This window comes from Chlorocebus sabaeus, chromosome 13, assembly GCF_047675955.1.
Source record: "Chlorocebus sabaeus isolate Y175 chromosome 13, mChlSab1.0.hap1, whole genome shotgun sequence".
NCBI lineage: Eukaryota > Metazoa > Chordata > Mammalia > Primates > Cercopithecidae > Chlorocebus > Chlorocebus sabaeus.
The window spans coordinates 47,118,410-47,262,588 of NC_132916.1; the positions used below are offsets into that span (position 1 = coordinate 47,118,410).

The following is a 144,179-nucleotide window of genomic DNA, read 5'->3' on the forward strand; positions in this document are numbered from 1 at the left end:
AAGATCATCAATGCAGAAAATTAACAAAGATATTCAGGACCTGAACTGAACACATGACTAGATGGGCCTGACATATATCTACATAACTCTCCACTGCAAAACAACAAAATCCTACATTCTTCTCATTTGCACATGGAACATACTCTAAAATGAACCACAAAATTGGCCATAAAACAAACCTCAGCAAATTAAAAAAATGAAAAGATACAAGACACAATCTCAGGCCATAATATAGTAAAAATAAAAATTAATACTAAGAAAATTGCTAAGAGAGGAAAAAAAATGGTGGCTAAGAGGAAGGACTAACTTGCAACTCCCTGTTGGAAGGACAGAGTAGTGTGTGGAGGCCCACATCATGAACTTTGGCTCCAGGAACTACTGCAGGAATATACCAGGAAAGTGGAGAGAATCCACAGACCCTTTGAAGTAGGTGAAATGCTGCTGCAGGCACCATGGGATAGTCAAAGAACTGTTAATTGGCTTGCTTTCTCAACTGGAAGGTTGTAACCTGGGGCAAGTTCTTAGCTCTGCTCATTGACTGCCTAGAAATAAACTTGGTGCTGTTGGGGGCATACAATGGGAGTGAGATGGGACTTTTGGGCTGTGGGCTGCCTGGGACATGGGTGAAGCCTGTGCCTGCCAGCTTTCCCCCACTTTGCTGGTGATCTGTGTGACACAGCAGAGGCAGCCATAATTTCACTGCGAACATAATTCCTTTGCCCTGGGAGCCATATGTCCATCCCCCACAGCAGCTGCAGCAAGTCCTGCCCAAGGAGAATCTGAGCTCAGACACACCTACCCTGCCCCCACCTGATGGTCTTTCTCTACCCACCCCGGTGGCCAAAGACAAAGGACATAATTTCTTGGGAGCTCTATGGTGCCACTCACCACCTGATCCTCCCTACACTACCACAGCTGATGCACCCTTGGAAGTGCCACCTCCTGGCTGGAGTCCAGCCAACACAAAACCACTGTATTTAACAAAAATACAACAAAGGACCCTCATAGAATCCACTTTACTCCCCTGCTACCACCACCGAATCAGGGGTTGGTATCCACAGCTGAGAGACCTGAAGATGAATCACATGACACATCATAGAACTGTTTGCAGACAACCCTCTGTACCAGCCCAGAGCCTGGTAGCTCTGCTGGGTACCTAGATCCAGAAGAGAAATAACAATAAGTGCAGTTCAGCTCTCAGGAAGCCCCATTCCTAGAGGAAAAAGGAAAGCACCATATTAAGGGAGCACCCCGTGGGACAAATGAATCTGAATAGCAGCCCTCGAGAGTTCCAGATCTTTGCTCTGACATGGTCTATCCAAATGAGAAGGAACCAGGAAAACAATTCTGGTAATATGACAAAACAAGGTTCTTTAACATCCCCCCAAAATCACACTAGCTCAACAACAATGGATCCAAACCAAGACAAAGTCTCTGAATTGCCAGAAAAACAATTGAGAAGGTTGATTATTAAGCCAAACAAGGAGACACCAGAGAAAGGTGAAGTCCAGCTTAAAGGGGGGGGGGGGGGGGGGGGGAAGATACAGGATATGAATGGAAAAATCTTCAGTAAAATAGATAGAATAAGCAAAAAACAATCACACCTTCTGGAAGTCAACGACACACTTAGAGAAATGTAAAATGCATTGGAATGTCTCAGCAATAGAATTGAACAAACAGAAAAAAGAAATTCAGAGCTTGAAGACAAAGCTTTTTAATTAACCCAATCTTAAAAAGACAAAGACAAAAGAATGAAAGAAAAATAAACAAAGGGTCCAAGAAGTTTGGGATTATGTTAAATGACCAAATGTAAGAATAATTGATATTCCCAACGAAGAAGAGAAATCTAAAAGTTTGGAAAGTTTATTTGAGGGAATAATTGAGGAAAATTTTCCCAGCCTTGTTAGAAATCTAGACATCCAAATACAAGAATGTCAAAGAATACCTGTAAAATTCAACACAAAAAGATAATTGCCTAGGCACATAGTCATCAGGTTATCTAAAATCAAGACAAAAATCATCGTAAGAGATGTGAGGCAAAAGCGTCAGGTAACTTATAAAGGAAAACCTACCAGATTAACAACAGATTTCTTAGCAGAAACTCTACAAGCTACAAGGAATTAGGGTCCCATCTTTTGCCTCCTTAAACAAAACAATTATCAGCCAATAATTTTGTATCCAGTGAAACTAAACTTCAAAAATAAAGTAAAGGCCGGGCGCGGTGGCTCAAACCTGTAATCCCAGCACTTTGGGAGGCCGAGACGGGCGGATCACGAGGTCGGGAGATCGAGACCATCCTGGCTAACCCGGTGAAACCCCGTCTCTACTAAAAAAAAAAAAAAAATACAAAAAAATAGCCGGGCGAGTTGGCGGGTGCCTGTAGTCCCAGCTACTCGGGAGGCTGAGGCAGGAGAATGGCGTGAACCCGGGAGGCGGAGCTTGCAGTGAGCTGAGATCCGGTCACTGCACTCCAGCCTGGGCGACAGAGCGAGACTCTGTCTCAAAAAAAAAAAAAAAAAAAAAAAAAATAAAGTAAAGATAGAGTCATTTTTCAGACAAACAAACGCTCAGAAAATTTGTCACTACCAAGTCAGCACAATAACTGCTAAAAGGAATTCTAAATTTTGAAACAAATCCTCAAAATACAAAACCTTCAGAGCAGAATCTCCTTAAAGCATAAATCCCACAGGACCTACAAAACAACACCACAATGAAAAAAAAAAAGGCATTCAGACAACAAAAAGCACGATGAATAGAATAGTACCTCACATCTCAATACTAACATTGAATGTAAATGGACCAAAGGCTCCACTTAAAAGATACAGAATGGCAACATGGATAAGAATTTACCAGCCAAGTATCTGCTGTCTTTAAGAGACTCACGTGACACATAAGAACTCATATAAAATTAAGGTAACGGGATAGGAAAAGATATTCCATGCAATTGAACAACAACAACAAAAAGTCAGCAGGAGTAGCTATTCTTATAACAGATGAAACAACCTTTAAAGCACAGCAGTTAAAAAAGACAAAGAGGGACATTATATAATGATAAAAGCACTAGCCCAACAGGAAAATATCACAATCCTAAATATATATGCATCTAACACTGGAGCTCCCAAATTTACAATTAGACTAAGGAAATGAGAGATAGACAGCAACACAATAATAGTGGGGGACTTTAGTACTCCACTGACAGTACTAGACAGGTCATCAAAGCAGAAAGTCAACAAAGAAACAATGGACTTAAACTACACCCAAGAACAAATGGACTTAACAGATATTTACAGAGCATTCTATCCAACAACTGCAGAATATGCATTCTATTTATCAGCACATGAAATATTCTCTAAAATAAACCATATGATAGGCCACAAAACAAGTCTTAACAAATTTAAGAAAATCAAAATTGTAGAAAGTACTCTCTCAGACCACAGTGGAATAAAAATGAAAACCAACTCCAAAAGGAACTTTCAAAACCATGCAAATACATGGAAATTGAATAACCTGCTTCTGAATGATCATTGGTTCAATAATGAAATGAAGATGGAAATTTAAAAATTCTTTGAACTGAATAATAGTAACAAAAATTATCAAAACCTCTGGGATACAGCAAAAGCAGTGCTAAGAGGAAAGTTCACAGCATTAAATGCCTGTATCAAAAAGTCTAAAACAGCACAAATAGACAGTCTAAGGTCACATCTCACAGAACTGGAGAAGCAAGAACAATCCAAACCCAAGCTCAGCAGAAGAAAAGAAATAACAAAGATCAGAGTACAATTAAATGAAATTGAAACAAAAAATACAAAAGATAAATAGAATAAAAAACTGTTTTTTGAAAATATAAATAAAATTGATAGACCATTAGTGACATTAACCAAGAAAAGAAGAGAGAAGATCCAAATAAGGTCAATTAGAAATGAAATAGAAGTTACAACTGATACCATGGAACTACAAAAAATCATTCAATGCTACTATGAACATCTTTAGGCAAATAAACTAGAAAACCTAGAGGAGATGGATAAATTCCTGGAAATATACAACCCTCTAGATTAAACAAGGAAGAAATAGAAACTCTTAACAGACCAATAACAAGAAGGAAGATTGAAATGGTAATTAAAACATTACCAACAACAAAAAGATCGAGGACCAGATGAATTCACACCTGAATTCTATCAGACATTTAAAGAAGAATAGTACCAATTCTATTAATACTATTCTAAAAGATAGAGCTGGAGGGAATCCTCCCTAAATCATTCTATGAAACCCATATCACCCTAATACCCAAACCAGGAAATAACATAACAAAAAAAGAAAACAACACACCAATATCCCTGATGAACATAGACGCAAAAATCCTCAACAAAATACTAGTTAACTACATCCAACAGCATATCAAAAGGATAATTCACTACGATCAAATGGGTTTCATACCAGGAATGCAGGAATAGTTTAACATATGCCAGTCAATAATTGTGATACATCACATAAAGAGAGTTAAAAACAAAAATCACATGATCATCTCTATAGATGCAGAAAAAGCATTTAACAAAACCCAGTATCCCTTTATGATTAAAATCCTCAGCAAAATTGGCATAGAAGGGACATACCTTAAGCTAATAAAAGCCTTCTATGATAAACCCACAGCAAACATTATACTGAAAAGGACAAACTGGAGCAAGACATTGATGCCCACTCACCACTACTGTTCCACATAATACTGGAAGTCCTAGGCAGAGGAATCAGATGAGAAAGAATCAAGGACATCCAAATTGGTTAAGAAGAAGTCACACTGTTGTTGTTTGCTGATGGCATTCTTGTATACCTAGAAAACACTAAGGTCTCACCCCAAAAGCCCTTATAACTGGTAAATGAATAACAAAGTTTCAGGATACAAAATTAATGTACACAAATAAGAGGCTGTACTATAGGCAAACAGCAAGCAAGCTGAGAAACAAATAAATAACTCAACCTCATTTACAATAGCTGCAAAACAAAAACAAAAACAAAAAAAAACAAAAAGAAAAACAAAATCAAAAAACAAAACACCAAAACTTAGGAATATATCTAACCAAGGAGGTGAAAGACTTCGACAAGGAAAGCTACAAAACAATGCTGAAAGAAATCATAGATGACACACACACACAAGATGGAAACACACCTCATGCTCATGAATGATTGTGAAAATGCACTGCCAAAAGCAACATACAAATTCAATGCAATTCCCATAAAAATACCACCATCATTCTTCATAGAACTAGAAAAAATAATTCTAAAACTCATATAGAACCAAAAAAAAAAAAAAAAAAAGCCTACATAAGCGAAGCAAGACTGTACAAAAAGACTAAATCTGGAGGAATCAAATTACCTGGTGGTATGATTTGGCCCTATGTCCCCACCAAAATCTCATCTTGTAGCTCACATAATTGCCGTGTGTTATTGGAGCGACCTCGAGGAGATGATTACATCATGGGGTGGTCATTCCTATGCTGTTCTCCTGATAGTACGTGGGTCTCATGAGATCTGATGGTTTAAAAAATGGGAGTTTCTCTGCACAAGCTCTCTCTTTGCCTCCTGCCATCCGTGTAAGATGTGACTTTCTCCTCCTTTCCTTCTGCCATGATTGTGAGATCTTCCCAGCCAAGTGGAACTGTGAGTCCAAGTAAACCTCTTTCTTTTGTAAATTGCCCAGTCTTTAGCATGTCTTTATCAGCAGAGTGAAAGTAGACTAACACACCTGACTGCAGATTATAAGTGTATAGTCACCAAAACATCATGGTACTTGTATAAAAATAGGCATATAGACCAATGGAACAGAATAGAGAATCAAGAAATAAAGTCAAACACTTGTAGCCAACTGATTTTCAATAAAGCTAACAAAAACATAAAGTGGGGGAAAGGACACCCTGTTCTACAAATGGTGCTGGGATAATTCACAAGCCACATGTAAAAGAATGAAACTGAATTCTCGTCTCCAACTTTATATAAATATGAGGGCAAGATGAATCAAAGACTTAAATCTAAGATCTGAAACCATAAAACTTCTAAAGGATAACATTGGAAAAACTCTTCTAGACATGGTCCTAGGCAGGCCCCATGACCAAGAGCCCAAAAGCAAATGCAATAAAAATACAGATAAATAAATGGGTCTTGATTAAACTAAAAAGCTTCTGCACAACAAAAGAATCACCAGAGTAAACAGACAACCTAAAGAATGGGAGAAAATCTTTGCAGTTAATATTCCCAACAAAGGCCTAACATCTGGAATCTACAAAGAACTCAAACAAATCAGCAAGAAATAAAAGCAAATAATCCCATACTAAAGTGGACTAAGGACATGAATGGGCAATTCTCCAAAGAAGTTATACAAATGGCCAACAAACGTATGAAAAAAATGTTTAACATCACCAATGCTCAGGGAAATGCAAATCAAAACCACAATGTGATACCACCTTGCTTCGGCAAGAATGGCCATAATTTTAAAAAAATCAAATAATGATAGATGTTGGCATGGATGTGGTGAAAAGGAATAATTTTACACTGTTGGTGGGAATGTAAACTAATACAACCACTGTATTAGTCAATTTTCATACTGCTATAAAGAACTGCCCAAGAATGCGTAATTTATAAAGAAAGAGGTTTACTTGACTCACAGTTCAGCATGACTGGGGACACCTCAGGAGACTTACAGTCACGGTAGAAGCTGAAGGGAAGCAAGGCACCTTTTTCACAAGGTGACAGGAAGAGGTGCAGAGTGAAGGGGGGAAAGCCCCTTATAAAACAATTAGATCTCATGAGAACTCACTCACTATCACAAGAACAGCATGGGGGACACCACCCCTATAATCTAATCACGTCCCACAAAATTTCTCCCTCAACACAGGGAGATTACCACTCAAGATGAGATTTGGGTGGGGACACAGTCGTATCATATCATTCATCCTCTGGCCTCTCTCAAATCTCATTTTTCTCACATGTCAAAACACAATTATGCCTTCCCAACAATTCCCCGAAGTCGTAACTCATTTCAGCATTAACCCAAAAGTGCAAGTCCATAGTCTCATCCGAGACAAGGCAAGACCCTTCCATCTGCGAGCCTGTAAGATTGAAAGCAAGTTAGTTACTTCCAAGATATAACGGGGGTACAGGCATTGGATAAATGCATCCATTCCAAATGGGAGAAGTGGCCAAAATGAAGTGGCTACAGGCTTCATGCAATTCTAAAATTCAGTGAGGCAGTCTTTACATCATAAAGTTCCAACATCATCTCCTTTAACTCCATGTCTCACATTCAGGTTACACTGATGCAAGACATGGGACTCCCACAACCTTGTAGCTTTATCCCTTTGGTTTTGAAGGGTACAGCCCCCATCCCAGCTGCTTTCATGGGCTGTCATTAAGTGTCTGTGGCTTTTCCAGGTTCATGGTGCCAGCTGTTGGTGGATCTACCATTTTGGGGACTGGAGGATGGTGGCCTTCTTCTCACAGCTCCACTAGGCAGGGCCCCAGTGGGGACTCTGTGTAGGGGCTCCAACCCCACATTTCCCTTCTACACTGCCCTAGCAGAGGTTCTCCATAAGGGCTCCACCCTTGTAGCAGATTTCTGTCTGGACATCTGGGTATTTCCATGTTTCCATACATTCTCTGAAATGCAGAGGTTCCCAAACATTAATTTTTGTCTTCTGTGTACCCACAGGACCAACAAGATGTAGAAACTGTCAATTTTTGGGGCTTACACCCTCTGAAGCAACCACCTGAGCTGTACATTAGCTCCTTTTAGTTACAGCTAGAGTTGAAGCAGCTGGAATACAGAGAACCACATCCTGAGGCTGCACAGAGCACAGGGGGCCTGGGCCCAGTCCGTGAAATCATTTTTTCCTTCTAGGTCTCCAGGCCAGTGATGGGAGGGGCTGCTGTGAAGACATCTGACATGTCCATGCCAATTTCCCCCATTGTCTTGGTGATTAACATTCAGCTCCCCATTACTTGTGCAAAATTTCTGCAGCTGGCTTGAATTTCCCCATCAAAAGTGGATTTTTCTTTTCTCTCACATCATCAGGCTGCAAATTGTCCCAAATGTTATCCTTTGCTTCCTTTTGAATGCTTTGTCACTTAGAAATTTCTTCTGCCAGATACCTTAAATTTTCTCTCTCAAGTTCAAGCTTCCACAGATCTCTAGAGAGGGGCAAAATGCCACCAGTCTCTGTTAAAGCATAGCAAAAGTGACCTTTACTCCAATCCCCAGAAAGCTCCTCATCTCCATCTGAGACCACCTCAGCCTGGACTTTATTGTCTATATCACCATCAGCATTTTTGTCAAAGCCATTCCACAAGTCACTAGGAAGTTCTAAACTTTCCCACATTTTCCTGTCTTCTTCTGAGCCTTCCAAACTGTTCCAACCTCTGCCTGTTACCCAGTTCCAAAGTTGCTTTCACATTTTTGGGTATCTTTACAGCAGCACCCCATCATCTGCAGTGCTAAACTACTGTATTAGTTTGTTTTCACATTGCTATGAAGACATACCTGATACTGGGGTAATTTATAAAGGAAAGAGGTTTAATTGACTCACAGTTCAGCATCACTAGGGAGGCCTTAGGAAAGTTAAAATTATGGTAGAAGGTGAAGAGTAAGCAAGGCACGTTCTTCACAAGGCAGCAGGAAGAAGTGCTGAGCAAAGAAGGGGAGGAAATCACCTTATAAAGCCATCAGATCTCATGAGAACTCACTCACTATTATAATAATGGCATGGGGTGGGGAATGGCACCCATGATCTAATCACCACCCATGAGGTCTCTCCTCCAACACATGGGGATTACAATTTAGATTATAATTCACGATGAGGTTTGGGTGGGTACACAGAACCAGACCATATAAACTGCTATTGAAAACAGTGTGGATAATTTTTTAAAGAACTGAAATTAGATCTACCATTTGATCCAGCAGTCCCACTACTGGGTATCTACCCAGAGAAAAGGAAGTCATTATACAAAAATGATACTTGCACATGCATGTTTATAGCAGCACAATTTGCAATTGCAAAAGTGTGGAACCAGCTCAAATGCCCATCAATCAATGAATGGATAAAGAAGATATGGTACACACATACCGTGAAATACTACTTAGCCATAAAAAGGAATGAAATAATGGCATTTGCAGCAACCCAGTTGGAATTTGAGATCATTATTCTAAGTGAACTAACTCAGGAATGAAAAAAACAAACATTGTATGTTCTCATTCATAAGCAGGAGCTAAGCTATGAGAATGCAAAGGCATAAGAATGGTACAATGCACTTGACTTGGTGGAAAGGGTGGAAGGGGGATGAGGGACAAAATAGTACATATTGAGTACAGTGTACACTGCTCAGGTGAGGGGTGCACCAAAATCTCAGAAATTCCCACTGAAGTACTTATTCATGTTACCAAACATCACCTGTTCCCCCCAAACCTATTAAATTTTAAAAAATGAAATAAAAAAATTACTCAAAACTATACAGTTGCATGGAAATTAAACCTGCTCCTGAATAACTGTTTGGTAAACATGAAATTAAGGTAGAAATCAAGAAATTCTTTGAAAATAATAAAAACAAAGATACAACATACCAGAATCTCTGGACACTACTGAAGCAGTGTTGAGGAAAGTTTATAGCACTAAACACCCACATCAAAAAGTTAGAAATATCTCAATTTAACAACCTAATAGCACACCTAGAGGAACTAGAAAAACAAAAGCAAACCAACCCCAAAGCTAGAGGAAGATAAGAACCCAAATCAGAGCTGAACCAAAAATATTGAAATTTTAAAAAGTTACAAAAGATCAACAAATCCAGGAACTGGTTATTTCAAAAATAAAGAAAATGATAGACCGCTAACTAGACTAATAAAGAAAAAGAGAGAAGATCCAAATAATCACAATCAGAAATGCCAGAAGGGACATTACCACTGACCCCACAGAAATACTAAAAACCCTCAGAGACTACTGTAAACACCTCTATGAAACTCAGCACTCAGACTAGAAAACTTAGAACTCCATAATTTCCTGGAAACATACCACCTTCCAAGGTTGAGCTAGAAAGTAATTGAACCCCTGAACAGATCAATAATGTGGGCCATAATTGAATCAGTAATAAAGAGCCTACCAACCAGAAAAAGCCACCAGACCAATTCATAGCCAAATTCTACTAGCTGTGTAAAGAAGAGCTGCTACCATCCCTACTGATATTGTTCCAAATAAATTGAGAAGGAACTCCTCTCTAACTCATCCTATGAGGCCACCATCATCCTGATACCAAAAACCCAGCAGAGACACACACACACACAAAGAAAACTTGAGGGTAATGTCTTTAATGAACATATACACAAAAATTCTCAACAAAATACTAGCAAATCCAGCAGTACATCCAAAAGCGAATTCACCACAAGCAAGTAGGATTTATCCCTGGGACGCAAGATTGGTTCAACATATGCAAATCTGTAAGTGTGATTCACCACATAAGCAGAACTAAAAACAAAAAACACATGATCATCTGAATAGATGCAGAAAAGGCTTTGGATACAATTCGATTTCCCTTTATGTTAAAAATCCTCAACAAACTAGGCATTAAAGGATCGTACCTCCAAATAATAAGAGCCATGAATGATAAACCTACAGCCAACATTATGCTGAATGGACAAAAGTTGGAACTAGTCTTCTTGATAACTGGAACAAGATAAAGATGTGCACTCTCACCACTCCTATTCATTGTAATACCCGAAGTTCTAACTGGAGCAATCAGGCAAGAGAAAGAAATAAAACACATTCAAATAAAAAGAGAGGAAGCCAAATGCTCTCTTTCGCAGATGATATGATTCTATATCTAGAAAATTCCATAATCTCTCTCCAAAAGCTTCTAGATCTGAAAAGCAACTTCAGCAAAGTTTTAGAATACAAAATCAACACACAAAAATCATTAGCATTCCTATACATTGACCATGTCTAAGCTGAGAGCCAAATCAAGAGTGCAGTTTCATTCATGATAGACATACAAAGAATAAAATATCTAGGAATACAGCCAGTCAGGGAAATAAAAGATCTTTACAATGAGAATTACAAAGCACTGCTCAAAGAAATCAGAGATGATCCAACCAAATGGAAAAACATTCCATGCTCGTGGATAGGAAGGATCAATATTGTTGAAATGGCCATACTACCCAAAGCAATTTGTAGATTTATTGCTATTCTTATAAAAATCCCAATGACGTTCTTCACAGAATTAGAAAAAAAACTATTCTAAAATTCATATAGTACCAAAGGAGCCTGAACAGCCCAAGTCAATCCTAAGCAAAATGAACAGAGCTAGAGGAATCACACGACCTGACTTTAAACTATATTACAAGGCTTCTGTAACCAAAACAGCATGGCACTGGCACAAAATGACCATAGACCAATGGAATAGAATTGAGAGCCCCAAAATAATGTTGCTCACCTAAAATAATCTGATCTTTGACAAAGTTGACAAAGCAAACAATGGGGAAAGAAATTCCTATTCAATAAATGGTGCTGAGATAACTGGTTAGCCATAAGCAGAAGATTAAAACTGGACTCCTTTCTTACACAATATACAAAAATCAATTCAAGATGGATGAAACACTTAAATGTAAAACCTAAAACTATATGAAGCACTTAAATGTAAAACCTAAAACTATAGAAATTCTGGAAGATGATCTAGGAAATGCAATTTCCTGACAAAGATTTTATGACAAAGACACTAAAGCAATTGCAACCAAAAAAAAAAAAAAAAAAAAAAAAAAAAATTGACAAGTGGGACCTAATAAAACTAAAGAGCTTCTGCATAGCAAAAGAAAATATCAACAGAGTAGACAGACAACCTACAGAATGGGAGAAAATATTTGCCTTCTATGCATCTAATAGAGGTCTAGTATCCTACATCTATAAGGAACTGAAACAAATTACTAAGCAAAACAGAAACAACCCCATTAAAAAGTGGAAAAAGGACATGAACACTGTGCAAAACAAAAGGCATACACATGGCCAGTAAGCATATGAAAAAATATTCAACATCACTAATCATTAGAGAAATGCAAATCAATACCACAATGAGATACCATCTCATAGCAGTCTGATTAGCTATTACTAAAATTTGAAAAATGACAGATGCTGAACAGGCTGCAGAGAAAAGGGAATGCTTATACATTACTGGTGGGTGTGTAAATTAGTTCCACTATTGTGGAAAGCAGTTTGGTGATTTCTGAAAGCATTTAGAACAGAATTACCATTCAACCCAGAAATCCCATTACAGAGTATGTAGCCAAAGAAATATAAATTATTCTACCATAAAGACACATGTGTGCGTATGTTCACTGCAGCACTATCCACAATAGCAGAGACATGGAATCAGCCTAAATGCCCATCAATGGTAGATTCGATAAAGAAAATATGGTACATATGCACCATGGAATACTATGTAGCCATAAAAAAGATAAGATATTGTCCTTTGCAGAAAGATGGGTGGAGCTAGAGGCTATTATCCTAAGTGAACTAATGCAGGAACAGAAAATCAAATATAATACTAGATGTTCTCACTTATAAGTGGAAGCTAAACATTGAGAACACATGTACACAAAGAAGGGAACAATGGACATTGGGGCCTACTTGAGGGTGAAGGATGGGAGGAGGCAGGCAGTAGAAAAACTACCCATCAGGTACTATGTTTATTACTTAAGTGATGAAATAATCTGTACACCAAACCCCTGTGACACACAATTTACCTGTATGTAAAACATGACATATACCCCTGAACCTAAAATAAAAGTTAAAAAAAAAAAAAAAGAAAACATAAAAGAACCATAGGCTAGAAGAATGGTGGCCAGGAATTAGGGAGTGGGGACAATGGGATAATGTTTGTTAAAGGGAACAATCTTTCCGTTATGTTATGAATAAGTTCTACAGACCTCATGTACAGCATGGTGACTATGGTTAATAATAATGTATCTTTGAAATTTGCTAAGAGAGTAGATCTTAAGTATTCTCACCTCTCTCTCACACACACCCAAGGAAGGTGAAGTTATAGATATGTTAATTAGCTTGATTGTGGACACTATTTCACTATATGCATATCAAACATCATGTTGTATATGTTGAATGTATACAATTTTTATTTGTCAATTATACCTCAATAAAGCTGAAAAAATAGTAATCTAGAAAAACCAAAATGAAAAGAAAGTTGAATAATAAAGAAAATTGTATAATTCTGGAATGGAAGGAAGAGTTGAATGGAGAGTTGCTGTTCAATGGGTATAGAGTTTCAGTCATGCAAAATGAAAAAGTTTTGGAAGTTTGCTCTATAATAATATGCATACAGTTAATAATACTGTACTACACACTTTTTGTTTTTCAAGACCGAGTCTCTCTCGGTTGCCTAGGCTGGAGTGCAATGGCATGATCTCAGCTCACTGCAACCTCTACCTCCCAGGCTCAAGTGATTCCCCTGCCTCAGCTTCCCAAGTAGCTGGGACATTTTTGTATTTTTAGTAGAGACAAGGTTTCAACATGTTGGCCAGGCTGGTCTGGAACTCCTGGCCTCAAATGATCCACCTGCCTTGGCCTCCCTAAGTGCAGGGATTATATGCAGGAACCACCTCTCTGGCTCTACACTTAAAATTTTAAGTGGGTAGACTGTATGTTATATTCTTTTCTACAAAAAAAATTGTTAACGAGTGTTTCTTAGGAAGGAAGAAGGGAGTTTGCATAGATTCTTGGTAAGTGAAAACATTGTTAACGATACTCTATTAAAACAGAATCTTTGATTCATCAGGAATCAGGACTGTACTTCAGTATCCAAGACTGAGATTTGTTGGCCTATGGTCTATCCATTTTAATTAAAAATAGAAAGAAACATAGAAAGAAAAATTAGAAAGACTTATATGTTGTAATGGGCATAATATTATCTACCAGTTGTAGAGTTCCTACTACGTGTCAAAATACTAAGCTAAGCCCTTTACATGTGGTACCTAATTTAACTCTTGCAATAATTCTATTACAGTAGGTACATTGATATCCATTTCATAGATATAAAAATTAAGCCTCAGAGTTTCAGCAGCTTGCTCCAGATAAGTAACTTATGGAAGAGAGATTCAAACCCAAGCAGTAAAATGGCAAAGCCCACTCCCTTAGAACATTCCAGAGAAAAGTTAGAGGGCTCAATTATAAGAAAACTTGCCTTCGAGTTAATCTGCCTTAAGTGATTGACAAAATCACTATAGAATCATAAAAGCAGAAAAATATTAACATTGATTCACAACATTTTGTGTAATCACTTGAAGGTAAAAGAAAGAGCAGGAATAATATAATGATCGTATCTTGTCTCTCCTAATATGGCTCCAATTTGTATTTTCCCCTTCACTGTTCTAGTATGGGATGACCTTGACTTTCTAACACAAAAATATGAATTTTGTTGTCCTAAGTTAATGCAGAAACAGAGACTCCTAATGTTTTCACTCTTCTCTTTTAACTTCTACCTAATTATAGAAACCCCAAATATAATCAAATGCTCAGAGAGGTTGCCATAGTACTTTGAGGTAGTTAGCTACTCTCTGCAGAAAGTTCAGTTCTGTGTTTCTTTAGAAAAGTTGGACAAATTGCTCTCATGGACCAGTAAGCAGATTGTCTTACTGGACACTTGCTTTCTTATTCTGAGTGTTAATTTTTGTCACTATGGGTAGGGGAAAACCTGATATTTCACGTCTTCATTTTTACTGGGTTAGGAAAAATATGTATTTCCCTCCACAGGTGACATACTAAGGGCCATCACACCTACTATGTGGTGCATTTATAATAAATCTGAGGTCATGTTCCTGCATCACTTTTCCCCTGTAAGGCCATAAAAGGGGTCCAGGGTAAAGCAGTCACACTTTTCATTTTTCTTTTTCATGCTATACTAAATTTGTTCCCATCCTTGGTTTTATTCTTGCATTATTTTAGAGAGTATTCTATAAGTTCCATAAAAATTTTGAAATTTAAAATGTGTCAAGCTATATGCATATTATAAAGAATTTGAGAATAATGTATTCAACTGGTGTTTTCTTATCATTTCCTTTTCCCAATAGCTCTTCTCATCCATTATTCTGAAAGGAATTTTAATTTTTGCTTTTATGCATAATTTTTCCATTAACTTTGTTTTCTTTGGCTAGCTCATGGAAGAATTTGAATACTCGGTAAATGTTTTTTGCAGAGTAAACATTTTGTTTATTGAAAGGAGATGAGTTGAAGTAGAGTCTACAGGTCTAAAGCTCTAAGAGTTATAATCTTGGACTTCCTCCAGAATCATTCTGTTGTCAAGATCAGAAGGAACCATTTACTTGAATAATTTACCATCCATGCTCCCAAGTGAGTGTTTAAAATTGTGTCTATTTTCTTTAACTTTTTATTATGGGCCTTATCATACACACACAAAATTAGAGCGAATAGCATGGCAAGTCCTCTATATCTATAACTGTGCTTCAACACTTAGCAACATTTTCTCAATTATTTTGAAACTTTCCACTACCCTCACTTTTTCACCCTAGAGTGTTTTAAAGAAAATCCCAGACATAACATCATTTCATCTGTATGTAATTTTATTTGCGTGGAGCCCTTGTTAAAGGTTAAGGATTGTATTAAAAAAAGAATCAAATGAATGTGACAATCCCAAGTATCTCCCCTGGATATGCTCACGTGGTACAGTATTGAGGAGCCCTGGGAAGTTTCTAGTTTCCTTGAGTTAGAAGTCCTGACTCAGATATATGCTACCAGTGGGATTTTGGTCATGTACCTTGTGTTCTATGTCCTCAGTTCTCATCTCTAAAGTAGGAATTAAAAACTGTCCTTTAGCTCAGAGGCAAATACTGGCTTGTTGTAAAGATGAAATCTATAAAGAATACAGGTCCACTTTGGAAACTTCAAATATAAAGTATGAAGACACATTTTATAGACACTTGAGCATTGTAAACACCAAATAAATGTGTTAAATGGAAGAATGTGCATGTAAAAAATGAATTAAAGTTATCATCTGTACAAAGTTGTGTGGAAAGCATAAAGTTGGATCACTTAAACAAATATTTTGCTCAATTGACATAGAATAGGCAGCTATTTGGAAATGGCAATTGTGTATATAGCCTATAAAATGTATGCCTTTAAACCATTTATTATTTTAATCTTTTGTCATTAAAACGACCACATAATTGACAGATGTTTTTACTTTGGTGCTTTATTATATTATTCAGTAAGAGCAAGAAAAATGTTATGTTTTGCACACTACTGCTTATGTTAAATGTCAGATCTTTGCATCTAGTTTCTATCCTGTGTCTTTAGGGAACACTGCTGCCTAATGTGATCACAAAATGGATCTTCTTGCATGGACTCTTGTGGATCATAGATTGTCCATAGTGATCACAGAGGTTGACTGTTGTCAATATGTATTTTTTCTCTCTAAATCTCTTACAAGCAAGATTTTTTGACCTGGTTAGTTAAACTTAGTTCAATCAGACACAAGGTCTCTGGAAGCTCCGTTTTTTTTGTGTGGCTGTCAGGTATGCAAACATGAAAAAGCCATGTGCGCCACTCTCTTAAGAGCTTGCACATTCTTCCACACAGAAAAACACGCAGCAGAGATCCACTGCTGGACAGAATAAAACAAGTACTTTTATAGAGGTCCAAATAAATGAAGACAGAGAAAGGAGCAATTAAATCCAGAGGAAAAGAGGAGTGGGAAAGAAACAAAATGCTTAACTAGAGGGTTGCAATTTATCTCCAGAGCCTGAGAAAAATCAAACATAAGGTAATATAATTTCTTTCCCTGAGAGACCACTTAAAACAAAACAAAACAATTGCATGAAACAAGTTTGAATTCTAAAGAAAACAGCATAGGTTTTTCTTTCTTTTTTTTTTTTTTAATCCACAATCTCAAAGGAAGGTTGATAATATGTGTGATATTTGTAGTCAATAACAAAAAAAAAATTAATAAGATAAAAGAGGGTATAATGAGGAGTTTTTCTAAATGCATCATATAACATTATAGGTTTAAATAGTTTCCGTAAAAAAAATAGCATCAAATTATAGTACGCTTTTTAGTCAAAGCAGCTGCTCTCATGATTTGTATATGGTTTACTGAATTCACACAACCCAAAGAGCTTTTTCAGGCACCCTGTGGTTGTTCTTATTTCATTGTGCTGCAATGCTCAATTGTCTGTACAAGCCATAAAAGGTTCACAACATCTAATAAATGGAGCTGATGAGATTTTTAAGGCCTTTACTCTCACCATCCTAGTGCTATGTAGCAAAGTGTGTAAAACGTAAGAATTTGTTTTTTCTCTTTTAATAAATGTTGTTGGGGAACCTTTGAGTGTATGACAGCAGCACCGGGAGGATGCAGTATGAAACTCAGTTGCTAGGAAGTAGAAGGTAAGGGATACATTGACACCCACCAATTTAAAGCCAGGTACCTTATCCTTCCAATTCTTGTTTTAGGTTCGGGTGTACATGTGCAGGTTTGTTGCATGGGTAAATTATGTGTCCCGGGGTTTTGCATACAAATTATTTCTTCACCCAGGTAATGAGCAGTATACCCAATAGGTAGTTTTTCAGTCCTCACCCTTCTCCCACCCTCCCACCTCAAGTAGACCCTGGTGTCTATTATTCCCTTCTTTGTGTTCATGTGTACTCAATGTTTAGCTCCCACTTATAAGTGAAGACATGTGATATTTGGCTTTCTGTTCCTGTGTTAATTCACTTAGGATAATGGATAAACATAGAGTTACCATATGACAGCATTTCTCCCCAAGAAAATGAATATCTCCCCAAGAAAAATAAAAACACATGTCAACACAAAACAAGTACATGAATGTTTAAAGCAGCTACTCATAATAGCCAAAATGTAGAAACAAGCAAAATGGCCATCAACGGATGGATAGATGCACAGAATATCCTAACAGTGGGATACTATTCAATCATATCTAGGAACGTATTGATACATGCTACAACGTGGATAGACTTTGAAAACATGCTAAGTGAAAGAAGGCAGTCACAAAAGACTACGTATAACTTCGTTGATATAAAATGTCTAGATTAGGCAAATAAAATAGAGACAGAAAGGAGATTAGTGGTTGACTGGGGTGAGGTGTGGGAGGAGGAGAAATAAAGAATGACAGCTAATGGCGTGAGTGATGAAAAAGGCCTGGAAGCAGATAGTGGTGATGGTTGCACAACCTTGTGAATATACTAAAACCCACTGAAGTGTACACTGTAAAATAGTGAACTACATGATATGTGAATTATATCTCAATAAATCTGATACAAAAAAAAAAAGAATAAATGGGAGATGAGAAGGAAAGAAAGACAAGTAAAGGCAGATGCTTTTCACTTTTGCTCTGAGGAATGCACACTGGCTGGCTCTAGTGGGAGAAGGGGCCTCTTCTGTCCCTCATCCAGACACGCACCTTAGTTCAATCTTCTTTGTCTTTGGAGAAGCCTTGGGTCTGGCTGAGGCCAGCAGTTGACAAGATTCCCTCTACAGTTCCCTCTACAGGCTGGCTGGCCACTAAGTAAATGGAGGGGTATGTGTGTACAGGCCTGTGTCTGGTGTTTCCTTGGCCACACATCCTTTGGGACTCACCCTCATCTTTCCTGAACTCCAATACAGCACTCATTTGACATATTGTGCCCATCTCTTTTCCCAGCTGTCTGCATGGCTCCTTCTCCAAGAGCGAAGAGGGGAACATGCTTATTATACAGATAGAGTCGATTGATTTCCATTCAGTGTGAGTCATGTTCGCTTTAATTGGTACATAATCAATGTCCATTCTACTAAGACAGTCCGTATGCTCTTTTGATTAATTGCTTTTAATTTTGCTCTGGCAGTTTGTGGATAGATTCTCAAAGGTGATATTACCTTGTTCATCTGAAACTGGAAATTCTAGATTTATAGCCACATGGCAATGTTCTGACATTAAATTAAACTCATTTGAAGAAGTATAATACTAACGTTTGAAATTCTCTATGCCAGTTTCTGTATTTCTCTAATTAAAGAAGGCAATATGTAGAAAGATACTAATAAAACACAGAGTCAGAGGAAATGATCATTCAATTGATAAGTGAGTTTTTATCTAAGGTTGAATTATAGTGGTTAGAATCGAATTACTAAGAGAAGATTTAAGAGTGGGTTTCCAGGCGCCATTTATAGTTGAGATAAATTGCTTTCCACTACAATTTTATTTAAGAATTAAACTTTTCTTTCAGTAGCATAATCACAAAAACAAACCAATTTATCAGGATAGTGTGAAAAATATTAGTCAAACATTGATGGCTTAACAAAGATTTTTTTTCTCCCACTTTTTTTTAAAACAACTGAATAGAAGTAAGTAAACTACATTGTTAATTTTGTTGTCTGGGAAACATTTGTAACTTACATAGATTCTATCTACAATCAATTTTATTATCTGATTAGAGGATTTTAAATTTGAAAGAAATACTTAAATTAACTCAAAAGCACAGCAAGTAAGAAAGATGTAACTAACATTGAATCTCTTGAATCCTCCAATTTCTAGCATGTAATTTATAAAACTATTTATTATATGTTTTAGATTAATGCTATTATAATATTTTACTTGATACATTAATTGATATATAATTTGCATTTCTTCAGAAACCTGCTATATTCTCTAAACAAGAAAGCCAAATAATGTTATACATTAATTCAACATACATTTATCACATCACTACAAGACAAACCCCTAGCTTTACGGAATTTATGCATACTAGGGAGCAAGACCGAAAAGAAAAGAAAATAAAACAATGCATTATATGTCTGTATCAAAGTATCTTATGAAAAAGAAAAGAAAAGAGAAAAGCAGGCACTTACAGTGGAGCATGATAGATGATAAAATATAAAGATCATCATATAGTATTTTGATTGCAAAGAAAGGGAACAGATCAAACTTTGGATGTGGTTGGTGGATGCCATATAACGGGGTTAATTTTAAGTTAAGTTCTAAATGATTAGTTGTTACCATAGTGAAGAAAAATGAAAATATGTTCCAGAATTAGTGAAGGAAGTGTGGAACAGAGTATGCAAAGGCTCAGAAGCAAACTGTGCAGTTCTTTTGTTTCCACGGGGTGCTAGAAGACTGATTTTGCTGAAGCTGAGTTTGTTAAAGCTGGGTGAATAATAAGATATATGAATACAGAAGTAAGCAGGGATCAGATAATACTTGGACTTAAAACTGAGGGAAATAGAGATCTGTCGGAGGGTATTAAGTAGAATGTACAGAATTCACTCTGATTTGGAGGGAAGGGACAGACACCCCTGTGGCCAGGGTGATCATTTTACTATGTGATGTTCTTGCTTCAAATCATACAATGGCTCTCATTCTCCCTAGGACAGAATGTAATATCCTTATAAATTTTTCAGGAATCTGCCTTGGTTTCTTCCATTCTGATGACAGATAACAGCTACACTGGAACAGACTGTTTCATACTAAGAAGACTGGCCTCTAGAACATCGAAAATGCAGTTTCTGACCTGGGATACTACTTTTCCTCTTTGTCTGACCAACACCTCCACATACGTTAGATTTCAGCACAGATGTTGCTTCCTCCAGGAAGCCGTCCTTGAAATAACCTACTCTAAGCTGGTTTTCATCTACTCTGTGTCTTTGAGATTCTCTGTACCATCACTATTATACCATTGTCATCCTATAGTATGATTGCATTAAAATGTTTGTGTTCTTAAAAAAATTGAACATAAGATATGTGTATGTGTGTATAATATAGGAAATAAGAACCACATCAGCACTGATGAAAGCAGAAGTTACAATTGCAAATTTATTTGTTTCTCTCCCCAGTGGTTATAAACTATGCTCAGTAAAAGTTTGTTGAATAAATGAATTGGGATGATGTAAAACTGAGGCAGTGAGTTCAATAGGAAGCAGTTACAGATATGTTGTAGGAACTGACCAAGGGAATGGCAGTGGAGTTGAATAGAAGTGGATGGGCTCTCGAGCTATGAAGGAGATAAAGGGGAAGAATCAACTGCACACAGGTATCAGTTGTAAGGGATGATGGCAGAATATTGGTTGACCTTCAGGTTTCTGGCTTGCACAATGGATTGATGATGGTATTAGGCACTGAAATGGGGACCTCAGAGGCCAAGTACTTATGGAGGGTCAAGATGAAGACTTTGGCTCTATGCGCGTTGCATTTTGGGGCTTGTAGGATATACAAGTAGAACTGTGCTCAAGACTATGGCAGGTGGATCTGGAGCTTCACAGGGTAATTTGGCTAGAAATGTGTGAGTTATTGGCACAGGAATGTCAGGGGAAGTATATAGAGTGATAGAAAAGAGCTGAGGTGGCAATGCTACTGAACAAAGCATTAGGATTGGGAGAAGAAGAAGAATGAAACTACAAAGGTGCAATGAGGTAATACAAATAGTTAACATGTATTGTGGGTTTGTGATGTCCGACAGACAGTTAAACCCACAATAAATCCAGGCAAGTCCTGTGTCATTTAATCAACCTGACAATACAATGAAGTCTATTACATCCCTATTTCTCACTTTCTCTTTCATATTTTATAGCTTTCAAAGTAATATATGCTCATACAAAATTCAAAATGATATAAATATAGAATTTAGAAGGTAAATATCCTATGTAATCCACTCTATAAAACAACTTTTGGTAAAGCATAGTGCATATTTCTTTAATTTTTCCTTCTCTGAACATTTATATTGCTATCAACAATTCTTTTTTTTTTAAAAATGTGTTATTTTGTGCCACTTACTTTTTCCAAATGGTCATAACTGATTTACCTTATACTTTAAAATAGTTGCCTGGAATTCCCCTGTATGGACACAATAAGCAATCTAGGTCACACTGCAATGAACAATATTCACAGTGAAGAAAGTTAGACTTATGGGTAAAATTAGGTTTAGAGTAAAATTGTAAAGAGAAAGTGGCTAAGTGGTGAAAACTGGACTCAGAAGAGAAAAGCCAAGTAAATATATTATGGAAACCTAAAGATGACAAGATAATGTGACAAGAAAGATGGGAAGATTAACAGTGCAAAGGCTACAGAGATTAAGTAAGATTTAGCGAGAATTTGTTAGTGACAACTACTAATGCATGACTTCAATGTTAATGGAGTGAGTCACAGGACACAACCGAGGATGAATGAAGGGCAGCTAAGAGGAGATGGTTACTTTAAACCGCTTTTTCGAAATGTCGAAGAGGAGACGAAGAAAGAGGGTGGTAGTTTGAGAGGTTTATGGAGTTGAAGAAGCCTACAATCATATGATTTTTTACAGATGATAGATATTGAAAATCGAAAGCCATCTCAATAGCTCATCAAAATATCTTCCTTTGATTTGTAATTAAATAACTATAAAAGCATCAGAGAAGAGGGACGATCACATTCCTAAAGATAAAAAATTTATACTAAATAAATGTGTAGCACGTAATTTGACCTGCATATAAGGTCACTGTAATATATGTATGAATGAAATAGCTATGATTTTTCATCTTTCTTAAAAGCTTACTATGAAACATTTAAGATAGAAACAGATACAAAGAGTATCATAAGAAAATCTTTATGCTCACCATACACAATAAAATATAAAATAGTGCTGATCATTTAAACCCTCATGGGATACCTCTTTTATCTTATCCCTCTGCCTTTACCTGAATAGTTACAAATATTATGAATTTAGCGAATCCTCTGTGAGAGGTCAGTTTTTTTCTAAGAATATATTCTCATTTTGTCATTTTCATGGAGGTAAGATGACAGTTAATAAGAATTAGTATAATGTTGTTCTACTATTTGACAGTATAAAAATCTCAATTTTGAAATAGTTCAAAAATACTTTTTTATACAAGTAGTAAAATGGACTTTAGAGGGTGACTTAAACCATACCAGCTAATGAATTTTCACATCAACCAGACAGTCTGGACATTAATGTGAAAGATAAAGCTTATGATATAAGCTAAAACATTTGCTTTGTCTGATGCTCCTGATTTCATATCATTTCCTTATTCTCATGATATCTAATATAACATTTATGCTCAAAGTGACATTTTTCAGGGTAAGTCTCTTAGGCTGAAGCACTTCCTTCTGAACTACGCTATTCATCTATTGGAAAGGACATGATGAGTCTCACAGCAGTCTAAGTTAGGGCAGTGGACCAGGGATGTGAGATGGAGGGAGGCTAAGACAGGACAGTATTCCAGACACATCAGTGGCTATTAAGCTCATGGCTCTTCCACAAGGTACTCCTCATCCACCCAGTGATTTAAATCCCAATCACACTGAGATCACTTTGCCACCAGAGTATAGCTAACCATTTCCTGTAAGGGTAGAGTGTTCGATTGTGCGTAGAAATATCAGTAGTTTATAGTGTTCAAAGATAAATAGTACAGTTTCCTATAAAATAGAGGAACCTTTTTTTTTTTTTTTTACCAGATTACTTATATTTCCCTTTGCTTTTTAAAAAATTCTCAATTATATCTTGATTTATTGATCATTTTAAAAACAAATACAGCTCTTAATGCTGTAAGAGACCAATTTATTTTCTTTGGAGAAGCACTATTTTTAGTTTCACAACTATAACAAATCAAATCGATAGACACTTAGAGTCATGTCTTTTGAAACAAGTTTGTATCCGTTACTGGGGAGTCAATGATGAACAAGGTTGTATCCTTTTCTTGAAGAAGCTGAAGGATCCTGTGGATGCAAGACAGACATAGTTGTGCCTGCTGTTTTCACTTCATTTAAGTCACAGGGTACTTCAAAGGTTGGAATTATACGCAAAGACACATTTAATTCAAACGTCCACAAAATATTTTTGAACTTCCAACTCTTTACCTCCTTGGTTCCCTTTCATGAGACTTTTGGAAGTAGAGTCTCTCTGCCCTACTTCCAAAAGTAGTTAGGACAATCACATAAGATAGGTCAGATAAGTCAAATGACTGCTTCCCAGCCTGCAGGCATCCTTATTGAGCTCCTATGCAAAGTCCCTCTGGAGTCCACTCCTTATATTCCACTCACTGCCACTATCCCATAGTCTAGCAGGCTACTCTCCTGCAGACATTTGATCATCTGACCTGGCAGGTGCAGTGCCGTCACCATGAGGTTGATGTTGCTAACCAGCTCCTTCCTGCTTCCGTTTCTAGTATTGATAAAAGAGGCCCTGTCTTTTACTGTTAAATATTACTCTTCTTTCTTCCCCTCTGTAGCCAACTGACTTTTCAACCAGGGTTACTGGAGAAAAGATAGGATGTCTAATTAGATTTAAGTTTAACTTAAAAATTTTAAATTACGTCTCTAATATTGCCTAGTACATACTTATTCTGAAAATTTTTATTTGTTGTTTATCTAAAATTCAAATTTATCTGAACATCTTTTTTTTTCCTCCATAAATCATCCAACATGGCATTCAATAGCCCAGAGCCCAAGTGACCACTAAGCTTTTGATCACTGGATGTTAGTCAAGCTCTATCAGATTTACAGCTCCCTCTGCTGGGAAGCCACACCAAATCAACTATAGCTCTGTGAGCATGGAGGAATGGATGGCACTGGGAGAATGGATATGTTGATTACAGGGGATAGTGAGTGGATCACTTTGCATGAAGTAGGGAGTATTTTGAAGATTTGGGTTGAAATTTTCTTTCATAAATTGTTTTATAGTTAAGAAATTGTTACAGTCATATTAAGTCAATTATTCTTTGACTAATTTTGAAATCATGATGCCAGTATTTTATTTCTTCTATTTGACAATAAATATATAATAAACTCTTTTGCTATTCCTTTGTACTGCCTTTCAGCAAACTTGGAGCTATCTTTAGTGTCCTGTTTTGTAGCTTTTAGAGGATTACAAGATCAGAAGGAAGAAGTAAGATGATTTTCAGGGATTATTGTTTTAGCAACAGACGATTTGAAAGCACTAGATGGAGAAAATTGCTACTAACAGTTTAATGATATAATATTCTTATTATGTTTTGTCTCATTGTGAGAGTTGCTCACATCTTTTTCAGAGTGACTTGATAGGCGTATGCTACAAAGTTGCAGAGTTGTAGGAAAGTATTTATAGTGAAGATGCCTCTTAACTTTTGCAACCAAGCGGCATGAAAATGAACCGTTTGGCCAAGCTGCTGGCTGCACAAGGCAGAGTATCCTGGTCAGTATATTATGAGTGGTTTTCCCTCTAGTGGTCAACAACAAATTATCCATAGTTTCTTGAAATGTGGAGAGAAACATGCATAATTCAGTGAGTGGAAAACTAAAGTCCTATTCTGTCCTATTCATTGTATATTCTTGAATTATAATTTTGGTGAACTGAGGAACAATGTTTGTTGGATAAAGAAAGAAGGATGGAGCCCTAAAATTTCTCTGAGATGCTGCTAGGCTTTAGATGCTTATATGGTGGGGATTTCATTCTTAGGTCACAGAATTAGAAGAAAGACATGCTCTTAACCATGATTCTAGTAGCAGTAGATTCTGGGACCTCTCTGCATGTTCAGGTAGACAGGGTGCAACCTCCAGTCCCCATCAGGGTGGAAGAACATTCTGACGTCGGTGAGTCTGTGGTCAGCTTCTGGAAAAATTGTCTATTAATAATGAGGACCTAATTTCAGATACAAGGCAATGTTCCAGCTGTTACAGGTAGATAGGCATGAGTAGAAGAGCAGAGGTCTCTCCCCACACCCACTAGAAATGTCCGGTGATGATTCAGCAATTATTGCATTGCTTCTCTCAAAGTGATAAATTGTAAGCCTGCACCAGTCAGAGGCGATTTCCTGATTGCCCACACCTGTTAACATTAAAGTGTTAATTAAAGACAGACCCCAGGGGCAAGCAACTTCCTGGGCATACACATTAAGAGACAAAAATGGTGAAGTATGATCTTCCAGGTAGGTTCCACCAGATAAAGGAAGAAAGCCTCAGATGGTCATGTGTACAACTCCCTAAACAGGCTGTGCTTGCCCACTTCCCAAGAGTGAGGAAGACTCTGCTCATGCGGGCAGCCCACCCTAAGGGAAGAATCATGGGAAACACGCAAGCCTGTAAAGTTCCTAGGATCGTGGTTAAATGGGGACTTGACCTCTCTCTTTAACCTTCACATGCCCTCTTGGATCTCTTCCAAGTGAACTTTCCTTTCTTTCCTGTTCTAATGCCTTTTAAATTAACTTCCACTTCTGTTCTGAAACTTGCCTCGGTCTGGTCTTGTTTTGTGCTTTATGCCTCTCAGTTCAATTTTTTCTTCTGAGGTGGCAAAGGCCGAAGTTGCTGCAGAGCGTATGGATTTGCTGCCAGTAACTTGGAGTAACTTAGATCTCTTCCACCACTAACACAGCCACAGGGAGAGCAACCAGAAGGAGCAAAACAGAGTAACAGGTGGCTAGTCAGTGTGTAAGGGTCTGGGGCATACTTCACAGCTCAGTCCTGTGGATTGAGTCCACCTGTGGGTCAGATAGAAGGAAGTTTTCAGGTGCTGTTGGGGGAGGTCAGTGTGGGTGCACAACTTGAGCATCCAGAAACTGGAATGGTCCCCAAAATCTCAGGTTTGAAGAATGAGAGAGGAGTAGCTTGGGCAGAAGGTTTTCTATAATGTCAACAGTTGCAAACTGGTAGCCCAGCAGATGTTTTGGTTGCCTGTGCAGTATGAAAAGAAATCAGGACATGTGGAGGCTGACCATGTTCTCTAGTTTGCCACAATGACCATCAGTTCTTGTGGCCTCACACAGGCAGCTTCATATCTTCAGATGCCCTGCTGGGCCCTTAATGATATTGGGGACCTTGGTTTACACTTTTGTTTTGGGTGATCTGGAAAGCAAAGAAGGACCAGAATCTTCTAATGCAGCCAACATTGATTTCAGCTATGCAAACCTGGGTCAATCAGAGGCAGAGAAAGTAAAGTTGCTGCTGACACTGTTAAAGGGAAAACTGTCATCAAAAGTACTGTTATCAAAGGCATCTAATTATTCAGACACAGAAACTAGCTAAGCTTCATTTCAGTTGATGAAGCCAAGGCCAGTAGCTCTTAATTACAAGGAGCTGACACACATACTTTGTGAATGATCAATTGTGGTGTATTGCATATAATATGCTTCCACTAGGACTTGAAGGAGTGAAGTTTGAAAATTACTGACCTTTACACAGAAAACTGACAGTGAAACTCCTGGTTATATTCTTATAACTCATTCTCTTTTTTTCTGGTATACTTTTCTGAGTGGAAAAATACTGGACAAGGAAAGCTTTCCAGGGATTAAACAAAACCTAAAGGCCTATTTTCTCTGTGGGTTCATGGATGATGTCCTCACATGTGTTGGTATCCTAAATATGTTGAGAAAACATGGCTTGAGTGGTTAAGAAAAATGGAGCTTCTCCTGAAGGGATGCTAAAGGATACCATTTTGGTATAACATTGATTTGAAAAGCTACAGTATCACTGGTAGTGACTGGTTGGTATCCTGACTGGTTTGTTTGAATTTCTAGATAGGTCCCCATCTTAAACTAGAAAACATGACTATAGCAATAAAATCCTAAAAATAAGCTTTTGAGAAATAAGCCTCTATTAGTTTAGATAATTTACCTGCAGTATATCCTACAGTAGTGAGCTGACAATGAAGCAGAGGGGAGAGTTGCCTAGTACAAAGCCTGCATCATAACTGGTTCTCAACAAATATTTTGTGAAAGAATAAATGCATTAATAAGGGACTGAAACTCCATTTGTATGTTAAAACAACATCTTTTTCAAATTTCATGTCAAGATTAAATCCATGACTTATTTGAGTGTTTTTTTAAAGTAGCCTTTAACATATGGCAGCCAAAAAACATATGAAGAAATGTTCAACATCACTAACCATCAGAGAAATGCAAATCAAAACCACAATGAGATACCATCCTACACAAGTCAGGATGACTTATATTAAAAAACCAAAAAACTACAGGGACTGGCCAGCCTATGGAGAAAAGGGAACATTTATACACTGTTGACGGGAATGTAAATTAGTAGAGCCACCATAAAAAGCAGCTTACAGATTTTTCAAAGAAATTAGAACTATGATTTGATCCAGCAATCCCTTTACTGGGTATAAGCCCAAAAGAAAACAAACTGTTCTATCAAAAAGACACATGCACGTTCATCACAGCACTATTCACAATAGCAAAGGCATAGAATCAACCTAGGTGCCCATCAACAGTGAACTGGATAGCAAAAATGTGGTACATAAACACCATGGAAGACTACACAGTCATGAAAAAAAGACAAAATCATGTCCTTTGCAGCAGCCTGGATACAGCTGAAAACCATTATGCTAAGCAAATTAATGCAGGAACAGGAAAACAAATACTGCCGGGTTCTCACTTGTAAGTAGGAGCTAAATATTGAATACTCATGGACATAAAGATGGAAACAATAGACACTGGGAACTACTAGATGGGAAGGAAAGAAACGAGGAAAGGGTTGAAAAACAAACTATTGGGTACTATGTTCACAACCTGGGTGACTGGATCATTCATATCCCAGACCTAAGCATCACACAATACACTCATGTAACAAACCTCCACATGTACTCCTTGAATCTAAAATAAAAGTTGAAATTACAAAATAAGATAAAAATAAATCTCCCCTCCTTCTACAAAACGTGGTTTTTAAAAAATATGATGAGGATGTTTTCTTAACAATCCATCAGTGAATATCCAACTGGCCAAGCTCAAGGTCTTCTTGTACTGTATAAGCAACACGCGTTGCCTAGTAAGCCAGAAGATAAACACTTTGGAAAGGCACATGAGTATCCGTAACTATTGCCAGAGAAAAGGTGAATGAATGGAAATCTAAGAGAAACAGTTTCAAAGGACTATTCAACTGAAGGGCAAAAGAAATCACAGCAATTGATCACACATTGAGTCAAATGTCAAAAAGAATTACTTTACATAATTAGAAATATTTTATTTGCATATTATATGAAGTATTTCCACAAGGAAAACATGGCCCATATCTGGAACATATCAGGCCTTTTTTTTTTTCTTTTTTTTTTTTTAAACCTTCATGAGTTTTACTTTTCTTCTACTTTTTTCCCTACTGGTGGCCTTTTTGAGTGCTTCATGCATGCTAGAGGCGAGGGCTATGAGGCAGGACAGACAGACATATGATTTTCAGTTTTCTGGAACCCTGGAAACAAACTGGCTTGTGCTTGTGTTAAAAAACTTACTTCCAATGCCTATAAAGTTTAGCTAATCATGTTCCACTAAAACAAACCCAGGTCCTATTGGATGATTTTTAACAGATAGGATGCAATTACAAGATTGTCAATATTTTTGAGAACAAAATTACTCCTGAGAAAAAGAAAGGGGTTCAAATTTGAACAGTTGGTAGAAAAATATGTTACAACCGAAATTACATGTCTCAAAACAAGAGCAACGAGGCAGAACTGACTTAGTCACAGCCATGTTTGCTGCCATTGACAGTCCTAGGTATAACTGCATTCATTTAAGAAATGATCACTCTGAGAGAGTCAGCAAAATAGCAGTTTTCAATATGTTTATCTATTGAGGTATCTTCACCCTAAAGAGATGCTTTATGGGGGTTTGCATTGCTCATATCAAGCTGCTGCCCAAGGATTCAGCACATGGTTGCTGATTATGTTAAAAACAGTTGAGGCTCTTATATATCCATCCAGACCTTCATTAGTCTTTGCCTGCACACGTGCACACACACAGTCATGCACACATACCCCTCTCAAATCTGTTAGGGAGTGTTTTCCTTTGAGGTGGCCCTTGATGATTATTTCAATCTAGTTCTACCTGTATAATTATGTTGGAACTATCGACCCATGGAATTAAGTGACTTGAGCAAATTATATCCTTTTATGAAGGCCCTTATTAAAAGTAGAGTGTAACGTTGCAAAATAAAATAAAATAACCAAAAACTTGATTTAATATGATCCATGAAATGAAAGCTGTTAAAAATATTTGTATATATTATGTGTTATAATTTTAGATAAAACTCTTCAGACTAATAAGATTTAATATAATCACCTCCTTATTACCGCTCAGAAAGAAAGGAGAGCACTACAATATCCACTGCATCTAACGGGATATCTGGAAAGCATGTCTATCACAAAGGGACTAGCCGGATCAATTTGCTGTTACTGGCCTCTGTGAAGGTGTGATATTATTGATAACACAACACTAAGATGAAATGAGAATTTGCCAACTATATTTGCAACATCAATTCTATGCAGTGCTTTTAAAGGCAATACCCTCATTTTAATTAACTTATATGTAGTTCTACCTAGATCTGGAAAAAAAGAAAGAAGAAACTGACGTAAACATCTGGAGGTAAGCACTTTGCCTATTAAATACAACAATGACAACGGTGATTGTGAATTATTCTCATGACAATGGTGATTGCCAAATTATTATTTCATTGTTCTTAATGTTCCCCTGTGTTTAGGAGACTACTAGTTATGAACCCTCTAATACAGCAGGCCTCCCCAGAAGCAGAAGACGCTATGCTCCATGTACAGCCTGAAGAACCATAGCCAAGTAAACCTCTTTGCTTTATAAATTACCCAGTTTCAGGTATTTCTTAATATAGTACTCAATCAGGATACTGATATTGATACAGAAAAGAGTCTGTTCTGAGAATTTGCCAACTACATCTGCAACATCTATTCTATGTGATGCTTTTAAGGGTAATACCCTCATTTTTAATTTAACTTATCTGTAGTACTACCTACAGATAATTTTGGTATCAGCTGTCACTTGTCTGTGGGTATAAGCACTGAAAAAATAAATACTAAAGGGAAAATTTAGAAATATGTTTTAATGCTTAAGTAAAATGCTTTGTTGTCGTTATGAACATGTGAGCTTTGAGTAGTGATTTAAAAATGCAGACATAGTTTCTTTTGGTGAGTTAGTTTCTAAATTATACATTAAATTTAGATAGAGATAGAGCAGAAAGAAGATTCTAAAGTGTTTGGTCCCTTTAGATATATCAGGGGACCTGGTCTTTTGGGGTCTGAGGGCTAAATAGAGCTTATAGGAAGTAAGTTGGCTTTACAAGGACAACATGATGGATCCCTGTGTTGACCATTTTAGTCAGAATCTTTTTTGTATCAATATCCTGATTGTAACACTGTAGCATAGTTTTATGTATTAGTCCATTCTTACATTGCTGTTAAGAAACACTTGGAACTGGGTAATTTATAAAGAAAAGAGGTTTAATTGGCTCATGGTTCTGCAGGCTGCCTAGAAAATATAGTGGGTTCTGCTTCTAGAGAGTCCTTAGGAAACTTACAATCATGGTAGAAGACAAAGAGGGAGTAGGTGTCTTACATGGCAGGAACAGGAGCAAGAGTTGAGGGAAGGTGCTACACACATTTAAACGACCAGACCTCATGAGAACTTACTACCATGAGGACATTACCAAGAGGGATGGTGCTAAACTATTCATGAGAAACGTGGTCCCATGATCCAATCACCTCCCATCAGGCCCCACCTCCAACAGTGGGAATTATAATTCAACATGAGATGTGGTGGGGACACAGATCTGAACCATATCATTTTGTAAGATGTTACCACTGGGAGAAACTGGGCTAAGGGTCCATGGGCTCACTCTGTATTATTTCCTAAAACTGCAGTGAATGTATAATTTTCTCAAAATAAAAAGTTAAATAATAATTCCTAATTTTAAAGTTTAATTTAATTAAATTTTAAATCTATAAATCTCTTCCCATACTTTTGGTATCAGCTATCACTTGTCTGTGGGTGATACTTGCAGATGATGAAATAAATAAGCACTGAAAAAATAAATACTAAAGGGAAAATTTAGAAATATGTTTTAGTGCTTAAGTAAAATTCTTTGTTGTTGTTATGAACATGTGAGCTCCCAGTAGCAATATAATAATGCAGGCATAGTTTCTTCTGGTGGAATAGTTTCTAAATATCTTCTAATTATACACATAAATATGGATAAAGATATAAAATTATAATCTCTGACATTAAAAAAATCATCTACTAGTAATAAGAAAATTTGGAAACTGGCTTAAGTTATTCTTCAGTCTCATAAGGAAAAAGAATCAGTTTAGGTATTTTGGGAGATCAACTCTCTGGCTGAGGATGTCTAGAAGTGACAATAAATATAAGCAAGTTCTGCTTAGAGATATCAGACAGTTACTATGGTAGAATCAGAGGAAGTTTAGACGAGATAAATCAAGTACTTGGGGCTACTTTATTCACTGGAGACACTTTATGATTGATATCTTTATCCATATTTATGTGTATAGAGTTTGAGAGGCTGACCACTACTTTTGACATCTTTGAAGTTCTAGGGGATTGGTTAGAGTCCATAGCTCATAAAGGGGAAGTGTATTAGAAGCATCTTAGTCTGTTTTGCCTGTTATAACAAAAAATACCATAAACTGAATGGCTTATAAACAGCAGAAATTTATTTCTCACAGCTCTGGAAGCTGAGAGGTCCAAGATCAAGCCACCAGGATATATGTCTGGTGAAGGCTGCTTCCTGTTTCACTGATAGCCATCTTCTTGATATAATCTCACACGGTTGAATTGGTGAACAAACTCTTTGGGGTTTGAAATAATAGCACTAATCCCCCCATTCATGAGAATTCTGCCCTCATGATTTAATCACCTCACAAAGGCCTCACCTCCAAACACCATTACATTATGAATTAGGATTCTCCTTATGAATTTTAGAGGGAACATAAACATTCAGTTCACTGCAAGAAGTACACTTATCCTCATAGAGTGTGCAGCTCATTTCCAAACAATTTTATTCCCTGAAATGGGACTGAGTTGATCTGCAGTTCTAGTGCCCAATGGTCCATGAGTGCCAGTGTTTTTAGGTGACTGATAGAAGCCAATGTAAAAACTCTTTGGAGACAGATAACATTATCCTAGGCCTCTATTTATTTTACAAGTGTAAGGACAAGTATATAATAAAAAGATAGAGTCATACATTGAAAAAGATAATGCAATACAACTAAAAATAAACATAATCAATAGATAAAATAATAAATAATAGAACATATCTACCAGGTACCCAAATATTAGAGTTATTAAAGACTTTAAAAATCACTGATTATTGTGTACAAGGATATAGAAAAATATTTTGTGTGTGTATATGTCTGTGCATGTATCAAGTAGAAATCCTAAAATCAGAAAATACAATAATTAAAAATAAGAATCAATGAGGCCGGGTGTGGTGGCTCATGCCTGTAATCCCAGAACTTTGGGAGGCCAAGGTGGGTGGATCACGAGGTCAGGAGTTCAAGATAGTGAAACCCTGACCAAGATAGTGAAACCCTGTCTCTACTAAAAAATACAAAAAATTAGCAGGACATGGTGGCAGGTGGCTGTAATCGCAAGTACTCAGGAGGCTGAGGCAGGAGAACCACTTGAATCCAGGAGGTGGAGGTTGCAGTGAGCCTAGATTGCATCACTGCACTCCAGCCTGGGTGACAGAGAAAGACTCCATCTCAAAAAAAAGAAAAAAAAAAAAAAAGAATTCAATGAAGAGACAGTGAAGACAGAGAGCAGCAAATTAGAAAGAGCTGAAGAGTGACTTCATAAACGGAAAACACATTAGACAGAAAATATCCAAAATAAAAGATGGAGAGAAAAAATGATGAATAATGCACATGATACAGTAAGAGATATAGAGAAAAGAGTGAGGAGATACAATATGTGTATAACTGGAATTCCAGAAACGGAGGAGAAATAAAATGAAGCAGAAGTGATATTTGAAGATGTCAAGACTTAGATCACTCCAAAATAGATAAGAGTCATCAAGATAGAATCAAGAAACCTTATAAATGCCATGAAGAATTTTTAAAACGTATAAAAGTAATACAAGAAAAAAAGAGTGATAAAAGAGTAAAGCAATAGGCGGCTGGAAACATGGCCAAATAGGAAGATCTGTGGTCTGCAGCTCCTAGCAAGATTAACCTACAAGGTGGGTGATTTCTGCATTTTCAACTGAAGTACCTGGTTTATCTCACTGGGACTGGTTAGACAGTGGGTGCAGCCCACAGAGGGCGAGCCAAAGCAGAGTGGAGTGTTGCCTCACCCGGGAAACACAAGGGGTTGGGCAACTCCCTCCCCTAGCCAAGGGAAGCCGTGAGGGACTGTGCCATGAGGAACAGTGCATGCTGGCTCAGATACTACACTTTTTCCATGGTCTTCACAACCTGCAGACCAGAAGATTCCCTCGGATTCCTATACCACCAGGGCCTTGAGTTGCAAGCATAAAACTGAGAGGCCCTTTGGGCAGTAACTGAGCTAGCTGTAGGAGATTTTTGTTTGTTTGTTTTGTTTTGTTTGTTAATATCCCAGTGGCGCCTGGAATGCCAATGAGACAGAACTGTTTACGCCACTGGAAAGGGGGCTGAAGCCAGGGAGCCAAGTGGTCTAGCTCAGTGAATCCCACCCCCACAAAGCCCAGCAAGCAAAGATCCACTGGGTTGAAATTCTTGCTGCCAGGACAGCAGTCTGAAGTTGACCTGGGACACCTGAGCTTGGTATGAGGAGGGGCATCCACCGTTACTGGGGCTTAATAGGTTGTTTTCCCCTCAGAGTGTAAACGAAGCCCCCAGGGAAGTCTGAACTGGATGGAGCCCGCCGTAGCTCAGCAAAGCTGCTGTACCCAGATTGCCTCTTTAGATTCCTCCTCTCTGGGCAGGGCATCTCCAAAAGAAAGGCAGCAACTCCAGTCAGGGGTATATAGATAAAACTCACATCTCCCTTGGACAGAGTACCTGGGGGAAGGGGCAGCTCTGTGTGCAACTTCAGCAGACTTAAGCGTTCCTGCCTCCTAGCTCTGAAGACAGCAGCAGATCTCCCAGTATAGCACTCAAGCTCTGCTAAGGGACAGACTGCCTCCTCAAGTGGGTCGCTAATCCCTGTGTCTTCTGATTGAGAGACACCTTCCAGCAGAGGTTGACAGACACCTCATACAGGAGAGCTCCAGCTGGCATCTGGCAGATGGCCCTCTGGGACGAAGCTTCCAGAGGAAGGAGCAGGCACCGATCTTTGCTGTTCTGTGGCCTCCACTGGTGATACTGAGGCAAACAGGTTCTGGAGTGGACCTCCAGCAAACTCCAGCAGACCTGCAGCAGAGGGGCCTGACTGCTAGAAGGAAAACTAACAGACAGAAAGAAATAGCATCAACATCAACAAAAAGGATGTCCACACAAAAACTCCTTCCAAAGGTTACCAGCATCAAAGATGAAAGGTAGATAAATTGACAGAGATAAGGAAAAACCAGCACAAAAGGGCTGAAAATTCCAAATACCAGAATGCTTCTTCTCCTCCAAAGGATCACTACTCCTTGCCAGTAAGAACACAACTAGACAGAGAATGAGTTTGACGAATGGACAAAAGTAGGCTTCAGAAAGTGGGTAATAACAAACTCCTGCAAGCTACAGGAGCATATTCTAACCCAATACAAGTAAGCCAAGAACCTCAAAAAAAAAAGTTAGAGAAATTGCTAACTAGAATAATCAGTTTAGAGAAGAACATAAATGACCTGATGGAACTGAAAAACATAGCATGAGAACTTTGTGAAGCATACCCAAGTATTAACAGCCAAATCGATCAAGCAGAAGAAAGGTTATCAGACATTGAAGACCAAGTTAATTAAATAAAGCATGAAGACAAGATTACAGAAAAAAGAACGAAGAGTAATGAACAAAGCCTCCAAGAAATATGGGACTACGTGAAGAGACCAAACCTTAATTTGATTAGTGTACTTGAAAGTGACAGGGAGAATGGAACCAAGTTGGAAAACACTCTTCAGGATATTATCCAGGAGAACTTTTCCAACCTAGCAAGACAGGCCAACATTCAAATTCAGGAAATACAGAGAACACCACAAAGATACTCCTTGAGAAGAGCAACCCCAAGACACATAATCATCAGATTCACCAAAGTTGAAATACAGAAAAACATATTAAGGGCAGCCAGAGAGAAAGGTCGGGTTACCCACAAAGGGAAGCCCATCAGACTAACAGTAGATTTCTGTGCAGAAACCCTACAAGTCAGAAGAGAGTGGGGGCTAATATTCAACATTCTTAAAGAAAAGAATTTTCAACCCAGAATTTCATATCCAGCCAAACTAAACTTCATAAGCAAAGGAGAAATAAAATCTCTCACAGACAAGCAAATGCTGAGAGGTTTTGTCACCACCAGGCCTGCCTTACAACAGCTTCTGAAGGAAGCACTAAATATGGATGGGAAAAACCGGTACCAGTCACTGCAAAAACACACCAAATTGTAAACATCATCGACACTATGAAGAAACTAGATCAACTAATGAGCAAAATAACCAGCTAGCTTCATAATGACAGGATCAAATTCACACATAACAATATTAACTTTAAATATAAATGGGCTACATGCCCCAATTAAAAGACATGGACTGGAATATTGGATAAAGAGTCAAGTCCGATTGGTGTGCTGTATTCATGAGACCCATCTCACATGCAAAGACACACATAGGCTCAAAATAAAGGGATGGAGGAATATTTACCAAGCAGATGGAAAGAAAAGAGGGGGTTACAATCGTAATCTCTGTTAAAACAGGCTTTAAACCAACAAAGATCAAAAAAGACAAATAAGGGCATTACAAAATGGGAATGGGATCAATGCGACAAGAAGAGCTAACTATCCTAAATATATATGCACTCAATACAGGAACACCCAGATTCATAAAGCAAGTTCTTAGAGACCTACAAAGACACTTAGACTCCCACACAATTATACTGGGAGACATTAACACCCCACTGTCAATATGAGACAGATCAATGAGACAGAAAATTAACAAGGATATTCAGGACTTGAACTCAGCTCTGGACCAAGCAAACCTAATAGACATCTATGGAACTCACCACCCCAAATCAACAGAACATACATTCTTCTAAGCACCACATCACACTTACTCTAAAATTGACTACATAATTGGAAGTGAAACACTCCTCAGCAAATGCAAAAGAACAGAATTCATAACAAACAGTCTCTCAGACCACAGTGCAATCAAATTAGTACTCAGGATTAAGAAACTCACTCAAAACCACATAACTACATGGAAACTGAAAAACCTGCTCCTGAATGACTACTGGGTAAATAACGAAATTAAGGCAGAAATAAATAAGTTCTTTGAAACCAATGAGAACAAAGAACCAATGTACTAGAATCTCTGAGACACAGTTAAAGCAGAGTATACAAGAAAATTTATAGCACTAAATGCCCACAGGAGAAATAGGAAAGATCTAAAATCAACATCCTAACATCACAACAAAAGGAACTATAGAAGCAAGAGCAAACAAACTGAAAAGCTAGCAGAAGACAAGAAATAACTAAGATCGGAGCAGAACTGAAGGAGATAGAGACATAAAAACCCTTCAAAATATCAATGAATCCAGGAGCTGGTTTTTTGAAAAGACTAACAAAATATATAGACTGCTAGCCACGCTAATAAAGAAGAAAAGAGAGAAGAACCAAATAGACATAATAAACAATAATAAAGGCGAGATCACCACTAATCCCACAGAAATACAAACTACCATCAGAGAGCACTATAAACACCTCTACTCAAACTAGAAAATCTAGAAGAAATGGATAAATTCCTGGACACATACACCCTCCCAAGACTAAACCAGGAAGAAGTTGAATCCCTGAATAGAACAATAACAGGTTCTGAAATGAAGGGAGTAATTAATATCCTACCAAACAAGAAAAGCACAAGACCAGACGAGTTCATGGCTGAATTCTACCAGAGGTACAAAGAGGAGCTGCTACCATTCCTTCTGAAACTATTCCAAACAATAGAAAAAGAGGGGCTCCTCCCTATCTCATTTTATGAGGCCAACATCATCCTGATACCACAGCCTGGCAGAGACACAACAAAAAAAAAGAAAACTTCAGGAAAATATCCCTGATGAACGTCAATGAAAAAATCCTCATTAAAATACTGACAAACCGAATCCAGCAGCATGTCAAAAAGCTTATTCACCACGATCAAGTCGGCTTCATCCCTGGTATGCAAGGCTGGTTCAACATATGCAAATCAATAAACGTAACCCATCACATAAACAGAACCAAGCACAAAAACCACATGATTATCTCAGTAGATGCTGAAAAGGCCTTCAATAAAGTTCAACACCCCTTCATGCTAAAAACTCTCAACAAACTAGGCATTGATGGAACATATCTGAAAATAATAAGAGCTATTTTTGACAAACTCACAGCCAATATCATACTGAATGGGCAAAAGCTGGAAGCATTCCCTTTGAAAACTGGCACAAGACAAGGATGCTGTCTCTTACCACTCCTATTCAGCATACTATTGGAAGTTCTGGTCAGGGCAATCAGGCAAGGGAAAGAAGTAAAGGACACTCAAATAGGAAGAGAGAAAGTCAAATTGTCTCTGTTTGCAGATGACATAATTATATATTTAGAAAACCCCAGTGTCTCAGTCTAAAATCTCCTTAAGCTGATAAGCAACTTCAGCAAAGTCTCAGGATACAAAATCAATGTGCAAAAATCACAAGCATTCCTATACACCAAAATAGAGAGTCAAATCATGAGTGAATTCCCATTCACAATTGCTACAAAGAGAATAAAATAACTAGAAATACAACTTACAAGGGATGTGAACGACCTCTTCAAGGAGAACTACAAACTACATTTCAAGGAAACAAGAGAGGGCACAAACAAATGAACAACATTTTATGCTCATGGATAGGAATAATCAATATTGTGAAAATGGCCACACTTCTGAAAGTAATTTATAGATTCAATGCTATCCCCATTAAGCTATCATTGACTTTCTTCACAGAATTAAAAAAACTACTTTAAATTTCATGTGGAACCAAAAAAGAACCCGTATAGCCAAGACAATCCTAAGCAAAAAGAACAAAGCTGGAGACATCATGCTACCTGACTTCAAACTATACTTCAAGGTTACAGTAACCAAAACAGCGTGATACTGGTACCAAAACAGATATATAGATTAATGGAACAGAACAGAAGCCTCAGAAATAACACCACACACCTACAACCATGTGATCTTTGACAAACCTGACAAAACAAGCAATGGGGAAAGAATTCCCTGTTCAATAAATGGTGTTGGGAAAACTGGGTAGCCATATGCAGTAAACGGGAACTGGACCCCTTTCTTACACCTTATATAAAAATTAACTCAAGATAGATAAAAGACTTAAATGTAAGACCTAAAACCATACAAAACCTAGAAGAAAACCTAGGTAATACCATTGAGGACACAGGCATGGGCAAAGACTTCATGACTAAAACACCAAAGGCAATGGCACCAAAAGTCAAAATTGACAAGTGAGATCTAACTAAACTGAAGAGTTTCTGCATAGCAAAAGAAACTATCATCAGAGTGAATAGGCAACCTACAGAATGGGAGAAAATTTTTGCAATCTGTCCATCTGACAAAGGGCTAATATCCAGAATCTATGAGGAACGTAAACAAATTTATAAGAAAAAAACAACCCCATCAAAAAGTGGGCACAGGGTATGAACAGACACTTCTCAAAAGAAGACATTTGTGTGCTCAACAAACATGAAGAAAAGCTCATCAGAAATATGCTGAAAATTAAAGATGAGAAGAGAAAATAAAATCAGGTAGAGACAAATAGATATTACTTTCAAAGGAATAATGAAAAAATTGACAGTTAACTTTACTACAGAGATAATACAAGCCAGAAAAAAAGAAGCGAAATATTTAAAGTATCCAAAGGAAATAGCTGCTAATTTAGAATCCTATAGCTTACAAATATGTTTTTAGAGTAAAAGTAAAATAAAATAACTTTCAGACAAATAAAACAATTTATAACCCTCAGATCTGTACTAAAGGAAACATTATAATGTGTTCAAATGAAAAAAACCAAATCACTACTATATGGAAACTCAGATTCAGGAAGGAATAAAGAAGAGTAAAAAGGATACATATGGGGTTAAATCTAAAGCATTAATTCTCAAATTTCAGTGTAAATTAGAATCACTCAAAGGACTGAGCAGAAAACTTTGTGAGTCCCTGAATTTTAGGGAGGATTTCTGATTCAGTATGTCAGGCATGGGAGTTTACATTTCTAACAAATTCTCAGGTAATTCTAGTGCTGCTGGTCTGGGACCCACACTTTGGGAACCACTGAGGAATATTGGTTATATAAAAAAAGGTGGAGTTTAAAATTTACTTTAAATCACAGTCTACTCACATGTGAAAAATTATTTTTGTGTGACACCAGTTGCCCTGTCTAGTAGGGAAAAAACGGTGATCTTTTCAACAAAGAGTCTTCATAAATGGTACTGAGTAAACAGGTTACTGACATGGAAAAAAAATTACTTGACTTCTTTTTCACCTTATGTGCAAAACACAATCCGGTGAATTGCATGTCTAAATGTGAAGGGCAACAACAATAAAACTTCTAGATGGCATACTGGAGAATAAATATCTGAGTAATTATGGGATATTCTAAGCAGGACCCAAAAAGCACTCTTCATAGGAGAAAAACTGAATTACTTAAAAATTTAAAATTATGTTGATTAGGAGACAGGGCTAAGAGAGTGGGAAAAAAAAAAAAAAACAAGCCATGGACATGGAGAAGATAGATATTCATGACATGTGCAAGTGACAAAGGGTTTATATTCAGAATCTATAAAGAAGCTCTACAATTCAATATTAAAGCAATCAACACCCCACTATAAACATCAGCAAAATCTCTGAAGTGACACTTCACACAAATAATGTACAAATGGCCCAAAACAATATGGAAGTTTATCCTCATTAGTAATGATGGGAAAGCATACCAAAACCATAATGCAGTACCCTTGTTCAGAATGGATAAAGTTAAAATTATAGACAATAATAAGATTTCTGAGAACATGTCACAGTAAGAACACTCATATATTGCTGGGGGGGTGGTGAAACAGCCATTTGGAAAAGAGTTTGGCATTATTTACTAAATTTGGAGATGCACATCACATATGACCCAAACATTTTCATTCCTAGGTCTCGCCATGTGCACCAAAAGACATGTACCAGAATGTTAATACATCATGGTTCATAAGATCTGAAACCAACCCAAACTAAAAGCAACCGAAATTTCCCTCCACAGTAGAATGGACACACATATTGTAGTAGGTGTATAAAAATGCAGTTCTAGGGCTGGGTGTGGTGGTTCATGCCTGTAATTCCAGGGCTGTGGGAGGCCAAGGTGTGCGGATCACAAAGTCAGGAGTTCATAAGCAGCCTGACCAACATGGTTAAACCCTGTCTCTACTAAAAATACAAAAATTAGCCAGGAGTGGTGGTGCATGTCTGTAATCCTGTAATCTCAGGTACTCAGGAGGCTGAGGCAGGAGAATCGCTTGAATCTGGGAGGCAGAGGTTGCAGTGAGCCAAGATCACGCCATTGCGCTCCAGCCCGGGCGATAGGGGAGACTCTGTCTCAGAAAAAAAATAAATAAATAAAGCAATTATATGCACCATTACTGAATATGAGGGAGCTACTACATACAACAACATTGCCAAATCACACGAATTTAATATTGAATGAAAGAGGTCAATCATAACATTACATATGAATGATTACATTTAAGTTCAGAAACAGAAAAACAAAATTGTAGCTATTTAGTTGGTAAAATTAAAAACAAACAAACAAGGATTACTTTTAAAATAAAGACAGTGTGGCTTCCTTTGTTGAAAAGAGGTCAGTAGTTACGAGGGGAATGGGAGGGGGCTTTCCGGCTACTGACAATGCTTGGTTTCTTAACCTGGTTGGACACCTACATGTGTGTTTCCCTTGTAAGATAGAATTGAGCTGTACATCTTTATTTTGTGCTCCTTTTTGTGCATATATTTTATTTAACAATAAAGAGAATAAAATGTTTTAAAACGTAAACTACTCTATTCATTTTAAATTTAGCAGTAAACCAAACTCTTCTTTCTAGTTACTTGAAAATACCTGCAGTCCTTGATTTAATTATTTTTCCAATAATGCTTTAATTAATCCTTTTATTAAGATAATTTATTCTCATATTCCAGTTCCTAGATTACTTTGCATTAATTTGGTAAGGTAAATTAATATTGAATGAAAATCAAATGCTCTGATGTCATCTGAATAAACACCTTGTTTAATTTTAGATGCCTTTGTGTATTCATTTTGGTTTCAGAACTGAGTCAAATGTATAAGTAGAGAGAGAATAACAGTATAATCACTAATGATTTGTAAATATGATTTTAAAATCTCATATATACCTAACTGACCCTATCCGACAATCCTAATGGGTGATAGAGACTATTTCTGTCATATGTTGATATGTTAAAATAAATCTATTTTAATAATAAATAACAAATATGTCATCTTTCAATATTGGTCATATCATATGCTGGTCCAAAAAAATAAATTTTATTTTATAAATTTCATTAAAAATATAGTCTAATATGTCCATCTCAGAGAACAAAATTAAATGATTGGTTTTTCATCAAGGTGAAAGATCTGCATTTTAACTCTACTTACAGGCTAACAAGTTAACTGGCTATAGTTTCATGGATGCAGATGGAAGATGCAAAACTCCTGGCTTAGAGATAAAGGATTTTGTCACTCAGGCATAGCAGGCAGTATGAGTATCTGCATATCTTGCACTATTCCCTTGAGCTCTAATTCCCACAGAGCTAAGAAAGAGCATCAAGTGATACTGGCATAAAGAGTGGGTGGCATTACAGTAGAGTAGCTCTGAGTTTAGGGAATTCAAATAAGCCTGCCTACCTTTTGGTCAGGAGAGGGATATCACAGATTTCAAGGCTTTGTTTCAGATGGAGGCACTATCTCTATCTTCCAAGATCTTCCAAGACCATTTACTGTACAAACACCCTTGAAAAGATAGTCTAGGAAAAAGGGTAGTTAGTGCCTTGTTCATAAGACAGGTAGAAACACAATGGATCCAGGGAGAATTGTCTCACCATGTTGGTGATGACTCTAACCTCTTCATACAGTTGATACGAAACATAAATTTTCTTCAACCTCTAAAATATTAGACAACAATGATTTATTTCCAATTTCTAAAAATAAGAACCAAAAATTTAACAGTTCACATTGGATTCAGAATGCTTGAGAAAGTCATAATCACTTAAAATCCTATAAGGACCTTATGTAGAGAGTATATATACAACACACACATGTATTAACATACATACACTCACCTAAGTGGTTTATTTTCTGCCTTCTCCATTTAAAACATAAATTCCTTAACAATAATGACTGGGTATGTGTGTGTTTGTGTGTATGTGTAATTTATTGTCTTATTCGGGTTCCTACATTAATTTGCATTAATTTAATTAATAAATGCTCTAGCTCTACCATACAACCCTTTTCCTTCTTTCTTTTTGTCAGCACCATCGCCGTGAGAACAGCAAAAAAAGTGTGCCTGTATTTTGAGGGTTCTCGTAGTCATTAAAATTGAAAATGACAAGGTAAGAAATGTCAAGATAAGAAAATGACAAAATTTGCTTGGGTTGAAGACCACTTCCTATACACAGAATCCAGAAAAATGACCCACACCTCGTGGAACTCAGTAAATATTAGTTGCATTGAGTTAACTTCAATTCAAGACCCCATTCTACAGTTTGTAAGTCAAAAGTTGCTCTTAGTAACACGCTCAGTAATACGTGCTGTGTTTTGAAAATAGAAAATATCCCTTTTCCTCAAATCCGTAGTCATTTTAAGTGCAATGACTCCTGTTTATTTATAATGATTCTCATTTGCAGATGTATACAACTGAAGGAAGGATGGTATGTGTTTCCAGAAATATTTGCTTTATCATGAGATATGACTGAAGCACCTATTTTTTTCTTCCTTTGAGAATTATGTTTTTATTATCATTTACCCTAGTGCTCATTTTCATCCTCTTCAACAGAAATTTAGCGGGGAGACTGTATGGTTGAAAAACTACTCACGTAAGTTCCTCCGGAGGCTTAATCATCAACACATTGCCTTGGAACCACTCTGGTCTTTTCTAAATTAAATATCTCTGTCTACAACAAATGCGAAAAGTACAAAATGTTTCCGTACTCCTTCTGCATCAAAATTGCCTCCTACAGGAACTAGAAAATGCGTGTCAATATGAATTACCGTCTACAACAGCTACTCTCCCGGCCGATCTGGGGTCTTGCACACAAAGGGAGAGAGGGGCGTGGGGAGGCTGGAAAGCATCGCTGCCCCCCCACCCCCCCGCCCCGCTGGCCCGGCGACGTCCGCTCAGCAGCCTGCTGAGGAGTGGGGACGAAGAGCAGCCTAAACTTAGGGCTCCGGATATTTCGATGCCACCCAAATTGCCATCCTACCCCAACCAGGCAGGGAGAGGAGCGGAGTGCGCGCGCGAGCTGAGTGAGTGCTTACGTCGCAGCGAGATCTGTGCTGGGATAATTAGAGAGGAGTTGGGCTCAGCCGAGTCCTCTTTTAGCAGCAGCAGCCGGAGCCGCCGCCGCAGCCCGGAGGGGCGCGCCCGACTCGGACAGCTCGGGAGAGCCCCAGGAGAGGCCAGCGCCGCACAGCAACCGCCCGGCTGAGCCCACCGCCCCGGCTGCTCCCGGAGGGCGCACAAAGGCGGTGACCGCCCGAGTGGCCTTCTCCATCCAGGCATTCGGGTCCTCCTCCCCACCTTCTCTCCCGAAGGCGAAAATGGCAGGGCCAGGCGAGGACCTGGGACAGCGGTGGCCCTAGCCCTGCGATCCCCACCCCTCCTGCTGGGAGAGGCTGCGGGCTGCCCGCGGACGATGTGGCCGCGGCTGCCCCCGAGCGCATCTTCGGCCCGGGTCCCTGCCGCCGCCCCTCTTCTCTACTCCTTCCATCCCGCCCAGAGGAGTTGTTGCCGCTGTCGCCGCCGCCGCCGCTGCTGAAGCCGCGGCTGATGGATGCCAGGGAGTGCCGCATTGCTTAGCGACCCCGCCTCCGGGTTTGCTGGTAGGAGCGGCTGCTCTTTCTTCTTTCTTGCTTTGGGGTTTTATAGAAAACATAAGGACATTTTTATTTCATTCTCCCAACGCTCTCCCCTTCTCTTCGTTTTTGAAATGTGCATTCCCAGAGAGATCCCCGGTCTCCTCCTTCCCTCCCCCCCCCTTTTTCTCCCACCCCGCGGCAAGTCCCTGGAAATGAAGGGCTAGAGGAAGGCAGAAGTTGGGGGTGGGGTTGGGGGAGCCCACGCTGGTACCAACGCCACCAAAACCCCTGCTGGTGCCTTATGAGATCACGGTGTATCTCAAAGGGGAGGTGGGAAGGTACGCTATCTGCAGAGTCTCCACCTAATTGGATCACAATAATCTTAAATCGATCACACAAATATGTCTCTTAAAAATATCGTCTTTGAATAAGTAGAGGGAGAAATAATCTCCTTTCTCCCCATCTTTCTCTCTGTCTCTTTTTCTTTCTGGCAAAGATGATCTCTCCCCGCCCTGGAGCTCCGCGCTGAAGAGCTACCTTATTATTAATCAGAATTTCCATCGCCACCCCTGGCAGGCGTATCCTTCAGCAGGGACTGCAGGAACATTCACAGTGCAGGGGCTGAGATGTGCGTGGGGGTTGTTTTTGTTACATCTTGGAAGAGAAGAGAAGAAGACAGTACCAAGATCAGAACCACCCGTGCTAGGTGGGATTAGGGGTGATTTGTTAGGAGAGAGAAAGGACAAGAAGAGGAGTGCAGAGCCCTTCAGGGGTTTATATCTCTTTAAAGGAAAGGGAAGAGGGAGCCAAAGTGGGGTGTTGTATTTTAGGGGGCGGAGGAAGAAGTTTACACCACCCGTTCCCCACCCCCACCCCAGTAAAGCTGGGGGAAAGTAGGAGCAACAGGGCACTTGATTGGACACCAAGATTATTAATTTCCTGTAGGGGAGAGGAAGCAGGCAGCAGGAGGTCTGGGGGCTGGAGTCTGGTGGTGGCAAGGGCCAGGTTTGCTTTGGGACAGTCAACAAGGGCTTCTGAGGGAAATCTCCGGGATAGGCAGAACAATGACTCATTTGCAAGCTGGTCTCTCCCCGGAGACCCTGGAGAAAGCTCGCCTGGAGCTCAATGAAAACCCAGACACGCTGCACCAGGACATCCAGGAGGTGAGGGATATGGTCATCACCAGGCCGGACATTGGCTTTCTGCGTACGGATGATGCCTTCATCTTACGCTTCTTGCGGGCTAGGAAGTTTCATCACTTTGAGGCCTTCCGCCTCCTGGCGCAGTACTTTGAGTACCGGCAGCAGAACCTGGACATGTTCAAAAGCTTTAAGGCCACCGACCCTGGCATCAAGCAGGCACTGAAAGATGGCTTCCCGGGGGGCCTGGCCAATCTGGACCACTATGGCAGGAAGATTCTAGTCCTTTTTGCTGCCAATTGGGATCAGAGCAGGTAAATCCTAAATCCAAACTTGTGTTCTTCTTTTACTCTCCCATTTTCCAGAATTTACCCCGAGTAGTGTCATGGTTTTGTAGATTTGATATTTTTGTTTATTCGGCTTGGAGAAAAGAGAAACAAACCAGGAGATGAGTTTTTGGTGGGTACCCTGGGAAGGGAGGAGGGCTTGTATTTTTGCTTTTAAAACTTACTTCATTAACACCCAGTTTCTACTGCAGCTTTAAGGTGCTACCTTAACCATATTATTGCGACCAGATCTAACTTACTTAACTTGTAAATAAAGCTTCTCTATATGTTTCACCTTCCGAATAAGTTTATTAGGCTGGATAAACCAGTATGAAAATAAGGACAACTTTTCCTCCTTCTTCCTAAAAAAATTATTAAACTAGATCCATCATCATGGTCATCATCATCATCATCATCATCATCATCATCCTCTCTTTGGTACTGACATTATATCTTTTAAGCATAGCCTGGTGTTCGACCAAAAGCAAGTAGTTTTGTTGCTTGGGAACTTCTCTGCTTGATGATGTGTAGAAGAAGGAATAATATGATGTGTGTCCCTTCAATGAAAGGAAGAGTTTCATCCTCTGTCGCTGAGCATGCCTGCTGAAACTGAAAATGTACATTGACTGGTGTATGTGTTCTACACCTGCCACTAATCTAAAGAATCTGTTTCCTGTCTCATGTGATTTTTCATCTTTTGGAAGGAAGTGGAAAATATTCAGATGTGTCAGTTGGTGGACTTTTTGAGCTCCTGTGCTATTTAATAGAGGAGAAATAATATTCTTTTTATCAACATTATTATAGAAAAATGTAGACAATGACACTTCTCTATCCTCAATCAGAACTATTTTCTCAGACTGAAAGATATAAGAAATTATAAAAGGCTCTTGTGTAAGGTAGTTTCAATTAAGTTCAAAGTTAAATATATTTCCTGGGACTTAAAAATGCTACCAGAGCTATGAATCATAAGAAGCTGCTTGTTAAGACATTGGTGTATTTTTAGTTCTGTGAATGGTGACTTTCGATGCATCTGGTTAGTTTAAATCATCTCTGGAGCCATTGTACAAGACATTTACAGTTACTGAGAAGGCTTGTAGATCATAGAGATTTCCAGATAGGCTTCTGAGTCTTGGTATTTTAGAATATAAATTAATATTTTTAATTATTTTTTCTCTCATTTTATTGTGATTTTTTTTCCCTGTAATTCTAGGTTGAGAATCACTCTGGTTTTTTTTTAGGCAAATTGAAAGACAAACTACTACCTGAAGATTCATAATGCTGAGAAACTCATACAGAGTTAGTCATTCAGAGGAAATGGAGTTTTGTTACTTACTTTGGCCAGTTATAGAGATGTTATTCGGCTTTTTATCAGGTAGCTCAAAATTTTAAAGAATTACAACATTTTATCCATTGACCACAATTTTTGTTTAAAAATGTTTTTTCCATCATAAAAGTACATTGTAGGGTCATGCAAATCAATGACTGTGTGTAACAAAGCTGAAACATTTTATTCAAGGAAAAACTAATATTCTGTATGTCAGATTGGAACTTTGTTAATTTAGCTATAGTGAAATGGAAACTGGAAATTTTATATTTATATAAATCTTGAAGTCCGTTAGAGATACCATTATGGAGGCAGATTGCAATCAGATATATATATATAAAATTTATATATATATAAAATCAGACCTATTTTCATTAATTTCTATAAGTACACTAAAATTCATAATGATTTGTAAACCTAATTAAGATGAAAGTCACTTACAGTTTTCATATATATGAGAAGGTGATAATTCTGAATTTATTAAAGACCCTCTGTTTTAGTTGTCCATCTCATGCTTCCATATAAAGGGAAGATAACTAATAATCAAATTCTCTTTCTCTGGAAATCTACAATGGAAAGGAAGTTAATAATTGGTATATGGAATTATATTTTATTAAACTTACACATAATCTTAAATACTAAAATGTTGTGTATTAGAACAAAATGAAAAGCTGTGTTCTGTAGAAATACCCTGTCAAGATGTCTAGAATTGTAATTATGAATTCTATTTCTATGGTTGGAAATAAACAGGTATAATCAAGAAGTTATAGCATATCAAGGTGAAAATATATACAAGTGATTTAGAGCTTAGTTGAAATTTCAGTCGAGTTTCTTCTATATTACAAAAGTAGTAATTCCCTCTTCTTCCCCACCTTCCGTTTATCCCAAATCTACATAACCCAATGACAGGGACTAGTGGACAAACAGATCTGTCATCTTGGCGCCCTCTATAAACCTTTTTCACTGGAACACGTACATAAAAACTTCCTTGGCTCCTGCTCTGAAACTCAAAGGACAGCTGCCTTTCTGCCCATGCCAGGATGTTACCAACCCTTCTCAGCCTGAATTCCTTTCCTCTACCCTGAAGGCTCCTTGACTCCTACAGAAGTCTGCCTCTTTCCCTAGATGTTTAAGTTACTATTATTGCTCTGTTAGGTGGATGATGCCATGTGCTAGTTTCTCTTGTCCTTCATCCCTCCCTTGTTCTGTGAGTGAGATGTTCTCACCTTTCAGGCCTTGATCCCGCCAATCCAAAGCTACCTGGATTTCTCCAGAAGACTGCATGTCTGAAAATAATCCTAACAACATTCTTTGAGTTGTTAAGTGAGTCACCTGGCTTTCAACAACTTTCTTAAAAAGTAGCCTGTTTTAAAGAAACAGTATGTGAGAAGTGTAGATGATTACATAGGTAAATTCTAGAAATGAGGCAGAAGAAAATGCCTTCATTTATTTGGAAAGCAGGTTATTTATAACTTTCCAACTACAAAAGGAAAAACAAGATTTTATGAATTTTTTAAAAATTTGTAAAGACCCCCAACAGAATTGATCTAAGAAAAAGACTACATCATGTTATCATATTTATTACAGCACTTGAACTAGAGTAGATGCTCAATAAATATTAGAGTTGGATTGAATTATGCATTTGTATAAAAATAATTCTGAGTAGAGATTTATTTGATATATGCTTTCGCCTCTATCAAATTTGTAGGACAATTTTCTGTGCTCCTCAGGACACTGAAAACAGTAAAAGCGTGTGAGACAGTGACTATAAATAAAATAGTGTCTGTTTCTGCTGCAATATAGTGTAGGTTAGTTTTAGGTTATTGTAAAGAATTGGATGATTTCCAAAGTCTTTTTGAGAGACATGGCATCGTTAAGAAGACTAACGTAAAATCGTAATATTTACAGTGTACCCTCCTTCTAACAAATCTAAAAAAAAAAAAAAAGGAAATACTCAAATGTCAAAATGACTTGCAGTGTGGTCTGTGGTTCTTTCAAAAAAAAGAATAGGGCAGGCCCAGATGACCTGTTACATTTATTGAGCTGTGCCTTGGAAAGGATTCATATAATTTTATCTCCTTTTAGATTGCCTTATATAATTTCTGACAACAAATGTAAACGCCATGGAATTCAAAACGATTTGACTGTTACACTGCATCACAAGGATGCCTTTATCCTCCATGCACTGCATACTGTTTTCCTTCCTAAATGATAGTGACCTGCTTAGGACTCAGCAAATACCTTCAAATGGTTTGCATGATCTTTTCAACAGTGTGAGGATAATGTGTCATAAAGCTAGCAGAGGTTAACACGGCTGGAGAAAAGGAAACTTGGAAAGAAAGTACATGGCATTCTAGGTCCTAGAGCATGCAAACAGGTATCTAAGAAATTGAAATCTGCTGTCACATAATTATTGGAAATATTCATGAGTGAAATTGTGTCAGCTGAAACATAATGATGATAGGAAGTATGAGAGTTCACCTGTAAGTTGTCAGCCTGCAAGTCATATTTCGTTTCTCTAGATCTCATTAGAAGTACGTAGTTCACTATGCTTTAGTAGAGCAAACAACCATTTATCTGGAATATGGTTAATAGTCGTTAGAAACCGTAATTCTCTGAACTTTAGTGTAGCAAACCACCATTTATCTGGAATCTAGTTAATGGCCATTCGAAAACAAGCACAGTTGGAACCGAAATGATTCTTAGCGTGGTGGCAATCCAGAAATCACTGGCCGCCATGCATGGTCTTTGGCTTATCATAGTGGACATTGATTACCACTTACAGTAGTGAAGCTCTGGAAGGGGCAGAAAATTGATGGCTCAGACATTGATATGATCCTTCAACTTTCCTGGAATTTGCCCCAAAAGCTTGTCAGTTTTCTCCTACTGTGTGGCTTTTTCATACAAAAGCAAACATTGTATGAATGGTTGCTATTTGTGGTTCAGTTTGAATTATGATCATGTTTCCATTTACTAAAATAATATGGCCAGTGTTCAGAATAGAAGATTATGGTGATGATAGCTTACAATTTTAAAACATAGCCACAGACTACACAGATGTGCATTAATGCCAGTCACAAAGCTTTACTTATCTCTGGAATTGTACTAAAAATAAAATAAAATGAACAGGAATAGATTAAAACAGCCCAGGGCAATTATCCAGATAATTGTGGAGAAATATTTATACTCAGCAACAAAAAAAGCAAAAAAAAAAAAAAAAAAAAAAAAAAAAAAGAGGTTTAACTTTGCAGCTTAATTTTTCAAGAATTTTTTTCTCGGTTTATTAACATATTAAATAATTCCCAACTTTTTGCTTCAATACCTAGTTATAACTAGTGGCACAGTCAGGAGTTCTTCTCTTAAAAATTCTGGAGGCATAGCTTTGCTGTCTTTTGGGTGGATACTGGTTAGGGCCAGACCACAAATGGCAGGTGTGTATTCCATGGGACCTCTGTCCCAGCAGAGCTTCCATCTTGCTTCCTTTCAGGGAAACTCTTTTAACAAGTCCTCTGCTGACTGCAACTTATTCCAAAGTATACTCTTGGTACATATCGTGGCAAATAGGGGAGGGAAAAAGTTGTCCTGATAAATGTTGGAGGAATACTGTGATGAATCTCTGCAAAAATAGGACAATCTCCAAAAACTGGGGCAATTATGCAATAATTAGTAAAATAATCCCGAAATAACAGCAAAAGCTACAAGTGCCAACCTTCAGTAGGACGTTGACTAAGTCTGGCCTGAGCCAAGCTATTTTCATGTTTCAAAATCAACTTTAAACAAGGTCGAGAAGCAAAGGATTTGAGGTTACTACAGTGTCCTGAAAGGATGCCTCAAAAGAAATGTTTAAAGATATTTTAAAACATGAGCCAATAGTATATTAACAAGTTATTCTTAGTAAATTAATAAATTTCCCCCTTTCTGAGGGAAATATTAAATTCTCTTACTTCACTGAGGGCAGGTACATCTATTTCACTATTATAGTAAGTGGTTATTACACTATTATAGTATCATGAAGGAAAGGATACTCCTGTTTGTGGGATCCTTATGATATCAAATGACAAACTGAATGATTACTATTTCGCTCAAATGAATTAAAAAAATACACTTTGGTTGAGCATTTGTTATGTACGTAGCATTTTAGTAGGTGCTGGGGGCAAATAAAGACACATACATTGTACTATTAAGCGATATGTAATAGTATCTCTCTGGGAAGAAAAAACATGTAAAGCTGAGTAACTCTCAGAGGTCATATGCAACTAATGAGGATATTGTTTACCAGTGCTAGAAGTTGGGGACAGTTGGGCAGCTGTGGGCTACTCAGTGTTGTGTAGGAAAAACATTGCCTGCTTGGTTAACTGAATTCAACATTTATTATTCCATTTTTATTCATTATTCATTTAAAAATAATTCTACTGTGTGTATTGTAGCAATTAAGTGCTTCATTCATGATCATACAATTAGTAAGTGAATTAGTCACTTTTTGGGTGTGTGTGTGTAGACAGTTACCAACCTAAATCTAGGGAAAGGCAAATGTATTAAAAAATCGAGGTCTGATAATTAAAGATAATTCCATCTATGGTTTAGAAAATCTCGATTAAATATAACAATACAGGCAATTAAGAGCAGAATGTTAAGGTGGAAGAATAAACTTTCTGAAGACAAAGACTTTACTAACCAGATGTTTGCTTAAAGTACTTGGCCCTGATAAAAAGAGTTGCCTTTCCAATGTGTTTGTGTGCTCCCAGCACGGTTCTGTTTTATTTTATTTTATTTTTTGGTGGCAATAGATGCAAAAGTTTTTCTTTACCCATCTTCTTCAGAGAAAGACATTTTGCCTGTGGATGTTTCATTTCCAGTGATTCTCTTGTTCTCATTCACCTACATTCCCACAGAAGTAATATTAAAGCAAGGCTCAGACATCTAATCATCTGTGCTCAGTAATACAAGCCAGACAGATGAAATTTCAAGAGTTCATATTTCCTCCAGGGATTGTGGATTTAGCCATTTCTTATTCTGAGTCCTAAGGATGTCTTATTGCTTTTCCTCCACCAAAGTTCCCTATTGTGGTGAGGCTGGAGAGTGCCAGGATATTGACTTCCTGATCTCTTATTTTCTGATATACATATTATGCTACCATGAAAAAGCAGACCAGGCCAGGCATGGTGGCTCATGCCTGTAATCCAAACACTTTGGGAGGCCAAGGCAGGTGGATCACCTGAGGTCAGGAGTTGGAGACCAGCCTGGTCAACATGGTGAAACCCCGTCTCTACTAAAAATACAAAAATTAGCTGGGCTTTGTGGCGGGTGCCTGTAAACCCAGCTACTAGGGAGGCTGAGGCAGGAGAATCGCTTGAACCCAGAAGGTGGAGGTTTCAGTGAGCTGAGATCATGCCATAGCACTCCAGCTTGGACGACAAGAACAAAACTCCATCTCCAAAGAAAAAAAAAAAAGAAAGAAAAAGAAAAAGCAGACCAATTATTTATTCATCAAACTCTGTTCTGAGTAGGAGGCACCATGAGGAGGGAAGAGCACTGGTCTATGTGGTATTAGAGAACTTGGCTTCGAATCTAGGTTCCCCGTTTTTCCTAAGGTGATTTTAAGCAAACTGTTTAATTTCTCTGAGACCCTCTGTACTCATCTGTGAAATAATAGGAACAAATTCAGCTCAGAGATTTTGCAATTGTTTTGAGATTAAGATAATGCATTTGAAATTGCTTTGGAAATCTTAAACTATTACCCAGATAGACATATTATTATTATTACCACTCAGTAATATAAAACACCTAGAAGGCTTCATCAGCTTTACCATTAACAGTACCCTGCAGCATTAATAAAGGTAATTCTTCTGCTTTTTTCCCTCCCCCTAGCACCTTCTACTATGAAGTGCTTCAGACATTAGAAAATGTGGCTTAATGAAAACTGAGGGGTGGGGGCAGCCTTAATGAAGAATTTAATAATGGCTGATTGATTTATTGACAAAGAGAAATTGCTGGTGTTGTGCTGCTCAATGCGATGCCAAGATACTAGTTTTTTCTTGTCATGCTGAAAAGGTTGAAAAGTAGAGGGACGTGACCTATTTGTCATTAAGTTGATCTTTGCCCTGATTGAAAGCCGTGATAGAGGAGGAGATGCTGTGAACCCCAGCAAAGAAGCATGGGTCAGGTAGTCACCAAAAAAATTGCATGGCCAGAGGCAGGAGAGGAAGCTTCTCTGATCTAAAAAATTGAGGGGGCTCTTGGTTGCAGGCAGGGTGCCGCCCCTCCACAGTGTGGCAGTACAAGGCTCTTGTCCTCTTTCTGGTCCAGGAGCATGTTTTGTATTGGGCTGACAGGGAAGCCTTAAGTGAATGTTATGTTTAAATGATACATTATGGCACTTTGATGACTGTTGTAGGTAAAATAAAGCAGCATGGTCTATGCCCTTGGGAAATAGTTTGATTTTCAACACATATTATTGTGCACCCGCAGTGTGCGGTGCACAGTGTTTGGTGCTGAAGATAGAAAGTGGTATCAAACAGTGAAAGAGTTTTTAAGCTAAGCTTATATGTCTGGGGCCATAGAACAAACACTGAAGCACCAGAATTTCAGAATATGAGAGAAAGGGCGCTGAGGTCTCCAGCAAGTAGACAATTTTGAAGAGCAGGGCAAGCTGGTTGTAGGCCCAGAGAAGGGTAGAACTTAGGTGAGGTGAAAAGGAAGGGGAGTGTTCCCCTAGATTTAAGTGAAGATAAAGCATCAGAGTGTACCAGATTGTTGGGGGTTGAATATGACAAGACCTTGGTGGTTGGGGTGAGCCTATGCACGGTGTACAAAACGAGAAGTATGGTTATTAAGGGAATGGTGCAGTTTTGAAAGAGCCATGGGGGAATAGTGTTGTGTGCAGGACAATTTTTCAGGCCAATTAATGTTTTAGGACAATTTATCACACAATGGAGGGTAGGCAAGATTTCTGGAAGAGAAAGATGGGAGAGAAAGAAAACGAAACACAGGTGCTATTATATTAGGAAATAAAGCTAGGACTCGAGTAGAAGGAGTTAGATGCCAAAGACGTGTACATATGTAAAAGACAAAAAAGAAAAAAACCTGGTGAATAAATGTAGGACTTGGTGAATAAATGTAGAGGGAGAAGGAAAGGGAATATCTGAGAATGATTCTTCATAAATTGATTAATGTAGGCAATCCCAGAGGAAAATGGGAGACACTAAATTGAGTTACACTAATATATTTCAGGTAACAAGGAGTCACTAAGGTGCTAATGTTCAAATGGCAACTAGAAAGATGAGGATGTTGCACAGGACTGACACTAGCTCTGTGGATATGGAGCCATCACCAATGTATTGACCAAGGGGATGAGTGCATGATTCGGTAACTCCAGGAGATACTATATGATGACAGCAGGGGAATAAAGTCTTATTTCTACATTTGAATAATTGCAGCAGGGAACCAAACATAAAAGATAATACAGTGACCAGAAAAGTTGAAGGAGAGAATGTTCAATGCAGCATCACAGACCAAATAGAAGAGTTTCAACAGCAATGATTGCAGCAAATATTTATGGTTTCTATTCTATGTCAAGTACTGTTAAAAATTTTACATATATTATTTTGTTTCATTTTGTCCTCACAACAATTCTATGAAGTTAAGATTAAGTGACTAAAAAGTACAAAAAGCAAGTATAGAATATGTGATTGTTGAAAGAGCAAAAGTAATACAAATGTAGAAGTCGTAGAAATTAACATTTATTGTTTGCTATGTACTACCCATTGGGCTAAGTATTTTACATTCTGTCCTATGATGTAACTATTATTATCACCGTTTTTAAAAGCGAAAATGGAGGCTTAGCAAAGTTCAGTAACTTCAAGGTGTGTGAGAACAAGCTAAGATTAGACAAATAATCAGGGATTCGCATTTTATTTTGTATTTGTTAATAGCTGTGAGTTTTACGTTATAAAAGGCTTTTAAGTTACATAAACATGCCCCAAATAATTAATTCATGAGTATATATCCTACTCTGCAAGGAAGACCGATTTCATAACTGAAAAATTTCAAGAAGGATTAGATGTTTTCCTTCTGATTGCACAGGTAGTACATAGTTGCTACGGATATTAAAGTCTTCTCCATATGTTGTCTATGTGTTCTAGCAGCTTTGATTCTTTCCAAGAGCAGTGTTCTACATAGTCCAGTGTCAGTTGTAAAATTTCTTATTGGTGTCATGATTTATTCTTACTACATGCTACACAGCATTCTTTTCACAAATTCAAATTTTACTTAATGCTATTTTGAGAAGCACAATCAGGAGTCAAGAGCTGTAATAATGTGGTAGTTTTGATTTATAGCTTTCTTTCAGCATATACAAGAGAAGAATAGCTATGGTGGAACTCACACAATTTCAATGTAAACCCCAAACATGAACAAGTAGAATATTTCATTGTGGCGACCTCTAATTTGTAAATTATAACAGTTAAAATAATTTTAAAAAGGAGAATATGGCAGGAGTCCTGAAGAGATGAAATTCATAGATGCTACATTTCTTTGGAAGATATCTTACAGATTCTGGCAAGATCCTGTGTAGTCCTGTTCTGCTGAGGAATAGCCTGCTGAGCTGCTAATGGTAATAATGTGAGATGTTTGACAATAGGGGACTGGAATTAAGTCAAGAGTGGTTTTGACCTGCCCATTGAATGGAGTTAGCTAATATATTTTTATGTTTCTTTTTCTAAACTTCTAAATTAATATGATTTTTATAAAAATCATTTGATTCTCTTCTTGGAGCCAGATATTGAATTCAAAAAACGTGGTTAGACTTAGTCTTGAAAATTTTACAAACCTACTTTTCTTTATTGCTGATTTTGGGATTTGCCTTATATTATTTCCTTTGGGATAATGATATGTGTATCAACGTTTATCTTGATTTTGAAACAGTTTAGGAGAACCATACTTCAAGTGTGTTATTTAGAACACATTGCCTCTTATTTTCAGTCTGTACTGGTACCTTGATTAATTTTTATTACATACAATGTATCATCCTTCCAAAGCTGATTTCAAATCTACATTTTATTTAATGGCATTTTAGTATTAATGCTATTTAATTTCTTATGGATAACATAAGAATGGTCAATCTCATAATGAGGGAAACCTTTGAAGTTGGACTTTTCGAATCCTTAATTTTCTTTACCATGATATTATTATGAATTTCAGAAACTAAAACTTTTTTTTTTTTTTTTTTTTTTTTTTTTGGTGGGGGTCTGAATTTCAACCAGAAATATGGTCTTCCTGCTCCAACTTTCCAGTGCCTATGTTTATAGGCTTCAGGTCCTGATAGTGTGTCAGGTCATTATGTTTAAAATGGAGGTAGGTCAGCCATAAAATGACTTTCAAAGGTGTTCAGCCACACATGCTTCAGAGATTTAATAACAAATACATAGCAGAGGTCTATAAAAAGTTTTATTATTTTATATATTCAGGTAGTTTTTTAGATGCTGTATCCCTAAGCCTTTTGACTTTTGCCTTTTATGATAGTAATAGGATCATTTCTGATTTACACTCTGCCTAGTACACTATATCTATGCTTATCATCCTAACAAAAAGTATGCTATGTGTGTATTCCAACCAACATTTACTGAACACCTGTTTCTACCTAGAATTGTGCCAAATTGTACAAATGTTTTCACTTGAGTCATCTCTTTAATGACTCTCTGGTGCTGCCCCCAACCCTCCCCCAACCATGGCCAATGAGATGAGAATAGCGTGAGATAGGGACAGTTAAGTGATCCTCAGAATTATAAAGCAGCGACATATCCAGGACCATATGGCTAATGAGGCATTGGGCAGAGATTGCATCTTGAAGTCTTCTGACACCATACCCTGTGCTTGATTAATGCTAGGATTCTAAACAAGATTCTGTTCCAAACTGCTGATTTTACAGGTGAAGAAATGAGATCCTGAAATGGTGAGAAATTGCCTGAAGTTCCAATGTTTTTCTTTCCTTTCGGAACTACTATGCTGTCTCCTAGCACATCCAAGTGTTTTTAGAAGTAAAAATAGACCTACTCCCTCATATATCTTCACTGTATCATACTGCCTTCCTAACGAACTCATCATTTCCAATAAATGGGAATGATTTTTACTCCTAATCCACTCCCCTCCCCATCCTGCCTCTTCCCTGAGGTCCAGATCTCTTTCTCTAGCTGTTCCTGAAATCTCCCCTGAATGTCTTACGAGAAAAAAAACTTAAAATGCAAGGTGTTTAAAAATTGAAATTGTTAACATCTTCCATAAATTTTCTGACTCCTCTTAAAGTGCTGGGATTTCTAGAGATTCCCTTTTTAGAATAATTATCTGATGTATCTCTCAACTCTGACTGCATTACCTCCTTTGCTTCCTTGAACTCAGGGTCCATATGCTTTTAATTCCACAATTTTCAGTTTTGAGCTCTCCCCTGAGTTCAGGATCCATTTTTTTCAGAATCTTGCTTGATATACCTCTCTGGGTATACTATATGTTTCTCAAATACAATAAGTTCTGTTCAAAACTTTGTATTTCCAACCATTTCCAATAGTATCCTATTTTTTCATTATTGATATTGATTAAAAATTTTACTATGTATTCAGGCTTTGAAGCTAAAATATGTGTCATTTTTTACGCTTCCCTAATTTCAGTCCTCACATTGTCACAGTATAGCAAGATTGCCTAAAATGCCACTCAAATTTGGCTTCTTATTTTTGTTCTTAGTTCCATTGCTTTCATTGAAGTGGTGTCTTAATCTCCAACCAGTGTCTTTCTACTCTAATCAAGTCCCTTTTACAGTAACATAAAGAGCATTTATTGGGTTACTAGAACGTTCCAGGAACTGTGCTAAGGTAAAAGCAGAAAATAAAACAAAAAAAAAATCCAACCCTTGAGTTAGGATGGCTTGTATTATTGTAGGTAAATTTCCATGATTTTTCCACTTTTATTTATATTTATCTCCTTCTCTTTCTATCCCTCCCACCTTTCCTTTTCTTTATGATACAAACTCAATACAAGTCATTTGAATTGAGTAACTTTTATTCATAGCTGTCATGTACAGTGTTTTCATTTATTGATGAGACTCACTCAAATCTCATTCTCAGTTTTTTCAAATATGAAGAAATTAAATGTCAATATTACTGAGGGCATTTTTGAACCACTTAAAAAGTGCAATGCCTAATTTTGGGTTAGTTGAATGAGATTTTAGAAAATCATAAGAAGGCCTGGAGGTAAACTAAATGATGATAACATGTGAGAAAGCCTTGCCATTTGTTTGGGCAGAATACATGTTACATTCGATTATGTTCTTGGAGTACATATAAATTAAACCTCTTCCTAAAATAGTTTTTTAAACAAAATTATTTCCTTAAGATTCTGAAGGTATTTTAAAGTGAATTTTTAGTGTGCTAGAAAATATTTTATAGTTTTTTATAAAAATAGTTGTCAGACCTAATTTAGTACTTTTCTGTTGCCGATAGGTACACACTGGTGGACATTTTGCGCGCCATCTTACTTTCTTTAGAAGCCATGATTGAAGATCCTGAGCTTCAGGTGAATGGGTTTGTTTTGATCATAGACTGGAGTAACTTCACTTTCAAGCAAGCCTCTAAACTCACACCAAGTATGCTGCGATTAGCTATTGAAGGCCTGCAGGTAGGATATGCAAATTACCTACTTCCTTGGTCTCTTCTGTTTGACTTCTCTTGTCTAATGTGTTAGAATGACAAAATGTCTTACTTTCAGAAAAACAAAAACAAAAAAAAATTGTAGTTGTTGAGCACAAACATTAAAATACTAACTGAAGAAAGGATTATAGAAGAAACCCTGAAGAAAGAGAGTTTGTGACACTAGTACAGTGCTCCCTGTCTAAACATAAATACAGGTAATGAGCTGAGATTTTTAATCTTGAAAATCAGAACAAGCAATATTTTTTAGATTGTAATGATTATTTAGACTTGTTTTTGTTTCTCTTTTCTGTACATATTAATTAGCTAAATACTTGCTTCATTATTTCATTTAACCTGGTGAATTTGGGATATGATCAGCAATATGTTCAACTGTTGGAAAGTCAATCAATATGTTTTTTGGTCTCTAAGATACAAAGATATCTCTCTGAAATTTTCTTTAGACTTCATTGGGTCTTTTTGTGAGTGGCAGGGGCTGTCACATGGAATTTATATAGTAATAGTGCTTCTTCCAGTGAATAATGTTTAACTGCTTGGGAATTAGAAGATGGGATATATATTATTATTTATTGGTCTGTCATAAACCTGCTATTGTCAAGTTGCTTTTAACTTCCAGAGTGTCCTTCTATTCTCTCTCTTTGCTTTATGCTACTTTGTGTACAATACTTATGGAATTGGTTTTAAACTTCTAAAAATATTTGCGAGTTAGTCCTTGAGTGACATCATTCATTAGACCGGGGCATCAATGTTGAGTAAGCCCAAGCCATCTAGATTTTTACTCATTAGTAATTTCTGACTGCATATATACACACCTAAACTGATGACTGCTGACCTCTTAAAAGTGGGCAACTTTTCCAGGTGCTGGAAATCTTTGATTTCTGCCTCTGGACTTATTAAGACACACTGATGTTTCTTCTCCACATAGGTTTTTCCTGATGTAGGCTTCCTGACTTGCTCTTGGTGAGACAGCCTTGCTCTGTCTTATCTTAAACAATGCTTTTTAGAAACCTCCACTGCGACAGTTAATACAAGATGGTAGACAGCATAAGATAATGCATGTTTGAAAATGTGTATATCACATAGAATCACTCCTAGCTCTGCCCTATTTCCAGCATGTATATGGTGTTCTTCAGTTGTGAACAAGAATGGTTACCACCCACTATGTTACCTAACACAGAATGGTAATCTAGTCTCTTACAATTGTTGTCCCTATTTAACCTGTGTCTTCTCTTTGCTCTGGAGCTAGGCTAGGCCTTCAGCTCATGAAGGACTGGAGAACTCATATTTTTTTCCCAAGAAATTTAATAAAAAACTCTTCAAGAATAGACTCAGTATCTTGCTACTTTCCAACCTACTTTATGGAGTTTTTAAATAATACTGTGATAAGTCACTGCAGGAGAACAAACTAACAACTTGTAGATGTTTGGGAGCTTCCTTGTTAGCTGTAACTACTATCAGAAGTTCTTTAAGTGCTACATGTGAACACCACAGGAGCTACACTCAGAGAAAACCTCTGTGCTTATTGTCTAGTGAAGGAAATAATCCCCATACCTGTATGGACCTGTTCTGGCTGCACATCTGGAGCTGCCTTCTCTCTGTTCCCCACAAATATCTCAGCCTCTTTCTCCTTTTTCCCAGAACACAAGACAGAGTAAGCAGGGTTGATTCCTCCTGATTCGCAATTAAGAAGCTACTTAAGAGAAGGAGCTCTTCCTGGGAATAGATTTGATGTGTTACTAACCTTTAAACTCGTTTTTATTTTCAGTTCAAATTGACTTTTAAATGCCATATAGTTATAGCTATACCTACGTCTGTGTCTGTATCTGTGTCTGTGTCTACTATGTGTGTATCTAAAAACAATGGAATTCTGAATAAGAATATAGGATTGCTAGAAATGTTCCATTGTGACACGCATGATCTCATATTTACTCTTGTATTGAAGTAATACTTTCTGACTTTTTAAATCAAGTCACTGTTTTACTTTGCATTTGCTATGTGAGAAATATTGTGTACTACTATATATTTCATTCAGAATATGAATAAACATTTTTTTCAATATCATCATAAGATCACAAAATGTTTGAAGTAAAGATACATACACAGTTTTAGGTTGCTAAACACAGCCACCACTATGCCAAGACCACCACCACAACAGTAATAAATCCCTTCCAGTTAGTCAGGAAAATGAAGAAATGAGAAGATTTTAAATAAGTCAATTAGAACTTATGCCATCATTCTGCTATCATGCCACCTTTATTTAGACAAACATAAAAAAAATTATAGGGAATTGAACCAAAAATAAGAAAGACCACCAGTCTAGCAGCCAGAGAGGAAACTTATGTGCATTATGAATGGGATGTAACTCTGTTTTGAAGATTCCTTTTCTCTCTTCCTCTAGAGTTGGCTGTAACCTATCAATCCACATCATAAGGCTACTTTTTTTTCTTAAGCAAAAGAGCATTTAAAGTGACCTGGCTAGAGATAGCACCCTATACCTTGTATAAAGATACATGAACCATTGTTATATATATTCATACATGAATATAGTATTAGATCAATTAAGGGACAATGTGGAAAGGTAGAAATAAAAAAGGTTCTAGAGTCAGACAGAACAGGATTTGGATGGCAGCCCTGCCATGCATCAAATACCTGGGCACTTGTTTGCATCTCAGTCTACTCATTTATACCAATTTTCAAGTGTTATTATATTAGAAATGATACATCTTGTACCTAGCAAGTAATATCAATGATTAAAGTAATTGATGTGGATCAGCTCATTTTTCAGGTGGCATATTTTTCTGGATGTGTGCTGCCTTTCTCACAAGTCAGTGACTGCATAAACTGTGATGAATTAAAGTTGACTGATTTTGGAAATCTGAATAATACCATAGTATTTTTTGGTGCTCAGACTTTAGATACACAGACTGTATTCTTTTCTACAGTTTTTCTGTGGTTAAATAGCATCTAGATATATTTATGTTGGGTGGCAAATAAAATACATTTTTCATTTTAGAAGCAAAGAATGGGATTGTTTCACCTGGTGAAATTTAATCGTTGTTTCTCTTGGAAGAAACTCTAGGCATAGCTGGAAAGGTGGGGATTATGGAGATATCCTTGGCTTTGAAAGTTGAGCGAAAGTTTGCTAAATGGACAAAAACAGGAAGGATATATTGATCAGGGCAACATTGGGGAAGTACTCTGAACAAACATGCAGCTATAGGGGGCTGAAAACACAGGATGAATCTGTATTGACATGGCTAGAATGGGAAATGAATTGCGGAGAATAACCAGAGATGAGGCTGGAAAGGCAGGCTGAACCCTGACTGTATGGCATAAAAACTGCATACTATATGGTATGGCTTGTGCTCTCCAAATATAGGGAGCTTTGGGACAGGAAAGCGTCCTAATCACTTCTCTGATTTGAAAACATCCTTTGGATAAATGAATTGACTTAGATCAAAGGAAAGAGAGGTTAGATCTGGAGAATCCCATCCCACCTTTGAAATAATTATAATAGTATCATTTTATAGGATAGGAAATGAAACTTTAAGGAGTTTAAGATGCTTAATCAAATTTTCTCAGCTGACCTCAAGGCTTGAGTCCTGGTTGTCTGACTCCAAAGGCCAATGTCTTTCATGAATCTTCTATTGTTGCCAGGTCTGTCTCTAAGAATAGTAGGTAGGCTCAGATCAGAGTAACTTCTCCCACCAATACTCAAATTCTCACATATTAATATAGGTTAACTTTATTTATTGGAATAGACAGTGCAATTCTAACTAAAGATATCACAAATGACTGGCCTGTGACTTTGGACTTTTTTGACACCGTGTGGCAGAACCATATTCTTTTCCCAATGAGCCATCTCTTTAAGTTACTGTGAGCCTCCCAGTTCTCGAGGATAAAGCATGAAAGCCAAGGGCAAGCCATTTGCTGATCACCAAAGAAAACTTTTATTAATATAACAACAAAGTGATAAGCCATTCATAATATTGGTCCAAGGCAAGTTTATATGCTTTCTCTGTGCAAAAATCTTCAAATGTTTTCAAATATGAAAGACAGCAACTATTTTTACCAACAAAATGTATTTCTTTGATAGGTAAGGCACAACGTCAGACTTTTTTTTTTTTTTTTTTTTGTGGAAAGGAAATATTCAGGGTGGCAAACAGAAAAAAAAAGAAAAAATTAAGAAAGTATTCAGCTTTATTTGATAGAAAAGAAAAATAGAAAATTGTCTTGCTAATTACAATAAGTTAATTGATTAGGGTACTCATAGAAACAGAAAGTTTCTTCGAAAATCAATACAAGATTAAGTGAACGTGACTGGTCGACTAAGATATCTGCCTGGAAAGCCAACTAAAACACAAATTGTTTAGAGATATCTACAAAAGCTTAGACTCTGAATTTAGAGTAAAATTACGTGCTTTTTTTGGGGGGGAGAAGGAGGGTTACTTTTTTTTTTTTAATAAAGTATCCCTATAACTCTTTAGTAATGAGAAACTCAGAATCTTGTATAAATCCAGAATCTCCCAATTTGTAGATGTTTTTTAGCTTGTCCTAATCCTACCCTGCTGCCCTTGAGACATGTTTATCTGTTTTTCTCCCTTAGCTCTGCCCTACTGGGTCTCTGTGCTTTTGCCTTCACAATTTGACAGAACTCCCCAAACTCCATCTGCCAATAAGTACATAATGTAGTCAAGGCATGGCTTGCTGGCAAGGGGTTTGGCTGTAACAAGGGATTGAATAGCTCTTTGAATTGCTACATAAGACTCAGATGTAGGACCATCACAAAATGCCTAAAATAGTGCCAGATATTGTAAGAGCCCTTAATAAGTAGGACTTGTGACAGAATAAAGAATATGTAATCAATTCACTGGCCCTTTCACTTGACTCAAAAGCCCGGCGTTACCAGCAGCCACCAATCTGCTAGTTCTGAGAGCTGTGATCATTCATGTGGAAGGCAAAAAGTGCTGCTGCTACACATTCTGGCTCTAAGTATTTGGAAGCCCAGTCCTACCTAGGGAATCTTGCCAAAAACAGAGGACATGCTAATGACTTGGAACATCACTGTCCAAGGCTGCGGCGTGAAGAGCTCCCTTAGCTTCACTATAGCATTTGCTTATTCAGTCCTTCAAGTCCTACCTATTTGTAATTTCTAACAGTTTTGAAATTGCACGTGTGCATGTGTGTGTGTGTGTGTGTGTATCTGTGTGTGTATAAGATGGTTAAGGGAGAGGCAGAAAAGAACTTAGTGAGATATTGACTAAATTAGGTTCATAATAAAACAAAAGGAGTCTGTGTTTTACAACAGTGTTCTTTGCAGTGGTTATTAAGCTGCCAATAGTTTTCAGGCTTAGAATGCTTTGGACAATAGCAGAAACCTCTTGTTTACAAGCTACATTTTAAGCTTAAGGCTGCATTTTGATGCATTGATGGGAGGGGGCCGAAGCAGTGCCTATCTTTTTGAAAGTAAACACACAAACTCATAAACTGTATTCATTCAGGCAGCCTGGAGATGGGAACGTTTATTTCCACATTTTGTATGCACAGGCATAACCACATTGAGAAACAGTGACAAGGGTAGTGTGTAAAAAAAGTGACATTTTGTTCATCACATGCATAACTGACTGAGCTAAGTGTGCTTCCTCTTAGTTGTTACTTAACCTAAAACAAAATGAGTGGAAACCCTAAAGTTGCTTTATTTCATGGTTTGAGAATGTAGTTTGGCTGAGAGGTTTAGTTCTCACAGTAGGACGTTGTAAGTCTTTCTTAAAAGCTGACAATAGGTAAAAGCTATATATAATATTCCGTTCAGCAAGCAGGCTAAGGATTATGTAACCTTTGATAATGGACTAGATTAATTCTGTACATATACCTATGTATGTATGTACATATAATTGATGTGTTTTTCTTGTGTTAAAATTGCTGTTCATTTCTTTTGTTTAGCAGCTAAATCTGTTAAAAGTGTTTAGTTGTAGGAAGCAGGTGTCAACCTTGACAAAAAGTAAAATAGAGAAATGAGTGCTGTAGGGCTATTTAACATTTACTGAATTAAAGATGATTATTAATAAAATTTAATAGTTCTATACCTTCAACCACTGACCATGTGACTTGTTATCATTTTGCTTCAAATGGTAGAATAATTGAAATAACACAAGGGAAAGAAGAAAAAACACTTTTTGGTCTGAGTCATTGAGCTAATGACAAATGGATAAAAAGTAATTATCTATAATGAAAAACTGAACAAAGCATATGAACTACTCTGGATTTCATTTTATTGGCTATGTTTAGACATGTCCTGAACTAGAGAACAAAAAAGATGAGTGAATGCAGGCCCTCTCTTATTCTTTCAGCAGCAATGTAAATGCATCTTGATGTGTTCTTCTTTTCCAGCAATTTTTTCTCTCTTCAGATCAAAACTTCAAAATGTGAACATCAATTTATCCTTTTAAAACACTAGTTTAGGACTCAATGGCATCCGTTTTTTCTGTAGATACTGATGAAATTGACATACTTATCTTTTAAATGTCTAGTCATTTCACTTTTATAAATTTTATCTCATAAACACTTAATTAAAATCTTTCAAAATATCAATTTAAGGGGTTATTTTTGTTTTCTTGTATTTAAAAATTCTGGTACTATATTGCCAGAATTTTAGAAGTGATTGATTCTTTTTTCTTATCCATGAATAACACTCTTGTTCTATTCTCCTAAGATTGTTCTGAAAACTAAAATACTCTTTATTCTTTATATTGTGAATAGCTTTTTTTTTAAAAAAAAAAAAAATGGGCCTGATTTTCTTCTCATCTGCATTTGGAGAAGCCACAACAAACTCACAAGAGGAATGCCTGCTTGCATTCATCCTGGGATACCATTTGATGCACAATTAATAACAGTGTGTTTCTATGGCCTGAAGTCAACTGCATTTTGAAAGTCTTCAATTTGAGTTTTAAAATGTGGATGAGCGTAAGGTCATTACTTAATTTAATGATAGCTTCTGTAACAAACAAACCAAAATGCGTTCATTGACTCAACCATCTCTCACATGAAGTCTAAGTGATGTTGCTGCTCCTTTTGATTCAGTGGCCCGTATTCCTTCCAACTTCTTGCCCTGCCGTCTTCTCTATATGGTTTCCAAGGCCACTTTGCTCAATTTTATTCATTTTCCCTGTAAGGTAAAAAACAGGGAGAATCACATATGATAGATTCCTATGGGTCAGATCTGGATATGTTGCACATCGCTGCCATTTGCATTCCATTGGCTAGAACTCACACAAGGGGACAGTCATTATGACAAGGGAGGCTGAGAAATTGAATATAACTTGGTCTTAGGAAGAGGAAGAATGGGTGGGCACCTTGTACTCTCTTTCACAATGCTGATCCTCTAAAATAATTTTGATGATTCTTCAATTGGCACTGTTAGGAGTGTTTTGCTTATGTTCTGTGAAAGGAAGTGTTGATAATCGGACAGTGTTTTGAAGAACTTTAATTCCTACATTCAAGTACGAAGGAATAAATACATCATCCCTACAATTCATTCTATGTACTGACTGTTATCTGTATCTGACTAGCTTTGCGTAGGTTAAGGGGCAAGCAATTTCTATTTATTTGTATCAGTATAGCTATGTCTCTATACCAAATGCAATACACCTGTGATTCCATCAATTCTACTCTCCACAAATTTCCCTGGCTCCTATGATGAGTATTTACAAACATTCTAAATTAAAAAGAAAAAAAAAGGTAAACTATTCCTGTAAATTCTTAAGATTATCTCCAGGACAGCTGTATTAGTCTAGGTTCTCCAAAGAAATAGAACAAATATATCAGGCAATTTATTATATAAGACGTTGGCTTATGCAGTTACGGAGGCTAAGAAGTCCCAGGATATGCACTCACCAAGCTTGAGACCTGGCAGAGCTGACGGTATAGGTCCAGTTCAAGTCCAAAGGCCGAGAACCAAAAGAGCCCATGGTATAAGTTATAGTCCAAGTTCAAGTTCAAAGGCAGGAGATGATCAGTGTTCCAGCTCGAAGACAGATAACTAGAGTGAGACTTTTACTCTGCCTTTTTTTTTTCTATTCAGACTTTTGACATATTGGATGAGGACTCTCCCCTCTAGGGAGGGCAATCTGCTTTACTCAGTCTATCCATTCAAATGTTAACCCTATCCCAAACACCCCCACAGACACCCATAATAATGTTTAATCAAATACCTGGGCACCCCATGGTCTAGTCAAATTGATACAATAAATGATCACAATAGCTACACAGGTTGAATATTCCTTTATCCAAAATGCTTGAGTTCAGAATTATTTTGGATTTCTTTATTTCTCAGAGTTTGAATTATTTGCATTATACTTACCAGTAGAATATCCCAAATCTTAAAACCCAAGATCTGTAATGTTCCAACAAGCATTTCCTTTGAGTGCCGTATCAGTGCTCAAAATATTTTGAATATTGGAGTACTTCAGATTTTGAATTTTCGGATTTGTGATGGTCAAGTTCTAGCAATACAGCTGTTGCTTTGCCTTGAAGTTAGAAATCATCCAAACTTGGGATTTAATTGTCATAAAATGAGGATAAGATATTTTTAAAAAATGAGGTGGCCTAACAAGAAACTTTCAGAAATGAATACTAGCTGCCACAATACTGAAAGAGTTTCACAATAAAGTCTTGTTGTATGTGTAGACTTAGAGAATAGAATCACTGTTAAGCTTCAGCATGTCAATAGGATTCACCATATTATCAATATTTATCAAGTACTTTAAAAACTGGTTGGAGGTTTACTTACTGTTTGGCCAAATACTGAAAACATGCAGAAGTCAATACAATTTTAATCAGTATAGAAATTAATAAATAAAATTTAAAATTACATTATAATTACTTAGTTTATTCATTATGTTATAACTTCAAAAAAGCAACTTTCCTCTTGGGAATATTCTAGAAGCTCTTTATGTTTATATATATATATATAAAATATATATATATTTGTTTTTCCTCTTTTTATTAGTCCTATATTAGAGCTGTCATCCTAGAAATTTAAAAAATTTCACCTTTGTGTCATCTTAGCTCTTTCTCGAATTTCATTGCTGCAAGTCTTAGAATTCTTTCCTCTCTTTCTTTTGTTTTGTTAGACTCAGTCTTAAGGGTTTTGTCATTGTTGTTCACTTATCAGAAAGAGTACAGGGGAGGTAAAATTGCAGGATATTTGCATTCTCTGAAATGTGTTTATTTTGTTTTCACATTTGTTTGATAGTTTTTCTAGATATACAAATATGACTTCAAAATAATTTTTTTCTTAGTACTTTGAAATTATTATCTTATAGTTGTTAGGCATCCGTTATTTCTGATGAGAACCTTAACTTCAAACAAGTTCTTATTACTTTGTAGGTAGCTGAAATCTCTCTGTAAAAGATTTTAATATCTTTTTTTGTTATGTTTGGCATTCAAGCACGCAACCAGGAGGGGATCTTTTTATGTGTCCACCAGACACTTAATAAATTCTTCAGTTAAAAAAAAAATTTATTATTTTTTCCTCTGATTCTTCTTTTGGTGTTTCTATAGCATGACTTTTGTATTTGTGTTCTTAATCCTCTGTATATAATAGCATTTTTCATTTGTAATTACATATATTTGATAAATGTTTTATTTTTATTTTGAAATCATTGTATTATAGATTTGTATGCAGTTGTAAGTAATAATGCAAAGAGATCCCAAATATGTCTTTCCCAATGGTAACATCTAAAACGATTGTATAATATCACAACCAGGAAATTGGCATTGATACAGCAGGAATGAAGGACCTGGCTGCCTATGCAGCCTTCTCTGGCATCACTCAGATGGGGATGAGATGCCTCATTATAGCTTTGTGAGAGTGTTCTAACTGTAGGCTCCCCTCTCAACCTTTGCTGGTATGGGTGAGGATGAGGCCATATTTTTTCTCCTGGTATCTGGCTAGAATAGCACAGTTATTACCTAAAATTGTTGCTAGTATGTATCTTTCCTGGTTCTTTGGTTAGTGAGAACAAGCTTTTCTTACCGCTTTTAGTCTTTATGTGCCCATAGGATTTTCCAGTTTCTTTAGCTTTAAATTTGGAATCTATGAGGCAAAATCAAACTAAGGAAACTTACCACCGTGTCATTCTTTGGGTATCAAGGTCCCTAGCTGGTATGCCTTATTCTCCTTACCTTTCAGAGTATTCTTATGTTTATTTTGTATATAATGTTTAGGCATTTTAGTTATACTTAATGGGAGGGATGGGGAAAATTATGACCATTCCATCTTTATGGAAGCAGAAGTTAGAGCCACATGTACATTTTATCTTCTAAAATTTTATCAAACTGTCTGATTTACTAATGTTATCTGCCTCATTTGGTTTCTAGTACTGTTGAAAATTCATCATAGTTTGTACTGTCTACTGTCATTTAAACTTGTGGAGAGAGGTAAGGACAGTGTGCTTATTCAGTCTGCCATGTTGACTTGGAAGCTCCTTAATGCCTTAAAGCCAGTGATTAGTTTATGATTATAAGATGATAAAAATGAAGGTCATTAGCCACCAGTTTTACCTTAGCATAACGGTGCTAGGAGATAAATTATTCTTTTTCTATATGGTAATTGTTGTATGGTGATGATGATAATGATAATGATGATGATAAAGATGATACTCTTTGATCTGGATCCCCAGAGAGGTCTTCCCCCCACCCCGGGGTAAAATATGGAACAAATTTATTTCCAAAATCAAAATTATAATGGGTGTACTTATAATTCTTGGCAAATAAATACAACCAGACTTGAACTAAGACTCTTAAGCTTAGAAAACTACGCTTACTTATAGCTGGGTAGTGATGCAAGCAGATGAGCAACTTTATTACTTAGTTTCAAAAGACCTCAGGGAGATACATCTGGTCAGCCCATTATTTCTCTTAAGATGACTAAGGGAAAACATATTCTGCCTCACATAGAACAATTATGGGTTTCTGCAGAACTGGACAACCAACTGTATTTGGTGATAAGTGAGTATGGTGTCTTAACTTAAGGTGGATGATAAACATCAAAGCAGGTCCTATTAAATACTAAATGTGGAGACATAATTTAGTTAGTGAAAGGGAAGTAAAAGCAGTCTTATGTAAATAGCAGGAAACTGTGTTCCAGTTTTACAGATATTTAGAACTAGGAAGAACCTTAACTCAAAAAGAGTAAAAGTAACTTAAATGTTGCTTAGGAACCATCAGAGGAAGCCTAGATTGACTTCAGCAGCACCATGGAGAGCTCTCTGGAACTCAGTTGCTGTGGTGTGTCCTTTTCTCCTTTGCAGTTTTGTTTCTCTCTAGCCATCAAGTCCTTTAAAGAAGGCCCTTCTCTTAGAATAACTTGAGGTTGCTGCAGAAGTAGGGCTTTCCTGCATTGTCCCTGAATCTCACAGTTTATGTGTTTGAGTTGCCAAGCTTCTCCCTACAAGGTCCTTGTTTTTCATTATTCAGCTCTTGTTTTTAGAGTTGGTGGAATTATTTACTGGAAGCTCATGTGTTGGTATTAAGAATAGAATTATCCCCTCCCTTTTCTTTTCCCTTGGAGACTTCCCATAAGGTTATTTATAACCTAATTTACAAGCACAAAATATTCTTAAGTTATATACAATAAGAGATAATTGATGTACTGTGATTTGAGTTTTATCATGAGGCTGTACAAGGAAGAGATCTACTTTTTCTCATCCAAGCAAGCTTCTGGAAAAATCATATTTTGATTATCTGCCTTCTTCATAAAGAGATTTTGGAGAACAATTACATAAGATATAGTCCAATCAGAGTTTTCTCTTCTGTTGACAACTGCTAGGATAGGTTAGACTTTAGAATCAAGCATTCCTGGACTTAAATCTTGCCCCTATCATGTCCAGATTTTAATTTTGGATAGAATACTTGACTGATCGAAGTCTTTGTTATCACATCTAAAAATAGGGCTAATGCCTCTACCTGGTATTGTTATAATTATATGAATTGACATACATGAAAGAAATTGGCATGGTACCCAGTCCTATAAGGTTAAAATCAGCCTTGGTCATTCATTTCTTTTTTGTCCTGTGCTCAAAAAGAGAATGTAAGTAAACTTATGTAACAAGAATATTAACCCTTCAGGCTGAAATGTGTTTTTTATATAATGTGATTAATCAGCCAAACCTGGCATGTCATACAAAACTCACTAACTGAAGTTTGATATGAAGAACATACACCACCCTCATTTTCTGAAAATAATGTTCCTTTTAAAAAACTGTTAGGCAGTCATAGGCAGTTTTTCTCTTAGAAGTTTATAGCCACTGCCTCTGGCCTTCCAGGTTGTAAGATAATGAATAGAAATGATTATAATAGGTATTAGCTCTTTACAACAAATGGAAATCACTGGTTTATTCCTAGGATATAAAACTTCAGATTTTCACTTTTGGGAATGTCACAAATATTTTCTACTGAAACCACATTAAGAGATTTGATAGACATGGTTAATAAATACATACCTCCTCACTGTTCTCTACTAGATGAAGAGACCCTCAATGGTAAGAAAAACACTGAATTCAGTGAACTCACCAGATGGCAACAAGGAGGGTCATACCATTGGCTCTGGGTGGACTAAAGGCATATGGTAGAACTTTGATTATTAAAACTTCCACCTGACATGAAATAGGGTAGGATTCTCTTCAGAGACCATACCCTGGAGGGTTCAATACCTTAGGCATTTGAAGGATTCTGGATAAGTAGTCATCAAAAAGACTGTGAGAAAGATATCTAATGTATTACAGAAATACTTTCATGAAAAATGGCGATAATAAGATTTGGAAATAATACTGTCCACGTTGTGGCATTTTAACGTTAGAAGGATGTTGGGCGCAATTATTGTAACGAGTGTCACACTTGGAATGGCAGCATAGAGGATGCCTAGTACTCAGGAAGCTTTGGATATAATTATTAAGCTGTATGTTCCTATGAGAAATATAAATGGGAAGACAATAAAGGTATTAAAATAGTCAACCAAAAGAAATCAAAAGGATGAGGGCAGCTATCCCAATATAAGCTTAGGAAACCATGTCTACTTTCTTCACTTGAGCCAGTTCTCAGACTCCAAATCATGAACTCAAGAAGAATATAGATCCCCATGAGGAAAGACCCTGCAATACCAAGGGTATATAATTACTTCATCACTTGTTTTAAAAGAGATTTACAGTCATTCACTTGGGACATACATGGGAATAAGGGGGTTGCCCAGCCATTTAAAGGTCTGTTGGACACAGAAATTAAGCTGATATCAATATCCAGAGACCTGGAAAACCGTTATTAAGCCCTCCTTCCCCCCACATTACAGTGGAAATGAATAAGTGCAAAAAAATGAACAAATAGAGTATTAGCTGTGATCTGATTCACAGTTGGTGGACTGAATCCATAGCCCAGTTCTTGGGCTCATTGTCATTGGCTGGGAAAAAATTCATTGTAAGAAGGAAGTGCATTGAGACCAGTAGCATCTGTGAGAGCTGTGATTTGTCTCACTATCCTGTTTTAAGTTCCTTTCCACAAAATAATATGAACATATATGAAGCAAATGAATCTGAGTGGTATAAAGGGTGAACTGTAATGGATAATGTGTTGTGCTCTTTAGATCCCTTCCTTAGGACCAAGGCAGTTATACTCCCAGGTGTCAGGAATGCTTGCTGCTGATAGCTCAAGCTGAGTCCCTCTCCAAGAATTGCCCTTGCTTAAAGGGAGCTACTTTGCCAGAGTTTATGCCCCCAGGGAACATAAGTAAACATAATGTGATAGCTTCAATGCACAAGTACAAATATTGTACCCATTTCCTCCATTATGGACAATTCTGAGAGGTCACCTCAACTCCAGAGGTTTCTGTGGAGTTTCCTCTGTTGTAACTGCATCATAGTTGAATGTCTCCCTCTGCCTAATTTTTCTCTTCCTTATGAGTTTTATTCCTGAAATCACTCCCTGATAAAATTTCTGTAAGCAAATACTGGTCTTGGTATCTGTTACCTAGGAAATGCCACTTAAAACACATAGCACTATTTCTGATATTTATTATAAATTTATGAATATATTGATACTTTTAAGGCTGAAAAATTGTGACCCACATAATAGGCATACAGTAAGGAAATAGAGTGAAACAGATTTCTATGAAGGATGATCTTTCCGTGTTAAGAGTAATATTTGCAAAGTGTAATAATATGAACAATCATTATGCATAATACTAAATAGAATATGTGCAATATAATCAAATGTAAAATATTGTCATGTTGATGTAAATAATACATTCAAAGACAGAAGAAAAGGCATTGGAATGGACACAATGCTTATATGAGACTAATAGGACTATGATGAAATTTTCTTTTTTATTTTCTGTATTTTACACATTTTGCTATTTGGAACATAATATTTTCACCCTAAAAACTTTATTTCAAAGAGACATGATATATGGTAAAAAGTAAAGCAAATTATTTTGCAAATAAATATACAATGCATTGTGTTGAAAAATTTAGTCTCTATTTCAAAAATAATATTAGCATAGTTTGATGAGCAAATTAATAGAATCGGGCAGTTGCAGCTGCTCATCTTAAGAAATTTATGCATTGCAAATATGAAATTTATGCATTGCAAATATAGCTGTGGTGGGTCACATTTGGGACCACAAAGGAAATTTATAGCAAGACCTGAGGAAGCAGAGTTAGTGAAAATGTAAATATGCCTTAGAGAAAAATATCAGACATCTTTAGAAAAGCATATTTTATGAAGTTATCAGATATATATAAAATCCCAAATATTATGCTAATATTGTACCTGGCATGTACTGATCGGTTTTTGGTAGGGGAAAGGAAAGAAGTTGAATTCAGTCCAGTAGCCATCAATAAGCACCATTTAAAAATAGTTTTATGAAAATCTAGAATAAGATAGCCATGAATGAAGTTAAAACAAAAAAAAGGAAAAATTACATCTTATGAAGACACTCATGCTTTTAAACAATATGCATTGTTCTTGTCTGTTAGTTATATTCTTATGTTATTAAAATCAATTCAACAAATGGCAAAATAAATTTTACAGGATTTTCTTTGGGTATGTGGAGAGATGTAGGGAGGGAAACAGCATGAGCTAAGGTACAGAGGCAAAAATGCATATATTGCATTACGGGTATCATAATGAGTCTAGGCTGTCTGATGTGAAGAGTTGATCAAAGGAAGGCAAGTAAGATAAAGTGAAGAAGTCATCTGTTAGATAGGCGTCAAAATGTGATGCACTTTGAATTTAAACTCTATTTTATGAAGAATGGAGAATCAGTGACATCTTGAGTAGAGGAACAAATCGTGAAAAATGGACAATAGAAAAATTAATGTGACACCATTCATTTGTTTATGCTTTCACACTATAAATACTCATAAAATAGGATAATTTTAAAGAAGAAAATTCAAGGAGTAAGAAGTTTAGAGACTTTCATAGCAATCCAGCCCAGAGATGCTAAAAATCCACATTAGTGCAGGTCAAGTGATAATGAAAAGGAAGGGGAAGGTAGTTTTGTCTGTGTCCTCTCCTATTCACATTTTTCTTCTGTCCTCATTTAAATCTCTGTTTCCTCTCACCTTGGTTACCTCAGAACATAAGGACATTGCCTTGCCTTTAGCCTGCCCCTGTTCAGTCTCTCCTGTGCATGGTGGTCACAATTGTCCTCTGAAAGCATTCTCTCTCTTACAGTCACTCTCTCCAGTCCACTGGTTTTCTCATCTTGTTTCTTCTGCATAGACTAGAAGTAAGGGCTCTGCCATACTGTGTGTACCTGGAGCTCATCAGGTTTAACTGAAGTGAAATAAACCAGGAGTCTTGGCAAAACAACAGTTTGCGACCTAATTTAGAATGCTGCTTAAAGAGATTCTTTGAGAAAAGAATTAAATAACTTGTTATGTATGCTAAAATCTCTTGTGGAAAGGATTTGCTTGAGAAGGTTTATGTTTGCATTTGCTCTGTATCTGATGATAAATTGTGTTTATTATATTAATGTACTGTGCATTTACAGAGAAGTTCATTAATAGCATAATATCTTACATGAATTTTTAATAATAACATTTATTTTCTTCTAAAATCTGATCAAATGTTGGTAAATCATAAGCAATTACTTGTGTACTTTAAAGGTTTAAGGGTTACAAATTCACAGTTGGACAACTTATTTTTCATTTAGACTTTCTAGACCAATAATTTAGTGCACATGAGTGAAAAACTGAGTGTTAAAATATCAGAGAGCATCTGAATGTGATTGTTCTCATTTAATAGGGATTCTATTTCTTGGCATTTTGTGTTGAACTGTTGGCTATGCTATACAGATCTAAATCAGTTTTAGCAGATAAGGAAGCACATGCTGTGTTAGATCCTGCAGTGAAAAGTTTAGTGCAGACATGTCTAGAATATTAGAATTTTAGCACTTGAAGGAAACTTAGAAATCGCAGAACATCTTGTGTACACATAACTTCCAGGCACTGTGGCTTATACCTGCAATCCCAGCACTTTGGGAGGCTGAGGCAGGTGAATTGCTGGAGCCCAAAAGTTCGAGACCAGCCTGGGCAACAAAACGAGACCTCGTCTCTAAAAAACAAACAAACAAAAAGCAAACAAACAAAAACAAGGTAATGCAGCTTTTGTTTGTGCACATTCAGAGCATGCTAGTGTACTACTTCACATAGCAGTTCTTTTCATCTCTGAGTTTGGCAACAAAAGTCTTTCCTAAATTTAGCTAAAATCTTGAACACAGGATTAATACCACTCTACTGAATGCACTGTCTTGTATGAAACAATTTTTCAAAGACATAGGCAGCCTGCTTCTTTGAACACTGGAAGCTATCTGATATTTTTCATTTTATAATTTTTTTCTCCAAATGTTTACGACCTGTTCTCTATCCCTTTCTCTTCACGACATAGTTTTAAAAGAGAATATTATTCACCTTCTAAACTCACAACGTTTTGTCAGTTTATCGTCAATGCTAGGGACTGAATGTTTGTGTTTGCCCCACCTCTAAATTCATAGGCAGAAACTCTAATCCCCAATGGGGTCCTTGGAAAGTAATTGGGTCATAAAGGTGGAGCCCTCCTGGTGAGATTAGTGCTTTTATGAGGAGAGACACACAAGAGAGTTTGCTTTATCTTTCTTTCTCTCTTCCACATGAGGAAATCAAGAAAACCCTCGCCAGAACCTGGCCATGCCTGCACCCTGATCTTTGACCTTCCAGCCCCCATATCTGTGATAAACAAATGTTGTTTAAACCACCCAGACTATGATATTCTTGTTAGAGTTTTTCATACTAAGATACCAAAGTAGGAAAGTAATCACTCCACATATGTTTTGATCAGTGTGGTGCACATTTCCCACTATTAGAAAAGTATCTTATTAAAAAGCTAAAGACTGTGTTAATTTAAACTTTCAAATGCTCTGTAAAAGTGCAAACAACGTATGAAAGGAAAAGGAAGTAAAGAGCCAGAAGATCTTACTTAGGGAAAGGACTGAGAAGAAAGATATCCATAGAAGGCCTTTTGAAAGAAAGAAATGCATTGTTGGAAGCATTATAGACGAAGAAACAGTTGATGAAGAGATTATCATATACTTGAGGCATTTGAGTATTAGGAAGTAGGTTAGTTTAGTTGTATCTTAGTATTCATGAATAAATAGGAAATAAGGTTGGAAAATTTAGTTGAAACTAAATAGTAGAAGGACATAAATGCTACTGTAAAAAAAAAAGTAAGTTTTGTTTGTTTTTGTAGGAGAGTTTTTGACTTGACGGGACAAGTGTATTTTAATAGATAAATCTAGCGTCCTTATGATAAAGAATGGATTAAACAGGGGAAGATATTATAACAGTTGCAACATGCAGTTGGTTCACTTTAAGTATGTCAGCAGCCATATTTCTTACAAATACTGCCTGATGATGGAATTCATAGGTAGCAAGGAGCCTGAGCATTAAAACAGATTGATGAAGCAGTTTTTGTCAAGCGCATGGTGTGACCAGTTCTCACGCATCGTCCTACATGGAGAATGGCTGTTAGACCTGAAGATGCATCGCCTTCACTTAGTGAAATGCTCATAACCTCTGCACACTGGACATTTACCAAGTCATACAGAGAAAGCAGAGTAAAAACTGTGCAAGTGCTGGCTGTCAGAAAAAGAAATACAGTTTATCACCATCACAGTGTTGTCTTGTAATATTCCATTATCTCTTTTCATATCACTTTTTCTTATTTCTTTGAAATGGAATTTTAAATGGGCTGCTAATAAAAGTGTGTAAATTTAGTTCTTTTTTTTTTTTTTTTTTTGGTTCATTTCTATTCGTGTAGGATCTTTCATCTCATCTCTGTTCCTGTGGAGCTATTATAAGAGACAGATAAGAGACTGGATTCTTGAATTCATTGCGTAGTGTTTAATCTTCAGTGGAGTCCCAGTTATCCAAGAACCTTGTCTAATGTTCTGTTTCAATGTTTTCAGTGCTCTAGCAGGGAGAAGAAGGAATGAGTCATTTTGAAGTCAAGCTTTATGCCACCTAAAACTATCTGTTGTTCAGATTCATGTATGATTGCTTGTTTGGAGAATTGCTCATTCCCTGCTGGCTGAGCATGAAGGTCAGCCCTATCTTCAGTAATATTTTCTCCAGTTCTGCTTCCCTTTGTCTCTTTCCATAGCTCCAAAATGGACTTTGCAGTCCAGCTAATATTGAAGTGGAACTAGACTGCAGACTGTGCATATCCAAATGATAGCATATACTTTCTTCTTAATGTTAATATCTGAGACCAGCACATACTTTCTTCTTTATGTTAATATAGGCGTAGTTCAGCCAAACTAAATGGAGTTAATCCTAGGGCTTTAAAGGTTACTTCATTTGCTAGCATTAGAGCAGGGTCAAAGTACTTTAGTAAGGAGAATACATATTCTCAAATATATATATCATATATATTCTCAAATATATATATATGCACAGATACACACACACATATTTGTGGCAGAGTTTCACTCTGTTGCTCAGGCTGGAGTGCAGTGGCACAATCATGGTTCATTGCAGCCTCAACCTCCTGGGCTTAAGTGATTCTCCCACCTCAGCCTCCCGAGTAACTGGGAATATGGGCATGCACCAACACTCCTGGCTAACTTTTTGTATTTTTTGTGCACCACCATGCCTGACTAATTTTTTGTGTTTATATAAAGACAACATTTCGCCATATTGCCCAGGCTGTTCTCAAACTCCTGGGTTCAAGTGATCCTCCCTTCTCAGCCTCCCAACGTTCTAGGATTGCAGGCGTGAGCCACACCATGCCTTGCCTAGAATCTCAATCCTATCTAAAATGTTATCATTACCTCTGTTTGCACAAGCAAATGGCAGTTCTAACTCCAGCTCACACAGGAGTGTGAAACAGGGAGTGAAACTCCAAACTCTGCTGCTAAGACACCCAGGGATGTATTGGAGGTCTACCAGTAGTGCTTTTATTTTTTTCTTTTTCTTTTTTTAATTGCCTTAGCCTCATTATGAGGAATGTGGTATTATTTTTCTTTCTTTGACACTTAACTTGATTTAATATTATATCAAGTAAAATACTTAACTCTTCATAAAGATTAAGTAGAAGAGATTACAGTTACATACCAGAACCCCCTTTTCACTATTTACTGCCAGTATATTATAGTTAACTTTTCATAATATTTATTTGGGAAATTATTTCTATTCCTTTAAAAATTATTCTTTCAGCACAGTCACTTTCTTTTCTAATTTATCTAATTGATTCCTGGTCTTGCTGCAGGGTTAATATCCCAGATTGGGTTCACTTAACTCTTGACTTAAACCTACAGTTTCTTGTTTAATTCACCTACCTTTTCCCCTTGGTTTTTGCATCTATAGTGCTCCTGATCTTTCCTGGTAGGCTTTTATCTCCTTTTACTATTTGAGAATACTTTGAAATAATGGCATGATGATTTTTCCTCCAGTTCTTTCACTATTTGTGCTTTTCTTTTAAAAAATATTTTCCTGTCATTTTAAATAAAATCTCAGGAGTAGGGGAGACAAATACGTATTTTCAGTCTGTCACTTTAAATCAGAAATACCTACTTATAGTGATACTTTATCAAAGGCATTCTGGCAAAATATAGAGTAAAACATCTTATTTCAATTAGAAAGGAAAATCCGTGGAGGCAGGCATGGTATCTTACACTCACTAGGGGAGTGGCAAAAATGGCATTTAACAAATATTCCTTAAATTACTTTATCATCAATAAAATATGATGTCTTAACCTAAATAAAAAAATTATAAAAGTGAGTGTTGGTTGTAGAGTTGGTGAATACTGCATGGGTATAGGAGTATGTGAAGTAGTATATTCTTAGTATGATACTGAGCTCTGGCTTAATATTCAAATTTGATCTTTTTCCCACTTATTGGTGAATACAAAAATTATAGGTAAGTGGAGTAAGCAGTAGATTTGAAACTGTGGTAGGGTCCACGCTTACCTTGATTAACAACAGCTTGATTATATCGGCCTTTAAACTTTCTGTGCCTCAGTTTCTTCATTATGGGTATTCTATAAATCCAGACCAGCAAGGATTGTTTGTTATCTATTGTTTCTTTATATGGTTAAGAGTTTTTTGAATTAGTCATTTCTTAGTTGTATTTTTTTTTCTACTAATTTTTCTCTGTCTTTAGATAATGAATCTTTGGCTTAGGTATATAGTTTATCATTTTCATGGTGGCATAGTTGCCATTTTGGTTTAAAGGAAACATTTCACACTAATAGTATTTGGTTTATGAAGATGAAAGATTTAAAATGATAAGGTAATTTGTCAGCTTTAGGGGTATGGAATTATTTTATTAAAAATCATCTTTAATTTATCTTTTAGAGAACAACATAAGATTATATTTGAAGGATATTTTTAATGTACATAGTGAAAAGAAGTAGATTTTGTTCTTTTTTGTCAAATTGATATAGCAGTAACAGTAGTAGAGAGATAAATATTAGAATTTGGAACGAACAGAGGGATAAACATAGAACAATAGAACAGAATAGAGGATGCAGAAATAGACATATACAAATATGTCCAACTGATAATTGAGAAAAGTGCAAAAGCAATTAAACAGGTGAAGTATAGCTTTTCAACAAATGTTGCTGGAAGTAATTGGAAAAGCATAGGCAAATGAAACAAAAGAACCTCAACTTACAACTCAAACCTTAGGCGAAAACTATTTCAAATGGATTACGTATTTAAATGTAAAACAGCAAACTGTAGAACATTTTGAAAAAAATAGGAGACAATCTTTAGGATCTATGGCTGGGCAAAGAGTTCTTAGACTTGATGCCCAAAGCATAATCAATAAAATAAAAAATTGGTAAATTGAACCTCACCAAAATTTAAGAAAAAATTTACTCTGTGAAACATCCTTTTAAAAGGATGAAAAGACAAGCCACCGATAGGGAAACAATATTTGCAAACCACATATATGACAAAAGACTTTTATCTAGGGTAATATAAAAAATCATTAAAAACTCAACAGTGAAAAAACAATAAGAGTATGTTTAAAACACACGAACAAACATTTCACAAAGGAAGAGATACAGATGGCACATAAGTACGTGAAAAGATGTTCAACATCTTTGCCACTAGGGAATGCAATTAAAACCAAAATGATATATCACTACATACCTCTCAAAATCATTTAATTTTTTAAAAAGTGAAAATAGTAAAGGCTAGCAAAGATGAAGAACTGGCTCTCTCATTCCTTGTTGGTAGGAATATAAAATGGTACAGGCACTTGGGAAAACAGTTGGCTGTTTTCTGTAAAGTTGAACATGAGACCATATGATTCAGAAATAGCATTCTGGAGCATCTAATGCAGAGAAATGAAACCTTATTTTCACACAAAAACTTGTACACAGACATTTATAGTGGCTTTATTCATAATAGCCCAAAACTGGAAGTAACTCAAATATCCTAAAATAGGTGAATGGTTAAAGCTGTAATACATTTATACCATAAAATACTACTTTGCAGTAGAAAGAAAAAACAAGAAAAGATATTGATACACACAACAATTTTTATGGATATCAAGGGCATTATGGTAAGTGAGAAAAGCCAATCTCAAAACGCAGCATACTGTATCATGTACCTAAAATTCTCAACAAAATCCATCAAAATTACAGAGCTAAAGAAGACATTAATGATTACTAGGGGTTAGGAATTGAGGTCAGATAGGTTAAGTGTTACTCTGAAGGGGTAGCATGAAGGAGCCCTGTGGTGGTAGAACATTTCTGTATCTTGAATGTGGTAGTGGTTACACAAAGCTACATAGGTAATAAATTGCCTAGAAGTACATAAATGAAAACATTCACAAATGAGTGCTTACAAAACTGGTGGCATGTGAATGGGCTCTGCAGATCGTACCACTGTCAATTTCCTGGTTTTAGTCATTATTGTAGTAATTTCATTGGGAGAAGCTGGGCAAGGGGTGCATGGGACCATACCCAGCTCAGTTTTTGCAACTTCCTGTGAATCTATTATAATTTCAAAGTGAAAAAGTAAATAAATCAGTAGATAGATTCAGGTACTTTCTGAGTGGTGAAAGGTAAAAATATACAGTCAGCATCCCACTGCCAGCTTTGTACCAATACAGAGTACAGCGGGCACAATAAATACTTGTTGAATGAGAAGAAAAAAAATTTTGTTAGAACACCATGAAGAACATTTTTGAAGAACACCATGGCATTACCTTCAGAAAGTATTTTTGTTTTGCATCATTAAAAGAAGTAGGGTATTTTGTTACTGTTTTGTTTTTGGTCAAATCTGTATGGCAGAGAGAATAAAAGGGACAAAAGCAGAATTCTTCAAAGTAAAATCTACCAATTTGCTAACTTTTACAAGTGAAGGATTTTTTGATTTTTTTTTTTAAATGTGAGGATTTTTTTAGGATTAATACATAAATCTTAAAATGGAACTTACCATTGGGTACACACATATATACCCATACAAACATGAACACATATAAGTCTCATGTTCAAGGATTGCGAAATAGATGGTAGAAAAAAAAAGAAATGTTATCAAAATCTGATCTAATGACTATCTACATGGATGAGATCAGTTAGAGTGTTGAAGATGAAGATGTTGGGTAAAAGGTCTCATATTTTGTCTTCAAAAATCTCTAGAATCTACCTAGTTGAGCTACACTATCTATTCTAAAGAGTAGAGATTAGGTTTCAAAAAAAATTAAGATTGAAATATCATAAATATGTCACATACTTCCATGTTTAAAATGACATGCATTGCCCCAGTGTCAGATTCTCATGTTCTGTAAAACAGGTTATTGAACCATCTTTTTTTCTAGTTTCAGAATTGCTTTGTTCAGTTAGGTATCAAGGATGGGTGGAAAGGCAAGGCATGTAATCTTTTTCACTTCTACTCATAAAATCAAGGAAAAAGTCAAAGAGCTAGGGAGGTCTCTTAACCACACAAACACACACCCATATACACAGCAACTGTTGGAAACAACATTTCTTCATTCAGAAGATCTGTTCTTTCTAGAGGATTTTATGCAATAGTGATGTGGCTGGGATGGAAATTTTTTCTTTGTATGACTGAGATTGTGGAAGGAAAGACTGCAGATGTGTGTGGTTGTCCTGATGTGTACGCTGGGACAAACAGAGATGCTTGCATATCTTCCACGTGTATATTAGTCGAGCAAATACTAGCATAAACACTCCAATTCCATTGTAAAATTTGAGGAATGGAAGCATTGAATGCACAATAATGCTAGGGGGAGACAGTAAGCGCTAATCACTGACATCTCCACTCCCATGAATTGCATTATGGTTCAACAACTTGTCAATTATTATCTCCTGAGAAGCTTTATTTGTTGGAGGACTTTGTAGCAATGTGAAATAAAACTTCTAGAGAATAGCTTTGGGTAATAATTACTTTCCAATAAAGTCACAGGGGGTAAAGCAAAAGGAGGAAGAATTCTACTCAGGCCATCTGAATTTCCTGGTGTTTTAATTAGAATCTTCTCCAATTAACCAAAATTAATAAGTTTCTGTAAGATTTTTTGCAGTAAATGCAAGAAAGGCTCAGTAAAATCTTTGAAGCATTGAATTAGATGTTCTTTTTTGTGTTTAGAGGTACTTTCATTAAGTATTTCTGGATTTTGAAAAGAGGGTAATGATTCCAAGCTGAATGCTTGCTTCCTTCTTGTTGTGTTAAATAAAACTAACAGGTAAGAGGAAGTAGATCTTCTCAGATTAGCTAAACTGAGGTACCATCCCCCTTTCCCCTCACCTTTTCAGGAAACATTTGGAGACAGAATTAGAGTTCCTCATCAGCAGTTTCAGACTGAGGGGCTGCCTACATGCTGAGCCCCAGTCTTGCTGTTGTTCATGTGTGCTTTTTTGAAGAACATGTGCCTGAAACATCTTTAGATCCTCTCAAGCTATCTTTATAATCTACTGCCTCACAATCCATATGGACACCACACAGTTCTGAAAGGAGGTGGTAGAGCTAAAAGCGTTCTGGCAGATGAGTGGAAATCATCCCTCTGGCTCAGTAACCTCCCTCTTCTCTCCAACTCTTTAGTCAAGCCAGCTCCATGATATTGGTCAATAACTTAAATGAGAGAGAAAATTGTGTATTCTTATTATTTTCAAATATACAGATTACTGTGGCACTTAAAAATGCCTTTACATGTATTCAAGAAACATATATATATATATATATATATATATATATATATTTTTTTTTTTTTTTTTTTTTTTTTTTTTTTCTGTCTTTCTGCTTTTCTACATCTCTACCCTGGCCTGAGCTATCCCACCTCAGGAACATCTCCATGTGTGTGGCCTACAGACACTTGAAATTCACATCACTCTCTCAAGTATGATTCTTTTCAGTTTGTAGTACAATTAGTGGTCTCTCAACTAACCCAGATTAAACTGTGTCAGACTGCTTTCAGCTATTCTCTCCCCATGTCCCCTCTGTATTCAATTGTTCATGAAGCTGTAGAGCCTCATGTCACTCATATGTTCAACATGTTCAACATGGGTACCTAGTTTTTCTTTTATAGTTAACCCCTTGGTGTAACTCTGATTTGGGCTCTGGTTACTTGCCAGTACTAACAGCTTTGACTTGATGTCTCCAAGTTCACTTCTCTCTACTTGAAATCAAGTAAAGTAGAGAATTTTGCAGGTATTTATCAAACAACTTTGGCAGGCCAAAACATAAAATCACCTGTTTTCTGTTCTAAGAAATGTGCACCAAAGACACCCACGACCCTAATTCTACTCAGATCTCCATCAGTTCCCAAGTCTGACTCCAGTGCTTACCCAGCCCTGACCCTCACTTCCTTAACCCAGAAGTAGATGGCCAGGATGTGAATTGGGGGAACCTGGTATATGGATGTCTGTCTCACACATTACTTAATCATTAAAAAAAGCTAAACTAAACTAAAATAAACTAAACTAAGACACTAGTTGCTACTGCTGTTTTTTTCTTTACTTGTGACTCAATGTCTCCACATTAAAGTGGTCACACTAAAATATAAATATTAAAATGTGAAGTTTCTATATCAAGCCACATGCCCCTACTAAATTAATGTTCCCACAGTACGGCTTCAATGTGTCACTCCCTTCTCAAGAATACCCAGTGCCTTTAAGATACGCACAGACCTTTCTGTGAGGCAGCTGGCACTATCCAGGTAGGCTTCACATTGTCTTCTCAGCTGTGCTGCCAAGACTTCCTCACACTTACCTTCAACTCCAAACAAACAGTTCTGGCAACCGGATCCTAGAGGTGGTCTGCTCTTTCTTATCTCTGTTCCTACTGCCCCTTCCTGGGACACTCTTCTACCAGATTCTTATTGACACTCCCAAGATCCATTCCTAGTGCTATCTCTTTTGTGAGTTCTTTCCTCATCCCTCTAACTTTTTAATCTTCCATTCTTTCTCTTCTTTAAGCTTCTTAACACCTTATGGAAGTTATCTTTCCATGCTTTATGTTACTTATTCTCTACCAGAATATAAACTTCTTCAAGGTAAATACTGCTTCATTCACATTCCTCTTACATTTCCCATCTTGAGTAAGTCTTACTAAATATTTGTTAAGTTTAATTAATGCTTAGAGTGCTATATAGTTTGTCTTTGTGCCGATTTCTTTTAAAGAATGTGATATTTTTCTATTATACATATTTGTAAATGTGTATACGTACATGCATGTGTGCAGTACATTGGCCTCTTCGAACATTTGCAAAATATAAAATGTACAAAGAATAAAGTAAGTCATGATTATTACACAAATTTAATCAGGTTAATATTTTGATGTATTTTTTCCAAGTCTTTTATATTATTTTTTAAATAAATTATTTTTCCTAATTATTAACCTAATACTGTATTTTGATTTTTTTTATCATTAGGAATTCTTTGAAAATGCCGCTTACTGGCTCTTTGATATTACATATTATAAATACATTATCCACATATTCTTTTGTTGATGTAAATTTAAATTGATTCCAACATTTTTCCTAATTACAAAACGTAAAAATGAAACAAACATTCTTGCACAAAACGTTTTGCCCAAATTAATGATAATTTTCTTATAACTGATGTCTGGAAGCAACATTAGGGATATAACGAGTATGTTTTGAAGTTTATTTCAATAATATTTTACCCACGTATGGTCTCTCCTCAGAATAAGACAGTTCCTGTCTTACCAAACCCTCGCAGCATTGTTTCATCATTAAATTCAATCTTGGCTAGTTTCACATGCCTGATGTAGGCAGAAGTGTCCTGGAATCTTGGCTAGTTTCACATGCCTGATGTAGGCAGAAGTGTCCTGGAATATCCACTAAAGACTTTAGCCTGATTCTTACTGTAATTTGTTCCTCTTAGTTTCTCTAGCCTACATTCTGCCACTTACCTCCCCTTTGGCAATTTTAGGTGTGAGAACATCAGCACTTCTAAATGTGTGTTATCTAAAGTAGTTTGAAAGTCAAGTAGGAGACCCAATCCATTATTGATATACTAGCTGGAGTAATAGTAAGGCCTTCCTGCTGTCAGCTGACAAATTGGAGCTACAAGTCTCAATACAGTTCATAGAAAATTAATACACTCACTTCTTTGATTAAAAATGGCACAATTATTTGTGATCCTTACTGTGCATTTAGTTTTAATAAAGGAGCCCGACTTAGGAACACATTTTTATAAGGTGGTAGTTTTTACTCTGTGTTCTCTCCTGCTGTTGTACTTGATTGATACTGGTGCTTCCTAGACTGTGAGGTGGTGTGAGAATGACTTTGTGTCACCTTCTGTAGGCTGTTTTACTCCTGATTGTATCAGGCACACACCAGCAGCAGCTGACTTAAGCCCTGCGTCTTCCTGTTGAGGTGTGTGACTGTGACTTGCTTACATTTGTTATCAGCCATCTCTGGCAGAAAAGGTTAACTGGTGAGAAGGCCACATATGTTTTGCTCACAAAAGGGAGGTCTTCTTGCCCATTCAGTTATGATGACTAAACATGTTACAGATTAGTTTTTAGTGTTGATTTTACTTTGAGAAATAGTTAGCTAGGTAAAATTAGCTCTTTAGCTATGTAAAATTCCCTCTACCAAGGGAGAATATTTTATATAGTATTCTACTTTAAATTGTGTATATTTTAATGTACTCAGGACTCAGACATTCCACTCCCTGTGCAAAGTTGATGTAATTGAATCACAAATAAAACAGCAGTCACTAAAGCTGAGAGTTTTTTCCTGGTATAGAGATCTATCCATACAAATAACTTAACATCATATCAAGGGTCCAGGCTTGGACAGGGGGTGGGTTGTATTTGAAGTGCTGTTAGGCAGCACCAAGTGATCAACTCTAGACACGGAAAAACCGTAACAAAAGAATGATTTGTCAATAATTAGAATATGCCTCAGATTTTGAGAGAGCTTAATCATGTCTGGCCCCCACACATCAGAGGCCCTGTGCATATAGTCATAATATACTCCTGTAGAGTTTTTCCCCATAAGAATTCCTCTGCTTTATTTGGTAATTCTGGGTATGTGGCTGAGATTGAGAGGCAGGGATACCTTTGCTGATACAGACACATTATCTAATAGGTAAGTGGATTTATTACTGGAATCTGGGAGTCAAGAATGTTATAGATTATTTCAGTACATGTGTTCAAAACAGAGGAGAAAAAAAAAAAAAAAAAAAACAGTAACATTGTGTCCTCCCTGCCATGGAATCAATATATAATTGTTAATTACGCACCTGGCATGGTGGCTCATGCCTGTAATCCCAGCACTTTGTGAGGCCAAGGCAGGTGGAGCATGAGGTCAGGAGTTCAACACCAGCCTGGCCAAGATGGTGAAACCCCGTCTCTACTGAAATACAAAAATTAGCTGGGCGTGGTGGTGGGTACCTGTAATCCCAGCTATTTGGGAGTCGGGAGGCTGAGGCTGCAGTGAGCCAAGATCTCGCCATTGCACTCCAGCCTGGGTAGCAGAGTGAGACTCCATCTCAAAAAAAAAAAAAAAAAAAAAAAAAAAGAAAAAGAAAAAAAGAAAAGAATTATTAATTACAAGTGATAATTAAGTGGTAAAAGAAGAAATGAAGTTATTCATTGTATATTTGGACTATTCATACAGTTTTTTTTTCAGATTTTAAAAAATTAAAAATTTGGAAATGATAGTCTACATTAAGATTACAATAATGATAAGACCATTACAAAACTCTCATTTTTCCATAGGCGGGTGACCGTCATGTGCTATCTTGTATGAAGCAAGTGGAACTCATGCCATTGTACGGGCCTGCATTTTCATAAACTGGAGCAGCCCTGAGCACCACGGTGTTTTTTAAAATTAATTAGAAATAATGCCCAAGTGCAATGATGTTGTCTGATAGTCTCCTCTACAGGTTGTATAAACAAAAACTTAGAGGACGGAATAGACGGACAGTTCTGAGTTGCAGGGAAAATTCCTTCCAGTCATCTTGAGTAGAAGTTGAAAACTCTCCCTGTCCAAACTATAAATAGTGATTTAGAATCACCAAAGCAATGCAGCCAAATCCTTCTGCCTTCAAAATGTTAGTGTGAGACCTGTTCTCCCTACAGTAAATGCCCGCCCACAGTTTAAAGAACACGATTTTGTAAAACCTTAAGAATCCATGGCAGATTTTCTAGTAGTGTGCACTGAGAAGATATGTCACTTGGGCATTATCTCTAATTAACTATAAAACAGCAACAACAACAAACAAACACCCTCAGACAGAAATGAAACAGAGTAAAGCTGCAGGTCTCTATAATGGGAACTGAATTCCCTAAAAGGAGAGTGACAGGGCAAAAGAGAGATTTTCTAGGAGTCACAGTGTTGTGAAGTCTTCTTTAGCCAATATTAACACATATAGAATGGGGAAATTATTATTTTCTTTATAGTAATGGCAGAAAGGACATGCCTGCCTCTGGATAGAGCACATTCTGTTGACTACACTTAAGAGAAATACATGTTGACACAATATATTCGTGATGGAAAATTTAAACAATAGCTGCCGTTTGGCTGAGGGTCTTAAAGGGATACTGTAAAGTATCTAGATGTGAAGCTAGAACATCAATTTTCAATTTAAAAATTAATGCTAAAAAATTGTCTACATTCTAGTGCATATTTGGAATTAAGATTTTAGCATTTGAGAGGGCACAATTATTTCAAAATATATTTGTATTTCAAAAATTGAATATTCTAAAATTTTTTACCTACAAAGCCACATATTAATGGGAAATGATTGTATCGTTTTAATCACTATTTTAAGTGATTTATCATGGTAAATCCATATTATTTCCTAAAACATTTATTAAAATTCAGACACTATTTTTAAGGAATTATGAAAATGTAAATATGTGATTCATGTGTATTTCGTTTTAGAGAATGCTCAACAAGTAAAAGCCCTTTCTAACCATTTATTTTAAAATACAGTGTTGTATATCTCTATGATGTCTCCTGTAACAGGAATTGACTCTTCATTTTTTAAGCCATTCAGTTATCTTTTTTTTCTCTTTTCTCTGATGGCAAACTCTTAAGTGTTAAATAACCTAGTAAGAAAAAATATTCTTTATTATTGCTTTCCTACATATCAGATTAATTACTTTTTTTTGGGCGGAATTTGGCTTCTACACAATTCCTTGCATCTAATCAAGTTCCTTTATTGTATGTGTGCCAGGACAGCTTGAGATTTTAATGAGGAATGAAAGTTAAGTGGACAGAGGTGGGGCTGCCTCTGTCATGTGTACAATCCCAATTTAAACTCTTATCTCCGTATGAAGGATGAAATCTTTTGTTTTCAATCCATTCATTCAAATATGGCTCATTACCAGTTATAAGTGAGGACATTCCAATTAGCTGGTAATTAAATAGTTTCCTGGCTGTCTCTTCTCAATTTGGCAGAAGACACTGGTTGGAATGTTTTGGTAAAAATCTTTGCTTTCGTCAGGAAAGCAAGTGAATGGCTTGCCTGGATCTGTCTGTCCACTAGTGATAATAAGCAGCGATTTGGAACTGGGAAAAGCATGACTTTCTTCAGGAATCAGAACCTTCTAGAAGATGAATAAGACCTGTATACAAACAGCTAATAAAACGTTCTAAAAAAAATGGATACAGGGTACACAAATGCTGTTATACTATCTAGAAAAGATACCCCCAAAAGTCCTAGTTAGGGAACCACGGTGTGGTTAGTACGTCAAGGCAGACCAAACTTAAATTCAAACACATCTGAAGGAAGCTAATGGTGGTGCTCCTGAGGGAATCAGTAATACCAACTGCTACAAAATCACTTCTCTTTAAACCAAATCACTTTCAGAAAGAGTAATATTACATATGTTGTACATTTCTGAGCCATTACCAATAACTATTTTCATAATTCCAGACAGGTACATCAAGTTTCATATTATCTATATAAATCTTGGAAAAAAGCTTGAGAGCATACATCAAGATTCTTAGAGTATTGTGTTTTCCTCTGGTTGGTAAAATTATGAGTGATTTTCTAAATTATACTTTTTTTGTATCGAAAATTTCTGGAGTAAGTATCTTTTATATTTATCCACATAGTGTATTCCTAGTGTCAGGTAGGAATAATGCAATATTTTAGGTCCTAGTATAATTTTTTGGGTAAAGTTATGGAATTAAACATGTAATTTCTAGGTGCTGGGTGCTACACTTTATCACTATATGCCCTTTGCTATGGGGCCTATAGTAGTTGAAGCTAAATGTTTCAAAAAAGTACAAGAAAGTGATTAAACAAAAGTATTTTAAAGGCTGATAGATTTAATTTTAAATAAGTAAATTATACATACAATTTCTGCTTATGTTCACACTGAAAACACATATTAACACAACTGATTGGTTTAGGACCCTAGACAGTGTTCCTTGTGAAATGAGACGAAAGTTGTGGATTTAATTCTCATAGAAAAGTTCATTTTGCTCTCTTTTGGAGCCATAAACTGTATCCTGATTGATTGTACCAGAAATTATACTGATTTATTTTCTTCATAAATCAGACAATATTACTTGTAATAGTACTTATCCTAACACATAAGTTTTGTGTTCCATCAAAACTTATTTAAAAGTTAGAATAATATGCTATGGTTCAGATTCTTTACTTTTTCTTTTTGAATAGTTAGATATGTGAGGCAAACATGTTTTTCTAAAAATATATGAATAATTCACTGATACACACAAGTAATGATACATATAAATAAATTTACCCCATAAATGACATCCAACTTTCCATTAATGAAGTATTGAGGCAAGTCAATCTTTGCATTAGGCACAAAGTGCTTTGCTCAAAGAAAAAAAAAGGGAGTAGAAGCAGGTGAATTAGCAAAACCATTTGGAAGTTAGAAATTTTATTACGTTTTTGCAACCCATCTTGGCTGTACTCTTCCTGATTGCCAAGCCATTCTTTTTCATTGTCTCCAGTAAAGAACCATATAGCCAGCAGAGTCAATGACTGGCATATTGAATATTGTGATTTTTATTATTACTTTGTACTTTGTAGTGCTATCTAGGGTCAAACAGCTGCTGCTTAAACCACACTGTAAAACTACCTCTGTAAAACCAAAAGTGCTTTAGATAGATCTCAATCAATTTAGAGGCTTATTTTGCCAAAGTTGAGGATGTGCCTGAGAAAAGGAGACACAAGCCACAGTAGGATCTATGGCCTGTGTTTTTTCCAGAGAGCATTTTGAGGACTTCAGTACTTAAGGAGGGATGAGTGGGCAGGAGGGAAAGGGGAAAGAAAAAAAAAAAAAAAAAAACAAGGAAGAATAAGTAGTGAGATAAAGGGTCACATTCTTGTGAAGCTTTGATTAGCTGCTCACTGAATCTACATATTAGGTGTGACGGGAGGGTCTAGAAGTACAGCCAATTATGCATTCATCTCCTGCTACTTGGTAAATCTGCATTTGTCTCGGCTGGTAGAGGGATGATTTCTAGTCTTTGTCCTGGACCTGTGAAGATAAGCTGTTAATTTATATTGTCAGGATGAGGGAGACCACTTGGGAAGTTATGTGGACTTCTATCTTGCAGCTATTTATTTAGGAACAAAGGTAGTTTTTTCCTGTGACTCAGTTTCCAAGCTTAACTTTTACCTTTGTCTTAGTGAGTTTGATGTCCTGACATTTTATTTTCCTTTCACTCCTCCATGGTCATTTCCACATTTGTCAGGTGGGGCTGGTGGTTAATATGGTAACCCTGTATCTAGAGGGTGTGCTGAATAATTAACAGATATTGTGAGTGATCAGCAATCCTATTAAATGTTGTTCCCATTTTACAGATAAGGAAATTATGGGTCAGAGAAGATAAATACTTTACTTAAATAGCATGTATCTAGGTCTATTCAGTGAACATTTATCTACCTCTTCTGGGACATGCACACACACACACACATACATACACACACACAGAGCACATTTTTGAAATTCTGGGAATATAAAGATGAATGAGGCACAGTCTGGCTCAGAGTTCAGTACAACAAAACAACAAAAATCTCTTTGGATAGTTCAAGAACAAATGGATTTAATACAGGAAGTTAGTGTTTAAGGCCTCACTGGAAGACCTAGGGCTGTGGAAGTTAAAGGAAGACTGCTGATGAATCCTTGGTTTTGAGACCACATCCCTGTGGAAGTGAGTCAGAGTCAAGAAACTAGTGTCCATCTTGGCTGCTGCTGTCCCAGAGGCCTCTCACCTCCTAAGTGACACCTAGAAAGAGGAAGGTGGGGTTCAGACATTGCTGCAAACAATCTCTCAGCTAATAAGGTGCTTAACAGCTGCCACTGCACAAAAAGGTGACTGTTGCCTCCCTTTGGTCCCTTAAATCTTGCTCAGGTACATCTCATGGGCAGAATTCTCCCATTTAGAATCATTTAACCTTCCATTTCCTACCTTATAGGGTGGGGGATGATGTGAGTGGAAATGGATTACGGGCCAGGCACCAATAGACCGTACAGAACACGCAACCTCTGCATTTGAGGCGCTCACGGTTTAATAGTGGAGGCAGACAAAGAGACAATTTCAGGGTCATATGGCAAGTGCAGTGAGAGACCTAGGCTTTTGCTAGTGATGGCAGAGAGTGGGCTTTTGTGAGTGAGAAGTGAGAGAAGGGATAAAAAAGAGTTTCCTGGAAATGATGTTTTTGGAGCTAAGTCTTAAGGAATTAGTAAAACCAGATTTTACTCAAAGGGAGGAAAGGCCACAGTAGGCGTGTGGGAGAGAACAGTTAACAAACCGTAAAACAGCATGTTGACCACAGAAGTGAAGGGGAGGCAGGAAAATGACATACAGTTGGGCATGATTGGAAGTGAGGAAGCTCACAGTGAGGGAAAAGGACCATGTTCTTGTTTTGGACTTTGATGCCTGACAGGTGACATTAAGCCAGAATTTTAAGCTAAATCTACTTGATTGCAAAGTCAGAAATTTCCCTGCTCTTTCACTCTGCCTCAACTGTGATTGGGTATTGATCAAGTATATCTAAAGAGGTGTCCAAGAAAGCCCATGACATGTGTGCAAGTTATGTGTATATGTTTGCATATTCATATTTTTCAGGAAAGAAGAAGCATGACCTTCTTGTGATTCTCACAGTTTAATAATCATTTGAGCTGGCCAGATGCAGTAGGTCATGCCTGTAATCCCAGCACTTTGGGAGGCTGAGGTGGGCGGGTCACCTGAGGTCAGGAGTTTGAGACCAGTCTGACCAACATGGTGAAACTCTGTTTCTCCTAAAAATACAAAATTAGCCAGGTGTGGTGGTGCATGCCTGTAATCCCAGCTATTCAGGGGACTGAAGCAACAGAATCGCTTGAACCCGGGAGGAGGAAATTGCAGTGAGCTGAGATCACGCCATTGCACACTATCCTGGGTAATAGGAGTGAAACTCAGTCTGGAAAAAAAAAAAAAAAAAAAATCACTTGAGCCAAGACTTTTGGCTTAATATTGTTAGTGTTCATTTAGTTTTATTCTAGAGATTGCTTCAGGTAGTGCAGCAGGTTAACAATTTTTAAAGATCCTTTTGCCATAAAGTACCAAGATGTTGGTTTCTCACAATAAAATTATTTCCAGGTGCATTGCTGAACTCTCAGGAATGTGAGACAAATCCTTCTAAGCCAAGCACACGCGGAAATCTACAGGAGAAAAACAGGAGAGTAGGTGAAGGCTGGGAGGAAATTGTTAATTACAGGAACCCAGAACTTTGGAGAATAGTAGTTGCCTGAATTATAGGGTGCTCAGGAGGAAAGACTAGGCTTGCACACATTGAGGCCAAGTGGGGGACTGGATGTGAGACCTCATTCCTACAGGTGCTACATTCTTGAACCCGGGAGGAGGAAATTGCAGTGAGCTGAGATCACGCCATTGCACACTATCCTGGGTAATAGGAGTGAAACTCAGTCTGGAAAAAAAAAAAAAAAAAAAAAATCACTTGAGCCAAGACTTTTGGCTTAATATTGTTAGTGTTCATTTAGTTTTATTCTAGAGATTGCTTCAGGTAGTGCAGCAGGTTAACAATTTTTAAAGATCCTTTTGCCATAAAGTACCAAGATGTTGGTTTCTCACAATAAAATTATTTCCAGGTGCATTGCTGAACTCTCAGGAATGTGAGACAAATCCTTCTAAGCCAAGCACACGCGGAAATCTACAGGAGAAAAACAGGAGAGTAGGTGAAGGCTGGGAGGAAATTGTTAATTACAGGAACCCAGAACTTTGGAGAATAGTAGTTGCCTGAATTATAGGGTGCTCAGGAGGAAAGACTAGGCTTGCACACATTGAGGCCAAGTGGGGGACTGGATGTGAGACCTCATTCCTACAGGTGCTACATTCTTAGGGAAACATTAAACTAGCAAAATCCCTGCTGGCCAGGAAAACTCTCTATCGCTCCCATATCCAGGTGAAATAATAATTATTAATAACAATAATAAGGTACATAAGTATTTGTCTTAGTATTCTCTTTATTATTTAGGTATATAATATCTTCTTTTTACTTATACATATTTCATAACTTTAAAATATACTATGCCTGTATTTCAGATTCATTTTATTATTATAATAACCTCTCGATGAATGAAAACCACATATTTACAAAAGAAGTAAGACACTGGCATAAAAAGTAAAAGTTTTATCTTAAGCTATTTTAATTATTTATTGAACTACTATTGTCTTATAGTGTATTATTCTCAGAGATAGGAGTAGCTTTGCAAAATACAATTTGATAGCTCTGCAAATCAATATGAAAATACTAAATTAATTCACTATTGCTCATAAGTGTCCAAAATTTTACAAAAAGAATTAATGGGGTTATGCCATGCAAGTTTTTGACCAGAAACTCTTATTCAAGAGAACATTTAAATGGAAAAAATACAATTATTTCAGTTCCTTTACTTTTCTTTTCTTCCTGCTCATGCTCTAAATAGAATTCAGAATGCCAAGTATTACGATGCCACTTCAGAGGCACTTGTAGTAGGCTAGCTTTTTTTTTTTTAAAGAAGACCTTTGTAGTCGATTCAATGTGTAATTTTGAAATAGTAGCAAGAATCAGATCCATTTATGTAGAATCATTAACATACTCAAGCGCAGTGTCAAATGTTACCATTCATTTGGCTTAAGGGTTCCCTTCATATTTTGGAATGGGCTAGAGCTGCACCTATTTAATCATGGGTAGGAAGAGGGAGAGGCTGGCTTTATGGTTTCCTCCTGTGGAGTGAGATCAGAGAGCTTTGATTTTCATTTAACCTAGCAAAATGCATCCTTAAGTTTCTTACAGTATAACTTTGCATTTTTATTTTGCTAAAGCATGTTACTTTTTTGTAGTTAAAATAAGGAAAAGATAATGTTTATAACAAAGTTGATAAAATAATAGGATACAGAGAATAAAGTGAGTTTTGTGTCTGATATTGCTCACACTATGGATGACTAGATAGGGATTTAATAAAATATTTTATTTAAAAAATAGATTTTCATATAAATATAAATAATTTAAATGAAACTTTTATACAATGTAGATTCATTATTTGACAAATCTCTAATGACTTTTCTTTTTGTTTCTTGGCCTGTACTGACTATAAGCATTTATAGGCTTAAAATACGACCCTCTTAAAAATGCTGACATTCTTATCAATAACCTATTCTTGGGAAGGATTTGATTTATTATACATTGCTTCGGTTATTGTATGAAAAGTACAATGTTTAATGTAGTAAGGTTCTTTCTTCTTTTCTCTCCTTAACTCTACAGATAATCTCATCTAAGTATGTGAAAGAATAAATTTGTATACCATATAACCATTCCTAAACCTTCTCAGTACATTAAAGCATATTTTGATTTTTCTTTCTCCATGTTACTCTAGGATAGTTTCCCAGCGCGATTTGGAGGAATTCATTTTGTTAATCAACCATGGTATATACATGCCCTGTACACCGTGATCCGGCCTTTTCTGAAGGAGAAAACTCGGAAAAGGGTATTCGTTTCTTTGTTTTTTAATCCTTTCTGCTCCCCCATCTAGTGAATTATAATGCATAATGTGTATATAATGTTAGCTATAGTAAAATATACTTCTACATTGTATATAAATCAACATAGAAAACATTTTAAGATTCTTCCAGATCTTGTGGTTGTGAACAGTATATCTGTGAAAGAAGCATTTAAAAGCTAGCTCTCCTACTTGCTCACAAAAAGGACTCAATTTAAAGGCAAAAACAAATCTCTTATGTTGTGTTACTATAGTGCTATTGATGCACTTAATTTAAAGTCTGAACAAAAGTTATAATTTTATATGCCGATAAGTGGATGTTCTTTCACAGTATATACTGCAATGAATATAGTGAAATCTGTGGTATCTAATATAATTTTTTACAATGGTTATGATCAATCACACATTTTGAAAAGACTGCTAATTTGTGGTAATTTTAATATTTCTTTAAATTACGTATTACTTGAAGTCTCTTTAAATTCACTTTCATCTAACAATGAGGATAGTCAAAGTGCATAAAACAAAATAATTTTTCTGAGATTGCAATAATTTATGTAAAACATTTAATACAATGCAGGGCACTAGGTAAATACTGAACACATTATTTTTATTAAAACACATCTTAATGTACAGTTCACTGATTCTTGCAACAGCTCTGAAAAGTAAATTTAGTAAGCATTATTTCCTGCTTTAGAGCTGAAGAAACTAAGTCTTGGAATGGATAAATAACCTGCTTACTCACATACACAGAAGAAAAGTTGCAGAGCTAATATACAAACCCAAATATTTCAGCCCCACGTATAGAGCTATTTTTACCTCCTGGTGCTGTTCTGTTATCAAATGATTAGTTCCACAGCAAAATACACTTTCCTCTAAATCTATATGGATGATAATTTTCCATGTTTCTCAATGACCTAGAAGGCACTTCAGGTAGAAGCTTTATTGTGAGTGTGAAAGTGCAATAATTACGTGTTCATATTAAGCATTAATGAACAAAGGGTTTACTGTAAATGAATTTGCACTCATGAAAGTGCAATAATTACATGCCCATATCAAGCATTAGTGAACACAGGGTTTACTGTAAATAATTTGTTGAAAATATTTTAGTAGTTTAGGAGGAAGAATTCTATAAGGAATTATAATTTATAATAAAAATTGTTTCTACCACCAAGTATCAAATTAATTCATATTTTGGAATTCAGAAAGTGTATTGAAGTGCCTCACAAGTGCTTTTTCAAGATTTGCTTTAATGAAAGGATGATCAAGTGATCCAAAAAACCTGCAGGGGCTTTTAGTACAAATTATACTGGTGAATGCTTATACAGTATTCACTCAATGTCACATGCTGTTCTCAGTGCTTTGCATATGTTAACTCATTTAGTACTTACAACACCACTTTGGAGTATATATTGTTATTTTTCTCATTTTGTGGATGGAAAAATGAAGCTTGAAAGGTCAACCAATTTGCTCTGAATCACAGCTAGCAGATAGTAGAGCCGGATACATGAATTTATGGGAAAAAGAGTTTCAGGCAGAATGAATAGCAAAGACAAATGTACTTAAGTAGAAATATGCCTAATGTATTTGACAAACAGCAAGAAGGTAGAAAAGCTGGAGCAAAATGAGCTATGGGGGAAGATGATAGGGGATGGAGTAGGTGGTAGAGCATGGGATAGGAGGGACTGTGTTGCACCAGATCACATAGGGACTCACATACCATTGCTGGGATCTGGGCTTTCAGTCAGAGTGAAATTTGAAGCCTGTGAAGGTCATTGAATACAGGGGTTACTTGTTCTGAAATGATTTTTAACATGATTCTGCTCTGTTGAAAAAGACTGAAGAGGATCAAGTCCAGAAAGCAAGGAGTGCACTGCATTTGGGGTTTTGTAATTGAATTGGACAGCTTTGACAACCTAGAAGTATGCATTGGTAGCGTATTCCAGATGGAAGGAAGGTATCTAAACTTTACCATTTTAGTTAAAATTATATGATTTGGAAATTTTCATATGAGAAAATAATTATATGTTTAAACACTTAAAATTTCTACTTATATAATCAATACACGGTGCAAAGCTATTAAATTTCTTCACTGATATTCCAAGTGAGTCAGCATCACAATATTATTCACACACCTTATACTTCAGATGCTATAAGTCTATGTTCTGAAAAACTAGTAAAAGAGAACTGAAGAGACAGCTGTGAATCTTTTTCTACAAATTCAGGTGTGCAAGAATCACCTGCTTCTTCATTTTCTTAAATTAAATTTGACTTTGAGTCTCCAACTTACTGGGCTGCTGGGACTATCACCCTTAGTACAGGTGTCCTTTTTCCTCAAAAGCTCACTAGTATCTGGAGCCTCACGCAGAGCCAAACTTCCCACCCATCATGGCCCCTTCTGATGTCCTCATTGTTCAAACCAATGTTAGTTCCTTGAACTAAGGTCTCCTTCTGCTCCCAAGTTATCTGTGAAAAAGGGGTATCTTTGCTGAAGCTAAAATCCAATGAAACCCACTACCCTAGTGCATTCTTCACCAAGTCAGTGATTGTCTTCCTACTACTTAAAAGTTGATGGGAAACAGGTTTTCCTACTAATTGGCACAAATTTCTTCCTCTTAGTCAATATGGCCAATGTTGTTTTCTACTCCTTGGTGATTCTCAAAAGTCTTTCATCTATTCTTTTCCACTCCAGATCACCTAGCATAATCTCTTTAATGGCACAGTGTAGAAAAGTAAAATAAAAATGAAAGTAGTATTCAGGCTAATTCTCAGAATTTTAAGGTATTCAGAGATATAGGAACCAAAAAGGACCAGACTTCTTGCATGAAATGGAGGAAGAGAAAAATATGTAAGGAAAGAAAAATAGTAAAATGTTAATAAATGATGTTATTACACAGAACTAGTGAAAACAAAGAAAAATCCAAAAATAGAAACTTAACAGCTGGGCAATTGCAATGCATCTTTACTGCCTAGTCTGGAGATGCAATTCACATGTAAGAGTTCTAAAAGAGCATCATCATATAATATATATTTTTTCAACAAATCTTGGCTTTGGAGAAACAACAGCATTGCACTTAATGAATTGCCAAGACAATATATGCATGATTTAAGTAAGGAAATTATATGATATGTTAGAAGATGGGAGGTGCTGTCAAGAAACATGATACATAGAAAGTGGATAGGCTTTCCAGGTTGGGCAGGGTTACAGCATTAAATAGGTTTACCAAGGGAGGCTTTCCTGACAAGAGGAATTTCAAGAAGAGAAGTGCAGGATGTAGGTCAGCAAGTCACGAGGACATTTGGGAGTAGAAATCTCCAGATAGAAGAAATATCCGTTATAAATGTTCTGAGGCAAGTACGTAGTAGGAGATGTGTTCAAAGAAGTAGTTCTTATAGGACTTTATAGGTTTATGCTAAGAGAAAGAAGTCAATGGGGAATTGTGAGCGGAAAGACATGACCTGACTTATATTTTGACATGGTCATTCTGGCTGCCCTGTTGAGAATAGAGTGTAGGTGGAAGAGTGGATATAGAGAGGACAGTCAGGAGACTTGTAAAAGAGCACACCTGAAAAGATAGTAGCTGCCTTATGGGTGTAGGGGTAGAGCTAATCAGAATGATTGGATTCAGGATACATTTTGAGGATAGTACCAAAAAGATTTACTATCAACTGAGATGACGCGAGGAGTAAAAGGCTGAGTTGAAAGTTTTAGTCTGAGAAAGTGGAAGAATAGTCACACCATTAACTGATATTGGAGATAGGGAGGAACATATTTGGGGTGGGGGAAGATTGTGAGTCCAATTTTGAACATGTTGAATTTGCAGTGGTCATTGAATATTTAAGTGGATATTTTAAGTGGAGAGTGGAAATACAGTTATAGAAGTTGAAAGAGAGGCCTGGATTGAAGACATACGTTTCTAGTACAGGGATATTATTTGAAAGTCACTGACTGAATACAACGAACTTATGAAATCACCAATGAGAAAGTATAAAGAAGATAATAAATCCAAAGACTGAGACCAGTCATTCTCCAGTTAAGATATTAGGAAGATCAGGCTGGGCACAGTGACTCACACCTGTAATCCCAGCACTTTGGGAGGCCAAGGTGAGTGGATCATGAGGTCAGGAGATCAAGACCATCCTGGCTAACATAGTGAAACCTGGTCTCTACTAAAAATGCAAAAAATTAGCTGGGCGTGATGGCGCGCCTGTAGTCCCAGCTACTTAGGAGGCTGAGGCGGGATAATCTCTTGAACCCGGGAGGCAGAGGTTGCGGTGAGCTGATATTGCACCACCGCAGTCCAGCCTGGGTGACAGAGTGCGACTCCATCAAAAAAAAAAAAAAAAAAAAAAAAAAAAAAAAAGGAGATATTAGGACAATCTGAAAAAGAGACTGCAAAGAAGTATCTAGGGGGGGTAGGTAGGAGAAAATCAGAGCTGCATGAAGAAACTGTTTCAATAAACAGAGTCATCTATTGTATCCATTGCTACTGAGGGTTCAAGATATATAAGGACTGGGAATTGGATACTGAATTTAGCAAGAGAAGGACCTTGACAAAAGTTGTCTTCATTCATTGGTAAGAGACAAAGCCAGACAGGATTCCATTTAGGGAAAATGAGGAGAGAGTATTTGGACTATGAATATAGACAACTCCTTGGGTGAATTTTGCTATAAAGAGAAGGAGAGAAATAGGAAAGCAACTGGAGATGGAAGTAGGGCCGAGAGAGGTTTTATGTGTCTGTCTGCGGGGAGTGGAGTCAGGATGTTCTTTCTCTGATGGGAAAGATCCAGCAGAGAGAGGAAATCTGAGGATGTGTGAGAGATAAGAGAGAACTGTTAGAAATACAACCGAGTAGGGGAGAGAGGATGAATTCTAGTGCGCAGGTGGAGAGGTTGCCCTTTGTAAGGTTTATCTGTTCATTGTACTAGCAGTGAAGGCAAAATACATAGACACAGATGCTGGTGGGTGGGTTGATGTCATCTGGTTGTCCTATTTTCTCAGTGAAAGTGGAAGCAAGGCCAAAGCGGAAAATGATGCTGCGGAAGGAGGCAACAGAGTGTTAGAGAAGAGAGAGGAAGTAGTGTGCTAGGATTACATTGACTGCTCCAAGGATTTATTACCATGACTCTTACATGAGTTGAAGAAAATTTCTTATGTGAATGATCCCATCTGATAAAGTAAAAGTTATCTATCTAATAAAATAAGAGTTGCACGTGCCATAACTTAACTTTCACAGGAAAATTATTTTTATTTCTTCTTATAAGAAGAACACGGGGTGCACATGTGTTTTCCTGGACATAAATACTGGCTGTTGTGCCCTCAGACAGGAGAGGGAAGGTATAAAGTTTGCAGTTAACCTGGTGTGCTTTGGGACAGACAGCATCTTCCACCTCCTCTGGGCCTCATGTCATGTTCTCCAGGCAGCTGTTTGCTCTGCCTATTTTGGCCAGTGACCTGCTGTTATCTGCTTTTACTCTTCTGTAATTTGTTGAAAATGCTTATTAAGTGGCAACTACCATCTTGTAATTTTATTTGATATTGTAGAGTAATCTTTCTTTGTTTTCCAATATATTTACTTCAGTGGATTCTAAAGGTACGGAAAGCAAATATGAATGTATTAGCTTATTCTTCTTGAACTGAAGAATTAAATTATTTTTGTTACTTATAAACTATATTTTTAAAATAAATATTATATAAATTTAGATGAGACAACAGTGTTGTAGCAGAGAAGGCCAATCTGCAGTTTTGAAACTGAAATGAAAGAAAAGGAAAGGTAGCAGTTTATGGAAAAACAAATCATGAGTATGTGGCTTGAATATTGCTCCAGTTTTTTTAAAAAAGCATTATCTAGACAAAATAATTAAGGTATGCATACAGCTTTATATTTTTAATTCATTGTTTCTTTTTCTATATGTACAGTCAGTATGGAAATCTTTAGTAGAGAAGATACTGGCAACATTACAGAACATAATGTCCTTTGGGACATGAACTTCACTCAGCCTTTCATTATGATGATGCTCATCTACTTTGGTTATTTACATCATCCACTTTGCATTATAAAACAGTAATTTAGTGATTACAATATTCTTATTTTTATTGATGATAAAGAGAAAGCCATGCAAGTGACAGCTTTTGGGTGTAAAAACTCACATAGGCTCTGTAATTGATGAGTCCCTTATGAGAAGGGTCTGTTTTCACTGCATTCATTATACACATCATCAAGTTTGCACAACTAACACCAGGATGATGTACAGATCAGCATGTACATATCATTCTGCTCATGTCCCTGCCTATGAAGCAGGAAACCAAATTTGTGGTTGCAGCTCTTTTACCCAATAACTCTCTGACCTTCCAGAAATTACTTAAAGTGTCTGAGCCTCAGGATTTTGGTATAAAATATTAGGATAACAGTACCAGTTCTACCTGTTTTACAGAGTAGATGACTGGCTAAAGTATTTTAACAGACATGGAAAACTCATATTTGCTATTGCTATCCTCACTTCCTCCCTGTAGAATTTAGATGGTATTTAGTTTCCTCTGTGTCTTTCCCTTCCTCCCGTCTTCTTGCATTTATAGATATTTTTGCATGGTAACAACCTGAACAGTCTACACCAACTAATTCATCCCGAGATCCTGCCCTCCGAGTTTGGAGGAATGCTGCCTCCTTATGACATGGGGACATGGGCAAGAACACTGCTAGACCATGAATATGATGATGACAGCGAGTACAATGTAGACTCCTACAGCATGCCTGTGAAGGAAGTAGAGAAGGAACTCTCCCCCAAGTCCATGAAGAGGTATGCTGGAGGTAGACTGGGGAGTGGGCTGGGCTAGGGCAGGGAGAGGCATCCTGAGTCAAACCCAAAGCTTTCTATTTTTCTGTATATATTTTTCTGGTGGGATTTTAAAACTCTTTATGCCCTATGATTGGATATCTAAGAGTTTTGAGTCAAAGATAAAGTCATTTTCTTATAGTGAGAACATTTAAAATTGATTCTCTTAGCATTTTTCAAATATACAATACATTATTATCATATATTTGAAAACTATCATAACCCTTCTGTAAGGTAGATCTCCCAAACTTATTCTTCCTGTCTAATTGAAACTTTGTACTTTTTGACGAATATCTCCCCATCCACCCCTCAAACCGCTCTGCATCATCCCAGTGCTTGGTAACCACCATTCTACTCTCTATTTCTATGAGTTCGACTTTTTTAGGTTCCACATAAAAGTGAAACCATGCAGTATTTTTCCATCATATTGTATTCCATAAATATATGCAATTATTTGTCAATTAAGAAAAAGATAAAGTAATTTGAGGCAACCTCAACTTAGTGTTGTTCTAAATTCATAAACAGTCTAGCAGGGCCCTTGTAAGTCACCAAATCTGGTAGTTTTCAAATCGTATCTTGAGAAACCAAGGGTTTTGATGGGGTGCCTCAGGCCAAGTAGGTGGAGTAGAGAGAGTGCCCATTTCCACTGCAGTGGGAGCAACTTGCCTATAAGCAATTTATTTGATTTCTGTGTAAGATTTCTTTTGAAGAAAGCAACCACACATATCAGTTCAAACACTGTGTTCAAAGTTTGTGGTCCTTTTTCAATATCTCTGCCAAGTCTTTGTCTAAAGGTCTAAACATTACTAGTACAAAACATTGTATTTCACTTCAGTTTTTTTTTTTTTTTTTTTTTTTTTTTTTTTTTTTGAGACGGAGTCTCACTCTGTCGCCCGGACTGGAGTGCAGTGGCTGGATCTCAGCTCACTGCAAGCTCCGCCTCCCGGGTTCACACCATTCTCCTGCCTCAGCCTCCCGAGTAGCTGCGACTACAGGCGCCCGCCACCTCGCCCGGCTAGTTTTTTGTATTTTTTAGTAGAGACGGGGTTTCACCGGGTTAGCCAGGATGGTCTCGATCTCCTGACCTCGTGATCCGCCCGTCTCGGCCTCCCAAAGTGCTGGGATTACAGGCTTGAGCCACCGCACCCGGCTTCACTTCAGTTTTAATCTTTATAGAGTTCATTGTTGAGTCAGAGCCCAAATACCTGCTTTGACTCTCACAGCACTTTTATGCTTTTCTTCTTTCAGTCAATAGTCTAGGGAGTTGTCAGACATGCACAAATGCATACCTGGCTCTGAGTTTGCATTCTGTCACAAACAAGTAGATGTGTAATTCTCAGACTTCCCAGGAAACAACAACTCTGGGTCCATTTGGATAACAGTAACAAATATTACTTCTCCAGTTCATTTCACATTCACAGAAATATGGGCACCATAGCCCCTGCAAGTGTCGCCTCACCTAGCTCAGGGAGGATACAAGGACATTGAACGGGTCATGCCAATGTCTGGCATCCTTCTCTGATGAAAGCCTTAAGGCCCTTTGCCCATAGCTCTGACTCATGGAGTAATGTGCCTGTTCTTTAAGGATGGCCTTTTTTTTTTTTTTTGAGATGAGTCTAGCTCTGTCGCCCAGGCTAGAGTGCAAGGGCGCAATCATGACTCACTGCAACCTCCACCTTCCTGGTTCAAGGGATTCTCCTGCCTTAGCCTCCCACGTAGCTGGGATTACAGGCTCCCACCACTGCACCCGGCTAATTTTTGTACTTTTAGTAGAGATGGGGTTTCACCATCTTGTCCAGGCTGGTCTCAAACTCCTGACCTTATGATCCACCTGCCTCGGCCTCCCAAAATTCTGGGATTACAGGCATGAGCCACTGCGCCTGGCCAGGATGGTCTCTTTTATGCTGCTGCCTCTGTTGTGGTTGTTGTTAGTATATGTGTGCATTGATTTCCTCTCTCCAGGCTGCTGTACAACTCCTTGGAGAGAATGGAAACAGCAGAATTAGCAGAAACTCCCTGCTCTAATTTTCCACTAGTTAGTAAGCTTATATTTAAACCAACTTTAGGCTTCTTAACTCCCTTCTTTTAGAACAGAACTTCTTGAGATCTCTGCTTTCCTAAGGGGTTCATGGATGGGCTCTCAAAGGATTCTGTTAAGTGCTAAAAGTTGTATGCAAAATTTTGTGTGCATAAGTATGAATGTACTATATGTATATGTCATGCATTTATTTTCTGGTGAGAAGTCATATATTTCATCAAATTATTTAAAAGTTTTTTAAGAGAAAAGTGGTTAAAAGAAACTTCTCCTAAAATAGTTTTCTTCTAATAAAATAATCCTAATGATAACAGTTGTTATAATCTATCATTTACTAGGTACTTATCATGAATTAGGTGTCTTTTTTTTACATTAATTTATTAAATCCTCACAGCAACCATGTTAAACAGATACTGCATCCTCAACATTAGGTTGTCTATATGTAGCGGAGCAGGGCTCCACTGCATGAGATGTGGCGTCCTTCGCTTCATTGACATAAAGCCTGCCTACCCTTCGTGGCACAGAGGCCCTTTCTCAGGAACTGAACTACATAAGGATTTGGAGGCAGCTGTCATTGGTGTCCACTAGTGTTCTTCTTTGTCAGCTAATAAGGCCCTTTTTCTTCAGCCATTCTGCCTGAGGCATGATTCCTCGTGTGGCCCATCACGTGAGCACATTTTTCTCTTTATCTTCTACACATCACCTGCACTCTGCTCAGCTGCACCCTTCCCCTAAAAATTTTTTAACTGTTCTTGGTGATTCCAGCCTTACCTGCTCCCCTACTCCCAATTTATTATTCACATGGCAATCCAAAAATCTTTTAAAAATATAAATCAGACCATATCACATCTTGGCTTTATTTTTATTTTTATTTTTTTGAGGCAGGTTCTCTTTGTGTTGCCCAGGCTGAAGTGCAGTGGCGTGATCATGACTCACTGCAGCCTCGACCTCCCTGTGCTCAAGCAATGCTACCACCTCAACTCCCCAAACAGCTGGGACTACAAGTGCCTGTCACCATGCCCAGTTAATTTTTAATTTTTTTTTTTTTTTGGAAAGACCGGGTCTCACTATGTTGCCCAGACTGGTCTCAAATTCTTGGCCTCAAATGATCCACCTGCCTCGGCCTCTCAAAGTGCAGGGATTGCAGGTGTGAGCCACCGTGCAGGCCTTGGCTTTATGATTTTAATGACTGTTATTTATACAATGAATAGAATCACCTCCTTATCATGGCTTACGAGATGCTACCTGATCTGACACGGACTCCCTGTCTGCTCCAGGTGTATCCCATATTCTTCCTCTCCCCCCCTGCTTTTCAGACACAATAGTCTTCTCTTTTTAACCTTGTCACCACCACCTGGAATGCTCTTTTCCTTCATCTTCAAATGGCTGGTCCCAATCAAAGGTCAGCTCCTCAGAAGAGTCTTTTGATCTTCGTCACCCACCTGGTCTTAGTCAGTTCTGCTTCCTCCTCATTCTGGTCACTCCCTGTCCATCACCCTTCTTTATTTTATTCTCTTCATAACACTTTTAGCCTGTGAAATTGCTGATTTTGTTCAATTTTATATCAACTCCACACCCCAAAGTAAGCTTCAAGGGGATGATATTGCCTATGTTTACCCTATTCTCTGAATCCCCAGTGCCTGGAGAAGGTCCTGGAGCAACAGAGGGTGCTCAGGAAATACAAGTTGAATGCATGGAGGAGTGCTCTGCTGCCCATCAGTGGCCCCCTTTAAGTGCAGTATTCATAACTGAATAGGGAACATCTGACCTGGTATTGTATTTAAGTTGCAGAGTTCTGACTTTGCAGGATAGGCCTCAGTGGCTTCTTTGAGTTGCTGTTGTTATCATTGTTGCTATTGTTCAAGCAGCCAGAGCTGACTCATATGGGAGTTCCGAAAACTTGAAAGTCTCTTTACTTACCAATCCATATCCTCCTATTGTTTAGCTTTGCCCTCCAATCACATTATTTTAATTGATTAAGGCCCATCTCGTTAGATTTAGCCCAGTCTATCCACCTTTTGTATCATGATTCTTTTCTCTAATTAGGCTATTTTCTCCCCTGAACACTTTGCTTATAAACCATTAATGGCCCCAATCTTGAGTTTCTTGCTGGTGTCATGGGCTGATTAGAGTTTTAGGCATTGTTTGGCGTATATCTGGTATCATATGAAACATTTATGATTCTATTGGACAATTCCTGAAGAATGAAATTAAGAAAGGTTTTGCACTTGATTCTCATGTTCTCTGTCAGGAAATGGCAGTTCACCATCAAGGATAAGAGAAGATTGCTCCCATGTTCCACATTGATTCCCCTTGTCCCTTTTCTTTTGGTAGTTTTATGATATCTTTAAATTAAGAGAGAGAAAATAATTCCATCACTAAAGAGTTATGGATAATTCTTCTTTTGGGTAAATGTAGCTAGACATGTAAAAAGATTACTTTGTCTTTTGGTGTAAATTTATGGAGGAGCAGCATAGTCATCATGTGTAAAGATACAAATACAAAGTTCACTAGAGTAAGTATTTTAGAACTGGAGAGTGTCTTTTACCTTATGTTGCCAATGCCTATGATAGTGCCTGGCACATAACAGTAGTGAGCAACAGCACTTATTTTCATGATACGCACTTCCGATTATTGAATATTGAATATATTATTATTGAATAAGGTTAAACATTTATTGTTGCTCTATGCAAAACCCCGTTCCAATACTCTATGTATGTTGACTCATTTGCTTCTTGAAGCAACTAATCAAGTAGTAGTATGCCCATTTTATTGATAGAGAGACTGAGAAACAGGAAAGGTAAGTGACTTCCACATGTTGCATAACTACAAAGTAGCAATGCTAATATCTGTACATAGGCAATAGTATTCCATGAGCCATTTCCTTAACCATATGCCAGAATTTGTGCGGGGTTTATGGATGCATTGTTGCGTCTGACCCTCATCATAACTGTATGATGTGGGTATTATTTTCCCCATTTTACAAAAATAGAGAACAAAATCTTAGGAAGCTTAGTCTTCCCATGATCACACAGCTAGTAAACTGCTGTTATTAGCAACTGGAGTTATGATCCGCTTCTGTTCAAAATCTAGTTTCTTAAACACTATGTATTGTAGATGCATGAGAAATGAGTATTGGATACCTAAATCTAAATTACTGGTTTTCAAGAAAGAAAGAAAATATATTCATTGTGAAAACAATAGAAGCTGCATTGAAACCCCTGAGATGGGCTGGGCACAGTGGCCAATGCCTGTAATTCCAGCACTTTGGGAGGCCAAGGTGGGTGGATCATTTGAGGTCAGGAGACATGAGACCAGCCTGGTCAACATGGTGAAACCTCATCTCTACTAAAAATACAAAAATTAGCCACGCGTGGTGATGCATGCTTGTAATCTCGGCTACGTGGGGGAAGTGAGAGGATCAGTTGAACCCAGGAGCCTGAGGTTGCAGTGACCTGAGATCGCGCCACTGCACTCCAGCCTGGGTGACAGAGTGAGTCTTTGCCTCAAACAAAACCAAAACAAACAAAGAAAAAAAAACAAAACCCAGAAACCTCTGAGATGTATGAGTTAATGAGAGACAGCTCCCTCTCCTGTGGCTGGAATAAATCAATTCATTAACACTTTTGATCCAGCACAAATAATCCTATTCAGTCATAAAAGAGGGTAAAAAAATTTGGACTAAAATAGCCATACACTTGGGACAACTAAATACCAAAAAGAAAAAACAATTAATCTCAAATTGTTTCTGACTCACTTTTGTTCTATGATTGAGGCATTGTTTCACATATAGAACCAGAATTCATTGTCCAACAATCCTCATATCTGTAGTGCATGATAAAAGCAAACTAGAAACTTAATCCCAGGTTGAATAATACACTGTAATTTAAAATATTTTGTTAAAGATGTCATATTCTCTCATATTTTTTCAAAAACAGTCATGAAACACACACTTAGAATGTGTGTATGTGTGCATATCTGTATAATGTGCAATAGAATATTATGGCAAATTAACTATTGTGCCTTGTGCTGTCTGAAGAGCTTTGGTATGTACTTATGGAATATTATTAGGATATACCTCAATAATTATATAATATATTTAATTTTATGAGAATTTTAAAATTTATTTTCTGTAAAGAAAATGGAATTGCTTTCTCTATTATCCTCATTACTCTTCATTTTGAGTGCTTAATACTGAAGTTCTTTTAATATGGAAATTATTTACTGGCTAGAAGTCAAGACATGAAGACCTTACTCTTTTCCAAGCCCTATGATGGATGTTGTATTCACAATAAGGAAAGAAACTGATAAAGTCCCTGCTTGTGGAACTTGCAGTCTAGTGCATATCAGTTGTCAAGTTAATACTTTAGCACAGGACATTAAATGAGCCTCTTTCCCTTTTGACATGAATTCTTCTGAGAGCCAATTTGCTTAGTTGGGTCTCACCTAAAAACAAAGTTAAAAGTCTAATTACTTAGTCTTTTGTGGAATTGTCTCCTTTGTTAAAAAGTGTTTTATTCATGCACTGTAAATAAAGATGATTATGTATTATTGCATTTAAAAGTGACGCAAACTCTCTATTTTCTCTCTTCTTTCTCCTTATTGTCCTTTTCCTCATCCTATTCTTATATTCGTAGCTTATCCTTTTCTTATATCCTCATCTATTCTCTCTTATACTCATACACACACAACTTTAGTTAGTCTTTTTTCCATGATAGGCATCTAATGCCTATTTAATATTTAGATAAAATAGTGTAAATGACACTTAGGAAACAAAATCTCTCAATTTTTTAATGCTTTCACCTTCATTTTCATTCCCTCTTTAGGAAATAATTTAAGTTTATTTAAATTTAGTGAGTTTATCAGTTAATCCTGTAATTATTTTTTCTCTGATAATTAGTTCCGTTGCTGTTCTTTTTCATTTGCATGTGCAGTTGTGTTTTAGGTTATAGTCTTTTCAGAAGTTAATGAGGTCTGCTAAGAGGCATATTGCCACAGCAAAAGCCAATTGGCTGGAATGCAGCAGCAGGGGAAGAATTCATTACCAAGGAGAATTCTAAAAGGGCAGCTGCTTACTAAATGTTATAGCTGTTAAGATGGCAGCTTCCTGCCACGACAGGAGCAGGTTTCATTGATTTTCCTCTTTCCCACTCTCATGTTGTTTCCTAATGATAAATTGAGATATAAGCCCCAACTGCTATCGAAGGCATGTATAAGTGAGTTTTCAAATTATGTGCTTTACTAATCATAAAGTGTTGCTGCCTAAACAAGAGGGGGTTTTACTTTTTAAAAATCCATGAAATTTAAAAATTCCATGACATTTTCAAGATAAGGTTGATTTTATTTGGATATTCTATTAGGAAATTTAAAAAAAAATAAAAATTTTGATCTTTTTCTTGATACAATCATTAGTTGAAAAATGACAGTCAAAAAAAGGTGCATTCTTGTTGCATTTTTTTCATAATTGTTTTTAAAGACTGGAATTAAGCCTCCTGTTATTTCTATTTAGTTTATCATAATAATCATTTCACTGTAATTTTTTTTCCATTTGGAGATGTTTTATTGGAAAACATCTATCTTACACTAGAAATTTTTGGTATCTCAAAGAAAAGAATCTTGCTCAACTGTGAGGAGCTCTTAAGTCACGTATAGTCTATTTAGAATCATTGGCAGCTTCACTATTCTATTTAGAGGCCAGAAGGGATTATTTCCTCACTCCAGTGAAAAACATCACCAGCAGTGGTTTTTCTCTAAATGTGCAACATCCACAGTTCATAAATTTCTTGATATAGAGGAAGGGAATTCACATTCTTGGGAGAAGTAATGACAAAAAGACAGAGGAGAGAATGTCATCTGTGCAATTAGCTGATAATAACTCACTGACGCTGGCTTTATCCTTTCCAGATCTCAATCAGTAGTGGATCCTACAGTACTAAAACGCATGGATAAAAATGAGGAAGAAAACATGCAACCATTGCTTTCTCTGGACTAATAACTTCTCTACATCCCCTTCATGGATTAGAAATGGGAAGTATTGGTTTTCAGCAACAGGGACAGCACTGTGGAGGAATTACCAGCTGGAAACCGACTTATTCATGTTAATGTAGCATAATATATAATAAGGCATCAGGCTTTCCTTGACCTGAACCATGGGGGCCCTAGGCTGGATTTTTAAAATGTCAATAATTTATTCTGTAAGTGCCAAGTTATTTGTAAATATAATGTAATCTTCATGTCAAGTTTGTAAATTTCAGTAGTAACTCAGTTTGGAAAAAGGTTGGCTCAAAAGTCCATGCCAGTGATATGAACTATAACAAAAAGTAGAAAAGACACAATCAAAGCTAATTAAATGTAGCCCTCTTTCCTATGAAGCCATATTTCAGCTGTCATAGTGGTTCTTTCACTGTTTTTCTCTGAAACTCTGTCAGTATTCAAACATACTCTTAAAGGGCACACACAACTAAATGATTCCAGGAAGTTTTATGATTAATATATTTCCTGTCTAGTGATTTTCATTTCAGAGAAATGTGTCTTAGTAACATTGGCCTTGCATTTTGGAGACAAGGAATGGCAGATGAGCTGGTAAACTAAACACTTGAACTCTTCTATGTTGTTTAATTCTTGGAATCTCATGAAAAGATGTGTTTCCTCAATTAAGACGTAGAATTGTAAAAGAGAGTGGATTCTTTTTAAATTACTGTCTTCACAATGTGTCCTTTATTCAATTCCCCATTATATTTCTCTCTAATGTACTTAAAGTACATTTCCTCCCCAAAACTGTTTGACCAAGAGAATGAGAATTCATATGTGAATAGTGTTTTGACAGCTAATTTCGAACATAAAATTTTCCACTTACAGATGAGGGGCTAATTTCTAATTGTTGTGCACTGGTTAAAAAGTATATATATATATATATATTCACACATATATATTTTTACTGAGATCTAACAAATACTTGATGTGACAGGCTTATAAAATAAATCATAGATATTCAATGATCTTATAGATAATTACATGAGATAACTCTGGAAAACTACTTCCACTGAAGTTAATGAATATGAGAAATAGTGAAACTGACTTTCAGTGTACCTATTTAAGGGAGTTCCAATTTAATTTATAATGCAATTTTAAATATGTGCCATATTATTTGAACTATATTTTTCCTTCAAAGAAGCAACAGGTCTCAACATAGTGTAGGTAGCATCACGTGACAGAGAGCCAATTTTATTTTTCAAATTTAAGTTAATTATCTTCGTGATCCTATTTATCCACAATTTCTTTCAGAAAAGGCTGAAGAAACACATTATATTCAGGAGATATAATGAAATCATTGGAAGGCATCTAAGACAGCATGTAATCATTTATACATTGATTTAGAAATTTGCATATTTAACGTTTTATTTCATAAAATGTATACAATTGCAGCAAATTTTAAATTTTTTTATTTTAAATTTCAATGTGAAAAAAAGATTTTTATCACCCGTAATAAATTTTGAGATTTAGAGTTTACCATTAAAATATTCTTTTGGAAGAAAAATATCTCAGAAACTCTTGGAAATCATCAAAAATAAAGGCATGTGGCAGTCTTCACATTTTTTAGCCAAAAGCTTCAAAAATTTGTTACGATTCTGCAGCCAAAAATTGTAAAAGCAAGCTGAGTACACCAATGTACAGTATATCAATGGACTGCCTCATGTATGTAAAAATACATTAAGTAACACAAATGAAAGATACCTTAATAATGCCAACCTCCAGTCAAGTGCAGAAGAATAATGACTGTCAGGCACTCTGCTCTCCTTGTGACTTTTACAGAGATTGGAATGCACTGGGGACAACATGTCTCAGCAGTTTCTACCTTTATAAGAATTCTAAGCATTGATATTCCTACATTCTTGCCTACCTGACATACATTTTGTAGCCATGGGCTTCATAGACTATATAAACCTTAGGCAGTATAATCCATTGGAATAAAATAGAAACATTGTAAGTGCAGAGGGCAGTCAACTTTTCATTCTCATGAGTTTCTCTTGATGTGTACCATTTATTTCCAGTTTTCAAAATTCTCCCAGTTTCAGATGTCAACCAGCATTGGCAGCTTCTTTCCCCTATCATAAAGTTAGTGTCATATATAAAAATAACTAGAAAGGCGTATTTTATGTGTATGCCTATCTAATTATAATTATCATTCCCACTGTCTCCCAGACCCGCATTTGGAAAGTTTGCATTGCATTACTGCTCATCTTTAGATGAGCAATTGAGAGTTGGCTAGATTGTGTAAAATATTTTAAAACGAATGAACGAATTACAATGATGATGCCTTTTGAAATCACCATATCTAGTTCATTCTGTGAATAAACTAATTTTCTAGTAATGTTTGTGAACCTTAGTCAAGGGATATTCATTCAGCTTTATAAATTTACCCCTCAGCACCAGCTAGTTAGCACTGTTTAGGAATTTTTCCCTTCATGATATTCTGTGTCACATACCTATGTCTATGTATAACCTATACACTATACTTGTATGCCTATTAGCACTCCTATATTCTTGTATTTTAATTGCAATAGTATACCGCCTCACACCTCCTCTCTCTCTCTCTCACAAACACACACACACACTCTCTTACACACACACTAACACACTAGACTGTTTGTCCTAATGAATTTTTCTCTGTACTTTGAGAACTATTTTAGTTGTCTTGTCACTTGAGATTTGTGGGCTTCAAAGAATTACCACATTTGACTTGGAATGGTGCAGTAGTCCATTTACTTCTTTCACCCTACCTGTTCCATCTTCTATTTTTGGTATCTTTTCTTTCTTCCAGTTATTTCAGCGGCAGGTGATTCCAAAGCTGATTTAAAAATAACTTCTCTTATCATGTTGTCAGTGATATTTGCCCGCATTTTTGATTACTATTTAAGAAGGAAGAGATTATCATGAAAATATACTCTAACAAATATGAAAAAGTGCCTCTTTGAAAATGGAATAAAACAGTGATACAGGCATATGGATTTTATTTGTACTCTCTTCCAAAAAGTAAATACATAAATCTATATTATATAGGTGAAATATAGATATCATTTGAAGAAGGACATTTAACGCCTTTATTTGAGCATACTCCTATAGTATTAAGTCTCTGTTGTGTAAGTTAAATACAGTAACTTTAATACATGTTAATGATAAACGTGACACTATGCTGGAATGATATACAAGTATTAAACAGAATTTTGCAAGGAAGTTTTCGAAGTGGGCATGCATGAATTCTTTTATTTCAGTAATGGTTTGCATAAGTGTAGACAGGGATATTTCCTAAGTTTTTTCATACAGAATACTTACTTTATAGTACCAAAAATTCATACATTCATAAGCAGGAAAGCCAAAAATTCATACATTCATACTTAGCTTCCTTTAACACTGTTAACTAGGCTGTATTGTTAAACATGTGAAGCTTCTGTAATATTTCTGAGGGAACAGAAGTCCCTGTATTGCATCAAGAAATTGGAGAGTTGTTTCAGACATTGGGGAAGATGTTTATGACTCTTCACAAAAAGACACCTTCAGAGCCATGGAGTATGTCTTTAGGGACAGGGTTCATTTACTTCTACAATGTAAAGGTTTATGGACATGTCTGTGGTCCTTAAAGAAGTTACATTCAGAAAGTTCGCTAAGAGGCTTTACACTGTTCTGTTGTTTTATTTAAAGATCTGCCTGGTGTGGTTGGTGAATAATATCTCAGCTTCTTTTTTTGTGTATATTTATTAATGATTACATGAAAAGTTGCCATCAGCCATGAGGACACTTCAAACAATTTTTAACACACAAAATAAAATGAGCAGAGCTCTATCATGATACTTGAACTTTCAGATATGGTATATGTACATTTTTACAACAATAAGCTCATAGGCATATATTCCATTTTAGATCTGCTATATAAATCCATAGCTTGAAACATAGTAATGCATTTGAAATTTGTGAGGTCACTGATCATACAAGAAGAGGCAGATTATAAACCAATGTATTGGAACAAAAGAAGATTGGTTGAATATGCAAGGTGTGTAATTATCTTCAGTAATGAAAAGGATTTGTTTTCTTGCTTTTGGTCTTTGGTTTTAATTGAAAAAACAGCTTCCCATATGCTACTGGAACTATTTGGCATTATTTACTACATGAAAAGGGGCAAATAAGTAAAAATACAAAAGAAGCTTGGCTTTGTAACATTATTATATTATGATCTCAGTGGCTTAGAGAATATATTCTATTTTAAGAATTAAAGTTTTTATTTTATAAATATTTGGAAGTTAACATCAGACATGAAAATAGTGCTGTGGATTCTATTATGTACTAAATATGGGAATGAATACCCAGGTACTATAGGAAAAAAAATACAAAATAACAACGTTGTGGATTGAAACACTCAAATTAGCCTTTTCTCAAGGAAGGAGGTGTACAAATGATGCTATTGAAATAAAAAAAATTAGAAATCACTGAATTGTAGGACTTAAATATAATCAAGGCACTCATGGTAAATAGTGGAAATTGTTAAAATTTAGAAGATGTTTTGTCTATATTTGACTTTGTTTTAAGTCTCAATGCAAATATTTCTGTCCTTGATATCGGTGCATTTATTCTGTAAGACTTATTTCACCTGGTGAACGAGAGGGACTTAGGTAAAAATCAAAATAAATTTTAACCGCAGTTTTCAGAGTCAACCAATCCTCAACTACTTAAAAAAATTGCAGTGAATTTTAATTCATTTACATTGAACAGAGATACAAAGCATTATCTTGTTTCTAATCCAATTTTTCAATTTTTTAAGATTTTATATTTGCTTAAATGATAAATAAAACTCAGAAAACCAAATAGTTTTGTTTTCAAAGCTATCCAGGAAAAATAAAAGATGTCTAACAGGAAACCATACAAGTCCTTGAAGAATACTGAGTATATTATTTGCTATTTTACTCCAATGTTATTCATTTTTACTACTATATACTATTTATTTAGTACTACACACTGTTTACTACTTGGCCTTTTGAAGGAGTTATAAATTCCAGTACAGTATAATATAATTTTTGGATAAGTATACATTTCTGTTTGAAAGAAATGTATACTTTTATTTTGTATATTTTATATTTTACATGTATACATTTATTTTGCACATGGTTAATGTTAAATTTGTGAGTTCTGGATCTGCTACATCTATAAAGTGGAGATTTCTTTAAAAAATCATCTAAAAATTAACAATATTTTTATTTTGAGAGAAATTGTGCTTAGCTATTTAAGTTAGGATTCCTCAAATTTGTGATATTTGCATGTGTGGAGATCAAAAAGGGAAATATATAGTAATTTGTTTCATCAAAATGACATATTCAATATGCTATAACTTCTAGTCAAACTTTCAAATGAAAGTCTGAAAGGAGTAAACGAATGTTTTAATTACATATAGCAAAGGAATGATCAGTAAATAAAACTACTAGGATTTTCACATTTGCACATATAGTGACTGGATTAGGCAAGATATTAAATTTAGAAATTTGAATTACAGAAAAGCATTGGTTTAAATAAATCCTCAAAAAAGTAATCCCAGGTCAAAATATGACGTGAAATTAAAAAAAAAAAAAAATCAGCCTGATTTGAGAAATAATGCTTACTCAATAAATAAACATTTGTGTCTTCTGTGAGTTTCCCTCATTTACCCTATTTGTGGATGAAATGTCATCTAATAAAGTATAAGAGACTCAATTACATTTACCGAGAACCATCTACAAGTAGACTTCGTGAATTTCTTTGGCTCAAACTCAGAGGATTTCCTTTACACAGAATTCTTGAGATTATCAAGAATCATTATTGCTGCTCCCTCCTAAAGGCAAGCCAGGAGAAGCCACATTTCCAGCAGTAATACCCTCAGTGGGAATGAACCGGGGCAACCAGAAAACACAGAGAAAGCCAGAGATATTGTCTCAACTCTCGTTACCAAAAAGTGTGTACCTTCTTCAGGAGGATCGAGTAGAAAATATTTTTAATTATAAGCAGAAAGCTATTTCAAAAAGTCAAGGGTTTCTAATGTCAACAGTTAAATACTTGACAAGTGAAAAGAGACCTTGGGGAAGTGATGATCAAATCTCTGGTGTGAAGCAAGTTTCCACATAGAAACATCATCAAGAACACGTACCTCTGAGCATCACTTCTTTCTCTAAAAATAAAAATAAATATGCTGTTTTCCTCCCTTTTTTTCTAATTGGTATCATCAAAGTATAAGACAGAAGCCACAAATGCTTTGTTGCCATTAAGAAAAAAATCCTATATTATACATATATGAACATAATTCACTTAGTTGCATATGATTGAAATATTTGCATGCTGGTTTATAAATTATTACCTAAAAGTTTTATGAAATATAAAGTTTTAGTGCTAGAAAATTGTTGTGTTTTTTGTGTCTTGTATTCATAGGGAAGACTGGTAATATCCCTTACTCCTCATTCATATAGCTAACAATTTTAATTGGATGGCTAATGGACATGGGAAATTTAACATTTACAAAACCAAACTACTTACACTCTGACCCTGCTTCCCCTTTAGCCTTCTCACCTCACTATGTGTCGACCTCAATTTCCAGTTTCTAGGAATAAAAGTTTTGGAGTCATCCTCTCTTTCCTTCCTCTTTTTGTCTCAAAACTGCATCCAATCAGCTAGCTCATGCTGCTGGGTCTTCAAAATATATCCACACTCTAACCAATCTTCATCATCACTGCATTGGCCCAAGTCTTCAACATTTTTCATCTGGAATATTTTAATAATATAAAAACTAGTCTCCTTGCTGCCAGAGTCAATTTTCAACACACTAGCAAGAGTGAGTCTCTTAAAATGTAACTCAGATCATTTTGTTCTCAAAACCCTCTGAAAGAGTAAAAGTCAATGTCTTTATATTGGTGTATGAGAAGTGTTGATATGAAGGCAGTAAGCACCAGTATAGCAATATAACAGGGTTTCTGACTGGGCTGACATTTTTGCCAGTAATATACAAAAATAGTTGTTAAATACTTTAATTACTTGCTTTTGAGATTCTCTACCCTGTTCTTGTCTTTTCTTAGATCATCTCTTAAGAATCTCTCTTTTATCTACTGCTGCCAAACTGTCATCTTTGCTGTTCTGGGAACTTGCTAAGCATGCCTCTACCTCAGGACTTTTGCATTTCTGTTCCCTTTGCCTCTAATTTCAGATATCCACATGATTTATTCCCTCATCTTCTTCAGGTCTTTGCTTATATGTCATCTTCTTTGTGAGGACTCTCCCAATTTTAGATGAAACAGCCCTGTTTTCCTTTCCTGCTGTATTTCCTCTCCATAGCATTTATCACTTGATACGCCATATAGATTATTTATTTACTTTACATTTTCCCCCAACAGCAATGTGAACTCCACAAGGACAGGAATTTTTTTTCTGTCTGTTTACTACTGCATTACTGGTGCCTTGAACAGTTCCCGGAACTTAGCGAATCCAAAAGTATTTCATGAAGATCCTAATTTGTTTCAGCAAGTTATATAACAGCCAATAGTATGAATTGAAAGACAGTTTCTTGTTTTCTTAATTTAAAAGTTTTGTTATTTATCTTCAAAGGAGAAATTTTATCATCTTATGATGATGGAATCATGAATCAAAAATGATATCCTCTTCTCCCCAATTGTAGTCTCTATCGCTGAGCCTAAGTTTTACGTCAGTGTTTCAGTTTTGTCTTTAGAAGTTACTCCATGGTCACTGGACCCTGTATCTATCCACATGGCTTACTCTTGGAGAGACTACAAGATAGCGCACGGGAAAAGTAATTTTGAGATTAAAACTATACGGAATTGTCCTTCATGGATTATCATAGTTAATTTCAATTTTAAAAAATCTGCAGGGAGTTAAAAGACCATAATTCCAGTATTGGAAGTCAGTTTAAGAGAATATGACTATGTAGTTACTTTTTTTATTATTATTATACTTTAAGTTTTAGGGTACATGTGCACAACGTGCAGGTTTGTTACATATGTATACATGTGCCATGTTGGTGTGCTGTACCCACTAACTCGTCATTTATATTAGGTATACTTTTAATGGAAAGGAGAAGAGAGAAAAAAAACAAAGACATTGTGTTCGTACCTTCTCTGTAACAATTATAAAATGAATGAGGAAGTATGGTGTTTCTAAGGTCTTTCCATGATCTTGAAATCTATATATTACAGTCTTTTAGTCTGTGAACTATTGTTGGGTTTCATGTTACATATCTTTAAAGTTTTATGTTGAAAATTTATAGCTCTGACACAAGATGATAGAAATTGCTCATGCTCACACACATTTGAACTGGCTTTTCAACTTGTTCCCTTCTCTTTATTTTAATTTCAGCTATCATTTTTAGAGCCTTACAGTCACAATTGTTCTTAACTATCCCAAATTTTTATTTCCTACTTGAACTGACTTCTCCATAATTTTAGTAACTAAATGACCTAGATATTGGTTCTTGGTGTGATAGGTTTATGATTTGTACCCTTTGCAATTTAACTTTTAATCCTTACCAAACCTGTTATTCCTTTTTCTCAGCTACATTGTTGTGCCTTGCCCAACACTGTAAAAATTTAAGCCTCCTGTTTTATAATCTCCTATCAGAACCTATATTAAGAAGACATTGAATTTAAAGGAACAGCAGTTATGTTGAAGAAGAAATATAACCTGAAGAATAAGGATAGATATTTGAAAATGTTTCAGAAGTAGTCTTTTAGTGGCTTTGTGATGGGTAGGAATTTTATTCCTCTTTGTGCACTATGTAGGACATTGTTAATCAATATAGATTATATTTCTTGTCAGTTACACAAGGATACGGTAATCAGGGTTAACAGTTTGGAAAACATTCTCTAGAGAAGAGACTAATGATTCTTGCTCACAAACAAGGCAGAATTTCCTTATGTTTCTTAATATTTGTTCCTTGATAGTCTGTACAGTGGAAACCATTTCCCTCTGTGACATCCTTTTTTGCCAACTTTTATGAATGTGTTTAGCATCACTTCAGATATAGAGTTCAAGCTCAAGTATACACAACACATGAAAGATATTATAGTTCATGTTCTCTTAGGTGGAATTTTCTTTTCATAATTTCTTATGATTGAATCCTGAGGGTATGTTCCTTGGTAAATCGTGTTAATTATGTCCACTTTATAATGCATTCAACAATTTTACAAAACAGATAATTGTTTATTATATTCTGAAAACCATGATATTAATATTTTATTTCCTTTTTTAAAGAGAAACTATTGTCTTTTTTATTTCTGAGGATGAATGAAGTACTGTTAAATAAAATGTCACTAAATGAAATTTCAGATTCAGAAATGCAGGTGTGTGTATATGCCCTTTCAGCTTTTTCATCATTAACTAAATTTCTGTAAATTTAGAAAACATCATATCAAATAGCTACGAAGAAATTTGTCATATAGACACATGTGAATTTGGTGCTAGCATTTGGACGTATAAAATGCTTTAAAAACTAACTTAAAACATATATGGCCATATTGTAATATTTTGAAATTATTTTCGATTTGTTCAAACATATTTGATACATTGGTATTATCTCCAAGTCATTAGAAAGAACTTCCTGACTTCTAGAATGATAGAATGGAGATACAAGAAAGTGTCAGTTATATATAAAGTCTTCCCCTTAAAGCAGTGGACTGGGTTGAATAATGATTTCGGTTTATTTCATTTTTTACACTAACATAACCTGTGTTCTGTATACTGGAGGTATGGAAATGAACAAAACAAAGTCTTTGCCCTTCTGAAAGTCACTCTAGTGGAGACAACATATAAAAAGCCAGTAAGAGTTGCAAGTGCAATGAAGACCTACTAGTTTAATTGACAGCCAGCACACTGTTTTCTCATCAATAAAATAGGGAAATAATTGTACCAACAATATGAGCTAAGTTTCCCGTGTATCCTCTTGAAAACTTGGCTTCTTCCTTTTCATGGGAAACCCGAATATAATCTCCCCTTATCCATGCTCTTTTGAGGATGGCGTTAGGTCATGTGTAGCCACAGTTGCTCTTTTATCATTTAGTGAATATTATAAATATGTTTTAACAAGTTTCTCAAAAATAGTAAAATAGGCCAGACATGGTGGCTCATGCCTGTAATCCCTGCACTTTGAGAAGCTGAGATGGGTGAATCAGCTGAGGTCAAGAGTTCAAGAACAGCCTGGTCAACATAATGAAACTACATCTCTACTAAAAATACAAAAAGTTAGCTGGGTATGGTGGCACATGCCTGTAATTCTAGCTACTTGGGAGACTGAGGCAGGAGAATAGCTTGAACCCACAAGGTTGAGGTTGCAGTGAGCCAAGATCATACCACTGCACTCCAGCCTGAGCAACAGAGTAAGACTCTGTCTCAAAAAAAAAAAAAAAAAAAAAAAAAAGTAAAATAAACTGTAGAAACAATTAAATACTTTAAAAATAACTAGAAATATCTAAGCAAAAAATATTTTTAAATTTAGAATAATGATGAGGATATTTAACAATTATATAAAATATTCAAATAACAGATACTGCCAAGTAGATAATTATCAACATCTAAGAAAATACACAAAGTATAAACTTTCCTATTTCTTCTCATCCCAATGAAAGCTACCTCTTTTCTTTCTTTCTTTCTTCTTTCTTTCCTTTCTTTCTTTTTTTTCTTTCTTTCTTTCTTTCTTTCTTTCTTTCTTTCTTTCTTTCTTTCTTTCTTTTCTTTCTTTCTTTCTTTTCTTTCTTTCTTTTTCTTTCTCTCTTTCTCTTTCTTTCTTTCTCTTTCTTTCTCTCTTTCTTTCTTTTTCTTTCTTTCTTTCTTTCTTTCTTTTTCTTTCTCCTTCCTTCCTTCTCTCCTTCCTTTCTTCCTTCTTTCCTCCTTGCCTCCCTTCCTCCCTCCCTCCCTCCCTCTCTTTCCCGCTTTCTCTTTCTTTCTCTTTCTTTCTTTCTTTCTTCTTTCTTTCTTTCTTTCTTTCTTTCTTTCTTTCTTTCTTTCTTTCTTTCTTTCTTTCTTTCTTTCTTTCTTTCTTTTTTCCCTCCCTCCCTTCTTTCTTTCTTTCTTTCTTTCTTTCTTTCTTTCTTTCTTTCTTTCTTTCTTTCTTTCTTTCTTTCTTTCTTTCTTTCTCCCTCCCTCCCTCCCTCCTTCCTTTTTCTTTCTTTCTTTCTTTCTTTCTTTCTTTCTTTCTTTCTTTCTTTCTTTCTTTCTTTCTTTCTCTCTCTCTCTCTCTCTCTCTCTCTCTCTCTCTCTCTCTCTCTCTTTTCTTTTCTTTTCTTTTTCTTTCAAATAATAGATGCCACTGCTAGAAGATCCTGTAGAGCTTTGGGGATAATGAAAACCTGGCTGGGTACAGTAACTGACAGCTATAATCCTAGCACTTTGGGAGGCTGAGGCTGAAGGATCACTTGAGCCCAGGAGTTTGAGACTGCAATAAGCTATGATCATGCCACTGCACTCCAGCCTGGGTGACAGAGCAAGACCGTATATCTAAAAAATAATCAAAATCAAAATCTTTAATTTTATTAGTATATAAATAGAGACATAAAAGGTCTGTCTTGATAAAAGTAACATCACTAGTTAAGAGAAATACTAGTACTAAAACCAAGATTTCAACTGGTCTGGTCATGCTGCTGTTCCTTTTAATAAGTTTCCTGTCACTCTCCTAAAACTTTTTCTATTAAATTCTATTCTACTTGGACATGACCTCATTTCCTTTTCCCTGTATCATTAATTATGCTCAGAATTATTCATCAGTATTATATTAGGTAAACATCTACCAATGCTCCCTAACTTCAAGAAGAAAACTGTGTTCTCTGCACCCTTTTCACTTTCCCTTGCAAATAGCCTTCATTTGGCTGACCAAAAGAGGAGCAGCTCAACACAGGTAGTGGACTTAGCTCTTGACTTTCTTCTCTACATTTGCCAATGATTTAGGGCAAGTAGAAGCTCAGGACATTGATTTTTTCTATCATTACAGCTGCCAAGCAACTATGTGGTGTATCAGAAAGCTCTGATACTGCATGGGAGACAGTCCTTCCCAAAGGTTGATTCAGGAATTTCCCCCTATTAGATTAATTTATGAAATGCTTTTCTAATAAGACTTACCATAGCAATTTTATGGATTAGAATGTTAACACATTGAATTATCTTAAGTCTTAAAAAAACAGAGAGAAGTTGTAGACCTTAATAGACTGGTTTAATCTAAACATGCAAAAATATTTAATTTGATTCACTACAAGGTAACTAAAAGGTTCTGCATCCGATATTGCTTGAGATTATTTTAGCATTGCTATTGTTGAGTTTGGAAAAAGGCAGCCTTGGAGTTACTTGGTCTCATATTTTATCTAACTTTGAACTGCTTTTATATGGTTTTAAAAATAATGTGTGAAAACATTGCATTAGACTCACACTGAGGATATAAACATTACAGAGTCATACTCTCTTAAAATAATGCATTTTAAAAAACAGTATTTATCATACTATTCTCTTCTAAGCTGACAGTAATCTATTTTAAATAGAATTTCTTTCTGAGAAAAGAAATTATGTTTAAAAACAGCACAACTCCATGCATTATACCATAGATGATAAACTCCAAATGTATTAAAAATTTCAAATATTAAAAAAGAAAACCATAAAAGTATCAGTAGAAAGCATGAAAGAATGTCTTTATAACCTTGGGGTAGTGACCTTTATGCCAATTATTCAAATTCCAAAAGTTAAAAAAAGAATAAATTTCATCAAGGAAAATTTAAAATTTCTGTGTGAAAAAAAGTATAAGCAAAACCAAGACAACTGACAGCCTGAGAAAATTTTTCAACTCATATAACTGACACAGAGCTAACATCTCTAAATTAAAAAGCTTCTACAAATTAATAAGAAAAGAAAAAAACTTAATAGAAAAATAGCTAAAACTGCTGGGTGTCGTGGACCACGCCTGTAATCCCAGCACTTTGGGAGACAGAGGCAGGTGGATCACCTGAGGTCAGGAGTTTGAGACCAGCCTGGCCAATATATATAGTGAAACCCTGTCTTTACTAAAAAGTACAAAAATAGCAGGGTGTGGTGACACAAGACTGTAGTCCCAATTACTTGCGAAACTGAAGCAAGAGAATCGCTTGAACCCGGGAGACGGAGGTTACAGTGCGCCGAGATCACGCCACTGCGCTCCAGCGTGGGCGACAGAGCAAGACTCCATCTCTTGAAAAGAAGAAGAAGAAGAAGAAGAAGAAGAAGAAGAAGAAGAAGAAGAAGAAGAAGAAGAAGAAGAAGAAGAAGAAGCAAGAAAGAGAAGAAAAATAGGCAGCAAATATGAACACATGGTTCAGAAAAAAGAAAATATAGTCGCTCTAAAAATAAGAAAAGATGCTACACCATACACCAACTATGCAGTAGTTTCAAAACATACCCTCAAAGATGCTGTGGGAAACATCTTTGCCCTGCCTTACTATCAGCAGACTACATTGATACAATTTCTGTGGATGACAATTTGGCAATATCTATTAAAACTACAAATGGAAGTAGCCTTTGACCCGCCATTTCTCTTCCGGAAATGTATCCTTCAAACATACTTGCACATTTGAGAAATATATGTACAAGCATACTCATAGGTAAATTACAAGAACAAAAAAAAAGTTGAGTAAACTAAAAAAAGTTAAAAAATATATAGTATAGCCAAAGAGAAAATACTATACAAATCTAACATAATCAACTTAAATTGATATAGCCAATCAAAAGAATACTATGCAAATCTAAAAACAGTGAGGAAACACTTTATGCACTGATATAGATCCCTAAGATATACTACTCAGAAAAAAAGTAAGGTACGGCTATTGTACTAGGTATGGTATGTGTGATGTTTCATGTAAATATGTGGCAATGAGGATAAAAATAAGTGGTCATATTTGCATGCATATTCTTAAGGAAATGTAGAAGGCTATAACAAGCTAATGATATCTGTTGTTTGTCAGGAAGAGTTAGACACTGGGTGGATAGGGACAAGGTGAGAAGAAGATTTTCACTTTTCTACAATTTGTTTTCATTGTTGAACTTTGTGAATGTATTATCTATTGACATTTTTTGAAATGACTTAATCTTTTATTATCTTACATTATTTTGACATTGCAAATAAAGATGGTAATATAGATGTGTGTATATATTCTGTTATATATATTTATATATATACGATATTCTGTGTATATATATATATACACACACACACATACACATACTGCTCAGCCTAAGATACAGACCACTATCCATAGTTTTAAATCCTCTTGCATGTCTCTGATTTCCCCTTGAGGCCCTCTGATTTCCACTTAAAGCTAACTATCCCAAATTACATTGATTATTAATTTTATTTTTTGTATAGCTTACCACTTACATATATATCTCTAAAAATATACCTTTGCATGCCTGAACTTTACATAAATTTCTTACTATATGCATTTTTCCACAACTTCCTATATTCACTCAATAGTATGTTTTTGAGTTTCATTCATGATGTGGCACTGAAGATTATACATTTTCACTTCTGTAAATTTGATTATCTAAAAGAGTTCATGCAAGGTTGGAATGATCCCTTCTTTGAATGTTTGACAGAACTCAGTTAAATTAGCTGGGATTGGTATTTTCTCTATGGAAATATTTAAATTATTAATCTCATACCCTCAATGATTTTAGGACTAGTATTATTTTAAGTTTCTTGTTGAGTCCATTTTGTTATTGTATTTAATTTTCTAGGAATTTGACTATATTCAATGAGTTTTAAAATATTATTGCTTGCATTTTATAATATTTTCTACCCTTGAAAATACATAGACTGCATTTGTCTTTATTGCTCCTTTCTATTCTTCATATTATTATTTTTTAATTAATGTTTTACTTAATTGAAGCCTTCTCTATATAACTTAGCTGGAATTCTTGTACCTTTGCTTCCTATTCACTAATTCCACTATAATCTTTACTGTTTGCTTCTTTCTTGTGTAAAATTTTGTGAATCTTGTTTTTTTTTAAATAATTTCCTAATTTGGTTCTAATCTATTAAATTTAAGTCTTTCCTATTTTCTAATAAATTTTTTTTGTAAATGATGAATTTTCCCTTGGGGAATGATTTTTCTTTCAAAATATCTTACATTTTTGCCTCTCATGTTTAATTCTAGACCTACGTGGAATTGAGATTTGTATGTAGTGAATGGTACAGATGAAATACTGCTTTTCCCTCTATTGACCAGGAGATAGTATAGCCTGAAGTAATTATTTATTGTTCTGTGTTTCAAATGATCCCCTTGCTTTATTCTGTACCTTCAGTAACTATTCACACCAAAACTTTAGATGAAACAAAGTCAGCAGAAGATCCAGCTCTGTGGCTGTCATTAGTCTCTGATATCCTTCCTTGGATTCTTAAACCTCTCTTGTATTTATAAAGTGAATTACATATCAGAAGTACAAGAAGTCTATTAAATTTATTGTCATTATAAGAACTTGGAACTCCCACAGAATAAAGCCTTTGGGATGATGAACCTAACTTAGTTTTAAAGAAATTTACATTAATGTTGCTAATCCCTTTATGTGTTTTTTAAATCGTCAACACCTTTGACGTATGCGTCAATACAATGTGTTCCAATATTGTTCATTCAAGAAAAGAAAATTGGTGGGCGGAGCAAGATGGCCAAATAGGAACAGCTCCAGTCTCCAACTCCCAGCGCGAGCGACACAGAAGAACGGTGATTTCTGCATTTTCAACTGAGGTACTGGGTTCATCTCACTAGGGAGTGCCGGACAATCGGTGCTGGTCAGCTGCTGCAGCCCGACCAGGGAGAGCTGAAGCAGGGTGAGGCATCGCCTCACCTGGGAAGCGCACAAGGGAAGGGAATCCCTTTTCCTAGCCAGGGGAACTGAGACACACAACACCTGGAAAATCGGGTAACTCTCACCCCAATACTGCACTTTAAGCAAACAGGCACACCAGGAGATTATATCCCACACCTGGCCGGGAGGGTCCCACGCCCACGGAGCCTCCCTCATTGCTAGCACAGCAGTCTGAGATCTAACCGCAAGGCAGCAGCGAGGCTGGGGGAGGGGCGCCCGCCATTGCTGAGGCTTAAGTAGGTAAACAAAGCCACTGGGAAGCTCAAACTGGGTGGAGCTCACAGCAGCTCAAGGAAACCTGCCTGTCTCTGTAGACTCCACTTCTGGGGACAGGGCACAGCTAAAGAACAACAACAACAACAAAAAAGCAGCAGAAACCTCTGCAGACGCAAACGACTCTGACAGCTTTGAAGAGAGCAGTGGATCTCCCAACATGGAAGTTGAGATCTGAGAAGGGACAGACTACCTGCTCAAGTGGGTCCCTGACCCCTGAGTAGCCTAACTGGGAGACATCCCCCACTAGGGGCAGTCTGACACCCCACACCTCACAGAGTGGAGTACACCCCTGAGAGGAAGCTTCCAAAGTAAGAATCAGACAGGTACACTCACTGTTCAGCAATATTCTACCTTCTGCAGCCTCTGCTGCTGATACCCAGGCAAACAGGGTCTGGAGTGGACCTCAAGCAATCTCCAACAGACTTACAGCTGAGGGTCCTGACTGTTAGAAGGAAAACTATCAAACAGGAAGGACACCTACACCAAAACAACATCAGTACGTCACCATCATCAAAGACCAGAGGCAGATAAAACCACAAAAATAGGGAAAAAGCAGGGCAGAAAAGCTGGAAATTCAAAAAGTAAGAGTGCATCTCCCCTTGCAAAGGAGCGCAGCTCATCGCCAGCAACGGATCAAAGCTGGACGGAGAATGACTTTGACGAGACGAGAGAAGAAGGCTTCAGTCCATCAAACTTCTCAGAGCTAAAGGAGGAATTAGGTACCCAGCGCAAAGAAACTAAAAATCTTGAAAAAAGAGTGGAAGAATTGATAGCTAGAGTAATTAATGCAGAGAAGGTCATAAATGAAATGACAGAGATGAAAACCATGACACGAGAAATACATGACAAATGCACAAGCTTCAGTAACCGACTCGATCAACTGGAAGAAAGAGTATCAGCGATTGAGGATCAAATGAATGAAATGAAGTGAGAAGAGAAATCAAAAGAAAAAAGAAGAAAAAGAAATGAACAAAGCCTGCAAGAAGTATGGGATTATGTAAAAAGACCAAATCTACATCTGATTGGGGTGCCTGAAAGTGAGGGGGAAAATGGAACCAAGTTGGAAAACACTCTTCAGGATATCATCCAGGAAAACTTCCCCAACCTAGTAGGTCAGGCCAACATTCAAATCCAGGAAATACAGAGAACACCACAAAGATACTCCTTGAGAAGAGCAACTCCAAGACACATAATTGCCAGATTCACCAAAGTTGAAATGAAGGAAAAAATCGTAAGGACAGCCAGAGAGAAAGGTCTGGTTACCCACAAAGGGAAGCCCATCAGACTAACAGCAGATTTCTCGGCAGAAACTCTACAAGCCAGAAGAGAGTGGGGGCCAATACTCAACATTCTTAAAGAAAAGAATTTTAAACCCAGAATTTCATATCCAGCCAAACTAAGTTTCATAAGTGAAGGAGAAATAAAATCCTTTACAGACAAGTAAATGCTTAGAGATTTTGTCACCACCAAGCCTGCCTTACAAGAGACCCTGAAGGAAGCACTAAACATGGAAAGGAACAACCAGTACCAGCCATTGCAAAAACATGCCAAAATGTAAAGACCATCGAGGCTAGGAAGAAACTGCATCAACTAACGAGCAAAATAACCAGTTAATATAATGGCAGGATCAAGTTCACACATAACAATCTTAACCTTAAATGTAAATGGACTAAATGCTCCAATTAAAAGACACAGACTGGCAAACTGGATAAAGAGTCAAGACCCATCAGTCTGCTGTATTCAGGAGACCCATCTCACATGCAGAGACATACATAGGCTCAAAATAAAGGGATGGAGGAAGATCTACCAAGCAAATGGAGAACAAAAAAAAGCAGGGGTTGCAATACTAGTCTCTGATAAAACAGACTTTAAACCATCAAAGATCAAAAGAGACAAAGAAGGCCATTACATAATGGTAAAGGGATCAATTCAACAGGAAGAGCTAACTATCCCAAATATATATGCACCCAATACAGGAGCACCCAGATTCATAAAGCAAGTCCTTAGAGACTTACAAAGAGACTTAGACTCCCATACAATAATAATGGGAGACTTCAACACTCCACTGTCAACATTAGACAGATCAACGAGACAGAAAGTTAACAAGGATATCCAGGAATTGAACTTATCTCTGCAGCAAGCAGACCTAATAGACATCTATAGAACTCTCCACCCCAAATCAACAGAATATACATTCTTCTCAGCACCACATCACACTTATTCCAAAATTGACCACATAATTGGAAGTAAAGCACTCCTCAGCAAATGTACAAGAACAGAAATTATAACAAACTGTCTCTCATACCACAGTGCAGTCAAACTAGAACTCAGTACTAAGAAACTCAATCAAAATCACTCAACTACAAGGAAACTGAACAACCTGCTCCTGAATGACTACTGGGTACATAACAAAATGAAGGCAGAAATAAAGATGTTCTTTGAAACCAATGAGAACAAAGATACAACATACCAGAATCTCTGGGACACATTTAAAGCAGTGTGTAGAGGGAAATTTATAGCACTAAATGCCCACAAGAGAAAGCAGGAAAGATCTAAAATTGACACTCTAACATCACAATTAAAGGAACTAGAGAAGCAAGAGCAAACACATTCAAAAGCTAGCAGAAGGCAAGAAATAACTAAGATCAGAGCAGAATTGAAGGAGATAGAGACACAAAAAACCCTCCAGAAAATCAATGAATCCAGGAGTTGGTTTTTTGAAAAGATCAACAAAATTGACAGACCGCTAGCAAGACTAATAAAGAAGAAAAGAGAGAAGAATCAAATAGACACAATAAAAATGATAAAGGGGATATCACCACTGACCCCAAAGAAATACAAACTACCATCAGAGAATACTATAAACACCTCTATGCAAATAAACTAGAAAATCTAGAAGAAATTGATAATTTCCTGGACACTTACACTCTTCCAAGACTAAACCAGGAAGAAGTTGAATCCCTGAATAGACCAATAGCAGGCTTTGAAATTGAGGCAATAATTAATAGCCTACCAACCAAAAAAAGTCCAGGACCAGATGGATTCACAGCTGAATTCTACCAGAGGTACAAGGAGGAGCTGGTACCATTCCTCTGAAACTATTCCAATCAATAGAAAAAGAGGGAATCCTCCCTAACTCATTTTATGAGGCCAACATCATCCTGATACCAAAGCCTGGCAGAGACACAACAAAAAAAGAGAATTTTAGACCAATATCCCTGATGAGCATCGATGCAAAAATCCTCAATAGAATACTGGCAAACTGGATTCAGCAGCACATCAAAAAGCTTATCCACCATGATCAAGTGGGCTTCATCCCTGGGATGCAAGACTGGTTCAATATTCGCAAATCAATAAACATAATCCAGCATATAAACAGAACCAAAGACAAGAACCACATGATTATCTCAATAGATGCAGAAAAGGCTTTTGACAAAATTCAACAGCCCTTCATGCTAAAAACACTCAATAAATTCGGTATTGATGGAACGTACCTCAAAATCATAAGAGCTATTTATGACAAACCCACAGCCAATATCATACTGAATGGGCAAAAACTGGAAAAATTCCCTTTGAAAACTGGCACAAGACAGGGATGCCCTCTCTCACCACTCCTATTCAACATAGTGTTGGAAGTTCTGGCTAGGGCAATCAGGTAAGAGAAAGAAATCAAGGGGATTCAGTTAGGAAAAGAAGAAGTCAAATTGTCCCTGTTTGCAGATGACATGATTGTATATTTAGAAAACCCCATTGTCTCAGCCCAAAATCTCCTTAAGCTGATAAGAAACTTCAGCAAAGTCTCAGGATACAAAATTAATGTGCAAAAATCACAAGCATTCTTATACACCAGTAATAGACAAACAGAGAGCCAAATCATGAATGAACTTCCATTCACAATTGCTTCAAAGAGAATAAAATATCTAGGAATCCAAGTTACAAGGGATGTAAAGGACCTCTTCAAGGAGAACGACAAACCACTGCTTAGTGAAATAAAAGAGGACACAAACAAATGGAAGAACATACCATGTTCATGGATAGGAGGAATCAATATCGTGAAAATGGCCATACTGCCCAACGTAATTTATAGATTCAATGCCATCCCCATCAAGCTACCAATGAGTTTCTTCACAGAATTGGAAAAAACTGCTTTAAAGTTCATATGGAACCAAAAAAGAGCCCGCATCTCCAAGAGAATCCTAAGTCAAAAGAACAAAGCTGGAGGCATCATGCTACCTGACTTCAAACTATACTACAAGGCTACAGTAACCAAAACAGCATGGTACTGGTACCAAAACAGAGATATAGACCTAAGGAACAGAACAGAGTCCTCAGAAATAATACCACACCTCTACAGCCATCTGATCTTTGACAAACCTGAGAGAAACAAGAAATGGGGAAAGGATTCCCTATTTAATAAATGGTGCTGGGAAAATTGGCTAGCCATAAGTAGAAAGCTGAAACTGGATCCTTTCCTTACTCCTTATATGAAAATTAATTCAAGATGGATTAGAGACTTAAATGTTAGACCTAATACCATAAAAACCCTAGAAGAAAACCTAGGTAGTACCATTCAGGACATAGGCTTGGGCAAAGACTTCATGTCTAAAACACCAAAAGCAACGGCAGCAAAAGCCAAAATTGACAAATGGGATCTCATTAAACTAAAGAGCTTCTGCACAGCAAAAGAAACTACCATCAGAGTGAACAGGCAACCTACAGAATGGGAGAAAATTTTTGCAATCTACTCATCTGACAAAGGGCTAATATCCAGAACCTACAAAGAACTCAAACAAATTTACAAGAAAAAAACAAACAACCCCATCCAAAAGTGGGCAAAGGATATGAACAGACATTTCTCAAAAGAAGACATTCATACAGACACATGAAAAAATGCTCATCATCACTGGCCATCAGAGAAATGCAAATCAAAACCACAATGAGATACCATCTCACACCAGTTAGAATGGCGATCATTAAAAAGTCAGGAAACAACAGGTGCTGGAGAGGATGTGGAGAAATAGGAACACTTTTACACTGTTGGTGGGATTGTAAACTAGTTCAACCATTATGGAAAACAGTATGGCGATTCCTCAAGGATCTAGAACTAGATGTACCATATGACCCAGCCATCCCATTACTGGGTATATACCCAAAGGATTATAAATCATGCTGCTATAAAGACACATGCACACGTATGTTTATTGCGGCACTATTCACAATAGCAAAGACTTGGAATCAACCCAAATGTCCATCAGTGACAGACTGGATTAAGCAAATGTGGCACATATACACCACGAAATACTATGCAGCCATAAAAAAGGATGAGTTTGTGTCCTTTGTAGGGACATGGATGCAGCTGGAAACCATCATTCTTAGCAAACTATCACAAGAACAGAAAACCAAACACCGCATGTTCTCACTCATAGGTGGGAACTGAACAATGAGATCACTTGGACTTGGGAATGGGAACATCACACACCGGGGCCTATCATGGGGAGGGGGGAGGGGGGAGGGATTGCCCTGGGAGTTATACCTGATGTAAATGACAAGTTGATGGGTGCTGACGAGCTGATGGGTGCAGCACACCAACATGGCACAAGTATACATATGTAACAAACCTGCACGTTATGCACATGTACCCTAGAACTTAAAGTATAATAATAATAATAAATTAGTTAATTAAAAAAAAAAGAAAAGAAAATTATGGGAGTAGGACGCGAAATAGCCACTGATTTAAAAGTATATATTCTAGATATTGTAGGTGCCCATTAAGTAAGGTATTCCATATTGGTTGTAATTGACAGTAAGTTTTCTTGGAATGACAATTGCTTCATCATTTATTTTTCTCTTAGAGACAATTTATGTATTGGCATAGGCAAAAAGCTTTGTCACCTGGTGCCTGTGTACTCTTCCATAATATTAGGCAGCACTTTCTGAGAGCATGGATACACAAAAAGTATTCAACAAAGAGTCTGTCATTACTTCTGGATTTCTTCTTTTTAAATAATCACATATGAGAAATGAATTCATTTTGGGATTATAGGAGGCAATGTTAAAATAACCAAAATAATCGGGTAGGCTTCTTTCTACTTCTAATTCTTCAGAACCTTCAGGTTGTCTCTAAAGCAGTTTATTTACAAACGTATTTTATACTTTCTGGAATGAGTAGTCCAGAATTATATAATTCTCTAACAAAATTTTCACCTTATAAGATTTATGATGGTCTCTTACAAGATTTGTTATTTGTGGACCAATATGAAACCTGTCAAACATTGCTCAGAACCTAGGGTGACTTTTAGATTCCTAAGTAGTTTTCTACAATTGTCTGGATAAAAAGGTTCACAGTAGGTATTAATAATTTGAATAGACTAGAACAACTGATACTTATGAAAAAATCAGGGACAAACTAAGATAACCATGAGAGGAAGCCCTGATACCCTAGAATAGTGGTTAGGTGGTCACTCAGATCAGACTCTTGAGTTTAAGTCCTTTGCATTAGCTTACAAGGGCAGCCATAACAAAATGCCAGGGATCAGGTAACTTAGACAACGGAAATGTATGTCCTTGCAGTTCTGGAGTCTGGAGCCCAAGATTGAGGTGGTTTATTCTGAGGATTGTCTCCTTGGTTGAGATGACACCTTCTCGATTCCTTCACATGCTTCTCCCTAGTGTTTTCTGCATGTTCAAATCTCCTCTTAGGAGGATACTGGTCAGTTTGGATTAGGGCCCATCCTAATTGCTTCATTTTAGTTTAAGTACCACTTAAAGGCTCTATCTTCATGTCTTAGTTCATTTTCAAGCTGCTGATGAAGACATACCCGAAACTGTAAAGAAAAAAATGTTTAATTGGACTTACATTTCCACACGGCTGGGAAGGCCTCAGAATCATGGTGGGAAATGAAAGGCACTTCCTACATGGCGGCAGCAAGAGGAAAATGAGGCAGAAGTGAAAGTGGAAACTCCTGATAAACACATCAGGTCTCATGAGACTTATTCACTATTACGAGAAAAGTGTGGGAAAGGCCAGCCCCCATGATTCAATTACCTCCCCCGGGTCCCTCCCACAACATGTGGGATTTCTGGGAGATACAATTCAAGGTAAGATTTGGGTAGGGACACAGCCAAACCATATTATTCTGCCCTTCTGCCCTTGGCTCCTCCAAATCTCATGTCTTCACATTTCAAAACTATTCATGCCTTCACAACAGTCCCCCAAAGTCTGAACTCATTTCAGCATTAACCCAAAAGTCCACAGCCGAAAGTCTCATTTGCGACAAGGCAAGTTCCGTCTGCCTATGAGCCTGTAAAATCAAAAGAAAACTAGTTGCTTCCTAGATACAATGGGGTACAGGTATTGGGTAAATAAGGAAGTTCCAAATGGAAGAAAATGGCCAAAGCAAAGGGTTTACAGGGCCCATGCAAGTCCAAAATCCAGCGGGGAAGTCAAATTTTAAAACTCCAAAATGATCTCCTTTGACTCCAGGTCTCACATCCAGGTCACGCTGATGCAAAAGGTGGGTTCCCATGGTTTTGGGAAGCTCTGTCCCTGTGGATTTGCAGGGTACAGCCTCAATCCTGGCTGCTTTCATGGGCTGGCTTTTCCAGGCACACAGTGCAAGCTGCCAGTGGATCTACCATTATGGGATCTGGAAGACTATGGCCCTCTTCTCACAGCTCCAGTAGGCAGTGCCCCAGCAGGAATTCTCTGGGGCAGAATTCCCCCAGAGAAATATGGGGGCTCTGACCCCATATTTCCCTTCTGCACTGCCCTAGCAGAGGTTCTCCATGAAGGCCCCACCCCTGCAGCAAACTTTTGCCTGGGCATCCAGGCATTTCCATGCATCTTCTGAAATCTAAATGGAGGTTCCCAAATCTCAGTTACTGACTTCTGTGCACCCACAGGTTCAACACCACGTGGAAACTGCCAAAGCCTAGGGCTTCCACCATCTGAAGCTACAGTTCCAGCTATACATTGACCCCTTTCAGCCATGGCTGGAGCATCTGGGACACAGGGCACCAAGTCCCTAGGTTGCAGATAGCACTGGGACCCTAGGCTCATCCCAGGAAACCACTTTTTTTCTCCTGGCCTCTGGGCCTGTGATGGGAGGGGCTGCTGTGAAGGTCTCTAACATGGCCTGGAGACATTTTCCCATGGTCCTGGAGATTAACATTAGTCTTCTTGCTACTTATGCAAATTTCTGCAGTCAGCTTGAATTTCTCCTCAAAAAATGGGTTTTTCTTTTCTACTTCATCGTAAGGCAGAAAATTTTCTGAACTTTGATGCTGTTTCCCTTTTAAAACCAAATGCTTTTAACAGCACCCAGATGAACTTTTGAATGCCTCACTGCTTAGAAATTTCTTCCTCCAGATCCCCTAAATCATCTTTCTCAAGTTCAAAGTTCCATGAATCTCTAGGGCAGGGGCCAAATGCTGCCGGTCTCTTTGCTAAAACATGACAAGAATCACCTTTGCTCCAGTTCCAAACAAGTTCCTCATCTCTGTCTGGGACCACCTCAGTCTGTACCTAATTGTTTGTATCACTAACAGCATTTTTGTCAAAGCCATTCAACAAGTCTCTAGGAGGTTCCAAACTTTCCCATATTTCCTGTCTTCTTATGAGCCCTCCAAACTGTTCCAACCTCTGCCTGTTGCCCAGTTCCAAAGTTGCCTCCACATTTTCGGATATCTTTCCAGCAGCGCCCCACTCTACTGGTACGGATTTACTGTATTAGTTCATTTTCAAGCTGCTGATAAAGACATACCCAAAACTGGGAATAAAAAGAAGTTTAATTGGACTTATGTTCCACATGGCTGGGGGACCTCAAAATCATGGAGGTAGGCATAAGGCACTTCTTACATGGCAGCAGCAAGAGAAAAATGAGGAAGAAGCAAAAGCAAAAACCCCTGCTAAACCCATCAGATCTTGTGAGACTTATTCACTATTATGAGGATAGCCTGGGAAAGACTGGTCCCAATTATTCAATTACTTCCCCTGGGTCCCTCCAACAACATGTGGGAATTCTAGGAGATACAATTGAAGTTGAAATTTGGGTGGGGACAGAACCAGACCATATTACTCCAAATATATTCAGTCTGAGGTCCTGAGGGTTAGGGCTTCAACATATGAATTTTAAGGAAACGCAGTTCAGACCATAATATCCACCCTTGTCATTTAGCAGCTGAAGACATCCGGCTATTTTTTTTCCCTCTTTTGTATGGCTTAGGATTGTTGTGACTATTAAAGGAAAAGGCACATGCTGAGCACTTAGGTTAATACCAGGTAAAAGCAAAGGTTGGTGATTGGTTTTAATTATGATGTAATAGAAACTTTACATTTTTACATTGAGGTGAAAAATTATAAAATACAAAGAAATAAGATAATAGTGTGAAGTGTGGTGTTAATGTAAAGGAGGGCATCTAAAACTGGAGGTCATAAACCTAGTACCTCTTTTGCTCCAAATTAGTCTGTTATATTTATAATTGTAGTAGGTTTTTCCCAGGTCCTCGAACTCCATTTGAAGACAGAAGAAACAAAAAGTGTTTTTGGCCCGTGTCTCTTGCCTTGTAGACCATCCATTTCTATCTTTTCTTACCATTGAGTAATTCTTGCCCCAACCCCCTATCAATGGGAGGTTGCAGCTTACACAGGGCAAATGGGAAATGGAAAAATGTCAGCAGAGTCATGAAGTTGAACTAGAAGATGGGGAGACAAGACTTTTCAGATTGAGATGAGTGTTTTTAAGTAACATTAAAAACTATGTCGGCCGGGCGCGGTGGCTCAAGCCTGTAATCCCAGCACTTTGGGAGGCCGAGACAGGTGGATCACGAGGTCAGGAGATCGAGACCATCCTGGCTAACACGGTGAAACCCCGTCTCTACTAAAAAAAAAAATACAAAAAACTAGCCGGGCGAGGTGGCGGGGGCCTGTAGTCCCAGCTACTCGGGAGGCTGAGGCAGGAGAATGGCGTGAACCCGGGAGGCGGAGCTTGCAGTGAGCCGAGATCCGGCCACTGCACTCCAGCCTGGGCGACAGAGCAAGACTCCGTCTCAAAAAAAAAAAAACTATGTCAAAGAAAAGTCTCAAATAATAATGAAGGTTGAAATAATATTGGTCATTATGTTTACTAAGTGTTGTTAACAGTACAGACAATCTAACTAATGATTATTGAATTATTAAGTCACTAAACACTGAACTATTTTACTTTATTTATTATTGAATATATAACATTCTACTTTTTAAACATTTCTAATAAACATGAAATAATGGAGACCATCTTATGTTCCATGTACTTTTTAAATGAAAGGTAGTTATTTTTATACTTTATTTTGATTAAAGTAAAGATTTTCTGAATATGAGTTCAGAGTAATAAATGATAGAAGCAGGATTTTTAAAAACGTACTTAGTTATCTAATACCTAAGATATTTCTACTATAGCTTTCTGCTACCTACATGTACCTTGATATTACCAGAAAGTTAATTTAATCAGGATATTCTGCTTTTTAAAGAATTATAATTCATAGACATTTTGCAATATGTGTTATACTGTGCAGCATATCAAGCATGTTATAGCTAATATGTTTTGCATAATCTACACAGATTAGTTGTATAATTGCTAATGGAAATGAACTTAAGTCATTTTATAGTAATAAAAAATTTCTCTCTGTTATGTTTATTTACTGCAATGTGGCTTTCACTATTGATATATTTGCCAAATGTGTCAACAAAAGCAAGATCTAAAATACACGGAAGACCTATCCCATAAAAACAGTTCTATCTACATATTTTGACAGATTTTTAGTGCAATGTAATGACTAGTGATGTGAAAATTATGGTGTGTGAATGCCATTATTTCTATATCAAAGGCAAAGCTGAATGAAATATATGAATTTAAAATAAGAATGGACACTCTCGAAAAGGAGATTCATAATGGAAGTGTATATTAAATCTAAACCTCTTGGAAATAATCACCAGGAAATGACTTCTAATGTTCTGTGAAAATAGTACAAATGTGGCATGTGCATTACATGTGTTAGAATTTTTAAAAGATTTACTTTTTAAGCAAAATCACTTTATAGGCTGGGCATGGTGGCTCATACCTTTAATCCCAGAACTTTGGGAGACCGAGGTGGGCGGATCACTTGATATCAGGAGTGCGAGACCAGCCTGGTCAATACGGTGAAACCCTATCTCTATTAAAAATACAAGAATTAGCTGGGCGTGGTGGTGCACACCTGTAATTCCAGCTACTCAAGAGGCTGAGGCAGGAGAATCCCATGAACCCCTGGAGGCGGAGGCTGCAGTGAGCTGAGATCATGCCACTGCACTCTAGCCTGGGTGACAGAACGAGACTCTGTCTTAAAAACGTTTTAAAAATCACTCTGAAAAAGAAGAAAAGTGTTAGAAAACTATTTCTAATGCTTTGTTATTTGCAAACAAGTGAGTTTTATTAGGGTATACATGATCTCCATTGCATGGAGCATGGCTCTCCTTTCTCCAGATAGGCTTGGCAAGTGAAACGGCCAAAACACATGGCATGAGGAGCATTAAAATGCTCATCTTCATCCTTATCTCTCTTAATTTAAAAAAATCTCTTACGCTGGCTCTGTTTGTCTGATCTTATCATATTATGTGTTCTTCAAGAAGACATAGTGACAGAGGCATTGAATAGATTTCTGGGAACTCTAACAACTAAAGCCGACCGTTACTTGGTTGATTAGATTAACTATATGCCTCCTACCAGTTTCCCATAATAAATAGTAACAGAAGTTTTGAAAAAATTAAAGAAGTATAAAGAGAGAGATGAAAAATATATAAAATAAAATTTTAGTTGCTTAAAAAAAATTTCTGGATGAAGCCCTCTGGAATGAGAAACAAGAAATTGCATAAAGTGAATCATTTGATTCTTTCTATAGCTAGATAGGTGATATAAAGGATCTTTATAGGACACAGAATGTTCTTTATGGAACAGGGAAACATTGACATATTTTGAAAAAAAAATTAAATTGGCCCAGCTCTCACTCCCGAGTGGTGGAGGTGGAGAACATTGCTTGATAGCACAATATCTCAGTTGGGTATTTTTGCAATTTACATGACAAAAGTAATTTGGCAGCCAGTCACAGTCGATGGAATTTCTGAGAGCTAATAATTCATGGTGCAGTGCTGTTTGTGGGACATTATTCCTAATTTTAAACTCTTTAATTTACCTCCCATGTGATTCCCGATTAGAAAGAAAATGCATAAAAATACTGAAAAGAAAACAGAAACCATAGGCTAGAGAGTTTTTGCTAATTGTTTTTATAACATAAATCCTGCTTCTCCCAATTATAGTAAATCAGCGAGTCCACTTGATATATAATATGTTTAAATAGAAAAACAGGATATTCATTTATAGCAACATGTACAAGCAGCACAACTAGAATGGGTACGACACTCAAATTTTTTAAAATGAATACCTGAGCAAATAAGAAAATAAAGGAAATATTCAATATTCCTGCTTCTATCATTTATTACTCTGAACTCACATTCAGAAAATTTTTACTTTCATCAAAATAAAGTATAAAAATAACTACCTTTCATTTAAAAAGTACATGACACATAATATGATCTCCCTTATTTTATGTTTATTAAAAATGTTTAAAAAGTAGAATGTTATATATTCAATAATAAATAAAGTAAAAGTGGTGGGTTTGTGAAATGCAGAGGTGGGAAGTTGGTGGAGAAGTTTGCTATTTTTGGGCCCAAGAAAAGGGTGACAAATCAGAACTGAGATCCTATACTAATGTAGTTCCCACAAAGGGGTGTACTCAAAGTAAAAGGTTAGAATAGAAAGAGCCCACTCACTCCCATAGGTAAACCCACCCTCATAAGGAGCCTGATAAGCCTGAGTCTGGGTTCTGGTGTCAAACATAAGTCTCCTTTAAGAATTCGTCACCATCGACCTCCTTCTTGCTCGTGTGGATTAGAGGTTCCAATTTATACCACATGAGTGGTCCAGAAAACCACAATCAGAAATCCTATTTAAAAAGCAGACCCAACAGGCAGCATCCCTGGAAGGCCCGTGAAAAACAAACGCACCATTCTGGAGACATGGCCAACCCATGTTCTCAGGATTTCCACAGAGAAAAGCTTCCTGAAGAGAAGTTCACCATCCAGTTTTAAAATCCAGGAGGAATAAATTTACTATGAACAAGAATCATCAGCTACAAGAAACTGTAAAAAGCATATCATCTCCCTGAAAGTTTCAGATACGAAACTACCAAAGATTATAAAATACGTAAGTGTGCCTACTGACTTATTTATTCAACCTTCTTAATAGATTCACACCTTGTTTTTGCATTCAATAAATTGAGGACTTGAATATGAAAATAAAACAAAAATTTTAGAAGAAAGTACAGAAGAATACCTAATGCTAGAATAGGAAAGAATTTATTAAATCCTCCTTCCAAATGATTGTAAAGGAAGTGAGAGATAAGTTTGACTATATTAAAAATAAAATCCCCTATACAGAAAAAGATATCACAAATAAATGATAAGCTAGAGACTAGCGAAGGCTTTCTGCGAAGAACATATCCAACAAAGATTTGAATCTGGAATATATAAGTAACTTCTGAAAATAAAAACGAGGAGGTAGTTAATGCAGCAGAAAAGTGAGCAAAGTATTTGAGAGAAAAATAAGAAACCTGAATTGCCAAAAAAAAAAAAAAAATACATAGAAGAAGCTCACTAGATATTAGAGAAATACGAGTTAAAGTAACATCATGATACTATACAAAAATTAGGAAACTTCTAAATATTTTATAATATCAAGTTTTGCTGAGGTTTCTGGAGACAGTATAATTAGTATCACCTTTTTGGAGAGTGATTTGGCAATATCTAATAAAATTGGAAATATGGAATCCTTTCACTCTCAGGGGTATATTCTAGAGAATTTCAACATGCACACAATGAGATTAGGTACAACAATTCTCCTTGTATGATTTGTAGTAGCTAACAAATTAAAAACCATCTCAAATTCATCAAGAGAAGAGCAACTAGTTACATTGTGATATATTTCACCCTGGAATGCTATACAACAATTAAAATAACTGGTGCTACATGTATAAAAATTTTGAAATGATACCCATATTATTATGCAACTTACATAAAATTTAATATTAAGAAAAAGAATATTTTATTCATATAAAGCAAAACTATAACAACATAACAAAGTCAAAAATTGATTACCTGTGGGGAAGGAAAGAAGGAAGTATGATCAAGCAGGAATTTAAAGTAGCTTTAAATATATGTATTTTTAAAAAAGAAATACATATTTTAAAAATAATGTATTTTTAAAAAATAATTATCTTAATTTCTTTTAAGTTTCTATCAAGATGCATGGTGGGGTATATGAGTCTTTATTTTATTATTCTTTAAAATTTCCTGTATGTTTGAAATATTTCACTATAAAAAGGAATGTCATGATTTTGGCTTACTCCACCACTATATAAATATTGTCCTGACAAATAATTTTGATGAAGTGCCATTCTGTTATCCTGCCCAAAAGGCCCACATGTGTCCATGTTTTCAAGGCCCTGTAAAATGTGGTTAAGTTAGGCCCAGGTGCCATTTAAGGTGAACATGGTTCTCTGTGCAAGCTGCTTATTAGGGTAGTGTTTAGCTATCTCAGTTCTACTAAAGAGAGTCAGAGAGATTGATCCTCATCAAATGACTAGTCTGCAAGACTGTTTTTATGGACTGAATTGTGTTCTTCTAAAATTCATATGATGAAGGCACAATTCCTGATATGACTGTGGTTGGAAATAGGGCCTCTAAAAAGGTAATTAAGGTTAAATGAGGTCATAAGGGTGGGGCCCTGATCTAATATGACTGTTGTCTTTATAAGATCTTCTTATAAGAGACATGAGAGATGTCCATACGCAGAGGAAAAAGTCACAGCAGGAAAGAGACTGTCAGAGGAGAGAGAGCTCAGGAGAAACCAAACCTCCCAACACCTTGATCTTAGACTTCCAGGCCTTAGAGCTGTGAAAAACTGCATTTTTGTTGTTTAAGTCAATGAGGTTGTGGTATTTTGTGGGATGGAATTTTTTGGCATGAAATTTTGTAATTCAAAAGCCCTAGCAAATAAATACAGCTATTATAGAATGAAAAGATATGAGATTGGAAGCCTAGAAATAGATGAAAGACCAGAAGCTGACAAGTTAATTAGTCTATGAAACTGAAGATATTAAAGGAACGCCAAATGGCCTTTTCAGCAAAGTTGCTGGCTGTATCAGATTGCCTAATATAAACATTTCCTAGCAGCACCAGGTGGGCCATGGCCTCATTCTAACATCAGATGATTGTCAGCATGGCTGAACACGCAAGTATAAGTCATGTCTACAAGTAGAAATAGATTCTGTTTTAGCTGTTGTTACAAATAGCTTTCTTTGTTTTGAGTTTTATACTTTGTTTATATTATTTATCACACAATACCCTATAAATTCTGGCATATTAGTAATTACTCCAAGGTTTAGTGCCCAACTGCCTAATTTAAGTCCATTTTCTGTTGTTGAAAGGTAGAAACTATAGGAAAACAAAACAAAACAAAACAAAACAAACAAACAGAAACAAACAAACAGCACAACCAGGTTTTAAATGGGCTTTGGGTTCCATTATTTTAATGATATGTTAGTCTTTGAGTGTTTTCTTTTTTTTTAGAGATGGACTCTCACCCTGTCTCCCAGGCTGGAGTGCAGTGGCCCGCGATCATCTCTGCTCACTGCTCACTGCACGCTCCGCCTCCTGGGTTCACACCATTCTCCTGCCTCAGCCTCCCGAGTAGCTGGGACTACAGGCGCCCCTTCCACCATGCCTGGCTTATTTTTTTGTATTTTTAGTAGAGACGGGGTTTCACCGTGTTAGCCAGAATGGTCTTGATCTCCTGACCTCATGATCCGCCCGCCTGGGCCTCCCAAAGTGCTGGGATTACAGGCGTGAGCCACCGCTCCCGACCTAGTCTTTGAGCTTTAAAAAATAATGTTAGTGTTACCCGTTACCACTTCTTCTCAGACATGAGAAAATTTTGTCTTTATTCCTTTTGGATAAATGGATTGTTTTGAACAGAAAGAGAAGATTTGCGACAAAGGGTCATGCTGAAGAGAGTTAAGCCAAGGGAAGGACTAAATAAGAAGAATGAATGATGGTAGTCTCAGCTAAAAGACCATTGGATTACTATGGAAATAAGACAAATATAACACTCATAATGATATCTACCAGTTTTTGAGCCCTTGTCTTACACCTGGGTCTATGCTCTGCCTTTTATATATTTTATTCAATTAAATCTTTAAAACCACTATAAAGATTTAAACCAGTTTAAAACCACTTTGAAACCACTTTAAAACTATAGAGTGGATACTAAGATTAGCCAAAATTCTCAGATGTGAAAACCGCCATTTAGTGACATCAATTAATCTGCTCAAGGGCAGTATCAGGATCTAAATCCAATTCTTTCTGATTCATAAGCCTAGGACTTTGTCTTAGTCCATTTGGAATGCCATAACAAAATACAACAGATGAGGTGTCTTATAAACAACAGCAATTTACTTCTCACAGTTCTGGAGGCTGAGAATTCCAAAATCAAGACACCAGCATATTCAGTGACTGATGATGGCAAGCTTT

General features: G+C 36.7%; 1 protein-coding gene across 1 annotated transcript; it reads left to right on the plus strand.

The window, feature by feature from the left end:
• Positions 1–44,512: 44,512 nt before the first annotated feature.
• CLVS2 (clavesin 2) lies at positions 44,513–117,097 on the plus strand. Its single transcript, XM_008007179.3, has 6 exons — positions 44,513–45,029; positions 45,502–46,458; positions 59,281–59,455; positions 96,369–96,479; positions 103,067–103,287; positions 111,263–117,097. Exons 2-6 carry the CDS (start codon positions 46,070–46,072, stop codon positions 111,348–111,350), a joined length of 984 nt encoding a protein of 327 aa, XP_008005370.1. The 5' UTR covers positions 44,513–45,029; positions 45,502–46,069; the 3' UTR covers positions 111,351–117,097.
• The last annotated feature ends 27,082 nt before the right edge of the window (positions 117,098–144,179 follow it).

Excerpts from the sequence above, each read along its gene's own strand:
- CLVS2 (XM_008007179.3), top strand. The coding sequence starts at position 46,070 with ATGACTCATTTGCAAGCTGGTCTCTCCCCGGAGACCCTGGAGAAAGCT. Across the intron at positions 46,459-59,280 it reads GCCAATTGGGATCAGAGCAG|GTACACACTGGTGGACATTT; the intron begins GTAAATCCTAAA and ends TGTTGCCGATAG. Across the intron at positions 96,480-103,066 it reads AGGAGAAAACTCGGAAAAGG|ATATTTTTGCATGGTAACAA; the intron begins GTATTCGTTTCT and ends TTGCATTTATAG.